Source organism: Pseudophryne corroboree, chromosome 2, assembly GCF_028390025.1.
Source record: "Pseudophryne corroboree isolate aPseCor3 chromosome 2, aPseCor3.hap2, whole genome shotgun sequence".
In the NCBI taxonomy this organism is placed as follows: Eukaryota; Metazoa; Chordata; class Amphibia; order Anura; family Myobatrachidae; genus Pseudophryne; species Pseudophryne corroboree.
This window is the reverse complement of record NC_086445.1, coordinates 776226220-776370398: the sequence shown is the minus strand read 5'-3', so window position 1 is coordinate 776370398 and position 144179 is coordinate 776226220. Positions and strand designations below refer to the sequence as shown.

General features: G+C 41.1%; 13 protein-coding genes and 9 pseudogenes across 13 annotated transcripts; all 22 read left to right on the top strand.

The window, feature by feature from the left end:
* Window positions 1-42118: 42118 nt before the first annotated feature.
* On the top strand, window positions 42119-42913 carry LOC135051232 (spindlin-Z-like; annotated as a pseudogene).
* Window positions 42914-42994: 81 nt separating this feature from the next.
* Window positions 42995-44361, top strand: LOC135016586 (spindlin-W-like; annotated as a pseudogene).
* Window positions 44362-45132: 771 nt separating this feature from the next.
* On the top strand, window positions 45133-45810 carry LOC135051231 (spindlin-W-like). Its single transcript, XM_063957328.1, has one exon. It carries the CDS (start codon window positions 45133-45135, stop codon window positions 45808-45810), a length of 678 nt encoding a protein of 225 aa, XP_063813398.1.
* A 764-nt stretch (window positions 45811-46574) lies between these two features.
* On the top strand, window positions 46575-47252 carry LOC135051230 (spindlin-W-like; annotated as a pseudogene).
* Window positions 47253-48000: 748 nt separating this feature from the next.
* On the top strand, window positions 48001-48699 carry LOC135051229 (spindlin-W-like; annotated as a pseudogene).
* Window positions 48700-49456: 757 nt separating this feature from the next.
* Window positions 49457-50149, top strand: LOC135051228 (spindlin-W-like; annotated as a pseudogene).
* Window positions 50150-50916: 767 nt separating this feature from the next.
* Window positions 50917-51597, top strand: LOC135051227 (spindlin-W-like; annotated as a pseudogene).
* A 767-nt stretch (window positions 51598-52364) lies between these two features.
* Window positions 52365-53045, top strand: LOC135051226 (spindlin-W-like; annotated as a pseudogene).
* A 768-nt stretch (window positions 53046-53813) lies between these two features.
* LOC135051225 (spindlin-W-like) lies at window positions 53814-54491 on the top strand (annotated as a pseudogene).
* A 764-nt stretch (window positions 54492-55255) lies between these two features.
* LOC135051223 (spindlin-W-like) lies at window positions 55256-55936 on the top strand. The gene has a single exon (XM_063957326.1). The coding sequence runs from the start codon at window positions 55259-55261 to the stop codon at window positions 55934-55936; it is 678 nt and encodes a 225-aa protein (XP_063813396.1). The 5' UTR covers window positions 55256-55258.
* Window positions 55937-56703: 767 nt separating this feature from the next.
* LOC135051222 (spindlin-W-like) lies at window positions 56704-57384 on the top strand. The gene has a single exon (XM_063957325.1). The coding sequence runs from the start codon at window positions 56707-56709 to the stop codon at window positions 57382-57384; it is 678 nt and encodes a 225-aa protein (XP_063813395.1). The 5' UTR covers window positions 56704-56706.
* A 764-nt stretch (window positions 57385-58148) lies between these two features.
* LOC135051221 (spindlin-W-like) lies at window positions 58149-58828 on the top strand. The gene has a single exon (XM_063957324.1). It carries the CDS (start codon window positions 58151-58153, stop codon window positions 58826-58828), a length of 678 nt encoding a protein of 225 aa, XP_063813394.1. The 5' UTR covers window positions 58149-58150.
* An 812-nt stretch (window positions 58829-59640) lies between these two features.
* LOC135051220 (spindlin-W-like) lies at window positions 59641-79442 on the top strand (the record flags this gene model as incomplete). The annotated part of the gene is made up of 3 exons (XM_063957323.1): window positions 59641-60028; window positions 72279-72284; window positions 79201-79442. Coding segments are annotated over 3 exons (636 nt in total), but the record flags the coding sequence as incomplete, so codon positions are not given.
* A 770-nt stretch (window positions 79443-80212) lies between these two features.
* On the top strand, window positions 80213-80890 carry LOC135051218 (spindlin-W-like). Its single transcript, XM_063957321.1, has one exon. The coding sequence runs from the start codon at window positions 80213-80215 to the stop codon at window positions 80888-80890; it is 678 nt and encodes a 225-aa protein (XP_063813391.1).
* A 763-nt stretch (window positions 80891-81653) lies between these two features.
* Window positions 81654-82334, top strand: LOC135051219 (spindlin-W-like). Its single transcript, XM_063957322.1, has one exon. The coding sequence runs from the start codon at window positions 81657-81659 to the stop codon at window positions 82332-82334; it is 678 nt and encodes a 225-aa protein (XP_063813392.1). The 5' UTR covers window positions 81654-81656.
* Window positions 82335-84555: 2221 nt separating this feature from the next.
* LOC135051217 (spindlin-W-like) lies at window positions 84556-85236 on the top strand. Its single transcript, XM_063957320.1, has one exon. The coding sequence runs from the start codon at window positions 84559-84561 to the stop codon at window positions 85234-85236; it is 678 nt and encodes a 225-aa protein (XP_063813390.1). The 5' UTR covers window positions 84556-84558.
* A 772-nt stretch (window positions 85237-86008) lies between these two features.
* LOC135051216 (spindlin-W-like) lies at window positions 86009-86686 on the top strand. Its single transcript, XM_063957319.1, has one exon. It carries the CDS (start codon window positions 86009-86011, stop codon window positions 86684-86686), a length of 678 nt encoding a protein of 225 aa, XP_063813389.1.
* Window positions 86687-87446: 760 nt separating this feature from the next.
* On the top strand, window positions 87447-88568 carry LOC135051215 (spindlin-W-like; annotated as a pseudogene).
* A 762-nt stretch (window positions 88569-89330) lies between these two features.
* Window positions 89331-90011, top strand: LOC135051214 (spindlin-W-like). Its single transcript, XM_063957318.1, has one exon. The coding sequence runs from the start codon at window positions 89334-89336 to the stop codon at window positions 90009-90011; it is 678 nt and encodes a 225-aa protein (XP_063813388.1). The 5' UTR covers window positions 89331-89333.
* A 769-nt stretch (window positions 90012-90780) lies between these two features.
* On the top strand, window positions 90781-91461 carry LOC135051213 (spindlin-W-like). Its single transcript, XM_063957317.1, has one exon. The coding sequence runs from the start codon at window positions 90784-90786 to the stop codon at window positions 91459-91461; it is 678 nt and encodes a 225-aa protein (XP_063813387.1). The 5' UTR covers window positions 90781-90783.
* A 773-nt stretch (window positions 91462-92234) lies between these two features.
* LOC135051212 (spindlin-W-like) lies at window positions 92235-92912 on the top strand. Its single transcript, XM_063957316.1, has one exon. The coding sequence runs from the start codon at window positions 92235-92237 to the stop codon at window positions 92910-92912; it is 678 nt and encodes a 225-aa protein (XP_063813386.1).
* Window positions 92913-93672: 760 nt separating this feature from the next.
* Window positions 93673-94794, top strand: LOC135051211 (spindlin-W-like). Its single transcript, XM_063957315.1, has 2 exons — window positions 93673-94052; window positions 94503-94794. Exons 1-2 carry the CDS (start codon window positions 93673-93675, stop codon window positions 94792-94794), a joined length of 672 nt encoding a protein of 223 aa, XP_063813385.1.
* The last annotated feature ends 49385 nt before the right edge of the window (window positions 94795-144179 follow it).

Genomic DNA, 144179 nt, shown 5'->3' with positions numbered 1-144179 from the left:
CCTTATAGTGTTTAGGGGCTCTTCTTGATACTAATCATAGGGACTATAGGAGCCGCCATTTACCCATTTCACGGTTGTACCAACTGTTCCACTAAACCGTTAGTTTCTGCTGCTACCCATCTACCTCTCTCATTCCACTATGTCACAGAGGAACCACAAAACCCCTGCTCTTGCTAAACCTATTTTCCTCCAGGCTTGGGAGAAAGCAGGCGCTACTCCTAGTAACTCCCCCACCGTGGACCCCATGGCCAATATTTACTAATATTCGTGTTTGAATCAGTTTGTGTAGTGTTTAAACTCATTTTGTATCGGGTGCATTTTCATGCAACTTTTTGAATCCATATCCGCAAAGTTACGAAGCAGTCGACTTTATGCTTTTCGAGTTTTCCGATGTCGATGCCAGTCGGTTTTTTTTGGCACATTTACGGCCGTCATTGTCGTTTGCATACTTGTTTTTGTTGGATTTTTTTATCCTAAGTTAAATGTGGCAGGGTTTTTTTTTTCCGGCGGCCGCATTTTCACTTTCAGTTTCGATTTTCATCCCCGTTCGTGATTGGTTGTGTTTCAGATGGTAGGAGTGTCTGTGCGCAACCATATAAATACGCCCCAAACCGTCCGCACCTCGTGGGTATAGTTAGTGGTGAGGAGGAGGGAGGTTGTGCTGTGGAGGTAGGTGATTTTGTGGTTTGTGGAGGAGTGTTGGTAGCGATTTCTGAGTGTGGTATTGTGTTTGAAAGTCGTCTTGTCATTCTTGTTGTCTTTTATTTTGTGATTTTGTCTCATTTTTAGTCCAAGTTATTTTTCTTTATAGTCCCTTGTCCTTGTCAGTGTTTGTGTGTGTGGGTGTGGGTGTGGGTGTGTGTGTGTGTGAGTTGTGTAGTGGTAGTGGAGGAGTGTGTTGTTGTTGTTTTTTTTTCCTGTGTTAACTGTGTAGACACACAATTATGTGTGACTCAGAGATGGAGGGTGTGAGTGAGGGGGAGCAGGTTGGTCAGGTGGAGGAGGTGAGTGTTAGTGAGGTTAGTGAGGTGGAGGAGGTGGGTGAGGTTGCTGAAGCAGCCTCAAGTGACAGTAACAGTCAGAGTGCTCCGCAGCCACGCACCACTACTAAGACTGGGCGGAATGTTAAGTTTAGTTTTGCAGAAAATGTGGCATTGGTGCATGAGCTGATGAAGTATCAGAGGCAGCTATTTGGGCCTGAGTCTGCCAAGGTGCCAACACGGAGGAAGACGGTGTTGTGGTCGAAAGTAGTTACTGCTGTCAATAGTGAGGGGGTGGTCAAGCGGACGGAGGACACATGCCGCAAACGGTACTATGACATAAAGCGACGTGTCAAGTCCAAAATGGCCAAGGAGGCCAAGTCTGCTCGGAAAACCGGTGGTGGCCAGCCCTATATAGCAAGTTATCTGGAGTATGAGGAGCCCATGCGGAGTGTAATACCTCCTGAAGTTGTCTGTGCAACCCATGTCCGGGATTCAGATAGGCCAAGGAAGAATGGTGAGCATGTTTTTTTTTTTTTTTTTGCTGTTAAAATGTTTAATTTGGTAATCTGTGTCATGTGACGTTGCATATTACTCCCATTTTCAAGTGTGTGTCTGCAAAATCATTGTTTTGGGTCATGTGTTAGCTAAAAGCCAATGTAACATCTTACTTTATTGTATGTCATGTGTTTTTCAGACAGATATTTTGCATGTGTAGTTTGGACTTGGTGTGTCTCTGATTTGTGTTGCAATAATGTGTTCCTTTTGCGTATTTTTTTTTTTACAACATTATGACTATGTTTTATATATGTGTTCCATGTTTTTTTTAAAGTTCACAAATTCGTTGTCATGTTAGAGGCTGGAGTACTGGAAAGTTGTTTTTAAACCACTTACATGTGTAATGTCATCTTTAGAGGGTTTTTTTTGTGTTTTTTTTATTTGGCTTGTATTTGTACCGTGACACCATACTGCATATTTTTGTGTGAAAAATTAGTTTTTTCAATTTTAGGGACATATACTGGTAATGTGTCTTTGGAGTGCCACATCACAGAGCAAATTAGATATTGCATCTGTATTATTTTATAAATCAATACAAAATTATGTTTTTTTTCTTTAAAAACAACAAAACCTTTCCTTGAACTTGTGGCCTATGTCAGTGTCCTGTACATGTTTGGCTGTCTTGAGGTTGCCATAGTGCATTTGTGTTTTGTTTTTTTTGTGTTTAAATTTTGGCTTTCTGGTCCTTATGTTTGTTTGAATTCAAAACAAAGTATTTCTAAATTTTAAACTGTTTATAAGCATAATGGGTGGATGTATACACAATAGCATGATTTATGAATATATCTCATTTTATACAGTGTCTGAAAAAAGCAGTACTACTCGTCGGCAACTAAATCCTAACACATCTGATGATGATGACGCTGCGGAAGCAGGTAAAGTGTCCATTGTAGTATAGGGTATGCTTGTAAAGGAATGGCCATAACAAAATTGTACTTTCATTAAAAGGTCCATCAAAAGAAGTATGGAGCAGCAGAAGTGGCTCTTCTGGAAGACATCACCACCAGAAACCTGTGGCGGAAAAGAAAGCAAGGTCGTCTGTCCCGGCACAAACACAGCAGGCTACCCCGCCACGAAGATTATCGTCCGTATGTTCGGTGCCCCCACTCCAAATTATGGACACATCTCCAAGACGTCAGCCACACTCCCCTCATCTTTATTGTGAGTATCAAACTGGAATCAAAGTGAAAAATGTCTGAACATAATCATAATCAGTCATAACCGCATTAAGTCAAAACACTTCCAAAACAAAAATACTTACCGCAGTAAGTAAAAGCTGAAATGGATTCCAAACTAAATGTCCTTGTCCACATCCAGTAAAGATATGTATGTCCACTTGAGTCATACAGTATGACATTGTGGATAAGATGCTGGAAAAAAAAACATGTTTTTATTTTTGTGACAAGTTTTTTTTGTTCTGAAACTCTCATGTGTGCTTGAGGTTACATTGCAAAGTACATTCAAAAACATTACTATGTTTGATGGAACAAAGCTATAAGGTAACACATTATGTATTCCAATGTTTTTTTTATGGTGGAGTATGTGTGAGCTCCAAAAAAAATAAAGTGGTGGCTTTCACAATTAAGTAACCAGACACATTTGCCACAACAAGGCATATGTATGCATTTAAGCTATGAGTGATGATGTTGCTAGGCAGAATAGTTGTAAGCAACAGTGAATGACATGTGTTCCATGTGTAGTGTTTTTTAATCATTTCACAAACATATGGATAGCTAACGTGGATATGTTTCATATTTCAGCTTTGAGTCCTGGCACCAGCATCCCTCCGCAACAACACCAACACAGTGACATGGAGGAGACAAACATCTTAGAAATGCTGCCATTAATGCAAGGAATGAGCCCCCCAGCACCTGTGAGTACAATACCACAGCAAACCACACCACCACCACAACACACCCAACAACACCAGGAACACAAGGCCCTGATCAGGTGTTTTGGACCATTTGGGCTAGACAGCAGGCCACTAATGAAGATTGCCTGCGTAAGCAGACACAAATGTTTGCAAGCCTACCATCTCACCTCAGAAGAATCTCAAGAAATTTGATTTGACAAAATGAGCAAACAACCAGAATAAGCAATACCATGGAAGTCATGCGTATAGACATTACACAGGTCATGGGCAACTTACAGCGCATAATGGAAGAACAGCACAGACTAATGGAAGAACAGCACAGACAACAGCAAAGTTATATGAACATTTTTCAAAACAGTCAAAAGATTAATGAAAGTTTAATCAGAATAGTAGACAATCAAAATGCTGCTACACGTTAACTCAATGCCACCCTCACTAACCTGAATGAAACTCTCAGATGCATGTACCAACAGCAAACAAGCAGCAGTTCTGGTACGACTACTCCAAATATCACGCCAGTCTCATCACCACCAAGACGGTCCACCAGAGCATGCCAACATGACAGTGCTAAAGGCAAAGGCCAGGACAAGCAGCCACCCAAAAAAACGTAAAAAAACAAGTTAGACATTTGTGATAATTAACACAAAATAGTTTGCAAGTGTTTTTGATGGTGTTCAAAATATCACACTTAGCTCCTTGACCCTTTTTTTAACATCATTAATTATAAGTTGGCCAAAATAATAGAAGAAAATATTACGCACATTTATTCCTTTTCTTTTTTTAAGGGTATTGGAGGAGGAAAAAGTTGATGTGGCCACACATACATGTTAGCAGGAAGTAAACTGACCACTTTATTTTTTTCTAATCATTACTCCTTCTAGATTCCAATCATTATCTTTGCCTGCAGATACAATAATTGCCAGCCAGGCTGAATGTCTTTAGCAGGAAGTAAACTGAACACTTGATTTTTTTCTAATCATTACTCTTTCTAGATTCCAATCATTCTCTTTGCCTGCAGATACAATAATTGCCAGCCAGGCTGAATGTCTTTAGCAGGAAGTTAACTGACCACTTGATTTTTTTCTAATCATTACTCTTTCTAGATTCCAATCATTCTCTTTGCCTGCAGATAATCCAAATTACAATGTTAGTCATACATATCTTAGCTATCTTATCTAAACAACATTACAAGATGAACTCAATTGAGTGGCGTAAAAAGCTTGTAATATGTTGCCTTTGTTTTGTTTATAAAACATTGTCCAAATGAATGTCAGTATTGTTGGGACATGTTTGTGTGTGTTTAAAATTATTAAGCATGTTTTGACACATGATGCATAAACAAACAAATATGTACTTTTACCCTTTAAAACAAAAATGTACAATAATGTATATGTGTGGAAAACTGTGTATTTACTTACACATCATCAAGTTTACAGCATCAAACATGAGTAAAAAAATATTCAAGATTACAGTAAGTTTGTGAGTCATAAATATGATGGTACATCACACATAGGGACACATGTTTTCCTCAAGGCAAACATATTATATGTTGAGGAGTGTTTTTTGGGAACACAGGTTCTCAAACTCGCCCATCAGGAACCCACACAGTGCATGTTTTGCAGGTCTACTCACAGAATCACAAGTGACATAATTAGCTCCACCTGTGAACCTTTTAACATATGTCTGTGAGTAATTCATACACCTGTGCTTCTACTGTGTTACTTGAAAAACATGCACTGTGTGTGGTCCTGAGGGCCGAGTTTGTGAACCTGTGCATTAGGACATTACACACAATGATAAAGTAAAATACTAAATGGTTGATGTTGGCTTGTAAGAAATTAGCACTGCAAGATTTCGAACACTTATCCAGACTTAATGCATGCCACTCATAATCTGTTGTTTTGTTATTAAAAAAAACACACAATACACATGCAACTTATTTTAAGCATATAGCGAGGGTATGTTTGTATGTGTCAAGGAGACAGACACATTCAGAGTAATGGATTTTGGCAAAAAACACAAAAAATCTATTTATGAAGACACAACAAATGAAATAAGCAAACCAAGCTTACCTTAGAAATAGTGATTTATGATCTATTGCCTAACCTGCCTCCCTACATCAGTACTCCAAGTATCACCAGATGTCTCTAATTCCTCTGCTTGCTGGCTGCTTTCTTCCTCCTTCTCCTCCTCCTCCTCAACATGTGGCAGATGTTGTTGCAAACACATGTTATGAAGAAAGCAGCAGCAGAACACAATTTGAGTCACCTTGGAGGGACTATACAACAAAAGTCCACCAGACTTATCCAGACACCGAAACCTAGATTTCAGAACACAAAAACATCTTTCTATCACATTCCGCGTGGACTTATGTGCATGATTGTAATTGTGTTCAGCAAGGGTATCAGGTCGGGACAATGGAGTTAGAAGCCAAGAGTAACAGCCATATCCTCCATCACCTAAAAGACAGATATAGTAACGTGAATCATGTTAAGATACAGCAACACATAAGTAACACACTGTGGGGCAGATGTATTAACCTGTAGAAGGCATAAGGTGTGAAAAACAAGTGATATGTGCAAGGCAGCAGACAATCTGTTCCTAAATGTTAATTTACATATTGGAGCAGATTGGCAGGTGCCTTTATCACCTTGCACAGATCACTGGTTTCTCACTTCCTTATGCCTACTACAGGTTAATACATCTGCCCCTGTATTTGGACCAAGTATACGCAGGCCTCCACATATTAAATTACATACCCAGCAGCCATCCATCTGGCATTTGTCCGTCCTCAAACTTATCAAAGAGGGATGACTGACTGAGGATGAAGGAGTCATGGCAGCCCCCAGGGTAACCAGCAACAACACTCATTATTTTGAGATTTGCATCACAAACCACCTGCACATTTGTGGAGTGTTGAAAATGGCGGTTAGTATATATTTGCTGCCTGCCCCTAGGTGGTCTCAGCTGAATGTGTGTGCAATCTATGGCTCCAAGCACATTGGGCATGCCAGCCAGCTCATAGAAATCTACCCTGACGGCATGCCACTGAGACTCCTGGGTAGGGAAGCAGATTGTAACCTCAATGTGGGGCTGCAAAACAGCCAAAACCTGTGTGAACATTTTAACGAACAATAAACTTGATATTTTAGGACAGAACTGCCCACCGAGAAATTACAACAAACACAAAACAGAAGAGGTGCTGTCTCAGGGTCTAGGCCCAGTTTGACAAGGTCATACAGACGGTAAAATGTTGTTACGATTTAGATGGAACATCTGTATGACCTTATCATCGGACAATGCGTTCAAGTTTAAACGCCCTCTAAAAAAACGAGGCCTGCGCAGCCTCCGCGGAACCTGTAAAACCTGCTGACATGTTCATTTTCTTGGCCCTGGGTACTTACAGGCTGATGTCTGAGTCGGAGGAATCCCACAGCACATAAAAGATCACTGGCCCAAAGTTCTGCTGCCATTTCTGAGTGTAGGTGTATTGAAATGGGCCTAACATCCTTTTATAGGCATCCTAATTCAGGTGTGAGTGATTTTTTATTGCCAACACATGTAAACACGACTGAAATAAGCAGGTCTATTTTTTTGCCGGCTTTTTTAACGAATCGCAAAAAAATACGACCGCATTTGAGCCCTCAGAGACTAACACCCAAATACGAATGAATAGTGAATTCCCGTATTCTATGAAATAACAGCCGCGTTTGACCGATGGTCTATTCATTCGTATTTCGGGACATTGTCAGTCAAACCATTACGAATAGACCAGACACTGCCGAGATTGGTGCTTAGTGAATTCCCGGATTGGGACTTAGAAAAAAAAACACAAATCGGACAAACTCGAATTTTTAGTAAATATTGGCCCATGTCGGATGCCGACGATGCTCCTTCTCAGAAGGCTGGTCTTACGACCCAAGACGTAATTGCTATCGTCACTAAGACTATCCAGATGGAAATGAGGTCAGTCCTAGCCACTGACTCCCTGGAACGTAATGTGGATGAAGTCTGCCAATATCAGGTAGTGGTCGAACAAGAGCTGTCTGAGATTCACGCGGATTTGGCTCAACACGGAGACCACCTAGAGCTTTTGGATAACCGGAATCTCCAAAGTAATGTCTGGATCCGCAACATACCGGAGAGTGTCTCCATGGAGGGCCTCCAGAGTTTTCTGGAAGGCTTACTGCTGACTATGATTCCTGAGGTTTCTAAAGATTTCCTTATTCTCGATAGAGCGCATAGGGCGTTGTGCCCACGTCCTCCCCCCACTCAACCCCCCCGGGATGTCATCCTGCGGTTCCACTATTCCAAAACAAAATAGAAATTCATGATGGCGGCTCAGGAACACCAATCAGTTGCTTATTCTGGAACCCGACTACAAATTTTCCAGGACTTGGCCCCCTCCATGCTTTGAAAACATCGAGACCTCACCGCTATCACCAAGGTCCTTCGAGACCACTCCATCAAGTATAAATGGGGATTCCCGTTCCAACTTCATGTTTCCAAAGATGGCTCCCACCTTTCGATTAAAATGCCCGACCAAGGCTACGACTTTCTTAGGTCCCTTGGCATCTTTGACTCTCTTCCTGATGAGATCCGAAATCATCTCACTATCACCTCCCCTAGAGGACCTATGGCGCCTACTCCTGAATGGTCTACTAAATGAGCAGTTGAGATGCTCTCTTCAGATTAGCTACTATACTTGACATTGCACATTATTTCCCCCCCTTTTCCTTTTCTTTTCATGGTACATTGTTTTACGCATTTGACTTTTATATTTTAGTGGACTGTGCATTGTTTCAGACTCCTGCATGACAGCCCATGGTGACCCACTCTAATGATGGCTACATGCTTTGATGTGGGTCGGCTACTCTGCCGCTCTGCTCCAAGGAACAACATAGTCTTATAGAAACACTCTGTCCGTTCCAAATGTTAGGTTCTTTACATGTAGCCACTAGTTCCTTTAGATTTCAATGCATACCTGCCTACTTTTTCATTTTCTATGGATAAGTTAACTAATTTTACATTTAGATGTCCTTTTGATATGTTTGCTATTGCATGCTAGTTCCTCCACCTTCCTATTACATTGTTTTACACGTTTGATTTTTATTGCTTGGTGGTCTATGTGTTGTTTAGATCTCCTGTACATCGGTCCTTGGTGGTCCCTTTTTTTGTTGGTCTCGTGCCTTGACTTGGTAAGGCTAATCTACCGTTCAGTCCTGAGGGACTACCCTGGCCTATAGCTTAGACATGCTTGTTTTGATTGCTATTGTTTTCGAAAACCACCACTGATTCATTTATGCCTCACTGTATAACTGTTTGATGTTTTTTAAATGTCTAGGTTGAATTTACATCTTAATGTACTGTTATTATATGCATAGATATTGTCTGCAATGTCTTCTCTTCTTTCCCTGCTCCTCTTTACTCACTGACCTGATTTTCTCACACCCCTTACCCGGGCTCGCAGAATGTATCTTTCCTTTTTCTTTATGTTCCTCTTTCTTCACGTTGTTTGTTATTATTGGTGCTACCCCCCACTCCGAAGGGGCTGCCCACCTGGCATCCGCCCTTTCACTCCTGGACCAAACCCGTTTTCAGGAAAGGGTCTATCCCTTAAGTTCGTTTTCACGTTCCCCGTCACCCATTTCTATTGTCTTTTTCTTCGCTCTCTCATGCCCCCTGATCGGCCATGTCATGGGTTATTCTTTATACTGGGCTTTGCTGTTTTTCATCCTCCATGACTCTAAAAGTTTTGTCCATTAATGTCAATGGCATCAATTCCCTGATGAAGCGATCCATGGCATTTCAATTTTTTGCCCGACAAAAAGCGGATATAATTTTCTTACAGGAGACCCATTTTAGGGCTCCTAACCCCTCTTTAAGTTCCAAATGCTATCCTCATGCCTTTTATTCAACAATGTCAGCTAAGCGCAGAGGTACTGCTATTCTGGTCCATCGTAACCTCCCCCTGGTCGTCCGAGACATGGTTCTTGATGACCATGGAAGATTTGTAATTCTCTCTGGCTCCCTCAATCAAACCCCCATCACCTTGGCATCGATCTACGCACCAAACATGCAGCAGGATTCCTTTTTTAAGACATTCTCTGACCATCTCTCTAAATTTTCAAATCCCTGGGTTATTGTGGCCGGTGATTGTAACGCTACCCTGGACCCCCATGTTGATAGGTCCCGTCCATGCTCGGGGCCTTCTCCCCATACAAAACTATCTAGACTTCTTCAATCATGCATCACAGCTCACAACCTATATGATAGCTGGAAAACGCTTTACCCGTCCGCTATGGGCTACATGCACTATTTCCCACAACACGATATATATACTCATATCGATTACGTTTTTGTAGATAGGGATTCCACTGAAACCCTTTCGGGTGCTCAAGTGATCCCGACCACCTGGTATGACAACTATGCGATATTACTTGATTTCGCTACTCCTCATAAACCCTCGGCTACACGTAAGTGGCGCCTTAATGAGTCCCTGCTTCTTAAGTCTTCTAACATTCCTCAAATCAATGCCGCTATTCATCACTATTTTGTTGAAAATGTTTCCGCCGACATCTCACCGGCGATACTATGGGAAGCACATAAAGCTATATTGCAAGGTCTCCTCATTAACCTTATGTCTGCACAGAAGAAGGTAGAATCTAAACGGATCACGGACTTAGAGGCTGAATTGGCTTCTTTGACTCTTCGTCATCAATGCTTCCCCAAACGCAAACTATACCTTAAGATTCTCGACTTGAAAGGGCAATTGTCACAAATCCTTACTAAAAAGACGATCAAATCACTCATGTGGATCCGTCAGAATTTTTTTTTTAAATCGGATAAGGCGGATACTCTGTTAGCCTGGTGACTACGTGCGAAATGCACGACCTGTGACCCTAAATTGATGGCCTCCCACTTCCAAGATTACTATACCTCCCACTATAACCTCCCTTCCGAGGTTTCTACTGCTCCACACCATGTTTCAGCTATCCAACAATATCTTTCCTCTTGTCACTCCGCAGTAGATCTTAAGACACTCGACGCTCCTATCACTCACAAGGAAATCCTTAATACGGTTAAGCAACTCCGCCGCTCTTCCACCCCGGGTCCTGATGGTTACACTGCTATATATTATAAAAAATTCTCCCAAGCCCTTCTTCCTATGTTACATTCACTCTTTAATTCATTGATGGAGGGGGGCTCCCTTGGTGCAGCCACCACCAGAGCCAATATTATAGTTATCGCCAAACCTGACCTTGATCCACTAGAAATGAAATACTATAGGCCCATTTCATTGTTAAACACGGATCTAAAGTTATTTGCTAAAATCCTTGCAAACCAGCTCGCCCCTTATCTCCCCACATTAATACACGGCATCTTATTGATCTAATTCACCTTTCCCATCGGGACTCCCTTCCGACTCTGGTGGTGGCTCTTGATGCAGAAAAGGCCTTCGCTAGAGTGGCCTGGCCTTTCATACAGCAAGCCTTGCAGGCTATAGGATTGCATGGCCCATTTTATAATGCCATCCCTTCGCTCTTTTCTAACCCTTCTGCGTCTATCTTGGTTAACGGTCTCTCCTCCCCATCCCTGCCTATTAGAAATGGCACCCGACAGGGATGTCCACTTTCCCCCCTACTTTTTACCCTGGTGATGGAGCCATTAGCGGCAAAATCCGACTGAACTTCAACATCTCGGGTATTTTGGTAGGCAATAATGAATATAAAATTGCACTATATGCGGATGATGTCATTTTAACCTTGACCGACCCGCACACCTCCCTGCAACATCTCTTTGAGGAGATTGAGACATAGAGCTCCCTTTCTAACTATAAACTCAATACTGACAAAACAGAGGTTCTAGACCTACACATTTCTCAACAGGATCTTTGGCCCTCATTCCGAGTTGATCGGTCGCAAGGCGAATTTAGCAGAGTTACACACGCTAAGCCGCCGCCTACTGGGAGTGAATCTTAGCTTCTTAAAATTGCGACCGATGTATTCGCAATATTGCGATTACTAACTACTTAGCAGTTTCAGAGTAGCTTCAGACTTACTCTGCCTGTGCGATCAGTTCAGTGCTTGTCGTTCCTGTTTGACGTCACAAACACACCCAGCATTCGCCCAGGCACTCCCACCGTTTCTCCGGCCACTCCTGCGTTTTTTCCGGAAACGGTAGCGTTTTCAGCCACACGCCCCTGAAACGCCGTGTTTCCGCCCAGTAACACCCATTTCCTGTCAATCACATTACGATCGCCGGAGCGATGAAAAAGCCGTGAGTAAAATTACTTTCTACATAGCAAAGTTACTTGGCGCAGTCGCAGTGCGAACATTGCGCATGCGTACTAAGCGGATTTTCATTGCGATGCGATGAAAAATACCGAGCGAACAACTCGGAATGAGGGCCTTTGTCTTTTACATTCCTCTTATTCCTTTGAATGGCAAAGTACTAAGCTCAAATATTTAGGTATTTACTTAACCAAATCCTATTCATCGTTATATGCAGCCAACTTCCCACGTTTAATATCGTCAATGAAATCTGATCTAACCGCATGGAATAAATTGTTTATTTCTTGATTTGGTTGCATCGCGGCAGTTAAGATGAACCTATTACCGCGCTTATTATACTTATGGCAAACCCTTCCAATTCACATCCCCGTTAAGATATTTAAGAATCTTCAGCGAGACTTATCTAATTTCATCTTGGCTGGGAAAAAACCCAGAGTCAAAATGCGGCTTCTCCAACAACACTGCTCAGAGGGCGGTCTTAGCGTGCCAGAACTTATTCGTTACTACTGTGCTACGCATTTGGCCTCTTGTGTTCTTTGGCATTCACCCCCGGCACAGAGAACATGGACTTTTCTTGAGGCGCATTCTCTCCATATGTTCTCACCCTCAACCTTGCTGTGGTGTCCGCCCCGCTCCCACCCGAACTCTACTCTTCTCTTACCAACGGTGCATGTCGATATGGGATTTTTGTACTCGCTTCTATCAACTCCGTTCTCAAAACCCTTAATTGTGGAACAACACACAATTCCCTCCGGGCAATAATCACTATGCATTCCACCATTGGACCACGCACAACATTCTTTTTCTACAGGATGTAGCACCTCTCTCCTCATTCCCATCTTTTGCGGATCTACAATCCTGTTTTTCGCTCCCCCATTCAGTTTTCTACCAGTTTTTACAAATTCGACATTTCTATGGTACTCTCACTAAACACACCCACCCTATGGTAGCTACCCCACTTGAGATGTGATGTCGCGGCCCTCATTTGATGAAGGGGCTACTCTCTCACATTTTCCGGGTGTTACTGTCACACAATGTCCCCCCCAAAGAGAGTCACGAATTGGCTTGGGAGAAAGAGGTGGGAGAAACCTTAACCATTGGGACAGCCTGGTCCCTTCCTCAAGGCTACATACCTTTGTGGCTTGGTTGAGGTCCTTTTAAATGTCTGACCTCAACCAAGCCACAAAGGTATCCAGCCTTAAGGAAGGGACCAGGCTGTACCAAAATACATTGGCAATACCTTGTGGCGCTGCCCACCCCCCAGACGTTTTGTGGACTGTTCTCCTGACTGCCTGAAAGGGAATTCGATTAGAGGAGCCACCAGCAGGGTATATCCTGGGGTACCCTGCCTTTACTTTGACACCTGCGGCTCCTCCTCCTACATCGGTAGGATTTCATTCCCCCACACGGTCTGTGTTCAGTCCAATTGTTTTTACCTATTGATGTTAGTATTGTATTTATTAAATTCATATTTTAATTTTACTACATCAGTGTGTTTTTACCAACACTCATATACCTGCATAAAAGCTAAATGTACAGGTTAACATCAGAGAGACCAGCGCCATTGTAGAGAGAGCATACCCCTCTTTTTCTTGTATTCTCACACTGAGCCTTTAGGGATCTCTAGCACTCTCCGCACGGCTAGCTGTCTTCATCTAATACAGCACAGATTTGCTACCCCCGTCCTCCACTTAACCAGAAATTACTTCCAGAAAGTACAGAGGGACCTGTAATGGTGGATTCAAGTATAGACTAATTAATACTCTGTGAGGAGGAGGATGTAAACACTGAAAGGGATGAGGAATCGGAGGATGATTTAGACATCTTGTCTCTGTACAGCCAGTTTGTGCAAGGAGAGATTGATTGCTTCTTTTTTGTCGGGGGCCCAAACAAACCAGTCATTTCAGCCACAGTTGTGTGGCAGACCATGTTGCTGAAATAATTGGTTTGTTAAAGTGTGCATGTCTTGTTTATATAACATAAGGGTGGGTGGGAGGGCCCAAGGACAATTCCATCTTGCACCTCTTTTTCTTCTTTGCATCATGTGCTGTTTGGGGACTATTTTTTTGAAGTGCCATCCTGTCTGACACTGCCGTACAAATCCAGTGGTACTGCCGTATAAGTCCAGGGGTACTGCCATATAAGTCCAGTCTAGTGGTGCTGTGTTGTGCTGCATCAGTCCAGTGGTGGGTGGTGTCTTGCGCTGTATATTATTTACTCCAAATAAAAGGATTAGATACATTACTTATATTATTATCCAAATCATTTTAACAGGGTTTGCCCTGTGTGGTGTTGGGATATGCTCACCTGTGCTGCATATTATTATAATAGCTCCAAATAAAAGGGTTATTATTATCCAAATAATTTTTTCAGGCTTTGCCATGTGTGTGTGTGTGGTTTAGGGGTATGCTCTCCTGTGCCACCAATATTGTGCTTGTATTACATCTGGGCAAATTCCAACATATCCCATGTTGTATGTGCCGCAGACTTGTGTCGCTTAGCTTAGTCATACGCTGTTTTGGGCCTAGTTTTTTTTAAATTTGCCATTCTGTCTGCAACTGCTGTAACACTCCTAGATAGGACAGGTGTTTGTGCCGCACACTATTGTCACTTAGCTTAGTCATACGTAGAGATGAGTGGGTTCGGATAACTGAGATCCGAACCATACCGAACCTCCCTACCCGAGTCCGGTTCCGAGTCAGGCTCGGATTTCCCGCCTGACTCGGAAACCAGAACGAGGTAAAATGTCATCATCCCGCTGTCGGTTTCCCGTGGGGTTTGTATTCCATATTAGGAGCCATGTGTTGCCACCATTTTCACTCCGGAATTGGAGAGTTTACAGAGAGGACGTGTCTTGCTACTTTCAGTGTCCTCAGTGTCCATGTCTTGCACTGCATCTGTCCAGTCACAGTGGTTGTGTTCTCTTGCTACCATATGTCCAGTGCTGCTGTATAGGGTGCTGTGTTGTACTGCATCAGTTCAGTGGTGGTGTATTGTGCTGCATTAGTCCAGTCGCAGTGGTATCCTCTGCTGCCATATGTCCAGTGCTGCTGTATGGAGTGCTTTGTTGTGCTGCATCAGTTCAGTGGTGGTGTATTGTGCGGCATCAGTCCAGTAACAGTGGTATCCTCTGCTGCCATATGTCCAGTGCTGCTGTATAATAATAACAAGTCCCTTACAGTGTTGCTGTGTTGTCCTGCATCAGACCAGTGGTAGTGTCCTGTGCATCAGCCATCAGTCATTCCAGTGATCAGTCACAGTGTTATACTCTGCTGCCATATGTCCAGTGCTGCTGTATAATAATAACAACAAGACCCTTACAGTGTTGCTGTGTTGTCCTGCATCAGACCAGTGGTAGTGTCCTGTGCATCAGCCATCAGTCATTCCAGTGACCAGTCACAGTGGTATCCTCTGCTGCCATATGTCCAGTGCTGCTGTATAATAATAAAAAGTCCCGTACAGTGTTGCTGTGTTTTCCTGCATCAGACCAGTGGTAGTATCCTGTACATCAGCCATCAGTCATTCCAGTGACCAGTCACAGTGGTATCCTCTGCTGCCATATGTCCACTGCTGCTGTAAAATAATAAAAAGTCCCTTACAGGGTTGCTGTATTGTCCTGCATCATACCAGTGTTAGTGTCCTGTGCATCAGCCATCAGTCATTCCAGTGACCAGTCACAGTGGTATCCTCTGCTGCCATAACTCAAGTGCTGTTGTATAATAATAACAAGTCCCTTACAGTGTTGCTGTGTTGTCCTGCATCAGACCAGTGGTAGTGTCCTGTGCATCAGCCATCAGTCATTCCAGTGACCAGTCACAGTGGTATCCTCTGCTGCCATATGTCCAGTGCTGCTGTATAATAATAAAAAGTCCCGTACAGTGTTGCTGTGTTTTCCTGCATCAGACCAGTGGTAGTATCCTGTACATCAGCCATCAGTCATTCCAGTGACCAGTCACAGTGGTATCCTCTGCTGCCATATGTCCACTGCTGCTGTAAAATAATAAAAAGTCCATTACAGGGTTGCTGTATTGTCCTGCATCATACCAGTGTTAGTGTCCTGTGCATCAGCCATCAGTCATTCCAGTGACCAGTCACAGTGGTATCCTCTGCTGCCATAACTCAAGTGCTGTTGTATAATAATAACAAGTCCCTTACAGTGTTGCTGTGTTGTCCTGCATCAGACCAGTGGTAGTGTCCTGTGCATCAGCCATTCCAGTAACCAGTCACAGTGGTATCCTCTGCTGCCATATGTCCAGTGTTGCTGTATAATAATAGCAAGTCCCTTATAGTGTTGCTGTGTTGTCCTGCATCAGACCAGTGGTAGTGTCCTATGCATCAGCCATCAGTCATTCCAGTGACCAGTCACATTGGTATCAACTTCTGCCATATGTTCAGTGCTCCTGTGCCGCATATTGTGTTATATAACTCCAGAAAAATAATGGAGAACAAAAACTTGGAGGATAAAATAGGGAAAGATCAAGAACCACTTCCTCCTAGTGCTGAAGCTGCTGCCACTAGTCATGACATAGATGATAAAATGCCATCAACGTCGTCTGCTAAGGCCGATGCCCAATGTGATAGCAGAGGGCATAGAAAATCCAAAAAGCCAAAGTTCAGTAAAAAGACCCAAAAAAGACATTTAAATGATCTGAGGAGAAATGTAAACTTGCAAATATGCCATTTATGACACGGAGTGGAAAGGAATGGCTAAGGCCCTGGCCTATGTTCATGACTAGTGGATCAGTTTCACATGACGATGGAAGCCCTCAACCTCCCGCTAGAAAAATGCTAAGAGTTAATCTGGAAAAAGCACAGAAAAGAACTGTGTGTTCTGAGATGGTATAACAAATCCCCAAGGAGAGTCCAAGTGTGTCGGGGTTGCGATGCCTGACCTTCCCAACACTGGACAGGAAGAGGTCCTTCCATCATTTGCATGCCCCTGTAAGTGCTGAAAGGAGCATCCACAGTCCAGTATATGATATTCAAATTGAAGATGTCACCGTTGAAGTTCACCAGGTTGAGGATATGGTTGTTGCTGGCTCTGAGGAGGAAGTTTTCAATGAGGATTCTGATGGTGATGTGGTTTGTTTAAATGAGACACTGGGGGAGACACCTGTTGTCCATGTGATGAAGAAGCCCATTGTGATGCCTGGGCAAAATACCAAAAAAGCCACCTCTTCGGTGTGGAATTATTTCTCCACAAATCTGGACAACAGGTGTCAAGCCATGTGTTGTCTCTGTCAATCTGTAATAAGTAGGGGAAAGGATGTTAAACACCTAGGAATATCTTTCCTTTTACATCACCTGCAGCGCATTTATCAGAAGTCAGACAAGCCTGCAGGAAGTCCTGCAAGCCACACCACCAACTCCCTCAATGTCAATTTCCTCCTCAGCCATGAACGTGAGTAGTCCTGCAGGCCATGTACTTGGCAAGACTGATGAGTCCTCTCCTAACCATGATTCCTCGGGAAAATCCTTGAGTGGTACGCCTACTGCTGCTGTTGCTGCTGCTGCTGCTGTTGTTGCTGCTGGGAGTTGATCATCTTCCCAGAGGGAAAGTCGGAAGACCACTTGAACTACTTCAACTATGCAATTGACTGTCCAACAGTCCTATGTGAGGAAGATGACATATGACAGCAGTCATCCTGTTGCAAAGCAGATAACAGAGGTCTTATGTTGGTGTTAGACGTGCGTCTTGTATCTGCCATAAGTGCAGTGGGATTTAGACAATTTATGGAGGTATTGTGTCCCCGGTACCAAATCCCAACTAGGTTTCACTTCACTAGGCAGGCGATACCGGGAATGTACAGAGATGTCAGAAAAAGTGTTGCCAGTGTCCTAAAAAATGCATTCTTATCCAGTGTCCACTTAACCACGGACATGTGGACAAGTGAAACAGGGCAAACTAAGGACTATATGACTGTGACAGCCCAATGGGTAGATGTATTGCCTCCTGCAGCAACAACAGCAGCAGCTGCACCAGTTGCAGCATCTGACAAATCCAAACTAATTTCTGGGCAGGCCATGCTGTGTATCACCGCTTTCTGTAAGAGGTACACCGCTGACAACCTTTTATGGAAACTGAGGGATATCATCGCGCATTGGCTTACCCAACTTAGACTCTCCTGGGGATTTGTGATACCGGACAATGCCACCAATATTGTGCATGCATTACAACTGGGCAAATTCCAGCATGTCCCATGTTTTGCACATTCAATTAATTTGGTGGTGCAGATTTTTTTTTTTAAATGACAGGGGTGTAAAAGAGATGCTGACGGTGGCCTGAAAAATAACGTGCCACTTTTGACAGTCTGCCACTGCGTGCCGAAGACTGGAGCACCAGCAAACACTCCTGAACCTGCCCTGCCATCAACTGAAGCAAGAGGTGGTAACAAGGTGGAATTCATCACTGTATATGCTTCAGAGGATTGAGGATCATCAAAAGGCCATTAAAGTCTATACATCCACCTACAATATAGGCAAAGGAGGGGGAATGCACCTGACTCAAGTGCAGTGGAGAATGCTTTCCGTCTTGTGCAAGGTTCTCCAACCCTTTGAACTTGCCAAACGTGAAGTCAGTTCAGACACTGCCAGCTTGAGTCAGGTCATTCCCCTCATCAGGCTTTTGTAGAAGCAGCTGGAGAAATTAAAGGAGGAGATAATACAAGCGATTCTGCTAAGTATGTGGGACTTGTGGATGGAGCCCTTCATTCACTTTGCCAGGATTCAAGGGTGGTCAATCTGTTGAAATTAGAGCACTACATTTTGGCCACCATGCTTGATCCTAGGTTTAAAGCCTACATTGCATCTCTATTTCTGGCAGACACAAGTCTGCAGAGGTGCAAACACCTGCTGGTGAGTAAATTGTCAACTCAAGTGGAAAATATGAGCCATCAATAGCTCCTCCTTCATTTTCTTCATCCACTGGGGCAGCAAGAAAAAGGAAAATATTTCCTAGCCCACCCGCTGGGGGCAATGCAGGGCAGTTAGTCTGTAAGCAGACATCTGGTACAGACTAAAGGTCCTGCCAACAATTACTGACATGTCTACAGTCACTGCATATCATTCTGTCACCATTGAAAGAATGGTGGAGGATTATATGAGTGACAGCATCCAAGTAGGCATGTCAGACAGTCCGTATGTATACTGGCAGGAAAAAGGCAATTTGGAGGCCCTTGCACAAATTGGCTTTATTCTACCTAAGTTGCCCCCCCCCCCTTCCTCCAGTGTGTACTCCGAAAGAGTGTTTAGTGCATCTGGTAACCTTGTCAGCGATCGGCATAGGAGGTTACCTCCACAAAATGTGGAGAAGATGATGTTCATAAAAATGAATTATAAATTCCTCCAGGAAGACCTTTACCAGCAATTGTCTCCGGTAAGTACACAGGGACCTGTGATGGTGGATTCAAGTGGGGTCAAATTAATACTCTGTGAGGAGGGGGCTGTACATAGTGAAAGGGGTGAGTAATTGGAGGATGAGGATGAGGTCGACATCTTGCCTCTGTAGAGCCAGTTTGTGCATGGAGAAATTGATTGCTTCTTTTTTGGTGGTGGCCCAAACAAACCAGTCATTTAAGCCACAGTCATATGGCAGACCCTGTCGCTGAAATGATTGGTTTGTTAAAGTGTGCATGTCCTGTTTATACAACATAAGGGTGGGTGGGAGGGCCCAAGGACAATTCCATCTTGCACCTCTTTTTCTTCTTTGCATCATGTGCTGTTTGGGGACAATTTTTTTTAAAGTGCCATCCTGTCTGACACTTCTGTATATGTCCAGTGGTACTGACGTATAATTCCAGTGATATTGCTGCATAATTCCAGTGGGAATTGTTTGTGTCGCTTGGCTTAGTCAGACAGCTACCTCATTGCACCTCTTCTTTATCTTTGCATGAGGTGCTGTTTGGGGCCTTTTTTATATCTGCCTTCCTGTATGCCACTGCAGTGCCACTCCCAGATGGGCCAATTGTTTGTGTCGCTTGGCTTAGTGATACAGCTACCTCATTGCACCTCTTCTACATATTTGCATGAGGTGCTGTTTGGGGCCTTTTTTATATCTGCCCTCCTGTCTGACACTGCAGTGCCACTCCTAGATAGACCAGGTGTTTGTGTTGTCCACTTGTGTCACTTAGCTTAGTCATCCAGCAACCTTGGTGCAACTTTTTGGCCTAAAAACAATATTGTGATGTGTGAGGTGTTCAGAATAGACTTAAAATGTGTGGAAATTAATGTTATTGAGGCTAATAATACCGTAGGATCAAAATTACCCCCAAATTCTGTGATTTTAGCTGTTTTTAAGTTTTTAAAAAATCATCCAGATCCAAAACCAAAACATGAAAGGGTGGTTTTGGCAAAACAAGCCAAAACCAAAACATGAAAGTGGAATTAGTACCAAAACCAAAAGACAAAACATGAAAAGTGCCAGCCACACATCTCTAGTCATACAGCTACCTCATTGCACCTCTTTTTCTACTTTGCATGATGTGCTGTTTGGGGCCTAGTTTTTTAAAGTGCTATCCTGTCTGCTATTGCAGTGCCACTCCTAGATGGGCCAGGTGTTTGTGCCGCACACTTGTGTCGCTTAGCTTAGTCATACAGCTACTTAATTGCACCTCTTTTTCTTTTTTGCATAATATGCTGTTTTTGGGGCCTTTTTTTAAATCTGCCATTCTGTCTGCCACTGCAGTGCCACTCCTAGATGGGCCAGGTGTTTGTGCCACACACTTGAGTTGTTTAGCTTAGTCATCCAGCCACCTTGGTGCAAACTTTTGGCATAAAAACTATATTGTGAGGTGTGAGGTGTTCAGAATAGACTAGAAATGAGTGGAAATGAATGATATTTAGGTTAATAATACTGTAGGATCAAAATTACCCCCAAATTCTGTGATTTTAGCTGTTTTTATGTTTTTTTACAAAAATCATCCAGATCCAAAACCAAAACACAAAGGGTGGTTTTGGCAAAACCAATCCAGATCCAAAACACAATGATAGAACCAAAACCAAAACATGAAATGTGCCCACTACACATCTCTAATAGATAGATAGATAGATAGAGAGATAGATAGATAGATAGATAGATAGATAGATAGATAGATAGATAGATAGATAGACAGACAGACACATAAATAGAGTGCCAAATACATAATATTTTTTTATCTTTTAAGTTACACACAAAATAAATTTACATAATCCATGTTTCTCTTAAAATTAAGCAAATGTTATATAGTGAAAGGTGACCTGTTGACAAACATAACTATATAAATCAGAATTATTGTTATGTGAAATGTTTAACAAATAGCAAATATTTAACCTACTGTTTCTTAATTGTCTCTTCTTTTTACCATATTAACTTATACTGTATGTTAAGTACTGTATATTAAAATATGCTTTAATACCTATATTTACATTTTTGCTTTCCCCTGGATTTGTTTAAACTGTTTATTGTACTCTAAAGCAAAGCATGGATTCTAATAAATGTCTGTTAATCCCTCCTCATTAGAACACCATATAATTCAAGATACCTTATCTAAAAGATCAAAATCATATCATTCTATGCTGAATATTTTTTTTTGTTAGTATTGAACGATAATACATTTGACAAAAGAAGTTGCTCATGTTACCAAAATTGTATTACATTAAGCTCTGTTAGCATTAATCATAGGAAGGAACTAATATCTTTACTAAAAACATTTCAAAAGTAAATGCAATGGTTTTAACTGGCCTGTTAACCTGGAAAATACTGTAATTAAAATATCACTTTCATTATGTACATTTTTATATCAATATGTAATTATTGTTGTATATGATTATTTTTAACACATATGGTTTTACATTTGAAAGCACAACTCACATAAACATAATAGGAGACACTAAGAGGATAAGTCAAATGAGAGATATTTCCATATTTAAAAATAGTGTTGCTATATTTTATTATATGATGAGAGTAAATGTAAGAATGCACTGATATGAATACAGGATTTACATTCTAAAATAGTTTTAATTGCAAATTAATTTCTAGACAGAGATAGACGTTACAGTAATTGCAGTCCATGCTGTTTTCTATTTAAAAAAGTTTATTCAGCTAATAATGCATAAATGTCTATGTTTTTCATCAGCAGATGCTGTACCCTCATCAAAATTGGTAATTCATTGTGTTTCTAGATGTGTTCTCATACGTACACCCACCCTGTCATGGCATGCATGACGTTATAGAGACACTACACCATGGACAGCGATTCCTGGACCTTCATACTAATTTTTGAGTTTTACATTTTTTATATATTTTAGCTGCATCCAAAGTCACTTAAAGTGTCCTGGGCACTGAAGATTAGTTTTTTTTATTGTAATGGCATTCGTATATAATTGCAGATTAAGCACAACACTGCATGGCACTATTCACATACTTAACATATTGCTTATTTATGGACTGATATTCAGAAATACAAATGTAAAAATAGTACAGGTTCAACTACTTTCACATTACAATTGTAACTCAGTTGGTTAAAATGTATGCAATTATTACATGTGTGATGATCATTTTTACATTAATTAACTCAGTACATCAGAGGAAGTTGAGGCTTTAATGCAATTGGGCCAATTGCCACATTCTTCTGTTACATTATTTCATTGGCAGAAATTCCTACTTTCCTTATCTACAGTATTCCTGTAGAAGGTATTTAAGGAATGATATGCCTTAGCACATAATAAGTATTATGTAGTATAATGATATATATTTAAGATAATAGTTAAGATGATGTGACTCTTCTAACTTTCCATGTGGCTAGGGGAAAGGTAGGTTATATTTGGTAAAGTATTGATTCCCACATACAAGATAATTTCTGGTTCTTTCACCTTGCCATTTACTTAAAATGATGATATGCTCATAAATGTTTCTTTAGGTTTTCCTGGTGTTTAGGATAGGTTCACCAAATGTCTCCTCTTTAGTAGCTTATAATACATTCAAATGTTCTGTATGTCTCTGTGATGGCTGGGGTTTTGTCTGTGCATATCATCATTTTGCTTAAATAAGTATACATGTAAGCATCTATACACATTGTGAGTAATTAATCACATCTGGAGTGTCATACAGCAGAGTGTGGCAGTTCTAATATCTGGAAGGGACTTATCCACTATCTTCCATACTATGATAATTGATTCCCTACAAAATGAACCCTAGCCTGAATGTGTGTGTGTGTACATGTGGTAGGGAATATAGACTGTAAGTTCCACTGGGGCAGGGACTGATGTGAATGGCCAAGTATTCTCTGTAAAGCGCTGCGGAATATGTGTGCGCTATATAAATAAATAAAATAATCTCTATGGCACAAGTGGGAAGTTAAACTTCTCACAAGTATTACACTATTGGGGTATATTTACTAAGGTCCCGATTTTGACCAAGATGCCGTTTTTTCATCAAAGTGTCATCTCGGTAATTTACTAAACAAAAATCACGGCAGTGATGAGGGCATTCGTAATATTTTGGAAGTCCTAGGAAAAAATCACGAATCAATACACCATCGGTCAAATACGCCTGCAATTTGCTAGAAATCGGGAATTTACTAAAAAGTGCAAAACACAAACACTGCCGACAATAGCCAAACACTGCCGTGATAAAATACAAATCGTGAAAAAGTGCTAAAAAAAACCAGACCTGCTTTTTTACCCGTGTTTGTATAGGCATGCACGGATCCATGAGATCCATGCATGTTTTTCAGTGGGAAGGGGGGGGAAATTTTCTAAATTTTCAGAAAAAAAATTGCGTGGGGTCCCCCCTCCTAAGGCAAACCAGCCTCGGGCTCTTTGAGCCGATCCTGGTTGCAGAAATATGGGTAAAAAATGGACAGGGGTTCCCCCATATTTAAGCAACCAGCATCGGGCTCTGCGCCTGGTCCTGGTTCCAAAAATACGGGGGACAAAAAGAGTAGGGGTCCCCCGTATTTTTGAAACCAGCACCAGGCTCCACTAGCTGGACAGATAATGCCACAGCCGGGGGTCACTTTTATACAGTGCCTTGCGGCCGTGGCATCAAATATCCAACTAGTCACCCCTGGCTGGGGTACCCTGGGGGAGTGGGGACCCCTTCAATCAAGGGGTCCCCCCCCAGCCACCCAAGGGCCAGGGGTGAAGCCCGAGGCTGTCCCCCCCATCCAATGGGCTGCGGATGGGGGGCTGATAGCCTTTGTGATAAGTGTTTGATATTGTTTTTAGTAGCAGTACTACAAGGCCCAGCAAGCCTCCCCCGCAAGCTGGTACTTGGAGAACCACAAGTACCAGCATGCGGTGGAAAAATGGGCCCGCTGGTACCTGTAGTACTACTACTAAAAAAATACCCCAATAAAGACATTACACACACACCTTGAAAGTATAACTTTAATACATCCATCCACACCTCCATATTTCACATGGGCCCCCTTTCCCCGAATGCCAGAAACCCACTCTGACTGATGTCTAAGTGGGGATATTTGATGCCACGGCCGCAAGGCACTGTATAAAAGTGACCCCCAGCTGTGGCATTATCTGTCCAGCTAGTGGAGCCCGGTGCTGGTTTCAAAAATACGGGGGACCCCTACTCTTTTTGTCCCCCGTATTTTTGGAACCAGGACCAGGCGCAGAGCCCGATGCTGGTTGCTTAAATATGGGGGAACCCCTGTCCATTTTTTTCCCATATTCCTGCAACCAGGATCGGCTCAAAGAGCCCGAGGCTGGTTTGCCTTAGGAGGGGGGACTCCACGCAATTTTTTTTTTACATTTAAACTTTATTTTTATTTTTAACAAAGTGCACAATGAAGCCCAGCACGGATCTCTCAGATCCGGCCGAGATTCATTGTATTAAAGTCGGCAGTGTTTTAGAAGTCACTCACGTAAAACACTGCCAAAAAAAACGAATGACATCGACAACGGAAAACCGAAAATGCAGAATACGGCAGCTTAGTAAATTAGTCGTAATCAATTCAAAAAGTTGCATATTTACACTTTCGATGTCATTCGTGATTGAACTTTGACCTCAAACGGGAAAACACGAATCTTAGTAAATTTACCCCATTGTGTCTATTTCTCCATTTATTGAATACAGTATTTCATTAGATACCATTGTTAGAAGCACCTGAGAAATATGAACATATCATCCATATAATTACACTGTATATACTATATTAGTTTTCTCCTTCCACAGTTAGCTCAATAAATTATGTTATTGTACATAATGCTGTATCACCAAGAAATTACAGGATGCAGAGCTGAGCAAAACACATCTATATATTCCAAATAATAACACCGAGCTGAATTGCAAAATAGCCAGTGCCTTACATCTGGGGCAAGAGGCAGGGGCCACCAAGTGATATCAATCCATCTATTGCATAACTTTATAAATATCTGTGTCTTACATTTTTTATGAGAGTAAATAATATTCAAAATTGTGTGTGTACAAGACAATGTAATATTGTTGGGTGATAAACAATATGCCAGAAAAAATTATGCATGCCTATTAATGCCATAGTCATGGTGAGCATCTTGGGACAAAGTTGATATAGGGCCTGGAAACCCTACCAGATCTTTTAATGAAGAATGCTGAAAATTGGAGGATTCTTCTTGTGACCGATGTGTGGGCATTGGGTATACTGTCTCTGCATGGAGAAGCATGATTTCTGTCATTATTGACCAGAGAATATAATCTGGACAGCCAGTGCCAGTGGTGCTCATATCAGCATCAATGATGCAGATGTTGGGTTCATGGGCCAGTTCATGAATTTTGCCAAGTTTGTCAACCATTAATGAATTTTCCATATGCACTGGCTGACCAGGTTTTAAATAACTTAGATGGTCTGCGGTTCTGTTACTCAGTAGCTAGATTTAAGTCATTGTCTGGAACTACAGTAGTTAGAGAACTGTTCACAAATTGTTACACCTGAAGTTGGATCTTGAACATGGTCTTGGGAATCACTATGAGGGGGATCTGGATTTTGAAAATGAGGAAAGCCCATCTCTGGGAGTTTTTCTCAAGTTGAATAGTGCTAAGTGAATATTAAACCCACTACTATAACACTTTTCCAGGAGATGTTTTCCTGATTTTATTGCTCTTTCAGCTAAGCAATGAGACTACTTTGAACTCTGTGCTCAAAAATTGCATGGAATTGTAAGTTAAGAGTTGTTGAGGAATGTCATGCACCATGAAGTACTGTACCTTTTCATTTTGTTGATTAAAATTAGTGAACAGTGGGGGTATTGGAGTAAAGTAGGTGACTGGGCTATAATTTAGTGAATCACTTCAAAGAATAACTATATGATTATTATTGTATCTTAACAGATATTTATTTTGACAATAAGTAATGTTTCTTTTTTACTTAACGGACCAGCCCAGAAAAAAGGAGAAATGTCTAAGTAAATAACAGATTTGAAAAAACAGACCAATTATTGCTTTTGAACAACATTGATTAGGACTTTGAAGGATTTGTTGGCAGCTGACATAACTCAGAGAAAATTAGTGCCCTTAAATCATCTTTTCTTGGTAAATATGCCTCCAGAATCTGCAGAAACCACAATAAGGAGACCCTGAGGAAAGAGGATCATGTTATAGTTCATAGAATGGAACAGAGAGATAGTATAGTAAAGTCCAAGCTAGGCTCAATACACCAAGAATAAAGGCAGACAGTGAAGCTTGAACAGATATTAATAAACTGTCACTGCGTCATTGTCTAAATACAAAAATGATTATAAGAATTAGGAGCAACTGATATTCTTGATGTTATGTCAATTATGTTTGAGAGGGCTGCATTCTAAAAAGCTCAAGAACTAAAAGATTTCTAATGAAAAAATGCTAATTAGCATGACCGTAGACACAGCATTCCTTGAAACCATACATGCAACTGAACATTTCAAGGAGCTTTAAAGATATTTTACTCAGAAATAACAACTGTGCATGTTCACACACTTAACAAAGGGTAATGTAGGCAGTATACTTACAGTTATCAGAAATAATCACCTACCTGTATCTGTGATTGAAAAGACCAGTTATAAGGAAATATTGTACATTTATTCATCCAATGTTTTTATAAAATGTTACTTTCATCTCTTTCACTTGAGTAAATAAGTATAAGTTGCACAGTAATCTGTATATATGCCTCAGTCTGTGGTATAATGATCAATTTTGTACCATAAATGTTAATAAATGGTGGGAAAACAGTTATAGTAAATTGGTTTTGTAAGAATGAAAATAGATCAGGGAAGGCACTCCAAGATAATTTTCAGGATTTAGGGCCTCTACAGGAGTGAACCACCAAGTCAAATTTGGGTACTAATTCAATGTGACTATAAACAATGGTGGAATTCAGTGACCATGAATTCCAAGTTATGAGCATAGGCAAAAATCTAAAATTTTATATCCATGACTATCAATGTTTTTACCTTAGTATATTGTCACAAAATGGCATTTTGTACTTATTTGCTGGGTCTGACAGTGAGGTCTGCCATATGCCCATGTTGTTGGTCCTTTGTGTCATTGCTGGTATGTTATGCTCCTGCTAGCATGTTTCCTCTCATTTCTAATGGCTGCCAATTTCCTCAGGCATGGGTGTGCAGCATTTCAGTAAATCTGTACATGTCACAGGACCATAGGTTATCAATGATGCCAAATTCTAACATCACGCTGTCTATAAAAAGTAGTCTTCACCATCCATTGCCAGAGTATTAGGGCTCGTGTCCTAGTTCCATTGTCCATGTCTTCATCCTGTCTATTTTGTAGCAGACCTTTTAGTTTGTTATGACATTGACCATATTCCGTTGCCTTTAACTACTGCTTAAGTAATTATTCACTAGTCTGAACCTGTGACCATGATGACTGAGTATGTGGCCCTGATCATTGCTATGACTGAACATTGTAGAAGTCTGATTTTGTACCTCAATTTTTACCATTTTACATTACTTCCTAGTTATATTAAGTTAAGGGGGCAGTGAGTTGTGTCTGGCAGCTACTGTAGTCTATATCACCTGTTGAAGACTGGGTGGCCCATAAGACTCCATGTCATGACTTTGCCAGATAAAACCTTAAACTAATGAACAGAAGCAATCTGTCCAATTTTTTTGCTTGACAATTTTCATACATTTTGGATGGTTTGTTAATTGTGGGCCTCTAATTGGTAAAATCTTCAGGTGCAGTTTCCATCTAAACCTCACCAGAAGTTAAGTAAAAAAACAAAATAAATGGAGAGAAAATAAAAAAGGGAATAATTAAGAAAATATTTTCTTAATTAGGTGGGAAGGAAAATGCACATAAACTGAAGATGTATTTCAAAGTTCTACAATCTTTCATCCAAGTTGCCAACAAGCACTGTAATAAAAACTCCCCACTGTTTCATGCACAGGGTCAGATTGAGTGAGCATTCCTTAAAGGATTCTGAAAATATGTTTAGCTGGGATTTGGTGTCTGGGTATGAGTAAAGCAAATGAAAAAGCTTTACACTCTTGATGGTCCCATTTGATTCTGCATCAATAAGTAAAAAAAATATTGTTTTACTTTACTAAAGTAATAGATAAAGGTGGATCCGTAGATATAAATTATCTAAACTTTAGTATGGCTTTTGACACTGTGCCACATCGCAGACTGCTAAAAAAACACAAAAGCTTGGAATTGGAAACTAAGATGGTTGAATGAATAAGATCTTGGTTGCAGGATAGAAAACAGAGAGTTGTAGTAAATAGAGTGCATTCACAGGAGGGAAATGTTACCAGTGGAGTACCTCAGAGATCTGTACTTGGACAAGTGCTTTTTTAATCTTTATTGGTGACATTGCAAATGGCATTAAAGGGAAAGTATGCATTTTTTCAGATGACACAGAGTTATGCAACAGGGTAGATACACCAAGAGGGGTAAAACAAATGATTGAGGATCTAGGTATTCATGGCCTTAGCTTTAAAGGGGGATTGTATTGGGTGGAGTTTGCAATCATTGCATTCACATGGCAATTGTTCCTATTTAAAGTCTAGTATACGGCTGGTAGTCGTCGGCTGGTAGTGCTTCCATAGAAGTGCAGACATAAAAGTGTTATTATAAAATTAGCGTTATACCTGCGTTATGCTGAAGATAGACAGAAGGGAAACAACAACACACCAAAACTATGACATAAGGACTGCCTTAATGCCTCAAAAGTATGTAATTCATCTTATGCATATTATCTGTCTTTAAACTAAGAAAATACATCCCCAATCTGCTCACTACAGTTCTCTCTTATACAAACTCATGTATGTTTTTGATGTAATGATTTGCTTGTCATTGGCATTGCATGTGTGGGGAAGTAGTTCAGTGAAACAGTTTATTACTGCATGCTGTCTGGTGTTTACCTCCTTTGATCATTTGGCAATTTGTGGTCAGGTGTACTACATCTTTACATTTAGTGAGGTGTAGTTGTGGTGCAAAGGACAGAGTGTGATTCCTGATTAGTAAAAAAAAAAATACCAAAATATGAGCAACATCACCAAACAGGTAATTTCAACTTTAAACTTGTCATTTATTTGTACTGTCTAGACATGGCATCTAATAACAGATGCACAGACAAAATTCTTAAAGCTATGTGTGCAAATGCTAGGAGCTTAGGAGACAAAATTCCAGAGCTAATTGTGATAATGACAAGGGATAACCTGGATATTGTTGCAATTACAGAGTCATGGTGCAGTGAGAATCACAACTGGAATATAGCTATACCAGGATACAATTTATTTAGGAAGGATAGAATGGGACGAATAGGAGGAGTAGCAATGTATGTGAAAAAAAGCATAAATGCTACTTTAATACAAAATGTTGAAGACAATACTGAGGCCCTTTGGGTCACCACAGAAACCGGGTAGAAGGACATTATTCGCATTGGGGTGATCTATAGACCACCTGGCCAGGGGCAGGATTTGGACAGGAACCTTTTGTTGGACATCTCTAAAATGCCTTTAAAGGGAGAAGTCATAATCATGGGAGACTTTAATTTACCTGAATTAAATTGGAAGGGGTCCTATGTAAATTCAGCTACAAGTGGCACATTTCTAAATTCCATACAGGGAGCATCTCTCAAGCAATTGGTGAGGGAGCACACTCACAAAGACTCAATATTAGATTTAAATCTTATAAATGGTGACAGGATATCAGACATATATGTGGGTGAGCACCTGGGATCCAGTGATCATCAAGCAGTATAGTTTAGTATAAAGACAGGATTCAACCTGTCACAAAAACAAAGGTGTTGGATTTTAGGAATGCTGACTTTGCAAAAATGGGGAGATGTTTAATGATTCATTTGTGTACTGGAGGAACTTGGAAGGGGTGCAGGAGAGGTGGGGAAAACTGAAAAGTGCATTACTAAGGACAACAGACCTTTGTATCAAAAGGGTTAGGAAAAGCACCAGTAAAAGGAAGCCAGTGTGGTTCACAAAAGAAGTATCAACTAGTGTGAAAGCAAAAAAGGTGGCTTTTAGGAAATACAAACAGACTCAAAATAATAATGAAAAAGAGGTGTATCTTGACAGACGGAAGGATGCTAAGAAAGTGACAGACATGCAATGGCAGAAGCTGAGGAGAAAATGGCCCAGTCAGTAGATAAAGGGGGCAAATCTTTTTTTAAGTATATAAATGAAAGGAGAAAATCAAATGGAGGAATAATAAGACTTAAGACAGAGTGAGAATTTGGTGGAGGGAGACAAGGCAATAGCAGATCACCTAATTATTTTTGCTCAGTATTTACTACAGAAGAAGAAGGGAAGGGGCTACAGTTAAGTTGCAAGGACAGTCATAAAAATAAGGTAGATAAAAGTACATTTACAGAGGAGAAGGTCCTAACTGAACTTTCAAAACTAAAAGTGGATAAATCAATGGGACCAGATGGGATGCACCCAAGGATACTAAAAGAGCTAAAAGATGTGCTGGTGGCACCATTAACAGAATTATTTAACCAGTCACTAAATAAAGGTGCCATTGCAGAGGACTGGAAAAAAGAAAATGTAGTTCCACTGTACAAAAGTAGAAGCAAGGAAGAAGCAAGTAACTACATACCAGTAAGCCTTACATCAGTAGTAGGGAAAGTAATGGAAAAGCTTTTAAGAGAAAGAGTTGTGGAATATCTTAAATCAAACAACTTACAGGATCCAAAACAGCATGGATTTACTGGTGGGAGATCATGCCAAAAGAATCTTATTGACTTTTTTGACACTATGATGAAAATAATAGATCAAGGGGGAGCTGTAGATGTAGCATATATAGACTTTAGTAAGGCATTTGACACTGTCCCACATCACAGACTGCTAAATAAGCTTGAAAGCGTGGGGGTGGATTATAAAATAGATAAATGGATAAAAACCTGGTGTCAGGATAGGAAACAGACAGTTGTTGTAAATGGAGTGCAATCTATGGAGGGAAATGTTACCAGTGGAGTACCCCAGGGATCTGCACTCGGACCAGTTCTCTTTAATATCTTTGTTGGTGACATTGCAAATGGTATTGAAGGGATAGTATGCCTCTTTGCAGATGATACAAAGATATGCAACAGGGTAGACACACCAGGTGGGGTAAAACAAATTATTAATGACCTAGCTAGGCTTGAAAAAATGGTCAAAAATGTGGTAACTACAGTTTAATGCTAAAAAATGCAAAATCATGCACTTGGGTCTCAAAAACCCAAAGGCTAAATATAGTATCAAGGATACTATAATGGAAACTACTGAAGAGGAAAGGGATTTAGGAGTCACTATTTCAAGTGACTTAAAGGCAGGAAAGCAATGCAACAAAGCAATGAGAAAGGCAAGTCAGATGCTTGGCTGCATAGGGAGAGGAATCAGTAGCAGGAAAAGAGAAGTAATAATGCCACTGTATAGGTCATTCGGAAGGCCTCATCTGGAATACTGTGTCCAGTTCTGGAGACCATATCTCCAGAAGGATTTAAATACATTAGAGAGCGTACAAAGAAGGGTAACTAAAATGGTGCATGACCTATATCACAAAACTTACCCGGAAAGGCTAAAAGATCTTAACATATATAGTATGGAGGAGAAAAGGGAAAGGGGGGACATGATAGAAACTTTCAAATATACTAAAGGTTTTAACAAAGTGCAGGAGGGAAACATTCTTCAAAGGAAGAGAAGTATTAGAAATCGAGGACTTACACTGAAAATGGAGGGAGGCAGGTTCAGGGGAAATTTAAGGAAAAATGACTTCACAGAAAGGGTAGTGGATAAGTGGAATAGCCTCCCATCAGAGGTGGTAGAGGCTAAGACTGTAGAGCAATTAAAACATGCTTGGGATAGGCATATGAATATCCTTACAAATAATTACGGTTCAAAAAGGGTTGAGATTACCTAAAGGATAACAAAAACAAAAAGGGGCAGACTAGATGGGCCAAGTGGTTCTTATCTGCCATCAAATTCTATGTTTCTATGTTAGGTAGACTAGAGGATTGATCAAGAGTGTGGCAATTACAGTTTAATGCCAAAAAAATGCAAAATCATGCACTTGGGTCTCAAAAATCCAAAAGCTAAATATAGTATTAATGGCACTGTACTGGAAACTACTGAGAAGGATAGGGATCTAGGAGTCAATATTGCAGGTGACTTAAAGGCAGGTAAGCAATGCAACAAAGTGAGAAAGGCTAGTCAGATGCTTGGTTGCATAGAGAGAGGAATCAGCAGCAGAGAGAAATAATTCATAATGCCACTGTATAGGTCATTGGTACAGCCTCATCTAGAATACTGTGCTCAATTCTGGAGGCCATATCTTCAGAAGGCTATCAATACATTAGAGACTGTACAAAGAATGGCAACTAAAATGGTGCATGGCCTACATCACAAAACATACCCAGAAAGACAAAAAAAATCTAATATGTATAGTATGGAGCAGAGAAGGGAAAAGGGGGCATGTTAGAAACTTTCAAATATATCAAGGGTTTTAACAATGTCCAGGAGGGAAACATTCTTCAAATTAAGAGAAGTATTAGAACACAAGGACATGCACTGAAACGGGAGGGAAGTAGGTTCAGGGGAAATTTGAGGAAAAATGACTTCACAGAAAGAGTAGTGGACAAGAGGAAGAGCCTCCCGTCAGAGGTCATAGAGGCTAAGACAGTAGAACAATTTAAGTACTGTATGCATGGGATAGTCATAAGGATATCCTTATAAAGAAATAATGATCAAATAAGGTTTAAGAGTAAAAATATGGTAAAATAGGGGCTCACTAGATGGGCCAAATGTTTCTTATATGCCATCACATTCTCTGTTTCTATGTTTCTATACTGTTGTTATATACATTAATAATTGTTCTTGGGATCACTGAAACTTAAAGAAATTGTTCTTTCTGAATATGCTAAGTAATTTTTTTAACATTTGCAAGTGATTAAGTTTAAAGTTAAAAATCCAGGGTCGGATTGGGTTGGAAAACCAGCCTGGGAAATTTATGGAAGCAGCCCTTATGGGGTGTGGTCTGATGAGGGGGTGGGGTCTTTTTAGGAGGGCGAGATCCCTCCTCATAGGGCTTGATTGTATTTAAATGCAGCCTTCCTTACTTTTTTTTCTGCAGACTAGGGGCGGATTGGGTTCTAAAATTGGCCCTGTAAAATTTTGTAGATGTGGCAGCCATGGCAGCATCACTGGTAGAGTTGCTGTACTGCAGAAATGGAATAACAGAATGGATGCGGACAATGCAGTGTACTGAGTGCAGTGAGCTGCCTGTTATGTGGGGGGTGGGGCCACATGACAACACTCAAAACATGCCCCACAGTCATATCTGCCTGCCAAGAATCTTCTGGTGAACCCTATGGCCAATACACCCCTTATAATATTCCTAGGATATATCCTTAACTAGGATATATCTACCCAATATACTTGGTAAATGGACTTGAAAAAAGTCTATGGAAGTACAGTAGTCTCTGGATTTTTAACTATGTTAGACATAACCCTAATCTTAGTGTAATACTCCTGCAAGCTCTGTTTAAACTGATTTTTATCATTTTCTGTAATATCAGCATGTTGGTTGATATGGGTAACAACTTCTTGTGAGGTTAAATATCTTGTACTTTTATTAGATATTTGCTCTAGCTTAGATTGCAAACCATCTGGATATTACTAGACATGTCTATAAATTTAGGTTGACTATGGAAATATAGGCTGTCTCTCTATTCAGGTAGAATTCTAGGGAAGATGGTGTGTTCATTATTATTGGTATAATAATCCATTATTTAAAAAGTGACTGTATACTAATCAGCGCTGTACATTAAGGGATAATAAAACAAAAAAATTACAATAAAATTAAAGTCAAGGTAAAAATGGCCCTAGCATGTCAAGAATCACTGGTGGTGCTTTAATGGGCAAAGACGCTTAAAGATGTATCAGTGCTTGTAGATTCAGAAGCAGACATCTACACCAGAGGAAGGCTAAAACTAGCATTTGCATATTATCACAGCTGTATCTCTGGCAACAGATGCAAGAATGCATACATCTCTGAAGCAGGCCCAAAATCTCAATACACATAAATGTTGTACAAATGTTTTAAAGTAGTTATTAACTCTAACTTCCTTAATTCCAGATTAGCAGGATTGCAGCATATGCAAAGCAGTATTGTGTTCCACTGATTTGCTGTGTGTGTGTATTCACTGTTTGTGTATGATCTTGTTTCTGTAACCATAAGATCACTGAGGGCAGGTAATCTGCATGGCTTTTGTTATGTTATTTTGTTAAAATTCAGACCACACAGATCAAGGGGAGTATAATTACACATACAATGCCTGAGATGGGCTTGTGTAGTTTCATTAAAATGTCCATCCCTTATGATATCCTGTGAGCAGAATACAGCAATTACCTGGACAGTACATTTATAAACTAAGCATTCCATCTTTGTCTGCATATACTATAGATGGCCTGAGGATGCTTACCTGGCTTCTAACACAGCAGAAGGCATTCAAATAGCCATCTAACAAAATGGTGTAACTTACATAAACAGAGATCAAAAACCTCACAATACTGTAATTTGTGTTTGTAATGTAAAATTGCTATTTCTAGAACAGACAGGAGCTCCAAAATCATGTAAATATACTAGACATCAATACACTAGTTTGTTGTGATATGGGAGTCATTAAGATATATGGTTTAATGGAATTAAGTATGTAGCTGATAACACACCTTAATACAGTCTTTCTTATACTAATTTTATATGGATGTGTCCCTGCACATCTTACAGTCTTATTGTGGCATACAGTATGTTTGACATGAACAGCATGCTGTGGATGTGCATGGACACAGTGCATGCATCTTCAATCCATAGGATCCAATGGTGCATATGCTCCTGCAAATTGGTTGCATCCCGCCACGAATAGTTGCAGATGTGATATACTTACACCTGTGAACTGTACACGATTAAGATGGGTGTAGTATGGTATGACGGCGGCTGGGCTCCCAGCGACCAGTATACTGGCACCGGAATCCTGAACGCCGGCATACCGACAGCATGGTGAGCACAAATGATCCCCTTGCGGGCTCGCTGCACTCGCCATGCTGCGGGCACGGTGGCACACTATGCGTGCCACGCTATTTATTCTCCCTCCAGGGTAATCGTGGACCCCCAAGAGGGAGAAAAAGTGTCAGTATGCCGGCTGTCGGGATTCTGGCACCGGTATACTGTGCGCCGGGATCCCGACAGCTGGCAAACTGAAGAACACCCGATTAAGATGAATGCAGGCACATCTCTAGCTTATGTTATAGAGATGAATGTGAACATACCATGTTTCATGTAGCTATTACACAGGGGACATTATGTATAGTTATTTGTTAGAAGTTATGTGTGCAGTTCTGGTATGGATCCTGGCATAGTTAAAAAAACAATCCATTCATTGGGGACTTGGTCTTGCTATCACTTATGGGGTGGGGGAACAGTGGATAAAAGGTATAGGAACTTTTTGTTCTATGTCAGACTTGAGAGTACAATTCTAAGTTGAAGCCTGGATATACAAGTTGAAGCCTAGATCTACAAGTTGAAGTCTGGACTTACAGTACATGCCATTTCCCCTGGCCAGGAAAAGCCATATTTATTTCTGTGTAAGTTTCCTTTTATTTTAAAATTGTATCACATTTTTGTTCATGTAACCTCTTTTTATTTATACAATTTAACCAAGCATTGTTTTTTCTTTTGTAAATCAAATGTTTCTTTCTTTATTTATTTTTTAGATATGCTACAGAAACCAGTCTTTGACAAAGCAATTAGATCACTAAGGGTACACTATAATTATTTATTGATTCAAGTAGGGGGAGATCAACTAAATGAGTGGTAGTTTGTGATATCAAGCATACACAGTTGTGATTGAGTGTAGGAGGACCTGGGGCCCCTTTATTTTCTGTGGGTAGTGAAAGCAAAGAGTATATGGTATAATGGACAGATGGATAGAATATTAAATGTGGGTATTTTTTTAGACAGTGTCCTCTGTATAACAGGCTTGATCTTGTTGTGATCTGCATGATCACAGTCATAATGCTATTATAGTACCAGTCAAGGTGAATTGCTTGTTGCCTTAAATAATAGCGATTACAAAATCAGGTATACCTACACTCACACACACAAAGAAATACACAGTGATGGCTGCATGGGCTTTTGACATCTTTTAAGCGAGTTTGCAGTTGATTGGGACTTAAGAATTGATGAGCATTGATGGCAGTTTGAGTTTGGAAGGTGAAAATTACCTTTAGTAAATCCAGTGATTATGATCATAAACCCATTATTGATCCATGGTGATTTCCATCAGTTTCAAAATGTGGCCAAATCCACTGCTTAGTAAATGATTCCCCAAGTGTCTATGTAAAACATTTGTTACATTACTGCTTTCTAGTGTCAATAGCAAATATCAAATATCTTGCAAATGTGCATCTTCCAGGATGTAATACACTTTCCCGAGTAACACTGGTTGCTTAAGTGCAAAGTAAAGATAAATTACCTCCTTATGTTTTCATCAGAATATCTCCACTTGTATGTATATGTCCCCATGTGTGAATGTACAGTATGTTGATGTGCATAACATGGGAATCTGGTAAACATGATAAGGGCTATACAAGTATAATGCTTCTATTCACTAGAGTGGGAAAGATTAGTTGTATGAATACACACACTATTGTAGTCCCTTGTCTCATCACATTATACTTTTGGAAAAAATGCAATAATTAGGTTAGTGTTAGAGTGAATTAAATATTGCAAGGATTACTTTCTGTGTGACAAAAATAGAATATTGACTATCTCTAAAGTTGCTTCAGATGTTGTTAAAACAAATATTTATCAATGATTTACACAATCCATTTAAATTTTAAAATTAAGTATACATGATTTAACAATATTTTTGTAGCTAAATAAAAAGTTATTGCATTATTAACGCAAAATGAATAGTATGCTAATGTATTTCTCAAAACATAGCAGTTAGAAATTTCAGCACTAAATTTAGTAATGTTGTGTTGCTTTTAAATAGTTAAATAAATCTTTTTCTCTGTTTTAATAAAGCCTTTCTTTTTAGTGATGTTTTTTAAAAAAATAATTTCCCCAGGGCTTTGGGCATAATGAAGTATTTTGTGCTTGTTCACTTTTACTGTATTTACGTACTCTTTAACTGTTTATGATGTGTCTATGCAGTTGTTTTAATATTTATGCGTATTTCATTCTTTCCATCTTTATAATATAATTTTTTGCAGTGTTCAGCATCTCAAATCCAGTGAGACTGCAAGAGCCAACTGAGAAACTTAGAGGTATATATTCACACTACAATAATCTATTATTTATCACAAGTTTATTGGATTTCCTTCTTTATGTTTTTTTTTCCATTACATAATTTTTTGTTGGACACCACTTTATTGTTTTCTACTATACTGGGTAATTAATATACAACCTGGCTTTTTATTATTGTTATTATTATTATTATTATTATTATTATTATTATTATATAAAACATTGACTAACAATTAAATACAATAAAGAACAAGTACAGGGTATATAAAAGAACAAGAAGAAGAAGACGAAGAGGGGAAAAAAAGAAGAAATAATTTCTATCAACATTCAATTATGTTATCAGCCTTTTCTAGACATGAGCAAAATTACTTAACATAATCGACTAAATGTCGTAGCCTATGAGTTCTGAAGGTAAGGGACTTTTGTAAGAATCCCATTTTTTTAAAGCAGCAATCATTTACAAGGCAAAACCAACCTGGTTTTGTTTTGTAAATGATTACTGCTTTAAAAAAAATGGTCATATTCTCTCATATGTCCCGCACCTCCGGAAGACAGAGGCAATTATATTTAGCAGCTTATATTTTAAGCTCAGTGTAGTAGTTCACAGGATGTAAAAGCTATTAGAAATGCAAAGTTTAAAGAAGTACTTACAATGTTGACAAAGTAATAAAAATACAGAGATTCACTAATTCTACATATTTCAACAATACCTAAGAACCATTTGTTAATTCAGTGTTCGCGTCTGATTGTGAATAAATTGTAGGAAATTGAGTAAATTGCAGATTGCTCAATCCTCAGGTTGTCATATGAAGTGTGTAAACCATTTAATTTACTGAAGGTCCAAGCTGCACATGAAAGCATTAATGAAAATCACATTTTGTTTAACAACACTGCTGAACACAAACAATTGGCACTAAAAGTGTAAGTGTCTACTGTTATCCATTTTAATGCTAGAACATGTAGTTCTACTATGCAACAACAGACCTAAGATGACAGATAATTCTGGCACTTTAAGTGCCACAAGAGCCTGCATTTTTTTTCATATTATTATTATAGGTCCCAATGTCTAGGAGTATCAAGAGGACCAACTGCTTTTCAGCATTAAGCCAGTAAACTCTAGGCATAGAGATCCAATCATTTTTTCTAGATTTTTGTAGTGGCTCAAGCCTGTTATTGAGTAAGTTGGGTTAAGCAATATAATGGAGGGGAGTTTTTTCCTTTTTATGTTAGCACCTGCAGGGAGGCTTATCCCAGTAGAGGCAGTTGCAAACCACCAGTTATAAGATGTCAATGAGTTTTGAGCCTCCAAATTGCAGGATATTAAACCATGTGTGTCAACAGTTTGGAAAGTTTGAGATCCATGTCAGAACCCTAGTGGCCAGCTGAAGTAGGAGTGTAAGTGAAGCTAGGAGAACTGATGAGTTGTCTGCTCTTGGAGCTGATAAGTTAGAAGTTGAGGTGCATGGGGTGTCCTAGGCAATCTTTGCAATGGCAAATGACTCCAGACCTAAGAACCCAAGGCTGCAAGATTCAACAGGAATCACAGGTAAACCCACTAAAGAACTCAGAGCTGAATAGTACCAAATCTAGAATAGAGAACCCAAAACTCACAACTACAGTAGTGTTAGGAAAGGGAATTACAGGTTGATCTATCACATGAGCCTTATTGTCCTGAAAGCCACAGTACAGCAACTAGCCTGGAACTGGATTCAGATGCCAAGACTCAGAGCTGAGAGCGGGGATAAACTATCCAGGACCACTGACTGACGAAGCCATTTAGACCCAAAAACTGAAGACCAGCACAACCCTGGAATCAGACTCCTGAAACTCAGGAACAGCCCCTAGTATATAACTCAGAACATTGGAGTCAAAATTACCACTAGCCTGAGTAGTTAGCCAATAGAGCAGAGTCGTAGTCGATATAAGTACTAGTTGCTGGAGTCATTGTTAAGAATATCTGCCATAGATGGTATACAGTGGATGAGCACTCCAGCAGATGACAGCAATAGGAGATGGAGTGCAGGAGCAGCACACACCAGCAGGAAGGCAGAGTATTGCCACTAACTAAATGAATGTTTAGGCCATGTGAAGTGGGGGGTTAGGTTTAGGCACCATCTGCGAGTGTTAGGGTTAGGCTGCTGGGGGGGAGAGTTAGGATTAGGGAGGCATTGGGGTAAGGTAAGTATACTTACCTTTCCCATATCAGGATTTTAAGCAGTGGAATGCTGCGGTCGGTCTTCTAAGTACCGTCATCCCGACTGCTGGCATTTCCTACCCAACGCAGTCAGGCTAACAGGTGAACTAGTGCAGCAGGAACAGGCAAATAGGATAAGCCAACAGGAACCCAGGAATTTGTATTCAAAGATAATCAGCAGTAGATTGCTTACTTAACATCGGCAGTGAGTATTAGGAACAGGTACCAGGCACAGGAGCAACTGAGGCCTGGAGACAAAGAACTATCCCAGAAGGAAGGTGTTGCTCTGACAATTGAAGCAGACAGGAGAAAATTTGAATGGGAAGCAGTGGAAGTCCACAGGCTGTTGGAATCATGATAGCTCAGCTGCAGTGAAAACATTCTTTCAGAGAGTCAAACAGGGAAATCCAATATAGCCATGCTGATGTAGGAGGCTATTTGTTTCCATACATGTCTGTAGAGAATGGGGATGCTACAGTAGACCTGGTAATTTGTAGACAGCAATTATATGACATAGCTGTGTGCGGTATATAGGGCTAAGGCTCCGATTCATAACAATGTTGCTTGGATAAAAATCACATGGAGTGTGTGGTTGTTTGTTAACCACATTCAAAACTGTTGCTAAATAAATTTAATCAGTTAAGAGTAGAGATGTGCACCGGAAATTTTTCGGGTTTTGTGTTTTGGTTTTGGATTCGGTTCCACAGCCGTGTTTTGGATTCTGACGCATTTTGGCAAAACCTCCCTGAAATTTTTTTGTCGGATTTGGGTGTGTTTTGGATTCAGTGTTTTTTTAAAAAAACACCTCAAAAACAGCTTAAATCATAGAATTTGGGGGTAATTTTGATCCCATAATATTATTAACCTCAATAACCACAATTTCCACTCATTTCCAGTCTATTCTGAACACCTCACAATACTATGTTTAGTCCTAAAATTTGCACCGAGGGCGGTGGATGACTAAGCTAAGCGACCCAAGAGGGCGGCACAAACACCTGGCCCATCTAGGAGTGGCACTGCACTGTCAGATAGGATGGCACTTAAAAAAATTGGCCCCAAACAGCACATGATGCAAAGAAAAGAGAAAAAGAGGTGCACTGTGGTCGCTGGACGGCTAAGCTAAGCGACACAAACACCTCAATATCACAGGAATTCTTTGTTCTAATCAATGGTATTATTGGTCCAAATCACTGGAAGAAAATGACAAAATCACTGGAATTATTCATTCTAATCAATGGTATTATTGGTTCAAATCACTGGAACAAAATGACAAAATCACTGGAATTATTTGTTCTAATCAATGGTATTATTGGTCCAAATCACTTGAAGAAAATGACAAAATCACTGGAATTATTTGGCAAGATCACTGTAATTAATAATTATAAATCACTGATATTAATTGGTAAAATCTCGCTAACGCCTGCCTAGTGAAGTGGAATCTAGAAGGGATTTTGTACCAGGGACACAATAACTTCATCAATTGTCTAAATCCCACTGCACTAATGGCGGAAAACGGGCACACGTCTAACAGCGCACTGATTATACTGAGAACTGGTTATACTGATCACTGATGATACTACGGAGAACTGACTGGACTATTGTACTGTAGTATACTGGTCACCACAATACAGCACTGACACTGAGCACAGATATTAAGCACTGATCAGGATACTAGAAGTGACACAGAGCTGCAAGATACAGCAATGGCCTACTGTACTGCTACTGTACTATATGTATACTGCTGGTCACCAAAATGCTGCACTGTCCTACTATATACTGCTCACAACAATGCAGCACAGATATGGAATGGATACTTGCAGTGACACAGAGCTGCAAGATACAACAATGGCCTATTGTACTGTCCTACTATAATTAAATACTGGTGGTCCCCACAATGCAGCACACTGAGCACAGTTATTACCAGGTGTATCTCACACACCGCTCAGTACAGATTACAGGATGTATAATCACCAGGTGTATAACACACGTTGCACAGTACAGTATACAGTATGCAGCTCTGGAGGGATCAGTATTTGGCAGGAAGGCGAGGCCTGGTCCTGGCAGCAGAGTGACAGGCGGCCTTATAGTAGCAGCCAGCTCCAAATCTGGCAGTGTGTGGAGAGGGAGGGGGTGAGGGAAGGGAACGAGCGCTGGAGTGTCTGAGCGGAGGGCTTGGAAGTTCAGGGGTAGTGAGGCGGGAGCTGCTCTTCCATAGCAGCGCACAATGGTGGTGACGGAGTCTGACAAAGGAAGGAGGAGGAGGATTGGGGCAACTGGCCGTAGGGGAGCACTGTGCTACAGCCATCACCTGCAGGGGGAGTGAAGGGAAAAACATCCTCTCTGCTCCAGATACGTGACTTCTGATCAGAGCAATTGGGGGTCGGAATTTTTCTGCAAGGTGGAAAGGAAGGGGTTCTTTTTCATGTTGACTGGAAGGACTACATCAAACTTGGAGTGACTACACTTTTCACCCTAGTTCGGCAGCCCTGCTGCCCTTTAATACACAGATGAATGAAGACTCCATTTGGAAAGGCGGCCGCTCAGCAATCAAGAGCTGATGCAGCACATGCAGGTGTTTCTGCAAATATGATGAAGAAAAGAAAATCTCATAAGAAACATTGAAACAATATGGGACCAAGTAAACCAATCTCCCAGCCAAGCCGAAATATTGTAGGCTGTAGAATACAGCATGGGTGGAAAGAGGGCAGTGGGCCAATAACCCAGTGGAAAGGAACAGCTCTGGATCAAGTACCAGTGAATCCCTCCCTCTATCTTATAAAGTATGATGGATTTGATTGTGTCCATGGACTTGAGCTTCACAAGGATGAAAGGGTGTCTGCTCTTGAAGTTCTACCAGATAGAGTTGCCTCACCCCGAATCAGCGATGCCCATTTGGCTGACACAATGATTGGTAAAGCAGTGGAGCATATGTTTGAAACAGAGGATGGTTCCAAGGATGAGTGGCGAGGGATGGTATTAGCACGAGCACCTATTATGAACACATGGTTTTATTATTATGTAACCTATGAAAAGGACCCAGTCTTATATATGTATCAACTTTTAGATGGCTATAAGGAAGGAGATCTACGGATCATGCCAGATTCAAATGATTCCCCTCCAGCTGAAAGAGAACCAGGGGAAGTTGTGGAAAGCCTGGTGGGCAAGCAAGTGGAATATGCCAAAGAAGATGGCTTAAAAAGGACTGGCATGGTTATTCATCAAGTTGAAGCTGAACCATCTGTGTACTTTATTAAGTTTGATGATGATTTCCATATTTATGTCTACGATTTGGTGAAGACATCCTAAATGGGATTCTGTAGTTTTTTTTTTGACAAACGTAATCTAATGTAAACATTTGTAGAAAGTCGCTGCTTTCTGATTACAGAAATGGTCAGATATGCCTGCGAATCCACAATCCCATCCCAGAGGAAAAATAAATTGAGAAACCGTTGTTTGAGAACGTTTGTTCTCTTACCCTTACAAAGGAACAAACCACTTTCCAAGCAGACTGACGTTTTTGGGATTATGGAAACATAATGTTTTTGAATATAAATCCTAAAGCAGGTGGTGTATTACAGCAAAAGAGTGCAAGAGACCAGCCATGCAGTTTCTGAAATATTATGACAAAATGTTACTGTATTTCATAAGCACTCATTCCTAACTCTGCTAAGTACTGTTTGGTATACTGTATCTGGCTTCCATGAGGTAGTTGTCCATTATTTCAGCTTCCATTGACCTTTTTGAAAGCAGTAGAAGTTATCGATTCTTTTTTTTATTTCCCCCCCCCCCCCCCTATTTTTAATTTTCTCCTGCATAGCCCAGTAAAATGTTGCAATGTTTAGTATTGACTTGTGCCTTTTGGGGGTCCACTTCTTCACCAAACCCAGCCAGATCTCAACCTAACCCTCTTTTCCACGTTCTCTATGTACCCCATCTGTGTCACCCATGTCTGTCTACCCCTCCCCTTTAGATTGTAAACTCTTACGAGCAGGGCCCTCTTCCCTCGTGTGCTTATCCTTTGTCTTACTTTAATAATCTTCAACTGTACCACATCTCATAAGAAACATTGAAACAATATGGGACCAAGTAAACCAATCTCCCAGCCAAGGCGAAATATTGTAGGCTGTAGAATACAGCATCGGTGGAAAGAGGGCAGTGGGCCAATAACCCAGTGGAAAGGAACAGTTCTGGATCAAGTACCAGTGAATCCCTCCCTCTATCTTATAAAGTATGATGGATTTGATTGTGTCTATGGACTTGAGCTTCACAAGTATGAAAGGGTGTCTGCTCTTGAAGTTCTACCAGACAGAGTTGCCTCATCCTGAATCAGCAAAGCCCATTTGGCTGACACAATGATTGGTAAAGCAGTGGAGCATATGTTTGAAATAGAAGATGGTTCCAAGGATGAGTGGCGAGGGATGGTATTAGCACGAGCACCTATTATGAACACATGGTTTTATTATTATATAACCTATGAAAAGGACCCAGTCTTATATATGTATCAACTTTTAGATGACAATAAGGAAGGAGATCTACGGATCATGCCAGATTCAAATGATTCCCCTCCAGCTGAAAGAGAACCAGGGGAGGTTGTGGAAAGCCTGGTGGGCAAGCAGGTGGAATATGCCAAAGAAGATGGCTTAAAAAGGACTGGCATGGTTATTCATCAAGTTGAAGCTGAACCATCTGTGTACTTTATTAAGTTTGATGACGATTTCCATATTTATGTCTACGATTTGGTAAAGACATCCTAAATGGGATTCTGTAGTTTTTTTTTTTTTTTGCCAAACGTAATCTAATGTAAACATTTGGAGAAAGTCGCTGCTTTCTGATTACAGAAATGCTCAGATATTCCTGCGAATCCACAATCCCTTCCCAAAGGAAAAAGAAATTGAGAAACCGTTGTTTGAGAACGTTTGTTCTCTTACCCTTACAAAGGAACAAACCACTTTCCAAGCAGACTGACGTTTTTGGGATTATGGAAACATAATGTTTTTGAATATAAATCCTAAAGCAGGTGGTGTATTACAGCAAAAGAGTGCAAGAGACCAGCCATGCAGTTTCTGAAATATTATGACAAAATGTTACTGTATTTCATAAGCACTCATTCCTAACTCTGCTAAGTACTGTTTGGTATACTGTATCTGGCTTCCATGAGGTAGTTGTCCATTATTTCAGCTTCCATTGACCTTTTTGAAAGCAGTAGAAGTTATCGATTCTTTTTTTTTATTTTTCCCCCCCCTATTTTTAATTTTCTCCTGCATAGCCCAGTAAAATGTTGCAATGTTAAGTATTGACTTGTGCCTTTTGGGGGTCCACTTCTTCACCAAACCCAGCCAAATCTCAACCTAACCCTCTGTTCCACGTTCTCTATATACCCCATCTGTGTCACCCATGTCTGTCTACCCCTCCCCTTTAGATTGTAAACTCTTACGAGCAGGGCCCTCTTCCCTCGTGTGCTTATCCATTGTCTTACTTTAATAATCTTCAACTGTACCACATCTCATAAGAAACATTGAAACAATATGGGACCAGGTAAACCAATCTCCCAGCCAAGGCGAAATATTGTAGGCTGTAGAATACAGCATGGGTGGAAAGAGGGCAGTGGGCCAATAACCCAGTGGAAAGGAACAGTTCTGGATCAAGTACCAGTGAATCCCTCCCTCTATCTTATAAAGTATGATGGATTTGATTGTGTCTATGAACTTGAGCTTCACAAGTATGAAAGGGTGTCTGCTCTTGAAGTTCTACCAGACAGAGTTGCCTCATCCCGAATCAGCAATGCCCATTTGGCTGACACAATGATTGGTAAAGCAGTGGAGCATATGTTTGAAACAGAGGATGGTTCCAAGGATGAGTGGCGAGGGATGGTATTTGCACGAGCACCTATTATGAACACATGGTTTTATTATTATGTAACCTATGAAAAGGACCCAGTCTTATATATGTATCAACTTTTAGATGGCTATAAGGAAGGAGATCTACGGATCATGCCAGATTCAAATGATTCCCCTCCAGCTGAAAGAGAACCAGGGGAGATTGTGGAAAGCCTGGTGGGCAAGCAAGTGGAATATGCCAAAGAAGATGGCTTAAAAAGGACTGGCATGGTTATTCATCAAGTTGAAGCTGAACCATCTGTGCACTTCATTAAGTTTGATGACGATTTCCATATTTATGTCTACGATTTGGTGAAGACATCCTAAATGGGATTCTGTAGTTTTTTTTTTTGCCAAACGTAATCTAATGTAAACATTTGTAGAAAGTCGCTGCTTTCTGATTACAGAAATACTCAGATATTCCTGCGAATCCACAATCCCTTCCCAGAGGAAAAAGAAATTGAGAAACCGTTGTTTGAGAACGTTTGTTCTCTTACCCTTACATAGGAACAAACCACTTTCCAAGCAGACTGACGTTTTTGGGATTATGGAAACATAATGTTTTTGAATATAAATCCTAAAGCAGGTGGTGTATTACAGCAAAAGAGTGCAAGAGACCAGCCATGCAGTTTCTGAAATATTATGACAAAATGTTACTGTATTTCATAAGCACTCATTCCTAACTCTGCTAAGTACTGTTTGGTATACTGTATCTGGCTTCCATGAGGTAGTTGTCCATTATTTCAGCTTCCATTGACCTTTTTGAAAGCAGTAGAAGTTATCGATTCTTTTTTTTATTCCCCCCCCCTATTTTTAATTTTCTACTGCATAGCCCAGTAAAATGTTGCAATGTTAAGTATTGACTTGTGCCTTTTGGGGGTCCACTTCTTCACCAAACCCAGCCAAATCTCAACCTAACCCTCTGTTCCACGTTCTCTATGTACCCCATCTGTGTCACCCATGTCTGTCTACCCCTCCCCTTTAGATTGTAAACTCTTACGAGCAGGGCCCTCTTCCCTCGTGTGCTTATCCTTTGTCTTACTTTAATAATCTTCAACTGTACCACATCTCATAAGAAACATTGAAACAATATGGGACCAAGTAAACCAATCTCCCAGCCAAGGCAAAATATTGTAGGCTGTAGAATACAGCATGGGTGGAAAGAGGGCAGTGGGCCAATAACCCAGTGGAAAGGAACAGTTCTGGATCAAGTACCAGTGAATCCCTCCCTCTATCTTATAAAGTATGATGGATTTGATTGTGTCTATGGACTTGAGCTTCACAAGTATGAAAGGGTGTCTGCTCTTAAAGTTCTACCAGATAGAGTTGCCTCATCCCGAATCAGCAATGCCCATTTGGCTGACACAATGATTGGTAAAGCAGTGGAGCATATGTTTGAAATAGAGGATGGTTCCAAGGATGAGTGGCGAGGGATGGTATTAGCACGAGCACCTATTATGAACACATGGTTTTATTATTATGTAACCTATGAAAAGGACCCAGTCTTATATATGTATCAACTTTTAGATGACTATAAGGAAGGAGATCTACGGATCATGCCAGATTCAAATGATTCCCCTCCAGCTGAAAGAGAACCAGGGGAAGTTGTGGAAAGCCTGGTGGGCAAGCAGGTGGAATATGCCAAATAAAATGGCTTAAAAAGGACTGGCATGGTTATTCATCAAGTTGAAGCTGAACCATCTGTGTACTTTATTAAGTTTGATGACGATTTCCATATTTATGTCTACGATTTGGTGAAGACATCCTAAATGGGATTCTGTAGTTTTTTTTTTTTTTTGACAAATGTAATCTAATGTAAACATTTGTAGAAAGTCGCTGCTTTCTGATTACAGAAATGGTCAGCTATTCCTGCGAATCCACAATCCCTTCCCAGAGGAAAAAGAAATTGAGAAACCGTTGTTTGAGAACGTTTGTTCTCTTACCCTTACAAAGGAACAAACCACTCTCCAAGCAGACTGACGTTTTTGGGATTATGAAAACATAATGTTTTTGAATATAAATCCTAAAGCAGGTGGTGTATTACAGCAAAAGAGTGCAAGAGACCAGCCATGCAGTTTCTGAAATATTATGACAAAATGTTACTGTATTTCATAAGCACTCATTCCTAACTCTGCTAAGTACTGTTTGGTATACTGTATCTGGCTTCCATGAGGTAGTTGTCCATTATTTCAGCTTCCATTGACCTTTTTGAAAGCAGTAGAAGTTATCGATTCTTTTTTTTATTCCCCCCCCCCTATTTTTAATTTTCTCCTGCATAGCCCAGTAAAATGTTGCAATGTTAAGTATTGACTTGTGCCTTTTGGGGGTCCACTTCTTCACCAAACCCAGCCAAATCTCAACCTAACCCTCTGTTCCACGTTCTCTATGTACCCCATCTGTGTCACCCATGTCTGTCTACCCCTCCCCTTTAGATTGTAAACTCTTACGAGCAGGGCCCTCTTCCCTCATGTGCTTATCCATTGTCTTACTTTAATAATCTTCAACTGTACCACATCTCATAAGAAACATTGAAACAATATGGGACCAGGTAAACCAATCTCCCAGCCAAGGTGAAATATTGTAGGCTGTAGAATACAGCATGGGTGGAAAGAGGGCAGTGGGCCAATAACCCAGTGGAAAGGAACAGTTCTGGATCAAGTACCAGTGAATCCCTCCCTCTATCTTATAAAGTATGATGGATTTGATTGTGTCTATGAACTTGAGCTTCACAAGTATGAAAGGGTGTCTGCTCTTGAAGTTCTACCAGACAGAGTTGCCTCATCCCGAATCAGCAATGCCAATTTGGCAGACACAAGGATTGGTAAAGCAGTGGAGCATATGTTTGAAACAGAGGATGGTTCCAAGGATGAGTGGCGAGGGATGGTAATAGCACGAGCACCTATTATGAACACGTGGTTTTATTATTATGTTACCTATGAAAAGGACCCAGTCTTATATATGTATCAACTTTTAGATGGCTATAAGGAAGGAGATCTACGGATCATGCCAGATTTAAATGATTCACCTCCAGCTGAAAGAGTACCAGGGGAGGTTGTGGAAAGCCTGGTGGGCAAGCAGGTGGAATATGCCAAAGAAGATGGCTTAAAAAGGACTGGCATGGTTATTCATCAAGTTGAAGCTGAACCATCTGTGTACTTTATTAAGTTTGATGACGATTTCCATATTTATGTCTACGATTTGGTGAAGACATCTTAAATGGGATTCTGTAGTTTTTTTTTTTTTTTTGCCAAACGTAATCTAATGTAAACATTTGTAGAAAGTCGCTGCTTTCTGATTACAGAAATGGTCAGCTATTCCTGCGAATCCACAATCCCTTCCCAGAGGAAAAAGAAATTGAGAAACCGTTGTTTGAGAACGTTTGTTCTCTTACCCTTACAAAGGAACAAACCACTTTCCAAGCAGACTGACGTTTTTGGGATTATGGAAACATAATGTTTTTGAATATAAATCCTAAAGCAGGTGGTGTATTACAGCAAAAGAGTGCAAGAGACCAGCCATGCAGTTTCTGAAATATTATGACAAAATGTTACTGTATTTCATAAGCACTCATTCCTAACTCTGCTAAGTACTGTTTGGTATATTGTATCTGGCTTCCATGAGGTAGTTGTCCATTATTTCAGCTTCCATTGACCTTTTTGAAAGCAGTAGAAGTTATCGATTCTTTTTTTTATTCCCCCCCCCCCCTATTTTTAATTTTCTCCTGCATAGCCCAGTAAAATGTTGCAATGTTAAGTATTGACTTGTGCCTTTTGGGGGTCCACTTCTTCACCAAACCCAGCCAAATCTCAACCTAACCCTCTGTTCCACGTTCTCTATGTACCCCATCTGTGTCACCCATGTCTGTCTACCCCTCCTCTTTAGATTGTAAACTCTTACGAGCAGGGCCCTCTTCCCTCGTGTGCTTATCCTTTGTCTTACTTTAATAATCTTCAACTGTACCACATCTCATAAGAAACATTGAAACAATATGGGACCAAGTAAACCAATCTCCCAGCCAAGGCAAAATATTGTAGGCTGTAGAATACAGCATGGGTGGAAAGAGGGCAGTGGGCCAATAACCCAGTGGAAAGGAACAGTTCTGGATCAAGTACCAGTGAATCCCTCCCTCTATCTTATAAAGTATGATGGATTTGATTGTGTCTATGGACTTGAGCTTCACAAGTATGAAAGGGTGTCTGCTCTTAAAGTTCTACCAGATAGAGTTGCCTCATCCCGAATCAGCAATGCCCATTTGGCTGACACAATGATTGGTAAAGCAGTGGAGCATATGTTTGAAATAGAGGATGGTTCCAAGGATGAGTGGCGAGGGATGGTATTAGCACGAGCACCTATTATGAACACATGGTTTTATTATTATGTAACCTATGAAAAGGACCCAGTCTTATATATGTATCAACTTTTAGATGACTATAAGGAAGGAGATCTACGGATCATGCCAGATTCAAATGATTCCCCTCCAGCTGAAAGAGAACCAGGGGAGGTTGTGGAAAGCCTGGTGGGCAAGCAAGTGGAATATGCCAAAGAAGATGGCTTAAAAAGGACTGGCATGGTTATTCATCAAGTTGAAGCTGAACCATCTGTGCACTTCATTAAGTTTGATGACGATTTCCATATTTATGTCTACGATTTGGTGAAGACATCCTAAATGGGATTCTGTAGTTTTTTTTTTTTTGCCAAACGTAATCTAATGTAAACATTTGTAGAAAGTCGCTGCTTTCTGATTACAGAAATGCTCAGATATTCCTGCGAATCCACAATCCCTTCCCAGAGGAAAAAGAAATTGAGAAACCGTTGTTTGAGAACGTTTGTTCTCTTACCCTTACAAAGGAACAAACCACTTTCCAAGCAGACTGACGTTTTTGGGATTATGGAAACATAATGTTTTTGAATATAAATCCTAAAGCAGGTGGTGTATTACAGCAAAAGAGTGCAAGAGACCAGCCATGCAGTTTCTGAAATATTATGACAAAATGTTACTGTATTTCATAAGCACTCATTCCTAACTCTGCTAAGTACTGTTTGGTATACTGTATCTGGCTTCCATGAGGTAGTTGTCCATTATTTCAGCTTCCATTGACCTTTTTGAAAGCAGTAGAAGTTATCGATTCTTTTTTTTATTCCCCCCCCCCCCCTATTTTTAATTTTTTACTGCATAGCCCAGTAAAATGTTGCAATGTTAAGTATTGACTTGTGCCTTTTGGGGGTCCACTTCTTCACCAAACCCAGCCAAATCTCAACCTAACCCTCTGTTCCACATTCTCTATGTACCCCATCTGTGTCACCCATGTCTGTCTACCCCTCCCCTTTAGATTGTAAACTCTTACGAGCAGGGCCCTCTTCCCTCGTGTGCTTATCCTTTGTCTTACTTTAATAATCTTCAACTGTACCACATCTCATAAGAAACATTGAAACAATATGGGACCAAGTAAACCAATCTCCCAGCCAAGGCGAAATATTGTAGGCTGTAGAATACAGCATGGGTGGAAAGAGGGCAGTGGGCCAATAACCCAGTGGAAAGGAACAGTTCTGGATCAAGTACCAGTGAATCCCTCCCTCTATCTTATAAAGTATGATGGATTTGATTGTGTCTATGGACTTGAGCTTCACAAGTATGAAAGGGTGTCTGCTCTTAAAGTTCTACCAGATAGAGTTGCCTCATCCCGAATCAGCAATGCCCATTTGGCTGACACAATGATTGGTAAAGCAGTGGAGCATATGTTTGAAATAGAGGATGGTTCCAAGGATGAGTGGCGAGGGATGGTATTAGCACGAGCACCTATTATGAACACATGGTTTTATTATTATGTAACCTATGAAAAGGACCCAGTCTTATATATGTATCAACTTTTAGATGACTATAAGGAAGGAGATCTACGGATCATGCCAGATTCAAATGATTCCCCTCCAGCTGAAAGAGAACCAGGGGAAGTTGTGGAAAGCCTGGTGGGCAAGCAGGTGGAATATGCCAAATAAAATGGCTTAAAAAGGACTGGCATGGTTATTCATCAAGTTGAAGCTGAACCATCTGTGTACTTTATTAAGTTTGATGACGATTTCCATATTTATGTCTACGATTTGGTGAAGACATCCTAAATGGGATTCTGTAGTTTTTTTTTTTTTTTTGACAAATGTAATCTAATGTAAACATTTGTAGAAAGTCGCTGCTTTCTGATTACAGAAATGGTCAGCTATTCCTGCGAATCCACAATACCTTCCCAGAGGAAAAAGAAATTGAGAAACCGTTGTTTGAGAACGTTTGTTCTCTTACCCTTACAAAGGAACAAACCACTCTCCAAGCAGACTGACGTTTTTGGGATTATGAAAACATAATGTTTTTGAATATAAATCCTAAAGCAGGTGGTGTATTACAGCAAAAGAGTGCAAGAGACCAGCCATGCAGTTTCTGAAATATTATGACAAAATGTTACTGTATTTCATAAGCACTCATTCCTAACTCTGCTAAGTACTGTTTGGTATACTGTATCTGGCTTCCATGAGGTAGTTGTCCATTATTTCAGCTTCCATTGACCTTTTTGAAAGCAGTAGAAGTTATCGATTCTTTTTTGTATCCCCCCCCCCCTATTTTTAATTTTCTCCTGCATAGCCCAGTAAAATGTTGCAATGTTAAGTATTGACTTGTGCCTTTTGGGGGTCCACTTCTTCACCAAACCCAGCCAAATCTCAACCTAACCCTCTGTTCCACGTTCTCTATGTACCCCATCTGTGTCACCCATGTCTGTCTACCCCTCCCCTTTAGATTGTAAACTCTTACGAGCAGGGCCCTCTTCCCTCGTGTGCTTATCCTTTGTCTTACTTTAATAATCTTCAACTGTACCACATCTCATAAGAAACATTGAAACAATATGGGACCAAGTAAACCAATCTCCCAGCCAAGGCGAAATATTGTAGGCTGTAGAATACAGCATGGGTGGAAAGAGGGCAGTGGGCCAATAACCCAGTGGAAAGGAACAGCTCTGGATCAAGTACCAGTGAATCCCTCCCTCTATCTTATAAAGTATGATGGATTTGATTGTGTCTATGGACTTGAGCTTCACAAGTATGAAAGGGTGTCTGCTCTTGAAGTTCTACCAGACAGAGTTGCCTCATCCTGAATCAGCAAAGCCCATTTGGCTGACACAATGATTGGTAAAGCAGTGGAGCATATGTTTGAAATAGAAGATGGTTCCAAGGATGAGTGGCGAGGGATGGTATTAGCACGAGCACCTATTATGAACACATGGTTTTATTATTATATAACCTATGAAAAGGACCCAGTCTTATATATGTATCAACTTTTAGATGACTATAAGGAAGGAGATCTACGGATCATGCCAGATTCAAATGATTCCCCTCCAGCTGAAAGAGAACCAGGGGAGGTTGTGGAAAGCCTGGTGGGCAAGCAGGTGGAATATGCCAAAGAAGATGGCTTAAAAAGGACTGGCATGGTTATTCATCAAGTTGAAGCTGAACCATCTGTGTACTTTATTAAGTTTGATGACGATTTCCATATTTATGTCTACGATTTGGTGAAGACATCCTAAATGGGATTCTGTAGTTTTTTTTTTTTTGCCAAACGTAATCTAATGTAAACATTTGAAGAAAGTCGCTGCTTTCTGATTACAGAAATGCTCAGATATTCCTGCGAATCCACAATCCCTTCCCAGAGGAAAAAGAAATTGAGAAACCGTTGTTTGAGAACGTTTGTTCTCTTACCCTTACAAAGGAACAAACCACTTTCCAAGCAGACTGACGTTTTTGGGATTATGGAAACATAATGTTTTTGAATATAAATCCTAAAGCAGGTGGTGTATTACAGCAAAAGAGTGCAAGAGACCTGCCATGCAGTTTCTGAAATATTATGACAAAATGTTACTGTATTTCATAAGCACTCATTCCTAACTCTGCTAAGTACTGTTTGGTATATTGTATCTGGCTTCCATGAGGTAGTTGTCCATTATTTCAGCTTCCATTGACCTTTTTGAAAGCAGTAGAAGTTATCGATTCTTTTTTTTATTTTTTCCCCCCCTATTTTTAATTTTCTCCTGCATAGCCCAGTAAAATGTTGCAATGTTAAGTATTGACTTGTGCCTTTTGGGGGTCCACTTCTTCACCAAACCCAGCCAAATCTCAACCTAACCCTCTGTTCCACGTTCTCTATATACCCCATCTGTGTCACCCATGTCTGTCTACCCCTCCCCTTTAGATTGTAAACTCTTACGAGCAGGGCCCTCTTCCCTCGTGTGCTTATCCATTGTCTTACTTTAATAATCTTCAACTGTACCACATCTCATAAGAAACATTGAAACAATATGGGACCAGGTAAACCAATCTCCCAGCCAAGGTGAAATATTGTAGGCTGTAGAATACAGCATGGGTGGAAAGAGGGCAGTGGGCCAATAACCCAGTGGAAAGGAACAGTTCTGGATCAAGTACCAGTGAATCCCTCCCTCTATCTTATAAAGTATGATGGATTTGATTGTGTCTATGAACTTGAGCTTCACAAGTATGAAAGGGTGTCTGCTCTTGAAGTTCTACCAGACAGAGTTGCCTCATCCCGAATCAGCAATGCCCATTTGGCTGACACAATGATTGGTAAAGCAGTGGAGCATATGTTTGAAACAGAGGATGGTTCCAAGGATGAGTGGCGAGGGATGGTATTTGCACGAGCACCTATTATGAACACATGGTTTTATTATTATGTTACCTATGAAAAGGACCCAGTCTTATATATGTATCAACTTTTAGATGGCTATAAGGAAGGAGATCTACAGATCATGCCAGATTCAAATGATTCCCCTCCAGCTGAAAGAGAACCAGGGGAGGTTGTGGAAAGCCTGGTGGGCAAGCAAGTGAAATATGCCAAAGAAGATGGCTTAAAAAGGACTGGCATGGTTATTCATCAAGTTGAAGCTGAACCATCTGTGCACTTCATTAAGTTTGATGACGATTTCCATATTTATGTCTACGATTTGGTGAAGACATCCTAAATGGGATTCTGTAGTTTTTTTTTTTTGCCAAACGTAATCTAATGTAAACATTTGTAGAAAGTCGCTGCTTTCTGATTACAGAAATGCTCAGATATTCCTGCGAATCCACAATCCCTTCCCAGAGGAAAAAGAAATTGAGAAACCGTTGTTTGAGAACGTTTGTTCTCTTACCCTTACAAAGGAACAAACCACTTTCCAAGCAGACTGACGTTTTTGGGATTATGGAAACATAATGTTTTTGAATATAAATCCTAAAGCAGGTGGTGTATTACAGCAAAAGAGTGCAAGAGACCAGCCATGCAGTTTCTGAAATATTATGACAAAATGTTACTGTATTTCATAAGCACTCATTCCTAACTCTGCTAAGTACTGTTTGGTATACTGTATCTGGCTTCCATGAGGTAGTTGTCCATTATTTCAGCTTCCATTGACCTTTTTGAAAGCAGTAGAAGTTATCGATTCTTTTTTTTATTCCCCCCCTCCCTATTTTTAATTTTCTACTGCATAGCCCAGTAAAATGTTGCAATGTTAAGTATTGACTTGTGCCTTTTGGGGGTCCACTTCTTCACCAAACCCAGCCAAATCTCAACCTAACCCTCTGTTCCACGTTCTCTATGTACCCCATCTGTGTCACCCATGTCTGTCTACCCCTCCCCTTTAGATTGTAAACTCTTACGAGCAGGGCCCTCTTCCCTCGTGTGCTTATCCTTTGTCTTACTTTAATAATCTTCAACTGTACCACATCTCATAAGAAACATTGAAACAATATGGGACCAAGTAAACCAATCTCCCAGCCAAGGCGAAATATTGTAGGCTGTAGAATACAGCATGGGTGGAAAGAGGGCAGTGGGCCAATAACCCAGTGGAAAGGAACAGTTCTGGATCAAGTACCAGTGAATCCCTCCCTCTATCTTATAAAGTATGATGGATTTGATTGTGTCTATGGACTTGAGCTTCACAAGTATGAAAGGGTGTCTGCTCTTAAAGTTCTACCAGATAGAGTTGCCTCATCCCGAATCAGCAATGCCCATTTGGCTGACACAATGATTGGTAAAGCAGTGGAGCATATGTTTGAAATAGAGGATGGTTCCAAGGATGAGTGGCGAGGGATGGTATTAGCACGAGCACCTATTATGAACACATGGTTTTATTATTATGTAACCTATGAAAAGGACCCAGTCTTATATATGTATCAACTTTTAGATGACTATAAGGAAGGAGATCTACGGATCATGCCAGATTCAAATGATTCCCCTCCAGCTGAAAGAGAACCAGGGGAGGTTGTGGAAAGCCTGGTGGGCAAGCAGGTGGAATATGCCAAAGAAGATGGCTTAAAAAGGACTGGCATGGTTATTCATCAAGTTGAAGCTGAACCATCTGTGTACTTTATTAAGTTTGATGACGATTTCCATATTTATGTCTACGATTTGGTGAAGACATCCTAAATGGGATTCTGTAGTTTTTTTTTTTTTTTTGCCAAACGTAATCTAATGTAAACATTTGAAGAAAGTCGCTGCTTTCTGATTACAGAAATGCTCAGATATTCCTGCGAATCCACAATCCCTTCCCAGAGGAAAAAGAAATTGAGAAACCGTTGTTTGAGAACGTTTGTTCTCTTACCCTTACAAAGGAACAAACCACTTTCCAAGCAGACTGACGTTTTTGGGATTATGGAAACATAATGTTTTTGAATATAAATCCTAAAGCAGGTGGTGTATTACAGCAAAAGAGTGCAAGAGACCAGCCATGCAGTTTCTGAAATATTATGACAAAATGTTACTGTATTTCATAAGCACTCATTCCTAACTCTGCTAAGTACTGTTTGGTATACTGTATCTGGCTTCCATGAGGTAGTTGTCCATTATTTCAGCTTCCATTGACCTTTTTGAAAGCAGTAGAAGTTATCGATTCTTTTTTTTATTCCCCCCCCCCTATTTTTAATTTTCTACTGCATAGCCCAGTAAAATGTTGCAATGTTAAGTATTGACTTGTGCCTTTTGGGGGTCCACTTCTTCACCAAACCCAGCCAAATCTCAACCTAACCCTCTGTTCCACGTTCTCTATGTACCCCATCTGTGTCACCCATGTCTGTCTACCCCTCCCCTTTAGATTGTAAACTCTTACGAGCAGGGCCCTCTTCCCTCGTGTGCTTATCCTTTGTCTTACTTTAATAATCTTCAACTGTACCACATCTCATAAGAAACATTGAAACAATATGGGACCAAGTAAACCAATCTCCCAGCCAAGGCGAAATATTGTAGGCTGTAGAATACAGCATGGGTGGAAAGAGGGCAGTGGGCCAATAACCCAGTGGAAAGGAACAGTTCTGGATCAAGTACCAGTGAATCCCTCCCTCTATCTTATAAAGTATGATGGATTTGATTGTGTCTATGAACTTGAGCTTCACAAGTATGAAAGGGTGTCTGCTCTTGAAGTTCTACCAGACAGAGTTGCCTCATCCCGAATCAGCAATGCCCATTTGGCTGACACAATGATTGGTAAAGCAGTGGAGCATATGTTTGAAACAGAGGATGGTTCCAAGGATGAGTGGCGAGGGATGGTATTTGCACGAGCACCTATTATGAACACATGGTTTTATTATTATGTAACCTATGAAAAGGACCCAGTCTTATATATGTATCAACTTTTAGATGGCTATAAGGAAGGAGATCTACGGATCATGCCAGATTCAAATGATTCCCCTCCAGCTGAAAGAGAACCAGGGGAGGTTGTGGAAAGCCTGGTGGGCAAGCAAGTGGAATATGCCAAAGAAGATGGCTTAAAAAGGACTGGCATGGTTATTCATCAAGTTGAAGCTGAACCATCTGTGCACTTCATTAAGTTTGATGACGATTTCCATATTTATGTCTACGATTTGGTGAAGACATCCTAAATGGGATTCTGTAGTTTTTTTTTTTGCCAAACGTAATCTAATGTAAACATTTGTAGAAAGTCGCTGCTTTCTGATTACAGAAATGCTCAGATATTCCTGCGAATCCACAATCACTTCCCAGAGGAAAAAGAAATTGAGAAACCGTTGTTTGAGAACGTTTGTTCTCTTACCCTTACAAAGGAACAAACCACTTTCCAAGCAGACTGACGTTTTTGGGATTATGGAAACATAATGTTTTTGAATATAAATCCTAAAGCAGGTGGTGTATTACAGCAAAAGAGTGCAAGAGACCAGCCATGCAGTTTCTGAAATATTATGACAAAATGTTACTGTATTTCATAAGCACTCATTCCTAACTCTGCTAAGTACTGTTTGGTATACTGTATCTGGCTTCCATGAGGTAGTTGTCCATTATTTCAGCTTCCATTGACCTTTTTGAAAGCAGTAGAAGTTATCAATTCTTTTTTTTATTCCCCCCCCCCCTATTTTTAATTTTCTACTGCATAGCCCAGTAAAATGTTGCAGTGTTAAGTATTGACTTGTGCCTTTTGGGGGTCCACTTCTTCACCAAACCCAGCCAAGTCTCAACCTAACCCTCTGTTCCACGTTCTCTATGTACCCCATCTGTGTCACCCATGTCTGTCTACCCCTCCCCTTTAGATTGTAAACTCTTACGAGCAGGGCCCTCTTCCCTCATGTGCTTATCCTTTGTCTTACTTTAATAATCTTCAACTGTACCACATCTCATAAGAAACATTGAAACAATATGGGACCAAGTAAACCAATCTCCCAGCCAAGGCGAAATATTGTAGGCTGTAGAATACAGCATGGGTGGAAAGAGGGCAGTGGGCCAATAACCCAGTGGAAAGGAACAGCTCTGGATCAAGTACCAGTGAATCCCTCCCTCTATCTTATAAAGTATGATGGATTTGATTGTGTCTATGGACTTGAGCTTCACAAGTATGAAAGGGTGTCTGATCTTGAAGTTCTACCAGATAGAGTTGCCTCATCCCGAATCAGCAATGCCCATTTGGCTGACACAATGATTGGTAAAGCAGTGGAGCATATGTTTGAAATAGAGGATGGTTCCAAGGATGAGTGGCGAGGGATGGTATTAGCACGAGCACCTAATATGAACACATGGTTTTATTATTATGTAACCTATGAAAAGGACCCAGTCTTATATATGTATCAACTTTTAGATGACTATAAGGAAGGAGATCTACGGATCATGCCAGATTCAAATGATTCCCCTCCAGCTGAAAGAGAACCAGGGGAAGTTGTGGAAAGCCTGGTGGGCAAGCAGGTGGAATATGCCAAAGAAGATGGCTTAAAAAGGACTGGCATGGTTATTCATCAAGTTGAAGCTGAACCATCTGTGTACTTTATTAAGTTTGATGACGATTTCCATATTTATGTCTACGATTTGGTGAAGACATCCTAAATGGGATTCTGTAGTTTTTTTTTTTTTTTTGACAAATGTAATCTAATGTAAACATTTGTAGAAAGTCGCTGCTTTCTGATTACAGAAATGGTCAGCTATTCCTGCGAATCCACAATCCCTTCCCAGAGGAAAAAGAAATTGAGAAACCGTTGTTTGAGAACGTTTGTTCTCTTACCCTTACAAAGGAACAAACCACTCTCCAAGCAGACTGACGTTTTTGGGATTATGAAAACATAATGTTTTTGAATATAAATCCTAAAGCAGGTGGTGTATTACAGCAAAAGAGTGCAAGAGACCAGCCATGCAGTTTCTGAAATATTATGACAAAATGTTACTGTATTTCATAAGCACTCATTCCTAACTCTGCTAAGTACTGTTTGGTAGACTGTATCTGGCTTCCATGAGGTAGTTGTCCATTATTTCAGCTTCCATTGACCTTTTTGAAAGCAGTAGAAGTTATCGATTCTTTTTTTTATTCCCCCCCCCCTATTTTTAATTTTCTACTGCATAGCCCAGTAAAATGTTGCAATGTTAAGTATTGACTTGTGCCTTTTGGGGGTCCACTTCTTCACCAAACCCAGCCAAATCTCAACCTATCCCTCTGTTCCACGTTCTCTATGTACCCCATCTGTGTCACCCATGTCTGTCTACCCCTCCCCTTTAGATTGTAAACTCTTACGAGCAGGGCCCTCTTCCCTCGTGTGCTTATCCTTTGTCTTACTTTAATAATCTTCAACTGTACCACATCTCATAAGAAACATTGAAACAATATGGGACCAAGTAAACCAATCTCCCAGCCAAGGCGAAATATTGTAGGCTGTAGAATACAGCATGGATGGAAAGAGGGCAGTGGGCCAATAACCCAGTGGAAAGGAACAGTTCTGGATCAAGTACCAGTGAATCCCTCCCTCTATCTTATAAAGTATGATGGATTTGATTGTGTCTATGGACTTGAGCTTCACAAGTATGAAAGGGTGTCTGCTCTTGAAGTTCTACCAAACAGAGTTGCCTCATCCCGAATCAGCAATGCCCATTTGGCTGACACAATGATTGGTAAAGCAGTGGAGCATATGTTTGAAACAGAGGATGGTTCCAAGGATGAGTGGCGAGGGATGGTATTAGCACGAGCACCTATTATGAACACATGGTTTTATTATTATGTAACCTATGAAAAGGACCCAGTCTTATATATGTACAGATGTAGCCACCTTTATCTTGACTGTTTCTCCGCCGAGACGGGCGTTTAGTCACGCTAATGCGATAGCTGAGTTTAATCACAGGCAGGCGCGTTGAGGCGATCTAGATACTCATCATGCATTACACATCTCCACCACTGTGTGGCTAATGCTCCACTAATCCAGTACTTTCGATCGTACAGTATAGCGGCGGATTGATCTACAGCTCTGGCAATACTGTAGGCGTAACGGGAGGCGGTGGAAAAAGTATGGAGTACTGTATGTGTATGGAGACGCAACTACAGTAATTGTGTAAAAGGAAGAATGTACAGTACAATGTATAAACACCGTGCTTTTAAAATATATGAGCGTCTGAGTTCGCTAATGCATAATGGGAATGGAGGACTAGCAGAAGGCGGAGGAAAACACCGTGCTTTACAAATGCGAGCGTCCGAGTCCTCTAAGGCATAAACCAACAGCAATGGGGCGGGGGCCGGGCGCTGTTTGCAGTACTTTCACACATGAAATTGGAAATCTCTCATGAGGCGTCGTGGGCTAGGGGTGAAGGCTCCCACCTCCCTCGCTGGGGGTCCAGGGTTCGAGACCTGATGTGCTTTCTTTCTTTTTTTTTTTTTTTTTTTTCTGTAATAATGCACTGTATTATTTTATTTACATTGTAAGACAGTCAATGGAAGGATGCACACAGGTTTCACATAAATCAAAGTACATCTGCAGGAGCGATTCTTTACGCTAAATGCAACCTACAGTACAGTACTGTAAGTGAGCAAAACAGTACTACAGTGGGCGTTTGTGTATTGCACATGACCTGCATTCCCTCCCTGTCTACTGCATGATCTGTGCAGGCTCCCATGGGGGAAGGGCAACAGGCTAGCAGGAGGCGGAGGAAAACACCGTGCTTTACAAATGCGAGCGTCCGAGTCCTCTAAGGCATAAACCAACAGCAATGGGGCGGGGGCCGGGCGCTGTTTGCAGTACTTTCACACATGAAATTGGAAATCTCTCATGAGGCGTCATGGGCTAGGGGTGAAGGCTCCCACCTCCCTCGCTGGGGGTCCAGGGTTCGAGACCTGATGTGCTTTCTTTCTTTTTTTTTTTTTTTTTTTTTTCTGTAATAATGCACTGTATTATTTTATTTACATTGTAAGACAGTCAATGGAAGGATGCACACAGGTTTCACATAAATCAAAGTACATCTGCAGGAGCGATTCTTTACGCTAAATGCACCTAAACAGCGGGAATGAAATGAGTGTATTCTGACGCTACCAACTGAGCAAAACAGTACTGTAGATCTTCAGCATTTGTGTATTGCACAGGACCTGAATTTCCTCCCTGTGCAGGCCCCCAGGGGGGAAGGGCGATGGGGGTAGGGGGGAGACGATGGAAAATACTGTGCCTTTGAAATGCAATTACATGAGCGTCCGAGTACACTACGGCATACTGTAAACCAACACCAATGGGAAGGAAGTGCCAACCTTATTTTTAATGTGTTCCCGTGACATTCACTGTAACATTTTTTTTTTTCTCTCCAATACAGTACATCCAATGGAAGGATGCACACAGGTTTCACATAAATCAAAGTACATCTGCAGGAGCGATTCTTTACGCTAAATGCAACCTACAGTACAGTACTGTAAGTGAGCAAAACAGTACTACAGTGGGCGTTTGTGTATTGCACATGACCTGCATTCCCTCCCTGTCTACTGCATGATCTGTGCAGGCTCCCATGGGGAAAGGGCAACAGGCTAGCAGGAGGCGGAGGAAAACACCGTGCTTTACAAATGCGAGCGTCCGAGTCCTCTAAGGCATAAACCAACAGCAATGGGGCGGGGGCCGGGCGCTGTTTGCAGTACTTTCACACATGAAATTGGAAATCTCTCATGAGGCGTCGTGGGCTAGGGGTGAAGGCTCCCACCTCCCTTGCTGGGGGTCCAGGGTTCGAGACCTGATGTGCTTTCTTTCTTTTTTTTTTTTTTTCTGTAATAATGCACTGTATTATTTTATTTACATTGTAAGACAGTCAATGGAAGGATGCACACAGGTTTCACATAAATCAAAGTACATCTGCAGGAGCGATTCTTTACGCTAAATGTACCTAAACAGCGGGAATGAAATGAGTGTATTCTGACGCTACCAACTGAGCAAAACAGTACTGTAGATCTTCAGCGTTTGTGTATTGCACAGGACCTGAATTTCCTCCCTGTGCAGGCCCCCAGGGGGGAAGGGCGATGGGGGTAGGGGGGAGACGATGGAAAATACTGTGCCTTTGAAATGCAATTACATGAGCGTCCGAGTACACTACGGCATACTGTAAACCAACACCAATGGGAAGGAAGTGCCAACCTTATTTTTAATGTGTTCCCGTGACATTCACTGTAACATTTTTTTTTTTCTCTCCAATACAGTACATCCAATGGAAGGATGCACACAGGTTTCACATAAATCAAAGTACATCTGCAGGAGCGATTCTTTACGCTAAATGCAACCTACAGTACAGTACTGTAAGTGAGCAAAACAGTACTACAGTGGGCGTTTGTGTATTGCACATGACCTGCATTCCCTCCCTGTCTACTGCATGATCTGTGCAGGCTCCCATGGGGGAAGGGCAACAGGCTAGCAGGAGGCGGAGGAAAACACCGTGCTTTACAAATGCGAGCGTCCGAGTCCTCTAAGGCATAAACCAACAGCAATGGGGCGGGGGCCGGGCGCTGTTTGCAGTACTTTCACACATGAAATTGGAAATTTCTCATGAGGCGTCGTGGGCTAGGGGTGAAGGCTCCCACCTCCCTCGCTGGGGGTCCAGGGTTCGAGACCTGATGTGCTTTCTTTCTTTTTTTTTTTCTGTAATAATGCACTGTATTGTTTTATTTACATTGTAAGACAGTCAATGGAAGGATGCACACAGGTTTCACATAAATCAAAGTACATCTGCAGGAGCGATTCTTTACGCTAAATGCACCTAAACAGCGGGAATGAAATGAGTGTATTCTGATGGACTGTGCATCTTCGGTATTTGTGTATTGCATAGCTCCCAGGAGGGAAGGGCGTAGGGCAAGACAGTGGAAAATACTGTGGTCAAAGAAAGGGCATATTTAAAACTAAGGGAAACTGTCACAAAGTACAGTAACTACAGTACTGTACGTTGAATGCCTGGAACGCACGACGTCTGAGACGCACGACGTCTGAGGCGCACGACGTCTGAGACGCTCATTGAGCATAAGGACGGTCATGGCTGCTGTACGGGACCGTCCCTATGCTCTGGGTGAGCTGCGTCTCCTCGTTCGCTGGCGGGACAGAACTCTCGCCAGCAACGAGGAGAAGGTGAGAGCTTATAGGAGGGCCAGCAGGGATATCCTCCGGACTTACAACCGGAGGAGAACGGTGAGGTCACTCCAGAGGAGATGGAGTGACCTCGTGAGGAGGACCCCACGACGCCTGCAGGCCATAAGGGATTGTAAGTACAGTACATTACTGTAGATTACTGTACTTTAAGTTACTGTAGTTACAGGTACAGTACATTATAGCAGGGGCTGCTGTAGCAGCAGGTATCCGGTCTATACAGCACTGTACAGTATTTGTGGTAAACAAATGGTTAAACAAGGACCAAACATTAACCCGGGTCAAAAGGTCAATTTGTTTTTTTGCGTCGACCTAGATGGTGCGGCTTTTGAAATTGGTTGACACCAGTTACTGTAGGTTGACATGGTCGTTAAGTTGACATGGAAAAAGATCGACATGCGTTTTACAAAAACAATTGTTATTTTTTTAAACTTGTGTATATACAGTAGTTCTTTACAATCCACGTGGTCTACGATTGTGCAGTGTACAGTATCATGCAGTGTACAGTATATGCAATGTATCACAGTGTATCGTGCTGCGTAATTGCAGCGTGTCATGCAGTGTACATTCAGTATATGGTATTGTGCAGTGAGTGTAATGCATAGTGAATCACATCGTGCAGCAGAGCCGGCCTTAGGCATAGGCAAACTACAGTAGGCAAATGCCTAGGGCATTTGCTATGCTTAGGGGCACCAGCAGCTTCTGCTGATTAAAATGATATGCGGCATGCCTATATTTTGCGTGACTGCGGCTGTATCTGTATCTGGCTAGGGCCAGCACTGTCGTGCAGTGTACTGTATACACATGTGGTAATTGCAGTTTTTTGTGCAGTGTACATTGTATCATATTTTGCATGGAAATGTGCAGTGTAATGTGCAGTTTGTCATATCACGCAGTGCATACACTATGCAGTGTCGTGCAGTGCATTGTGTGGTTTAATTGCAGTGTGTCGTGCAGTGTGCAGAAATTTGTGTTTCAGATAGTACAGTGTTCTAAGGGATGTTACTTTGGCAGAAATTATTCTAAGGGATGTTACAGTGGCCTAATGTGTTCTGACGTGCATTACTCTTGCATAATGTGTTATAAGGTTCATGACTGTGGCAGATCTCTACTTTGTGACTTAATGTGGATATACTACTGCACTACTGTGACGTACAGTACAGTAACGTGAATAAGGTGCTCTACTGTGTGACACAACGTGAATCAAGGACAGTACTGTGACGTGAATACGGTGCTCTACTGTGTGACACAACGTGAATCAAGGACAGTACTATGACGTGAATAAACTGCACTACTGTGACATGACGTGAATAAGATGAATTCAGGTGAGTGCTGCATCATCTGTCATGGAATCAATTTATACTGTAATGAACAGTACTGAGATGGTTAAGGGTGGGAGGGCTGCATGCTGATGTGTGTCATAATGTTTATAAGGGCAATGCTAATGTGTGTTACAATGTCTATAAAGGTAGTGTTCTGTCTAATACCCTGGACCTACTGTACTGTAGCGATACTGTAAGTGTACTGTATGTCACATTTAGAAATGTCCCCCTTAAGTTTTGAAGACAGTACAGTACACTATGCCCTCCTGAGTGATTAGGTGCAGGGTACTAGAATGAACAATTCCATTGATTGTGATGTCATAAAGATGCTGTCAATGTTGAATTTCATTGACTGTACAGTATGCTGCCATTATACTGTATATATATTTTTACAGGGCTGGTAGCACGACGGCACAGGAGGCGGAACAGGCGCCGCCAAGCTGGTAAGTATTGTCAAATACAGTAGTGTACAGTACATAGTGATTTCTATAGTCCCACCCCCCTGTCCTGACCATCACAGATAACTCGCTGCAATCCGGATGGGAGAGAGGGTGGGACACTTCCTGTGAGATCTGGTTGCCCGTGATGTTAAGAATGTCTGTTTACAAAACTAACTGTAAATATTAAACACACAGTATAAATAACATTGTAGATAGCTGAATACCCGTGCTGCGCTACGGGATGAGGATGGTAAATTACAGTGATAGTTGTTTGTTAATTTACGTTTGACAGCTTCACTTACAGCACTGTTATTTTTTTTCTCGCAGTACCACCACCACCACCACCACCACCACCACCACCACCTGCGCTGCCAGGTATTGTGTAACGAGAATTCTGGTGCGACTGTCATCGTTACACTACTGTACATGTGTCCTGGATACTGTATAGTACATGTTACAAATTGACAGCTTCACTTACAGCACTGTTGTTTTTTTTCTCACAGTACCACCACCACCACCACCACCACCACCACCACCACCTGCACTGCCAGGTATTGTGTAACGAGAATTCTGGTGTGACTGTCATCATTACACTACTGTACATGTGTCCTGGATACTGTATAGTACATGTTACAAATTGACAGCTTCACTTACAGCACTGTTGTTTTTTTTCTCACAGTACCACCACCACCACCACCACCACCACCACCACCACCACCTGCGCTTCCAGGTATTGTGTAACGAGAATTCTGGTGCGACTGTCATCATTACACTACTGTACATGTGTCCTGGATACTGTATAGTACATGTTACAAATTGACAGCTTCACTTACAGCACTGTTGTTTTTTTTCTCACAGTACCACCACCACCACCACCACCACCTGCACTGCCAGGTATTGTGTAACGAGAATTCTGGTGCGACTGTCATCGTTACACTACTGTACATGTGTCCTGGATACTGTATAGTACATGTTACAAATTGACAGCTTCACTTACAGCACTGTTGTTTTTTTTCTCACAGTACCACCACCACCACCACCACCACCACCACCACCACCTGCGCTGCCAGGTATTGTGTAACGAGAATTCTGGTGCGACTGTCATCGTTACACTACTGTACATGTGTCCTGGATACTGTATAGTACATGTTACAAATTGACAGCTTCACTTACAGCACTGTTGTTTTTTTTCTCACAGTACCACCACCACCACCACCACCACCACCACCACCACCTGCACTGCCAGGTATTGTGTAACGAGAATTCTGGTGTGACTGTCATCATTACACTACTGTACATGTGTCCTGGATACTGTATAGTACATGTTACAAATTGACAGCTTCACTTACAGCACTGTTGTTTTTTTTCTCACAGTACCACCACCACCACCACCACCACCACCACCACCACCACCTGCGCTTCCAGGTATTGTGTAACGAGAATTCTGGTGCGACTGTCATCATTACACTACTGTACATGTGTCCTGGATACTGTATAGTACATGTTACAAATTGACAGCTTCACTTACAGCACTGTTGTTTTTTTTCTCACAGTACCACCACCACCACCACCACCACCTGCACTGCCAGGTATTGTGTAACGAGAATTCTGGTGCGACTGTCATCGTTACACTACTGTACATGTGTCCTGGATACTGTATAGTACATGTTACAAATTGACAGCTTCACTTACAGCACTGTTGTTTTTTTTCTCACAGTACCACCACCACCACCACCACCACCTGCACTGCCAGGTATTGTGTAACGAGAATTCTGGTGCGACTGTCATCATTACACTACTGTACATGTGTCCTGGATACTGTATAGTACATGTTACAAATTGACAGCTTCACTTACAGCACTGTTGTTTTTTCTCACAGTACCACCACCACCACCACCACCACCGTCTGACCAGCAGAGCTCCGGAAGTGGTAATCATTATTTTTGTTACAGACACACTAGTTTCCTACAGTATTACTGTAATTTTTTTATTTTACAATACTTGTTATCTTGTACACACAGACCGCCTCGTTATTGATACGGAGCCAGAGGAGGAGGAGGAGGAAATGTGGGAGCCTTCAGGCCAGCCTGGTAAGAATTGTAATCTACTGTACAGTACTCTACATTCTACATTCATTGATTTATTAACAGTACCAATGGCTTGGGTTTGCGTGACCAGTGGTCAGGATTCCAGCAGTCAAGTGACCGACAGCGGTATCCTGATTGCAGAAATCCCATTGACTTTTCTTTTTGTTTTTTTTATATTCAACACAGATGTCACTTACGTGGACTCTGAGTCGGAGGAGCCACAGTATAGTAAGTACAGTAGGATTTTCTCAAGCCCATTCTTAAAAGTATTGACCAAGTCCACTTTTATTACTTTTCAGGCAGGGAATTCCAAACATGTACTGTACAGTATTTCCCTCACTGTGAAGACCCCTTTTCGCCTCTGTGTGCGAAATCGCCTCTCCTCCAACACGAGTTAAATACAGGCACAGTACAGTACTGTATGTCCCCTACCACTGGACAGTCATTCTGCTCCTACTGTATTATGAATATATCTCTGCCTCCTGTAGCACTGTACTACTGTGCAATTTTGTAGTAACTGTACTCTACTGTATTTTGTTTATAATATTTTTTTATTTTCCACTCAGTAATTATTGACAGTGAGGAGGAAGGGGAGAAGAAGCCCTCTCCCCAACTTGGTAAGTAAACTAAAGTATTGTACTGTACTGTACATTGTGTTAAACCAATGGGTTGGGTTTGCATGACCAGCAGTCAGGATTCTAGCGGTCAGGTGACCGACAGTGGCATCCTGATTGCAGCAATCCCAACAGGGTGAGGTACGGTATCCTAACCCTCCTCCACTACCCCCTGATTCTGGCCTCGACATTCTCGTCTCTGTGTGCGAAATCTACTCTCCTCCTCCAATTCCTGACTGAATTTTTGCTTTACTGTATTCAACACAGAATACAAAAGTATATTTCATGGAATTTTTGCTTTCACAGGCCCTACACTGTCACAGGCGGTGGCGGAGGAGGAGGACCAGGACTCTCTGTCCCTCACCACACTGCACCCATTAAGTAAGTCCAGTCCGGTACATCTTGCCTCTGTAGAGCCAGTTTGAGCAAGGAGAGATTGATTGCTTCTTTTTTAGGTGGGAGCCCAAACCAACCAGTCATTTCAGCCACAGTCGTGTGGCAGACCCTGTTTATACAACATAAGGGTGGGTGGGAGGGCCCAAGCACAATTCCATCTTGCACCACTTGGGTCACTTAGCTTAGTCATCCAGCGACCTCGGTGTTCAGAATAGACTGGAAATGAGTAGAAATTATGGTCATTGAGGTTAATAACACTATACAGTAGGATCAAAAATACCCCTAAATTCTACGATTTAAGCTGTTTTTGAGAGGTTTTTGAAAAAAAGCACCAGGATCCAAAACAAGTCCGAATCCAAAAGCAAAACACAAAACCCGAAAAATTTCCGGTGCACATCTCCAGTTTTAATAAAGTCCAGGAGGGAAACATTCTCCTGATGAAGACACTGTACTGCAAGCAATAGGACACGAGGATGTGCACTGAGACTGGAGGGGGGAAGGTTCAGGGGGAATTTTAAGAAAAAATACTTCACAGAAAGTGCAGTGGACAAGTGGAATAGCCTCCCATCAGAGGTGGTAGAGCCTAAAACAGTAGAGCTACAGTATTTAAACATGCATGGAAGAGACATAAGGATATCCTTACAAAGAAATAAAGATCAAATAAGCTTTGATGTAAAAAATGGTTAAAAAAAAGAGGCAGATTAGATGGGCAAAGTGGTTCTTACAGTATTTGTCGTCAAATTCAATGTTTCTGTATGTACAGTACAGTACAACATTGTGTTTAAAATAGTAAAGTAGTGTATTTCCTGGAATGAACCTTTTTTTTCTCATTAATGTTTTTTCACAGGCCCTACACTGGAACAGGCCGCCGAGGAGGAGGATGATGAGGATGATGAGGCGGCATTTAGTGGTAAGAATTATCACTGACATTGATTTGATTCCACCAGAGTAGCACTTTTCATCAGATTTTTCTGGAAAATGCGTAGAAATCGGATAAAAATTGCACAAATCGGAATAGTGGATGGTGGACTTTAGATGATTGTTTTTGTTTGAACTGGTGATATTGCCCATACAGTAGCAACCAATCACATTCCACATTAACATTTATCTACAGTAGTTACACTTACAGACGATAATGCAGTACAGTAGGTAATATTTGTAATTGTCAGAGAAGTATCTTCATATACTGTAGTTAGAATTCTCATATTTGCTATACAGGAGCAAACCGCTTCATCAGTGAGGTTCCTGCTTCCAGTGTAATAGGTTGTGGTTTCTAATCCTGGGTGTGATACTTGTAAAATGTGTATATTCAGTATAATAAAGAGGGTGTGACTTGTAAGGTGCGTGGACCAGTGAGGAAGTCTGCCACTAAAAAGACAGCGACAGCTATCAATTAACTTAATTCAATGGTGTCACAGAATAGGAGGAGAGGTTCCCCTCCTTCAGAGCAGGAGCCCGGCGGCAGATGACTCCGTTGCCTCCCAGAGTTCTGCCTCTGTGGATAACATCACCTGTTCTAAAAAAAACTCCCATCTTACTAAATCTCTCTCTCTCTCTCTCTCTCTCTCTCTCTCTCTCTCTCTCTCTCCCCCCATGTCACTGTCTCTCCATTCATCTCTCTCTCTAGATACTGTCAGTGATGAATTTCCCATTAGGCACGAGAGGCACGTACTGTACCTAGGGGCGGCATCTGTTTGGGGGCCGCAGTTGGATTCTTACAGTATGCTGATACTGTCATCCCAAAAATTACCACTACAGTAACTGCTAAATATTTTAAGTGTACTGTACAATATGCACATACAGTACAGTACTGTACAGTATGCATAATTCAAAGCAAAAAAGAGTTGCTACCTTAGTCTAGTCATAATCACCGGCATACGGGCCACTCACAAATTTTCTGATGGTCTCGGTGGGGTCCCTTGGAATCACCATGCCTGTCACAAGCATACCTTTTTTTTACCCACCTGTCACTAGGCCTGGACACTAGTGTACTATTACTATACTTTTTACTGTATACTGTATCTTATAATATTCTTCTCTTTTACCCACAGACGACGAGCCAGAATACCATTTTGGTAAATAAATATACTGTACAGTAGCAATAGTTGGTACTGCAATTACAGTATTTTTTTTCTCCAACATTACTTTAAGTCCAACTGATATGACTAACTGTATTTTATCTTTTTACAGTCCGTCGCCAACCAGTGGAGGAGACACCTGGTAATAAAATAGAAATACATAATGCACTGTACTGTATTCTAACTTACTGTAACATGTATAACACTGAGCTGATCATCTTCACACCCTCTGACATAACCTTACAGTACAAACTGTACTTTCTCTCCTTTTTCACCCTCTTCACTACACAAATGCATGCTGCGTTTCCTGACTACTGATATAATAGTGTGTAGAGCGTAGCGAGGCACCGTGCCCACCGCGTGGAGAGCGAAGCAAGCATGCAAGGGGCTGCTTTCCGCTCGCCGCCCCTGTCGGGATTGTGTGGTCGGGATTCCGGCGTCTGTATTTTGACTGCCGGGATCCCGTCCAGCGGGATTACGTACTGATCTCCAGTCTGAGCCTGCCCTAGGCATAGGCATACTTGCCAAATGCCTAGGGGCACAAGCAGCTTCTGCTGATTAATATGATATGCAGCATGCCTACAGTATATTCTGTGTGTGACTGCGTCTGTATCTGCATACAAAATGCATTACTAATGTGCAGCATTATGTGTATACAGTACTTTGTTGTGTAACATATACTGTAGCAAGGGCACTACTGTGTTGTCTAATGTGAACAAAGAGCAATATGATGTGATGCAATGTGAATAAGTGGGAATACTTTGAGGAGTAATGTGGTACTATCATATGATGTAACGAGAATAAGAGACACTATTGCATGATATGTTGTGAATAAAGTTGCAGTACTGTGTGGCGTCATTTCAGATTGGGGAATTACTGTGTGGCCATGCCCCTTCCCAGCAAGAACATGCACCGTTTTGGGATGCACACCGAATGTGCACACTGTTGCTATTTTAAACATACAGTAGGTTGGAGGAGCACCAAAATGAGGACTGCTATGGTTGAGGGGTGATGGTGCTGGGAAAGGGGTACAGGCTCAGAGGCGGAAATAGCATCTGTGCAAGGGGGCAGCATCCAAAAACTTGACTAGGGAATCATATTATTTATGGCTGGCTCTGAGTACAGTCCACTATTATTGATAGTACTCCCTACAACACCACCTACAGTACTGTAACCCTCTTTTTTCTGAAGCTGTCATGAAATGTCATGACTGCTAATACATACAGTAAATGTCTACAGTATTTGTACTGTGGTGTTTTATTCCTTTGACAATTTGTTTATGACCTATTGAAGCTAAACTCTTGTACAGTACTTTATATTTTGAATACCAGCAATACAGTATAATACTGTACCTACAGTATACAGTAATAATTGTTTAGTATTTGAATGTGACTAAATGTTTTTTTTTCTCCAATATAGTGCCAATGATTTATGGGGGCCCCAGACAGGGGCAAGATAGGTGGGCTGGCCCAGAAGCGGGCAGGCAGCAGCCCACTTATACAAGAGGTAAACTAAAGCAATGTTTAAATTACCTCGACAGCATACAGTAGTGTTTGATTTACTGTACTGACAATACAGTACTGTACATTGTAAATAACAAGATTGTCTAATATAGAGTAAAGTACTGTATTGCCATTACTACACTGTAAAGTATTCAGTATTTGTTTTGTAATACTGTCCTTTTTTTCCCACAGAACAGTTGCAGCGTGCCATTCTGCTCCTGCGGGTGGTGGTCCACCTCTTAGTGGACCACTTTTTTAATTTGTTATTAAGAGCATTTTAAATTTTTTTTTTTTTTAATAAATATGTTTGTTATTGTACTCCATTGTATAGTATCTTTTTCTACTGTATAAGATAGGCATACTGTACACCATACAATTATCTGGCAGATAATCTGCAAGATCTGGCTGTTTGTAATGAAATTCTCTCCTAATTTAGCTGTGGTGTACCTCCTGAGTGTTCTGGGGTGCTTTCTGGCCAGTTTGGGGTGATTTGGAGCAAGTTTGGTCGGCCATCTGGCCGACATGTGCTGTCGACTGTTTGGCAAACATGTGTTTTCCCTCCAGCATGTGTGTGTCAGGCATTTTGTGTGTGTCAGGCATTTTGTGTGTGTCAGGCATTTTGTGTGTGTCAGCCATTTTATGTGTGTCAGCCATTGCTGTGTGGTTCCACAAATGTTAGCGTGTCAAAGTGCTGACCACTGATACCACTATTTCACTTTGGACCGCATGCCTTTTGTGGAACCACACAGCCCAGCATGACTTATTGCTGGGTTGTGTGGTTCCACAAATGTTAGCGTGTCAAAGTGCTGACCACTGACACCACTATTTCACTTTGGACCGCATGCCTTTTGTGGAACCACACAGCCCAGCATGACTTATTGCTGGGCTGTGTGGTTCCACAAATTTTCTTGGAAAACAAATGAACATGAGTGTCTTTACTTTAATACTTTTTTTTTTTTTTTCCCCACAGATATCTATATACACAAGAAAAGAATGTAACGAAGAACAAACTACTTTTTTGTTTTAATTAACTTTCAAACTTTATTTAAAAAAAAACACCTTTTTTTTCTTCAATAAACTTTTAAAAATAGAAGTTTCCTGTGGTTTTTATTATAATATGAAATGCAAGATGCCTAACCAAGTTGTTTTACATACAGTATACCACTCTTAATTGAATTCCCATCATACAGTAGAACTAATTTATACAGTACAGGAAGTTGGGAATACAAACATTGGAAACCACGTCATGTTTATTTTAAGAAACACTTTATTTACGGACAAAATCATTTGGAACATGTAACATCACACATACTGTATTGTAATAAGAAAGCCAACATCACACATACTGTACGGTACTTTAATCAAAAGGTAACAGCACAAATACAGTAACAATATCAACTTTAACATTTTTATAATTTATTTTTTTGTGGTGGTGGTGCGGGGTAATGGTTTTTGTACTTTATTTTTAGGTTTTGCTTTTTTGAATTATTTTTCGTTTTTGTCTTTTGCTTTTTAACACTGTCGCATACGGACACCAGAATAGAGGACTGACAACAGCAGCCCCAGGATGGAAACGCAGCCCAAGGCCCCAGATGGACACAGCACAATGGACTCGGCTGCTACTGGATAGATACAGCAGCGCCCAAAAAATCAACTGGAATAAAAGGGGCAACTTGTACCAGGCCCTTACATTACCAGGAATGTGGTGAGCCAAGTTCATGCACTCCCCTTTGAGTATCCGAGCTGCTCCAAGTGGATTCAGCACAGTGCATGCAGCCCCAGAAAATGTACAGGTCATACAGGTACATTGACACAATTTGCAAAGTGGGTAGCGGGGCGGTGACTGAGACGCTCTTTTATTCACATTCACACAAAAGGAATTCTTACCGCTGTGATTGGTGCCAATATAGGCGCATTCATCCTTACACCAATCACAGAGCATACTGTACTTTTGAATGTGAATAAAAGAGCGTCTCAGTCACCGCCCGCTACCCACTTTGCAAAGCTGTTTCCTCGTAGGCAGACTTGCTGTCTGGATCTTCTCCGACCTTTCAGAAATCTCCTCATAATTTGCTCTCTGTTTCTGCCTTCGAAAACTTCTGCTAGGCTCACGTGTTCCAGCTCATTGACACAGTTTCGTCATACAGTATTTGACCGGTAATTCTTTCATTTACGGTTTACAATTATTTATATACGTAAATGATGAATGTCCCTGTGCATTGCTCCCTTGCCTGTACAACTTATCCCGGTGTATTTTAAAATGTATACCATCTCTCACTCCATATTTGAGCGCTGCCACGTGCTGGGAGTTCACGGTCGGCGGCCATTTTGTCAGGTTGCTAAGCGATCCAGCTTGGTATACCGTAATGTGCATAGACCTCGCTTATCCCAATGTAATTGAGCTAGGGGATTGTGACGCTCCTTCAGCATTGCCCCCTGGACTGTGAAATGTATGTCATACTGTATCTCACTACATATCCGAACGCTGCCACCTGCTGGGAGTTCACGGTCGGCGGCCATTTTGTCAGGTTGCTAAGCGATCCAGCTTGGTATACCGTAATGTGCATAGACCTCGCTTATCCCGGTGTAATTGAGCTAGGGGATTGTGACGCTCCTTCAGCATTGCCCCCTGGACTGTGAAATGTATGCCATACTGTATCTCACTACATATCCGAGCGCTGCCACGTGCTGGGGGTTCACGGTCGGTGGCCATTTTTAGTGTGCATAGAACTCGCTTATCCACATAGGCCCCTGTGTTTTTAACTACTACTGTATATTGAGATGCACATTTCTAGGCCTACAGTATTTAATATACAGTAAGCAGCATTGTTGTTAGGCAATAATTGAAGAATTTACATACAGTACTGACATGTACTGTATGTAATGCTTGTACATCATGTCAGTCGACCCTTATATCTCCAATGATAAGAGATGTGAATAAAGAAAAGAGAGTGGAACAGGCACGGCGATGGATTGAGAGTGGTGAAACATTTGATGATGTCATTTTCACAGATGAATCGTCTGTTGCCCTTGAGCGGTTCTCCAGAATGTCATTCAGGAAACGTAACCATATCTCTTTAAAACCACGCCCAAAGCATCCATTGAAAGTCCATGTATGGGGAGGCATATCACGATTAGGAGCTGGTCCCCTATTATTTTTCGAAGGTACAGTACTATACTTTATTCTGTGCCTGTGTTCTGTAAAAATACATGCTGTACTGTAGAGTACGTGTAACTGCACAATAAAAGGAGTTGCTTATTAATGAACAACATTTTTTTATTTCTGTAGGGATCATGGATAAGAAATTTTTCCAAGAAACAATAGTAGAGGAATGTATGGTGCCATTTGTGAATAAATATTACCCAACTCACCATAGGATATTCCAAGACAATGATCCTAAACACTCCGCCTCAGCCAAATTTATGGAAGAGAAAGGTATGAATTGGGAACGCACACCACCAGAGTGAGTATTCTTTCAACAGTGTACAAGTAAAATTTTGGATAGCACTCTAGTACTGTAAAAAAAAAAAATTGTTTAATAAACAGTACAATATTGTATGTTTAATTTTCTCTATTTACTGTAATGTCATTAATTTTTTCTATACGCTTTTTTTTTATTTTTATATAGATCACCAGACATGAACCCAATCGAATTAGTGTGGGCTCAATTGAAGAGGTACGTTAGGAGTGTTGCAAAGCCAACAACAAAACAGCAACTGGTGGATGGGATAAAGAAATTTTGGCTAGAAGTACTCACACCTGAACATTGTAATAATTATATAAATCACCTGTATAAAGTATTACCTGTTGTAGTCGAAAGAAATGGTCAAGCCACAAATATGTAGTTCTGTACTGTATTTTCTGTTTAAAATTTTAAATTGGTGCATTATTAAAAAAAATTATAAAATTGCCTTTGTCTGATTATTGCATAAACTAATGTAGAATATTATACAGTAGTAATGTTATTGATGTGTATGAACAGTTATTTTCAGTTTTATAAGTCCTGAATAAGAGTACTGTACATTTTGATCAGTGCAGTACATGGAATCGGATGTTGTAATACTTTTTTTTTTACATTAATATTGATGTTTTTCCAATAAATATTAAATTTTACAGTATGGTACGGTACAGTACATGAGGGTACCTGTACAGTATGATACGTCATTATGGGGGAGAAATACTGTATCCACTAAATGTACAGTAAAATGTTTTTTTCTTATTACAAACACACAAATGCATCTCAGATGGAAATATGCTATACACAGCAGACAGCTTATGGTGACAGAACTTCCCTACTGTATCCCCACCCATAGTCGTGGTATATTTTAGATTGCCTAATGAGACACTCCTGCAGCATTGCCAATGATTCATGTAAAACCTGTGTGCAAACAGTATCTGTATTGAATGCAAAGTACAGTAAGAGTACAGTATACAGTATTATCAGAGCCAAACCTGACCAACATGATGCCCTAGGCTAGATTTTGGCTGATGCCCTCTTGCACAGATGCTACGTAGTTCCGCCTCTAACCCTGCACCCCTTTCCCAGCACCATCACCCATTTTGGCGCTCCTACCCCCTATAATCTAAATAAGAACAATGTGCACATTTAGTGCCAGCCCAAAACAGTGTACAGTATGTTCTTGCTGGGAAGGGGCATGGTAACACAATAATACCCGAAGATGAAATGACACAACACAGTACTGCAACTTTTTTCACATTATATCATGCAGTGGTGTCTCTTATTCTCATGACATCATATCATAGTACCACATTACTCCTAACAGTAATGCCCCTTATTCACATTACACCCCAACACATTCATCTTTATTTACATAAGACCACAGGTTCTCAAACTCAGTCCTCAGGACCCCACACAGTGCAGGTTTTGCAGGTCTCACAGAATCACAAGTGAAAAAATTAGCTCCACCTACTGTATGGACCTTCTAAAATGTGTCAGTTAGTAATGAATACATCTGTGCACTTGCTGGTTTACCTGCAAAACATGCACTGTGTGGGGTCCTGAGGACCAAATTTGAGAACCACTGCATTAGACCATGCAGTAGTGCCCTTTCCTTATGTTACACCAGAAAATATTGTAGTACACCTTATACACATACAGTACAGTAATGCCACACATTAGTAATGCATTTCATATTTAAATTTTCTGATTTAATTTCATAGAGCCGCAGTCACTCACAGAATATAGGCATGTACTGTAGCATCTCATTTTATTCAGCAGAAGCTGATTATTCCCGTTTGGCTAGTTTGCCGCCTCTGTACAGTATATTACAATAGAAAAAAGTTATAGTGTCAGTGAAAAAAGCACCTCATGACAGATACTGTACACAAGCTCATGTCTAAATACTGTATACTGTAAGCAGTGACATTAAGGGGTACAGTACTGTATATGCAATTGCAGTCGAATTCCGGCAGGAATACGGAAAAAATGGACACGGGATCCCCCATCTTTTTAGAACCAGCACCGGGCTCTGCGCCTGGTCCTGGTGCAAAAAATAAGGGGGACAAAAAAGCGTAGGGGTTCCCCATATTTTTTGAATCAGCACTGGGCTCCACTAGCTGGACAGATAATGCACAGCCGGGGGACACTTTTATACCGGTCCCTGCGGCCATGGAATGAAATACCCAACTAGTCACACCTGGCCGGGGTACCCTGGAGGAGTGGGGGCCCCTTAAATCAAGGGGACCCCCCCTCCAGCCACTCGATTATCTCTATCACCCCTGTGTATTGTAGCTAGGGGATTGTGACGCTCCTTCAGCATTGCCCCGTAGCCTGCAAAATCTGTGCTGTTATTTGCTCCATAGCTGAGTGCCTCCTAGGAGCTAGGAGTCACAGGCGGTAGCCATTTCAATTGAGTCTGCCCTGCTATAGAATTGTATGTGTACATTACCGTACGGTGCATAGAACCTTTACAGTAGAAACTCTCCTGCAGCTTTGGCCTGCTTTACTGTATGTACTGTAAAACTTGTGTTTTGTCAGTTTGCTATGCGACCGAGCCCGGTGTAACGTACTGTAATGTGCATAGACCTCGCTTATCTCTGTGTATTTTGGCTAGGGGATTGTGACGCTCCTTCAGCATCGCCCCGTAGCCTGCACAGCTTATGCCATTTCTCATTCCATACCCAACTGCTGACTGCCACGAGGTGGGGGTTCAGGAGGTGGGGGTTCATGGGTAGTGGTCGTTTTGACAGTGTGCTATGCGATTGAGTCCGGTGTACCGTAATACTGTATGCAATCCTACAGTAGCTTATCCCTACTGTATCTCCCCTGTGTATTTTGGTTAGGGGATTGTGACGCTCCTTCAGCATTGCCCCATAACCTGCACAAGGGTTCAGGGGCGGCGGCCATTTTGCCAGTGTGCTACAGTATGTGATCGAGTCCGGTGTACCATAATGTGCATACTGTGTATTTTAGCTAGGGGATTGTGACGCTCCTTCAGCATTGCCCCATAGTCTGTACAATCTGGACTATTACTTGCTCCGTAGCCTAGGGCCTCTGTGGGGCAAGGAGTCATAGGTGGTAGCCATTTCTATTCAGTCTGCCCAGCTACAGAATTGTATGTGTACTGTACGGAGCATAGAACCTTAACCTGCATAGAACCTGCACATTATGGTACACCGGACTCGATCGCATAGAACCGCTCATGCAGCTTTGCCCTGGTTTATGTGAATAAAAAAAATAATAAAGTGTCTGAAAAAAACTAACATGCATTCGTACTTAAGGAATCGAACCCTGGACTCTGAGTATAGGAAGCGAAACACTTCACCACTTCGCCGCAGACAAATGTATAAATCCGTTGGTTTTGATTATGCTGTAATGGCTACGGGATTAGGACGATAACATACTGTACAAAATTCCTAATCTTGAGAGGCAATAGTGAACTTGTAACACACATCCATTTGCGACAGTGTACACTACTGGTTTTACAGTACTGTATGTTTTGTCTGCGGGACTTGGACGCTCACATACAGTATTCATAAAGTATTGTAGATGGATCATATACAGTACTGTATGCTGTACTATTTGCGTCGGTGTCGTATATACAGTACTGTATTAAATAATGCAGCGTAATGAGTATTTACTGTATGCAGCGTAATGAGACGCCTTAGTAAAGTAGTCCTTATTATGTATTTCAGTATTGTATTTTACGGGAGACCACACGCATGCGCAGTGGTGATTGTAAAAAGCGACATCTGGTTGCTGATCGCAGGTATTACACGTAAAGGTAACGCCAAACGTCAAATGTCTGTCTCCGTGCGATTAGATAGCCTCTCTGTGACTAGGCGCGCCTCGCTACGCCCCAGTACGCTGCGTATGGTCGAACGGGACAAACGCCGCAGCCACTCAAGATAAAGCTGGCTACATCTGTATCAACTTTTAGATGGCTATAAGGAAGGAGATCTACGGATCATGCCAGATTCAAATGATTCCCCTCCAGCTGAAAGAGAACCAGGGGAGGTTGTGGAAAGCCTGGTGGGCAAGCAGGTGGAATATGCCAAAGAAAATGGCTTAAAAAAGACTGGCATGGTTATTCATCAAGTTGAAGCTGAACCATCTGTGTACTTTATTAAGTTTGATGACGATTTCCATATTTATGTCTACGATTTGGTGAAGACATCCTAAATGGGATTCTGTAGTTTTTTTTTTTTTTTTGCCAAACGTAATCTAATGTAAACTTTTGTAGAAAGTCGCTGCTTTCTGATTACAGAAATGGTCAGCTATTCCTGCGAATCCACAATCCCTTCCCAGAGGAAAAAGAAATTGAGAAACCGTTGTTTGAGAACGTTTGTTCTCTTACCCTTACAAAGGAACAAACCACTTTCCAAGCAGACTGACATTTTTGGGATTATGGAAACATAATGTTTTTGAATATAAATCCTAATGTAGGTGGTGTATTACAGCAAAAGAGTGCAAGAGACCAGCCATGCAGTTTCTGAAATATTATGACAAAATGTTACTGTATTTCATAAGCACTCATTCCTAACTCTGCTAAGTACTGTTTGGTATACTGTATCTGGCTTCCATGAGGTAGTTGTCCATTATTTCAGCTTCCATTGACCTTTTTGAAAGCAGTAGAAGTTATCGATTCTTTTTTTTATTCCCCCCCCCCTATTTTTAATTTTCTCCTGCATAGCCCAGTAAAATGTTGCAATGTTAAGTATTGACTTGTGCCTTTTGGGGGTCCACTTCTTCACCAAACCCAGCCAAATCTCAACCTAACCCTCTGTTCCACGTTCTCTATGTACCCCATCTGTGTCACCCATGTCTGTCTACCCCTCCCCTTTAGATTGTAAACTCTTACGAGCAGGGCCCTCTTCCCTCGTGTGCTTATCCATTGTCTTACTTTAATAATCTTCAACTGTACCACATCTCATAAGAAACATTGAAACAATATGGGACCAGGTAAACCAATCTCCCAGCCAAGGCGAAATATTGTAGGCTGTAGAATACAGCATGGGTGGAAAGAGGGCAGTGGGCCAATAACCCAGTGGAAAGGAACAGTTCTGGATCAAGTACCAGTGAATCCCTCCCTCTATCTTATAAAGTATGATGGATTTGATTGTGTCTATGAACTTGAGCTTCACAAGTATGAAAGGGTGTCTGCTCTTGAAGTTCTACCAGACAGAGTTGCCTCATCCCGAATCAGCAATGCCCATTTGGCTGACACAATGATTGGTAAAGCAGTGGAGCATATGTTTGAAACAGAGGATGGTTCCAAGGATGAGTGGCGAGGGATGGTATTTGCACGAGCACCTATTATGAACACATGGTTTTATTATTATGTAACCTATGAAAAGGACCCAGTCTTATATATGTATCAACTTTTAGATGGCTATAAGGAAGGAGATCTACGGATCATGCCAGATTCAAATGATTCCCCTCCAGCTGAAAGAGAACCAGGGGAGGTTGTAGAAAGCCTGGTGGGCAAGCAAGTGGAATATGCCAAAGAAGATGGCTTAAAAAGGACTGGCATGGTTATTCATCAAGTTGAAGCTGAACCATCTGTGCACTTCATTAAGTTTGATGACGATTTCCATATTTATGTCTACGATTTGGTGAAGACATCCTAAATGGGATTCTGTAGTTGTTTTTTTTGCCAAACGTAATCTAATGTAAACATTTGTAGAAAGTCGCTGCTTTCTGATTACAGAAATGCTCAGATATTCCTGCGAATCCACAATCCCTTCCCAGAGGAAAAAGAAATTGAGAAACCGTTGTTTGAGAACGTTTGTTCTCTTACCCTTACAAAGGAACAAACCACTTTCCAAGCAGACTGACGTTTTTGGGATTATGGAAACATAATGTTTTTGAATATAAATCCTAAAGCAGGTGGTGTATTACAGCAAAAGAGTGCAAGAGACCAGCCATGCAGTTTCTGAAATATTATGACAAAATGTTACTGTATTTCATAAGCACTCATTCCTAACTCTGCTAAGTACTGTTTGGTATACTGTATCTGGCTTCCATGAGGTAGTTGTCCATTATTTCAGCTTCCATTGACCTTTTTGAAAGCAGTAGAAGTTATCGATTCTTTTTTTTATTCCCCCCCCCCCTATTTTTAATTTTCTACTGCATAGCCCAGTAAAATGTTGCAGTGTTAAGTATTGACTTGTGCCTTTTGGGGGTCCACTTCTTCACCAAACCCAGCCAAATCTCAACCTAACCCTCTGTTCCACGTTCTCTATGTACCCCATCTGTGTCACCCATGTCTGTCTACCCCTCCCCTTTAGATTGTAAACTCTTATGAGCAGGGCCCTCTTCCCTCATGTGCTTATCCATTGTCTTACTTTAATAATCTTCAACTGTACCACATCTCATAAGAAACATTGAAACAATATGGGACCAAGTAAACCAATCTCCCAGCCAAGGCGAAATATTGTAGGCTGTAGAATACAGCATGGGTGGAAAGAGGGCAGTGGGCCAATAACCCAGTGGAAAGGAACAGTTCTGGATCAAGTACCAGTGAATCCCTCCCTCTATCTTATAAAGTATGATGGATTTGATTGTGTCTATGGACTTGAGCTTCACAAGTATGAAAGGGTGTCTGCTCTTGAAGTTCTACCCGATAGAGTTGCCTCATCCCGAATCAGCAATGCCCATTTGGCTGACACAATGATTGGTAAAGCAGTGGAGCATATGTTTGAAATAGAGGATGGTTCCATGGATGAGTGGCGAGGGATGGTATTAGCACGAGCACCTATTATGAACACATGGTTTTATTATTATGTAACCTATGAAAAGGACCCAGTCTTATATATGTATCAACTTTTAGATGACTATAAGGAAGGAGATCTACGGATCATGCCAGATTCAAATGATTCCCGTCCAGCTGAAAGAGAACCAGGGGAAGTTGTGGAAAGCCTGGTGGGCAAGCAGGTGGAATATGCCAAAGAAGATGGCTTAAAAAGGACTGGCATGGTTATTCATCAAGTTGAAGCTGAACCATCTGTGTACTTTATTAAGTTTGAAGACGATTTCCATATTTATGTCTACGATTTGGTAAAAACATCCTAAATGGGATTCTGTAGTTTTTTGTTTTTTTTTTACAAATGTAATCTAATGTAAACATTTGTAGAAAGTCGCTGCTTTCTGATTACAGAAATGGTCAGCTATTCCTGCGAATCCACAATCCCTTCCCAGAGGAAAAAGAAATTGAGAAACCATTGTTTGAGAACGTTTGTTCTCTTACCCTTACAAAGGAACAAACCACTCTCCAAGCAGACTGACGTTTTTGGGATTATGAAAACATAATGTTTTTGAATATAAATCCTAAAGCAGGTGGTGTATTACAGCAAAAGAGTGCAAGAGACCAGCCATGCAGTTTCTGAAATATTATGACAAAATGTTACTGTATTTCATAAGCACTCATTCCTAACTCTGCTAAGTACTGTTTGGTAGACTGTATCTGGCTTCCATGAGGTAGTTGTCCATTATTTCAGCTTCCATTGACCTTTTTGAAAGCAGTAGAAGTTATCGATTCTTTTTTTATTTCCCCCCCCCATTATTTTTTATTTTCTACTGCATAGCCCAGTAAAATGTTGCAATGTTAAGTATTGACTTGTGCCTTTTGGGGGTCCACTTCTTCACCAAACCCAGCCAAATCTCAACCTAACCCTCTGTTCCACGTTCTCTATGTACCCCATCTGTGTCACCCATGTCTGTCTACCCCTCCCCTTTAGATTGTAAACTCTTACGAGCAGGGCCCTCTTCCCTCGTGTGCTTATCCTTTGTCTTACTTTAATAATCTTCAACTGTACCACATCTCATAAGAAACATTGAAACAATATGGGACCAAGTAAACCAATCTCCCAGCCAAGGCAAAATATTGTAGGCTGTAGAATACAGCATGGGTGGAAAGAGGGCAGTGGGCCAATAACCCAGTGGAAAGGAACAGTTCTGGATCAAGTACCAGTGAATCCCTCCCTCTATCTTATAAAGTATGATGGATTTGATTGTGTCTATGGACTTGAGCTTCACAAGTATGAAAGGGTGTCTGCTCTTGAAGTTCTACCAAACAGAGTTGCCTCATCCCGAATCAGCAATGCCCATTTGGCTGACACAATGATTGGTAAAGCAGTGGAGCATATGTTTGAAACAGAGGATGGTTCCAAGGATGAGTGGCGAGGGATGGTATTAGCACGAGCACCTATTATGAACACATGGTTTTATTATTATGTAACCTATGAAAAGGACCCAGTCTTATATATGTATCAACTTTTAGATGGCTATAAGGAAGGAGATCTACGGATCATGCCAGATTCAAATGATTCCCCTCCAGCTGAAAGAGAACCAGGGGAGGTTGTGGAAAGCCTGGTGGGCAAGCAGGTGGAATATGCCAAAGAAAATGGCTTAAAAAAGACTGGCATGGTTATTCATCAAGTTGAAGCTGAACCATCTGTGTACTTTATTAAGTTTGATGACGATTTCCATATTTATGTCTACGATTTGGTGAAGACATCCTAAATGGGATTCTGTAGTTTTTTTTTTTTTTTTGCCAAACGTAATCTAATGTAAACTTTTGTAGAAAGTCGCTGCTTTCTGATTACAGAAATGGTCAGCTATTCCTGCGAATCCACAATCCCTTCCCAGAGGAAAAAGAAATTGAGAAACCGTTGTTTGAGAACGTTTGTTCTCTTACCCTTACAAAGGAACAAACCACTCTCCAAGCAGACTGACGTTTTTGGGATTATGAAAACATAATGTTTTTGAATATAAATCCTAAAGCAGGTGGTGTATTACAGCAAAAGAGTGCAAGAGACCAGCCATGCAGTTTCTGAAATATTATGACAAAATGTTACTGTATTTCATAAGCACTCATTCCTAACTCTGCTAAGTACTGTTTGGTAGACTGTATCTGGCTTCCATGAGGTAGTTGTCCATTATTTCAGCTTCCATTGACCTTTTTGAAAGCAGTAGAAGTTATCGATTCTTTTTTTTATTCCCCCCCCCCCCCCCTATTTTTAATTTTCTACTGCATAGCCCAGTAAAATGTTGCAATGTTAAGTATTGACTTGTGCCTTTTGGGGGTCCACTTCTTCACCAAACCCAGCCAAATCTCAACCTATCCCTCTGTTCCACGTTCTCTATGTACCCCATCTGTGTCACCCATGTCTGTCTACCCCTCCCCTTTAGATTGTAAACTCTTACGAGCAGGGCCCTCTTCCCTCGTGTGCTTATCCTTTGTCTTACTTTAATAATCTTCAACTGTACCACATCTCATAAGAAACATTGAAACAATATGGGACCAAGTAAACCAATCTCCCAGCCAAGGCGAAATATTGTAGGCTGTAGAATACAGCATGGGTGGAAAGAGGGCAGTGGGCCAATAACCCAGTGGAAAGGAACAGTTCTGGATCAAGTACCAGTGAATCCCTCCCTCTATCTTATAAAGTATGATGGATTTGATTGTGTCTATGGACTTGAGCTTCACAAGTATGAAAGGGTGTCTGCTCTTGAAGTTCTACCAAACAGAGTTGCCTCATCCCGAATCAGCAATGCCCATTTGGCTGACACAATGATTGGTAAAGCAGTGGAGCATATGTTTGAAACAGAGGATGGTTCCAAGGATGAGTGGCGAGGGATGGTATTAGCACGAGCACCTATTATGAACACATGGTTTTATTATTATGTAACCTATGAAAAGGACCCAGTCTTATATATGTATCAACTTTTAGATGGCTATAAGGAAGGAGATCTACGGATCATGCCAGATTCAAATGATTCCCCTCCAGCTGAAAGAGAACCAGGGGAGGTTGTGGAAAGCCTGGTGGGCAAGCAGGTGGAATATGCCAAAGAAAATAGCTTAAAAAAGACTGGCATGGTTATTCATCAAGTTGAAGCTGAACCATCTGTGTACTTTATTAAGTTTGATGACGATTTCCATATTTATGTCTACGATTTGGTGAAGACATCCTAAATGGGATTCTGTAGTTTTTTTTTTTTTTTTGCCAAACGTAATCTAATGTAAACTTTTGTAGAAAGTCGCTGCTTTCTGATTACAGAAATGGTCAGCTATTCCTGCGAATCCACAATCCCTTCCCAGAGGAAAAAGAAATTGAGAAACCGTTGTTTGAGAACGTTTGTTCTCTTACCCTTACAAAGGAACAAACCACTTTCCAAGCAGACTGACATTTTTGGGATTATGGAAACATAATGTTTTTGAATATAAATCCTAATGTAGGTGGTGTATTACAGCAAAAGAGTGCAAGAGACCAGCCATGCAGTTTCTGAAATATTATGACAAAATGTTACTGTATTTCATAAGCACTCATTCCTAACTCTGCTAAGTACTGTTTGGTATACTGTATCTGGCTTCCATGAGGTAGTTGTCCATTATTTCAGCTTCCATTGACCTTTTTGAAAGCAGTAGAAGTTATCGATTCTTTTTTTTATTCCCCCCCCCCCCTATTTTTAATTTTCTCCTGCATAGCCCAGTAAAATGTTGCAATGTTAAGTATTGACTTGTGCCTTTTGGGGGTCCACTTCTTCACCTAACCCAGCCAAATCTCAACCTAACCCTCTGTTCCACGTTCTCTATGTACCCCATCTGTGTCACCCATGTCTGTCTACCCCTCCCCTTTAGATTGTAAACTCTTACGAGCAGGGCCCTCTTCCCTCATGTGCTTATCCATTGTCTTACTTTAATAATCTTCAACTGTACCACATCTCATAAGAAACATTGAAACAATATGGGACCAGGTAAACCAATCTCCCAGCCAAGGCGAAATATTGTAGGCTGTAGAATACAGCATGGGTGGAAAGAGGGCAGTGGGCCAATAACCCAGTGGAAAGGAACAGTTCTGGATCAAGTACCAGTGAATCCCTCCCTCTATCTTATAAAGTATGATGGATTTGATTGTGTCTATGAACTTGAGCTTCACAAGTATGAAAGGGTGTCTGCTCTTGAAGTTCTACCAGACAGAGTTGCCTCATCCCGACTCAGCAATGCCCATTTGGCTGACACAAAGATTGGTAAAGCAGTGGAGCATATGTTTGAAACAGAGGATGGTTCCAAGGATGAGTGGCGAGGGATGGTATTAGCACGAGCACCTATTATGAACACGTGGTTTTATTATTATGTTACCTATGAAAAGGACCCAGTCTTATATATGTATCAACTTTTAGATGGCTATAAGGAAGGAGATCTACGGATCATGCCAGATTTAAATGATTCCCCTCCAGCTGAAAGAGTACCAGGGGAGGTTGTGGAAAGCCTGGTGGGCAAGCAGGTGGAATATGCCAAAGAAGATGGCTTAAAAAGGACTGGCATGGTTATTCATCAAGTTGAAGCTGAACCATCTGTGTACTTTATTAAGTTTGATGACGATTTCCATATTTATGTCTACGATTTGGTGAAGACATCTTAAATGGGATTCTGTATTTTTTTTTTTTTTTTTGCCAAACGTAATCTAATGTAAACATTTGTAGAAAGTCGCTGCTTTCTGATTACAGAAATGGTCAGCTATTCCTGCGAATCCACAATCCCTTCCCAGAGGAAAAAGAAATTGAGAAACCGTTGTTTGAGAACGTTTGTTCTCTTACCCTTACAAAGGAACAAACCACTTTCCAAGCAGACTGACGTTTTTGGGATTATGGAAACATAATGTTTTTGAATATAAATCCTAAAGCAGGTGGTGTATTACAGCAAAAGAGTGCAAGAGACCAGCCATGCAGTTTCTGAAATATTATGACAAAATGTTACTGTATTTCATAAGCACTCATTCCTAACTCTGCTAAGTACTGTTTGGTATACTGTATCTGGCTTCCATGAGGTAGTTGTCCATTATTTCAGCTTCCATTGACCTTTTTGAAAGCAGTAGAAGTTATCGATTCCCCCCTTCCCCTATTTTTAATTTTCTACTGCATAGCCCAGTAAAATGTTGCAATGTTAAGTATTGACTTGTGCCTTTTGGGGGTCCACTTCTTCACCAAACCCAGCCAAATCTCAACCTAACCCTCTGTTCCACGTTCTCTATGTACCCCATATGTGTCACCCATGTCTGTCTACCCCTCCCCTTTAGATTGTAAACTCTTATGAGCAGGGCCCTCTTCCCTCATGTGCTTATCCATTGTCTTACTTTAATAATCTTCAACTGTACCACATCTCATAAGAAACATTGAAACAATATGGGACCAGGTAAACCAATCTCCCAGCCAAGGCGAAATATTGTAGGCTGTAGAATACAGCATGGGTGGAAAGAGGGCAGTGGGCCAATAACCCAGTGGAAAGGAACAGTTCTGGATCAAGTACCAGTGAATCCCTCCCTCTATCTTATAAAGTATGATGGATTTGATTGTGTCTATGAACTTGAGCTTCACAAGTATGAAAGGGTGTCTGCTCTTGAAGTTCTACCAGACAGAGTTGCCTCATCCCGAATCAGCAATGCCCATTTGGCTGACACAAGGATTGGTAAAGCAGTGGAGCATATGTTTGAAACAGAGGATGGTTCCAAGGATGAGTGGCGAGGGATGGTATTAGCACGAGCACCTATTATGAACACGTGGTTTTATTACAGGTTGAGTATCCCATATCCAAATATTCCGAAATACGGAATATTCCGAAATACGGAGTTTCTTGAGTGAGAGTGAGATAGTGAAACCTTTGTTTTTTGATGGCTCAATGTACACAAACTTTGTTTAATACACAAAGTTATTAAAAATATTGTATTAAATGACCTTCAGGCTGTGTGTATAAGATGTATATGAAACATAAATGAATTGTGTGAATGTACACACACTTTGCTTGATGCACAAAGTTATAAAAAATATTGGCTAAAATGACCTTCAGGCTGTGTGTATAAGGTGTATATGTAACATAAATGCATTCTGTGCTTAAATTTAGGTCCCATCACCATGATATCTCATTATGGTATGCAATTATTCCAAAATACGGAAAAATCCGATATCCAAAATACCTCTGGTCCCAAGCATTTTGGATAAGGGATACTCAACCTGTATTATGTAACCTATGAAAAGGACCCAGACTTATATATGTATCAACTTTTAGATGGCTAAAAGGAAGGAGATCTACGGATCATGCCAGATTCAAATGATTCCCCTCCAGCTGAAAGAGAACCAGGGGAGGTTGTGGAAAGCCTGGTGGGCAAGCAAGTGGAATATGCCAAAGAAGATGGCTTAAAAAGGACTGGCATGGTTATTCATCAAGTTGAAGCTGAACCATCTGTGCACTTCATTAAGTTTGATGACGATTTCCATATTTATGTCTACGATTTGGTGAAGACATCCTAAATGGGATTCTGTAGTTTTTTTTTTTGCCAAACGTAATCTAATGTAAACATTTGTAGAAAGTCGCTGCTTTCTGATTACAGAAATGCTCAGATATTCCTGCGAATCCACAATCCTTTCCCAGAGGAAAAAGAAATTGAGAAACCGTTGTTTGAGAACGTTTGTTCTCTTACGCTTACAAAGGAACAAACCACTTTCCAAGCAGACTGACGTTTTTGGGATTATGGCAACATAATGTTTTTGAATATAAATCCTAAAGCAGGTGGTGTATTACAGCAAAAGAGTGCAAGAGACCAGCCATGCAGTTTCTGAAATATTATGACAAAATGTTACTGTATTTCATAAGCACTCATTCCTAACTCTGCTAAGTACTGTTTGGTATACTGTATCTGGCTTCCATGAGGTAGTTGTCCATTATTTCAGCTTCCATTGACCTTTTTGAAAGCAGTAGAAGTTATCGATTCTTTTTTTTATTCCCCCCCCCCTATTTTTAATTTTCTACTGCATAGCCCAGTAAAATGTTGCAATGTTAAGTATTCACTTGTGCCTTTTGGGGGTCCACTTCTTCACCAAACCCAGCCAAATCTCAACCTAACCCTCTGTTCCACGTTCTCTATGTACCCCATCTGTGTCACCCATGTCTGTCTACCCCTCCCCTTTAGATTGTAAACTCTTATGAGCAGGGCCCTCTTCCCTCATGTGCTTATCCATTGTCTTACTTTAATAATCTTCAACTGTACCACATCTCATAAGAAACATTGAAACAATATGGGACCAAGTAAACCAATCTCCCAGCCAAGGCGAAATATTGTAGGCTGTAGAATACAGCATGGGTGGAAAGAGGGCAGTGGGCCAATAACCCAGTGGAAAGGAACAGTTCTGGATCAAGTACCAGTGAATCCCTCCCTCTATCTTATAAAGTATGATGGATTTGATTGTGTCTATGGACTTGAGCTTCACAAGTATGAAAGGGTGTCTGCTCTTGAAGTTCTACCAAACAGAGTTGCCTCATCCCGAATCAGCAATGCCCATTTGGCTGACACAATGATTGGTAAAGCAGTGGAGCATATGTTTGAAACAGAGGATGGTTCCAAGGATGAGTGGCGAGGGATGGTATTAGCACGAGCACCTATTATGAACACATGGTTTTATTATTATGTAACCTATGAAAAGGACCCAGTCTTATATATGTATCAACTTTTAGATGGCTATAAGGAAGGAGATCTACGGATCATGCCAGATTCAAATGATTCCCCTCCAGCTGAAAGAGAACCAGGGGAGGTTGTGGAAAGCCTGGTGGGCAAGCAGGTGGAATATGCCAAAGAAAATGGCTTAAAAAAGACTGGCATGGTTATTCATCAAGTTGAAGCTGAACCATCTGTGTACTTTATTAAGTTTGATGACGATTTCCATATTTATGTCTACGATTTGGTGAAGACATCTTAAATGGGATTCTGTAGTTTTTTTTTTTTTTTTGCCAAACGTAATCTAATGTAAACTTTTGTAGAAAGTCGCTGCTTTCTGATTACAGAAATGGTCAGCTATTCCTGCGAATCCACAATCCCTTCCCAGAGGAAAAAGAAATTGAGAAACCGTTGTTTGAGAACGTTTGTTCTCTTACCCTTACAAAGGAACAAACCACTCTCCAAGCAGACTGACGTTTTTGGGATTATGAAAACATAATGTTTTTGAATATAAATCCTAAAGCAGGTGGTGTATTACAGCAAAAGAGTGCAAGAGACCAGCCATGCAGTTTCTGAAATATTATGACAAAATGTTACTGTATTTCATAAGCACTCATTCCTAACTCTGCTAAGTACTGTTTGGTAGACTGTATCTGGCTTCCATGAGGTAGTTGTCCATTATTTCAGCTTCCATTGACCTTTTTGAAAGCAGTAGAAGTTATCGATTCTTTTTTTTTTATTCCCCCCCCCCTATTTTTAATTTTCTACTGCATAGCCCAGTAAAATGTTGCAATGTTAAGTATTGACTTGTGCCTTTTGGGGGTCCACTTCTTCACCAAACCCAGCCAAATCTCAACCTATCCCTCTGTTCCACGTTCTCTATGTACCCCATCTGTGTCACCCATGTCTGTCTACCCCTCCCCTTTAGATTGTAAACTCTTACGAGCAGGGCCCTCTTCCCTCGTGTGCTTATCCTTTGTCTTACTTTAATAATCTTCAACTGTACCACATCTCATAAGAAACATTGAAACAATATGGGACCAAGTAAACCAATCTCCCAGCCAAGGCGAAATATTGTAGGCTGTAGAATACAGCATGGGTGGAAAGAGGGCAGTGGGCCAATAACCCAGTGGAAAGGAACAGTTCTGGATCAAGTACCAGTGAATCCCTCCCTCTATCTTATAAAGTATGATGGATTTGATTGTGTCTATGGACTTGAGCTTCACAAGTATGAAAGGGTGTCTGCTCTTGAAGTTCTACCAAACAGAGTTGCCTCATCCCGAATCAGCAATGCCCATTTGGCTGACACAATGATTGGTAAAGCAGTGGAGCATATGTTTGAAACAGAGGATGGTTCCAAGGATGAGTGGCGAGGGATGGTATTAGCACGAGCACCTATTATGAAAACATGGTTTTATTATTATGTAACCTATGAAAAGGACCCAGTCTTATATATGTATCAACTTTTAGATGGCTATAAGGAAGGAGATCTACGGATCATGCCAGATTCAAATGATTCCCCTCCAGCTGAAAGAGAACCAGGGGAGGTTGTGGAAAGCCTGGTGGGCAAGCAGGTGGAATATGCCAAAGAAAATGGCTTAAAAAAGACTGGCATGGTTATTCATCAAGTTGAAGCTGAACCATCTGTGTACTTTATTAAGTTTGATGACGATTTCCATATTTATGTCTACGATTTGGTGAAGACATCCTAAATGGGATTCTGTAGTTTTTTTTTTTTTTTTGCCAAACGTAATCTAATGTAAACTTTTGTAGAAAGTCGCTGCTTTCTGATTACAGAAATGGTCAGCTATTCCTGCGAATCCACAATCCCTTCCCAGAGGAAAAAGAAATTGAGAAACCGTTGTTTGAGAACGTTTGTTCTCTTACCCTTACAAAGGAACAAACCACTTTCCAAGCAGACTGACATTTTTGGGATTATGGAAACATAATGTTTTTGAATATAAATCCTAATGTAGGTGGTGTATTACAGCAAAAGAGTGCAAGAGACCAGCCATGCATTTTCTGAAATATTATGACAAAATGTTACTGTATTTCATAAGCACTCATTCCTAACTCTGCTAAGTACTGTTTGGTATACTGTATCTGGCTTCCATGAGGTAGTTGTCCATTATTTCAGCTTCCATTGACCTTTTTGAAAGCAGTAGAAGTTATCGATTCTTTTTTTTAATCCCCCCCCCCCCCTATTTTTAATTTTCTCCTGCATAGCCCAGTAAAATGTTGCAATGTTAAGTATTGACTTGTGCCTTTTGGGGGTCCACTTCTTCACCAAACCAAGCCAAATCTCAACCTAACCCTCTGTTCCATGTTCTCTATGTACCCCATCTGTGTCACCCATGTCTGTCTACCCCTCCCCTTTAGATTGTAAACTCTTACGAGCAGGGCCCTCTTCCCTCATGTGCTTATCCATTGTCTTACTTTAATAATCTTCAACTGTACCACATCTCATAAGAAACATTGAAACAATATGGGACCAGGTAAACCAATCTCCCAGCCAAGGCGAAATATTGTAGGCTGTAGAATACAGCATGGGTGGAAAGAGGGCAGTGGGCCAATAACCAAGTGGAAAGGAACAGTTCTGGATCAAGTACCAGTGAATCCCTCCCTCTATCTTATAAAGTATGATGAATTTGATTGTGTCTATGAACTTGAGCTTCACAAGTATGAAAGGGTGTCTGCTCTTGAAGTTCTACCAGACAGAGTTGCCTCATCCCGAATCAGCAATGCCCATTTGGCTGACACAAGGATTGGTAAAGCAGTGGAGCATATGTTTGAAACAGAGGATGGTTCCAAGGATGAGTGGCGAGGGATGGTATTAGCACGAGCACCTATTATGAACACGTGGTTTTATTATTATGTTACCTATGAAAAGGACCCAGTCTTATATATGTATCAACTTTTAGATGGCTATAAGGAAGGAGATCTACGGATCATGCCAGATTTAAATGATTCCCCACCAGCTGAAAGAGTACCAGGGGAGGTTGTGGAAAGCCTGGTGGGCAAGCAGGTGGAATATGCCAAAGAAGATGGCTTAAAAAGGACTGGCATGGTTATTCATCAAGTTGAAGCTGAACCATCTGTGTACTTTATTAAGTTTGATGACGATTTCCATATTTATGTCTACGATTTGGTGAAGACATCTTAAATGGGATTCTGTAGTTTTTTTTTTTTTTTTGCCAAACGTAATCTAATGTAAACATTTGTAGAAAGTCGCTGCTTTCTGATTACAGAAATGGTCAGCTATTCCTGCGAATCCACAATCCCTTCCCAGAGGAAAAAGAAATTGAGAAACCGTTGTTTGAGAACGTTTGTTCTCTTACCCTTACAAAGGAACAAACCACTTTCCAAGCAGACTGACGTTTTTGGGATTATGGAAACATAATGTTTTTGAATATAAATCCTAAAGCAGGTGGTGTATTACAGCAAAAGAGTGCAAGAGACCAGCCATGCAGTTTCTGAAATATTATGACAAAATGTTACTGTATTTCATAAGCACTCATTCCTAACTCTGCTAAGTACTGTTTGGTATACTGTATCTGGCTTCCATGAGGTAGTTGTCCATTATTTCAGCTTCCATTGACCTTTTTGAAAGCAGTAGAAGTTATCGATTCCCCCCTTCCCCTATTTTTAATTTTCTACTGCATAGCCCAGTAAAATGTTGCAATGTTAAGTATTGACTTGTGCCTTTTGGGGGTCCACTTCTTCACCAAACCCAGCCAAATCTCAACCTAACCCTCTGTTCCACGTTCTCTATGTACCCCATATGTGTCACCCATGTCTGTCTACCCCTCCCCTTTAGATTGTAAACTCTTATGAGCAGGGCCCTCTTCCCTCATGTGCTTATCCATTGTCTTACTTTAATAATCTTCAACTGTACCACATCTCATAAGAAACATTGAAACAATATGGGACCAGGTAAACCAATCTCCCAGCCAAGGCGAAATATTGTAGGCTGTAGAATACAGCATGGGTGGAAAGAGGGCAGTGGGCCAATAACCCAGTGGAAAGGAACAGTTCTGGATCAAGTACCAGTGAATCCCTCCCTCTATCTTATAAAGTATGATGGATTTGATTGTGTCTATGAACTTGAGCTTCACAAGTATGAAAGGGTGTCTGCTCTTGAAGTTCTACCAGACAGAGTTGCCTCATCCCGAATCAGCAATGCCCATTTGGCTGACACAAGGATTGGTAAAGCAGTGGAGCATATGTTTGAAACAGAGGATGGTTCCAAGGATGAGTGGCGAGGGATGGTATTAGCACGAGCACCTATTATGAACACGTGGTTTTATTACAGGTTGAGTATCCCATATCCAAATATTCCGAAATACGGAATATTCCGAAATACGGAGTTTTTTGAGTGAGAGTGAGATAGTGAAACCTTTGTTTTTTGATGGCTCAATGTACACAAACTTTGTTTAATACACAAAGTTATTAAAAATATTGTATTAAATGACCTTCAGGCTGTGTGTATAAGATGTATATGAAACATAAATGAATTGTGTGAATGTACACACACTTTGCTTGATGCACAAAGTTATAAAAAATATTGGCTAAAATGACCTTCAGGCTGTGTGTATAAGGTGTATATGTAACATAAATGCATTCTGTGCTTAAATTTAGGTCCCATCACCATGATATCTCATTATGGTATGCAATTATTCCAAAATACGGAAAAATCCGATATCCAAAATACCTCTGGTCCCAAGCATTTTGGATAAGGGATACTCAACCTGTATTATGTAACCTATGAAAAGGACCCAGTCTTATATATGTATCAACTTAAAGATGGCTATAAGGAAGGAGATCTACGGATCATGCCAGATTCAAATGATTCCCCTCCAGCTGAAAGAGAACCAGGGGAGGTTGTGGAAAGCCTGGTGGGCAAGCAAGTGGAATATGCCAAAGAAGATGGCTTAAAAAGTACTGGCATGGTTATTCATCAAGTTGAAGCTGAACCATCTGTGCACTTCATTAAGTTTGATGATGATTTCCATATTTATGTCTACGATTTGGTGAAGACATCCTAAATGGGATTCTGTAGTTTTTTTTTTGCCAAACGTAATCTAATGTAAACATTTGTAGAAAGTCGCTGCTTTCTGATTACAGAAATGGTCAGCTATTCCTGCGAATCCACAATCCCTTCCCAGAGGAAAAAGAAATTGAGAAACCGTTGTTTGAGAACATTTGTTCTCTTACCCTTACAAAGGAACAAACCACTTTCCAAGCAGACTGACGTTTTTGGGATTATGGCAACATAATGTTTTTGAATATAAATCCTAAAGCAGGTGGTGTATTACAGCAAAAGAGTGCAAGAGACCAGCCATGCAGTTTCTGAAATATTATGACAAAATGTTACTGTATTTCATAAGCACTCATTCCTAACTCTGCTAAGTACTGTTTGGTATACTGTATCTGGCTTCCATGAGGTAGTTGTCCATTATTTCAGCTTCCATTGACCTTTTTGAAAGCAGTTGAAGTTATCGATTCTTTTTTTTATTTCCCCCCCCCCCCCCCTATTTTTAATTTTCTCCTACATAGCCCAGTAAAATGTTGCAATGCTAAGTATTGACTTGTGCCTTTTGGGGGTCCACTTCTTCTCCAAACCCAGCCAATTCTCAACCTAACCCTCTGTTCCACATTCTCTATGTACCCCATCTGTGTCACCCATGTCTGTCTACCCCTCCCCTTTAGATTGTAAACTCTTAAGAGCAGGGCCCTCTTCCCTCGTGTGCTTATCCTTTGTCTTACTTTAATAATCTTCAGCTGTACCACATCCAGCAGTCTTCTGCCACCTGATACTTATTCCAGTGTCATCTGCTGATGTAACTATGTTTATTTACCCTGTACTTGTCCTATACTGTCTTCAACTCTAAATTGCTGTTTACCTGTTTGATTATTTATGTACTCTGTAATTGGGCGCTGCGGAACCCTTGTGGCACCATATAAATAAAGGATGATAATAATAATAATAATAATATAGGTTGTATAATCCCCAGGTGTATCTCACACATCGCTCAGTACAGTATATAGGGTGTATAACCCCCTGGTGTATCTCACACATCACACAGTTCAGTATATAGGGTGTATAATCCCCAGGTGTATCTCACACATCACTCAGTACAGATTACAGGATGTATAATCACCAGGTGTATAACACACGTCGCACAGTACAGTATACAGGGTGTATAATTAATTACCAGGTGTATCACACACATCGCACAGTACAGTATATAGGGTGTATAATCCCCATGTGTATCTCACACATCACACAATACAGTATATAGGGTGTATAATCCCAAGGTGTATCTCACACATTGCTCAGTACAGTATACAGGGTGTATAATCACCAGGTGTATCACAAACGTTGCACAGCACAGTATACAGGGTGTATAATCCCCAGGTGTATCTCACACATCGCTCAGTACAGATCACAGGATGTGTAAAATCACCAGGTGTATAACACACGTCACACAGTACAGTATACATACTGGTCACAACAATGCAGCGGATATTGAGCACTGATCAGGATACTAGAAATGACACAGAGCTGCAAAATACAGCAATGGCCTAGTGACCTGTACTATATGTATACTGCTGGTCACCAAAATGCTGCACTTTCCTCCTATATACTGCTCACAATAATGCAGCACAGATATGGATAGTATACTTGGCACAGAGCTGCAAGATACAGCAATGGCCTACTGTACTGTACTATATGTATACTGCTGGTCACCAAAATGCTGCAATGTCCTACTATATACTGCTCACAATAATGCAGCACAGATATGGATAGTATACTTGACACAGAGCTGCAAGATACAGCAATGGTCTACTGTACTGTACTAACATAATTATATACTGGTGATCCCCAGTCCCCACAATGCAGCACACTGAGCACAGATATTTGCAGCACACTGAGCACAGATATGGAGCATTTTCAGGCAGAGAACGTAGATATTTTCAGCACACTGAGCACAGATATTTGCAGCACACTGAGCACAGATATTTGCAGCACACTGAGCACAGATTATGGAGCTTTTCAGGGAGAGAACGCAGCCACGTCCTCTACATTCAATCTCCAATGCATGAGTGAAAATGGCGGCTACGCGCGGCTCTTTATATAGAATACGAATCTCGCGAGAATCCGACAGCGGGATGATGACGTTCGGGCGCATTCGGGTTAACCGAGCAAGGAGGGAAGATCCGAGGCTGCCTCGGAACCCTGTAAAATAGGTGAAGTTTGGGGGGGTTCTTATTTCGGAGAACCGAACCCGCTCATCTCTAGTTAGGAGACTGATATTTATAGCACAAGATTACTGCCTATGACATGTTGGCTATTTCCTAAAGGTACTGTAGCATCTTTCATCTCTAGGTATTTTACTGTCATTGATAACATTATCAATAATTTTTTTTATATTTATCTGCATGAACTGATGTTCTTAATAAAGACCACATTTCTACTATATCAATCAAAGACACCACAGATCCATTGGCCGTGATGCAATAGGAGCCAATAGCAGCAACATTTCTGATGTTTGCGGCTATAGCCACAAGAATCTCTTAATTTGCAAAGTCAGCTAATGTATTAGCAGCCGCAAAGTGAGCTTTTGGCTGTAAAGTAGAGATCCCAGTCTGATCCGGATGTTTTGGCCATGTTAATATACAACTCGGCCATTTAATGGAGTCCTATATTATATTGCAAGTTGGACACAAAACAGCTCTATAACTCTCAAATAATGTAGAGGTGTTTGTTTTTTTGGCCGAGTTTGTTATGAAAATGTTACAAATCAATTATATGTACACTTTTCAAGCACATTTGCAATAAACAAACACATTTTTCGATACAATTTGATACTTTAAAAAAAACAACAGTTTTGATCTGTAAAAAGGCTCCATGTACTGTACATGTAATTTTTACATTATTTTCCCCAGGAAATGTGTATTAGAGGCATATAAATGTACTACATCGCACAAGCAGATCCCGCTGACTCCAATGATATGCAGCATGTTTATATTCTGTATCTAATTGCAAGTGTATCTGCACAAAATGTTAAAGTGTATTTCAAAAAAACACTAACATAAATTAGGATGACAATACAGTCACAATTATACACAGAACATGGGAATGTCACATACAGTATCATTGGATTCAGCTGGAACTGTATGTGCGATTTAGTACATTCATTTGCATTTATGATGCATTTGTGTGTAGAAAGAAAACCAAGTACAGTATTTGGAAATTACACACATAATATAGTCACATATCATTGTGTACTCACAATTTCAGGTGTTAAATATGCAAAAAGATGAACATTGCATCTGTTTCTTGTGACTGCAGCAAAGATGTAGGTTGACACATTTCTACATGTATGTGTAAAAGGCCATTAGGCCAAATGACAACACATTAGGGGAAAATACAAATTTGACTTTTAAATGAACTTTTGTTTTGGAAAAAACACAAACACATTTTTTGAAAGGGCACTTTACTTAATCTGGAAAAAAATTACACAAATGTCAACAGCATATTGTTGTCTGGAAGAAAACAAAGAAGGGGTAAAAACAAAAAATCATTGGGAGGAGGAAGACCCTTGACCCCTCGATGCCCCTCCCTGTGGGCACTATGCCCTGTAGGGGTGACTGGTGAGGGAGTGGAGGGATCAGGCTGTTGCTGTACATGGCCCTTCATGGCCTGCAATTTGAGCCACCAGCTCCCTCACTACTGGGTTTGCTCCCGGATGGCCTGTATGTACTCCCAGATTGCCTGCAGTTGATCCCAGGCAAACTCCCTCCAATCCTGTGTGGCCTGGGTCAATTACTGCAGGCAATTATTGATCTGCAAAGCCATCTGTCTGCGTGTACCCTGTTCCACTGCCGCAGCTCGATTCATCTGCTGCATTTGCCACCCAATGTAGTCCAGCTGGATGGTTTGGTGCTCCATAAATGCCATGTGTTGTTCCCGCAAATGGTGGAGGGAGATGGTGATCATCACCACATGGTGAACGTTGGGCTGTGGCCTGGACCGTGGTGTTTGCGGCTGCTGTGGTGGTGGCACATGGGGCCTATGCTTCATGAGAGTGAGGATGATGGTGGCCTTGTGCTGGGAGCACATGAGAAGGTCCTGCAAAGGAATAAAAAAGATTATATAAATACACTTGTTATGGGGACTAAAAACAACCGACACTAATCTGAAACACTTACAGATGCACATGCTTTTAAATATCAGATGACTGAATTACATTAACTTTATAATGTATACATGGATTGTGAAATCTCTTTTCAAGGGCCCTTTTTAACAAAAACACTACTTCACATATCAGTTTAAGGTAGGACGCAGTCTCTTAAACCCTGATGTGGTTGTGTTCCCCTTAATTAATGTTAAGGTTGCATGCCTTACTATGCCACAATTGTATTTTAAATAAGGGTATGTGGGTATCCACTTTCCTTACATATAGCCTCAGTACCTTGTACTGAGTGTGATGTGTGTAATGTGTGTGTTTTTTAAAAACACATTTACCAGCCTCCTCTGTGTTCATCTCTTGCTCCTGCCTTTTCGGTGAAGCTCAACGCAGGCTTACAGCAGCTGTGGAGGGAAAAAAATATTTAATCAAGAGTAAAATATTTCTATGATAATCAATATTTTCTGTTAACTTATCAGGATCAGGTGGGGATGCTGGGCAGTACATGTCCACTATATGCATTCCTAGCAGGACCTCCGGAGGGATGATCTATTTAAACTACTGGAAGGCTGTGTAGTGAACCGGTGGGGCTCATCCTCCTTCTGTCCTGAGACTCTGGTGGTGCTCCTCAGCCATTTTGGCCTTCAGGACCCTCTTTATGTCTCCATATCTCTTCTTCACATTCTTTAGGTCCTAACGTGTCCTTCTTCTGGGATGCAGGGGTCCTGTATGCCTGGGCACCCAGCAGGTATGAGTACACCTGCACCATGGCATGGACTAGGGCACAGTTCTCCTCAAACAAATACATCACACTGCGCACAGCCCTGGTCCTGCCATGTGCTGATGTTCCAGACTCTTCATCCTCCTCCTCCTCCTCCCCAGTGTCCTCCACTACAGTCTCCTACACCTCCTCCTCCCCTCCTGCATCTATGTCAGATACAGGCTGCTGCTGGGATATGGCCTCCTCCTCCTCTACTACCCTCCTCCTTGTTTCTCTGCCCACTTGTCTGGATGCCATGCTTACTCAGAAAATGCCAACTACTGCTACCTCCTCACCCTTAAATCTCCTGCTCTTCTGCAAAATGCCTACAACTTTTCAAAGGACAAAATAGAGGGTGTGGGGTTAATTTAGGGTGTGTGATGCTTCAATCATGTGACTTTTGGGGGCCAATGAGTGACTTTCTCTGACTCTGTGGACCGCTTGTACTAAAAAATGCATTCCAGTAGGTTCGAAAATTATGCACATACATTTAAATTGTATTCCAGTTGGTCTGTAAATATTAGACTTTTTCTAGTCTAAATACCGCTACACCTCAGATCCGATATGCAGAAGCCGGGAAATAGATGCATGCCATTACATTGGCCGAGTTTCAGGAAATAGAGGCACAATTGTAACGTCCAATGAGGTGTGATAATTTCCTGGCTGACATTATTGGCTCCCATTACATCCCGGCCTGTCTATGTAAGTCCACTGAATTCAGTATTCTTTTTAGAACATTTTATACATGATGGGGTAAATTTACTAAGGTGGGATTTTTTTTAGAACTGGTGATTCTAGTATCTTCTTGAAGCAGCTAGATAAATGCTAAGTAGAATCTGATTGGTTGCTATGAGCAACATCGCCAGTTCTAAAAAAAACTCCCACCCTAGTAAATTTAACCCGATGTGTCTATTGATAAAATATATTTGTGTTATTTATTTCTAATGTGTTACAAGTCTTGAATGTATCATTTTTTATTTGTTAGTAAAATATACCAATTTATTTTGATGTTTTGTCAGCACAAATGTATTTTATATATAGAATTGTTGTTATCACTTAGCCCTATTTGTCCATTGTTAGACAGTATTTGTGCAATCAGTTTTGAGTTACGAGTGTCTGAGCCCTTTTTGGTCTGTAGCTCCAGCTAAAAAAGCATTGTACCTTTTTCTTGTTATATAATATATCTTAGCTTTTTAAAATAAAATAGACTTCAGAACAAATTAGTTTGCTATGGACAAATTGCAATTATGAAGATCAGATGCTAGGATTTCCATATAAAAAGTGATGCCTTTGCACTTCAAGAGTAGCTCCCGGCCAGCGCAGCTTTAGTGTGCTGGCCGTGAGCTACTCATCGCTCCCCAGCCTGCTGCGGCTGCGTGTGACGTCACGCAGCCACTGCGGCACATCCCCCTGTTCGGTCCGGCCACGTCTGCATTGGCCGGACCAAACCCACAAAACAGCAGCCAAATGCCGCTGTTCTGCTCCCTCCTGCCCAGCAATCGCCTCTGCCTGTCAATCAGACAGAGGCATTCACATCCCTGCTACAGCCTTTGGCTGTCTGGTATGCGCCGGCGCACTACGGCGCCGATGCATGTGCATCATGGACCCGTTCACTCTGCTGCATTAAAACACAGCGAGCGAATGGGTCAGAATGACCCCCTATATTCTATATTGTTCCAGAGTCAGGAGCCAGCATTCCACCTTTTACAAATTGCCATTTAAAGCATATATATTTCTCAAAAGCACTTTATTCTATTTTACATGCATGAATTTTTAATATGAAATTGATTATATAAATAAATGTATTTTTATTTTCTCAAACCGCAGAATATTGGCCCTCATTCCGAGTTGTTCGCTCGCAAGGCGATTTTAGCAGTATTGCACACGCTAAGCCGCCGCCTACTGGGAGTGAATCTTAGCTTCTTAAAATTGCGAACGAAAGATTCGCAATATTGCGATTACACATCTCGTAGCAGTTTCAGAGTAGCTTCAGACTTACTCGGCATCTGCGATCAGTTCAGTGCTTATCGTTCCTGGTTTGACGTCACAAACACACCCAGCGTTCGCCCAGACACTCCTCCGTTTCTCCAGCCACTCCCGCGTTTTTTCCGGAAACGGTAGCGTTTTTTCCCACACGCCCATAAAACGGCCTGTTTCCGCCCAGTAACACCCATTTCCTGTCAATCACACTACGATCGCCTGAGCGAAGAAAAAGCCGTGAGTAAAATTCCTAACTACATAGCAAATTTACTTGGCGCAGTCGCAGTGCGGACATTGCGCATGCGCATTAAGCGGAAAAACGCTGCGATGCGAAGAAATTTTCAGAGCGAACGACTCGGAATGACCTCCATTGTTTCTTTTCTTAAAACCCTAGCGCTACTATTCATTTTATATTTATTCTATATTTAAGGAGCTTTACACGCTCCTCAGTTGCTGCTGAGCTGTAAAATCAGTCCTCTCCTTTTTCTATATCTTTATACGAAAGTTGCATACAGTAAGTAATTCACATGGATACTTGTTTTTACATAGTATTACAAAGGTTGGATAATTTATACTCAGATTTAATCATAAATGTGAGATTGTTCACCAGGATCTATAAAGTTAAACATTAAACCATGTTTTAATTTACTATTTACCTTAATCTACAGCAGCGGTGGCCAACCCACGGCTCTTTCATCCACCGCATGTGGCTTGGTCAGCTCCTGGCCACCGCTGCCCCCAACCCAAGACACACGCACGCCTCTCCAGCGGCGGTGTCTCTCTTAATTCGGCGCCAGCCCGTGAGCCAATCAGAGCTCGCAGACTGGCAGCTAAGGCTCCTGATTGGCTGCCGGATCGCGAGCTTTGATTGGCTCATGGATCAGCGCCTAATTCAAGAGAGACACCACCGCCAGAGAGTGAGCAGCAGCAGCGCAGTGATCAGAGAAGAGTGGGGGAGCACTGTGAGGACGTGTATCTGCACTGGGGGCATAGCAGGCACTGTGGGGACATGTGTATCTGCACTGGTGGCATAGCTGGCACTGATGGCATAGCTGGCACTTTGGGGGGGACATGTGTATCTGGCACTTGGGGCATAGCTGGCACTGTGTGGGGACATGTGTATCTGGCACTGGGGGCATAGCTGGCACTGTGAGGGGGCATGTGTAGCTGGTACTGGGGCATATCTGGCACTGTGTGGGGACATGTGTGTCTGGCACTGGGGGCATAGCTGGCACTGGGGGCATAGCTGGCACTGTTGGGACATATATATCTGCAATGGGGCATATCTGGCACTGGGGGCAAAGCTGGCACTGTGAGGACATGTGTATCTGGCACTGGGGGCATAGCTGGCACTGTGGGGACATGTGTATCTGCACTGGGGGCATAGCTGGCACTGGGGCATAGCTGGCACTGGGGCATAGCTGGCACTGTGGGGACATGTGTATCTGGCACTGGGGGCATAGCTGGCACTGTGAGGACATGTATCTGCACTGGGGGAATAGCTGTCACTGGGGGCAAAGCAGGCACTGTGGGGATATGTGTATTTAGCACTGTGGGCATATCTGGCACTGGGGGCATAGCAGGCACTGTGGGGACATATGTATCTGCACTTGGGACATATATGTATCTGGCACTGTGGAGGCACCCATTTTTTGGCATTTTTATATGTACTGTATTGGGGCATTATATGTATGTGGCACTGTACAACATGACGAAAAACGGTTATGATATGAGGTCATACTCCTACAAATGTCATACCGAAAGGCGTGTGCACAAAAATGGGGTGTGGCTTTGTGACAACTATGCCACGCCCCCATTTTTGCATGCGTGCCTACGGCACATGCATGATAGTGGCTCTTGCTCTTGACTACAGATCTATTCTGGCTCTTTGCCTCTGACTGGTTGGCCACCCCTGATCTACAGTATATGCATACAGTATATACTGTAACTTCAGATAACCTATGGTCAGGGCCGGACTGGGACTAAAAATAGGCCCTGGCATATTTGAAGCACACAGGCCCACCTCGACGACTCCTCCCCTTAGTATTCCTGACTCCTCCTACTTCTTAATCTATGCTCTTACAAATATAATTAATATTATAACAACATACAAGGGTACATCATTCTCTATTAAAATACACTCAACCAGTGGTTGAAGTGGAAATTTTTAAGTGGGGGAATAGAAAAGTGAAGGTTGTAATTCGCTCCGGAAAAGGGGGCGTGGTCACTCAAAAGGGGGCGTGTTCTTCAGTGTAGTTTACCACACCATATACCCCCTATTCAAATTATGCACCACAATAGTAGGACCCCTTATACTATCTAGTACTGGTGCCTCTTTCACAGTATGAGCCAATATTCACATTATACCACAAGGTATGAGCCGAAATTCACATTATAGCACCCGGTATGAACCAAAATTCACATTACAGCACCCAAAATGAGCCAAAATTCACATTATAGCACACAGAATTAGCTGAAATTCACATTATAGCACACAGAATGAGACTAAATTCACATTGTAGCACACAGAATGAGCCAAAATTTACATTATAGCACACGGTATGAACCGAAATTCACATTACAGCACCTGGTATGAGCCAAAATTCACATTATAGCACACAGAATGAGCCGAAATTCACGTTATAGCACACAGAGTGAGCCAAAATTCACATTACAGCACACGGAATGAGCCAAAATTTGCATTATAGCACACAGAATGAGCTGAAATTCACATTGTAGCACACTGAATGAGCCGAAATTCACATTATGCCACATGGAATGAGACAAAATTCAGGGAGAGTGATATCAGGGACAGGGAAAGTGACAGCAGGGACATAGGGACAGGGAGAGTGATAGCAGGGACATAGGGACATGGAGAGTGACAAAGGGACAGGGAAAGTGACAGCAGGGACATAGGGACAGGGAGAGTGACAGAGGGACAGGGAAAGTGACAGCAGGGACATAGGGACAGGGAGAGTGACAGAGGGACAGGGAAAGTGACAGCAGGGACATAGGGACAGGGAGAGTGACAGAGGGACAGGGAAAGTGACAGCAGGGACATAGGGACAGGGAGAGAGATGGAGGGACAGGGAGAGTGACGGAGGGACAGGGGAAGTGACAGTAAGGACATAGGGGCAGGGAGAGTGATAGAGAGAGAGACAGCAAGGGCATACAGTAGGGACTAGAGAGAGAGAAAGGCAGCAGGGTAAGATTACCTATTTAGCAGAGGATGCTGTGGTGGATGAGGAGGCTGTGATCGGCGCGGGGCGGAGGAGACTGTGGGCCTCGAAGATGGTGCGGAGGAGAAGGCTGTGGGAGCTGGCGGAGGTGCAGAGAAGGACTGAGCGCACAGGTCTGTCCAGTTTAGCTCCTCACTGTACGCCCATCTAGAGCAAGGCAATCTATATTTTAAAGCCAAACAGAGAATGAGAGAGAGAGAGGTGAGGACAAGAGAGAGAGAGGTGAGGACAAGAGAGAGAGAGGTGAGGACAAGAGAGAGATAGGTGGGGACAAGAGAGAGAAAGGTGGGGACAAGAGGACGAGAGAGAGAGAGAGCGCGAGAGGTGAGGATGAGAGAGAGAGAGAGAGAGAGAGAGGTGAGGACAAGTAGGAGAGAGGTCAAGGCCTGAGAGAGAGGTGAGGGCATGAGAGAGAGGGAAAGGGGAGTGCAAAAGAGAGGTGGGGACGAGAGAGAGAGAGTGAGAGATGAGGACAGAAGAGAGTAAAAGAGGTGAGTACAGGAGAGACAGAGGTGAGAATGAGAGAGAGTGCGTGAGAGAGGTGTGGACAAGAAAGAGAGAGAGGCAGGACAAGAAAGAGAGGGAGGGAGGTGAGGACAAGAGAGGTGAGGACGAGATAGAGAGAGAAAGGTGATGACAAAAGACAGTGTGAGAAAGGTGCAGACAGAGAGAGAGGTCGGGACTTGAGAGAGAGTGAGCGGTGAGGGCAAGAGAAAGACAGGTGAGAATGAAAGTGAGAGGTGAGGGCAGGAGACAAAGGACGGGAGAGAGAGGTGAGGACAAGAGAGAGGGATGGGGTGAGAGGTGGGGACAAGAGAGTGAGAGAGAGGTGAGGACAGAGAGAGAGAGGGTGAGAACAATAGAGAGAGAATGAGAGACAGACAGCCATGGCATGGGTATACCCATACTCGCCTTGGTGGGAGGCAGCGCTCTCCCTGCAGTGCTGATGCTGCAGCTGACCATGTGCTGTGGTGCTGCTGTGGCCGGGTTCCAGGACTGCATGGGTGGCGTGTCTCCTCCTCAGGGCCAGGGGCTCAGGCAGGCTGTAAACTGGGTGAGTGTGGGCGGACACCGTGCTGCTGCTCCTAGGACTTCTCTCCCCCATAGCCACTCCAAGAATGCTCTGTGCTATGACGATAGAAAGAGAGAGGGGTGAGGCAAAAGGGGGGTGAAAACAAGAGATAAAGAAGTGAGGGCAAAAGAGGTGGTAAAGCTGAGAGAGAGGTGAGGATAAAAGATAGAGAGAAGTGAGGACTAGAGAGAGGGGGAGTGAGGACAAAAGAAGGAGAGGGGGTGAGGACAAAAGAAAGAGAGAGATGTGGATGGGAGAGAGGGGGGAGGAAAAGAGAGAGGATGAGGACAAAAGAGAGATAGAGAGAGGTGAGGACAAGAGGGGGGGGTGAGAACAAAAGAGAGGCGAGGACAAGAAAGAGACAGAGGGCGGGATGTATTAACATACATCGCCGCCCCTCGCCGGTTACCGCAGCGATGTTGATCGCATATGTACTAACATATGCGATCAACATCGCGATGCGGTGACGGAGGCCCCCCGCGATACCTGTTAGGTGGTCTGTGGGGGGTCTCCGTCACCTCCCCGGGGTCCCCACACTGGCTAGATGCCGGGAAGCAGCAGCAGGCTGCCCCCGGCACCTCCTCCTCCCCCCTGCAGCCGGAAGGACGTCCGGCTGCGTTGCTAGGGGGAGGAGGACACTACCTTCCGGGTCCAGGGCAGCCTGGAGGAAGGTAAGCCAGGGGGAAGGGGGGTCGGCGTCTGCGGCGGGGGTCGACGGTGTCGGCGGGTTGCGGCGGTCGGCGAAAAGAAGCCCATAGGCTTCTATAGGGTTTCGCCATCCAGAGATGGCGAAACCCTGGACGCCGAAAACGCTGCGGTAGGGTCTTAGTAAATATGAAAATGCGGTAAAACCCCCGTTTTCGGGGGTTTTACCGCATTTTTGCTTTAGTACATCCCGCCCAGAGAGAGGTAAGGACTAGAGGGAGCGGAGTGAGGACAAAAGAGAGGTGAGGACAAAAGAAAGAGAGGGGGTGAGGAAAAAAAAGAGGGGGTGAGGACAAAAGAAAGAGAGAGGCAGTGTGGACAAAAAAGAGGGGGTGAGGACAAAACAAAGAGAGTGGGGGGGTGTACAAAAAGAGAGGGGGTGGGGACTAAAAAGAGGGGGTGAGGACAAAAGAAAGAGAGACGGGGTGTGGACAAAAAATAGAGGGGGTAGGGACAAAAGAGAGAGGGGGTGGGGACAAAAAAGAGAGGGATGTGGATGGGAGAGAGGGATGTGGATGGGAGAGAGGGGTGAGGAAAAGAGAGGTGAAGAGACAGAGAGAGGGTTAGGACAAAAGAGATAGAAGTGAGAACAAGAGAGGGGGGTGAGATCAAAAGAGAGAGGTGAGGACAAGAGGGGGGGTGAGAACAAAAGAGAGAGGTGAGGACAAGAGGGGGGGTGAGAACAAAAGAGAGAGGTGAGGACAAGAGGGGGGGTGAGAACAAAAGAGAGAGGTGAGGACAAGGGGGGGTGAGAACAAAAGAGAGAGGTGAGGACAAGAGAGAGGGGGGGTGAGAACAAGAGAGAGGGGGGGTGAGAACAAGAGAGGTGAGGACAAAAGAAAGAGAGAGAGAGAGAGAGAGAGGGGTTGGGGGGGGGGGTTTGAGGACAGAGAGAAAGAGAGAGGGAGGAATCAGCCAGTGCATGTATACACTCGCACTCACCTCGGCCAGGGGACAGCACTCTCCCTGCAGTGCTGATGCTGCAGCTGGCCATGTGTGTGCTGCTGCTGGGGCCGGGATCTGCATGGTGGCGTGACTCCTCCTCAGGGGATCAGGCAGGCAGCAGACATGGTCCTTGCGTGTAGTACACGCCATGCTGGGGCGGCTGCTGCTGCTGCTCCCCGGCCTTTTCCCATCACCGCGGCTGCTCCCAGAATGCTGTGCGCGATGACGTCGCACCCCCATCTGCATTCTAGGAAGGTGGGACGAAAGCGGTGAGGACTTTTCCGCGGAGCACAGCAGCCGCAGCGAGGAGGTGGGAGTGTCAAGAGGGAGGGGTTGCAGCTGCCAGACCGGCCCACCTGGCCATCGGCCCTTCTGGCATGTGCCAGAAGAGCCAGATGGCCAGTCCGGCCCTGCCTATGGTTATTGCCTAATGCCAGGATCGATGAGGCATAACACAAAGTGTTTAGCAGCACATTACATCAAACTGAGGCAAGTAGAAGGTCTTACAGAATAAATATTTTCATAAAGCCTAACCAAAAACCATGTTTGATGCTATCATTCTTAAAGGTAAAACTAAACGTTGGGTTCTTCTTTTCATACATATTGAGTGTCATAATGGATTTGGTCTAATGCATAGAAAACGTGTAGCTCAAAGTTGCTATACAGATTGACAGAAATCATTCCAACTATTGAATTTGCACCCACGTGCTAATTTAACAACAGGAAGGTATATTTATGATGACATTTACTGCAGGATTTCAGAATTACAATGATTATGATATATTTTGTGTGAGCTCACCTAAGAAGTATAAAATGACTAGAATTCCCCTGAAAGAAACATTGCTAAGATAGATTTTTTGTGCTAAGTTAGACCTCAGTTCAAGGGTGTAGCTACCATAGGTGCAGGGAGTGCTGCTGCTATGGGGCCCAGAGCTGAGAGGGGCCCACCTTCCCTTTCAAAGTTATATGTGTTATATTTTTTACCATTTGGTGGTACATAGAGTCCCTTATAACACTTTCTCGCCGGGCAACATCGTGCATGTGCACTGTGGCCGCCGCGCATGCGCATTCCGTACCCATTCGCACTGCAACGATAAACCGCTGTGTGCGAGCGGGTCAGAATGACCCCCCATAATGTTACATAATATGAACTGGGGCACTGTAATGTGGCACTATATGAAAAGGAGGCTCTATAGTGTGGCATAATATGAACTGGGGCACTGTAATGTGGCAAAGTATGAAAAGGTGGCACTACCGTGTAGCATATTATGAACTGGGACACTTTATTGTGGCACAATATGCAGTGATGGCACTATATTGTGGTATAATATGAACTGGGAACACTGTATATTCTATATCATAATGTGAATTGGGGGCAATGTGTTGCATAATGTGTACTGGCAGCCCTAAAATGGGACATAATGTGAATTAGGACACTACTAAAAGTTCGTAAAATAAACTAGGATAAGCACTGGTACAGGAGCCCCTTCACAATGTTGTTATGGGGCCAACAAAGTTCTGGCTATGCCCCTGCTTCAGTGGATATACAGTATTTACTAAAGGTTGATTTTATCTGTCGAAAAATTGTTGAAAATGTGTCTAAATTGATATGTTATTCAGTGGTTAATACACACATGTACAGGACTAACATTTAAAAATGAATAGAAAAAAATAATCTGTTAGTATATATGTGTTATTGCTGCTGAAACACAATATTGATTTAAATAAAACTGCTGGAAATATACCCCCCGGAAAAGGGTGAGCAGTTAGCAGTCACTGTATCAACAGTGACTAGGGAATGCCTGTGTTGGGATCAGGGGCGGATTTAGGGCTCATTGCATTCATAGGCACAACAGTAATGGTTGCCCCCCTCCCCTCTGTATAATTTTAGTATTTTATTGATTAGTTATAAGCCTTAATTTGATGATTGCCAATTTATTATTAATAATAATAATAATAATAATAATAATAATAATAATAATAATGTCATAAACTATGACATTTTGTTTTAGTTTTAATTATGTATGCATATTTACTAAGTATGAAAACTTACAGGGGCAGTCCTACCCTTTTATACTCCACTCCAGTTGCCGTACGGTACAGTAATTTTGCAGTTACTTTTGGCCTGACAATACTAAACAAGCATCCAAATGATGCCCCCAGACAAGTTCCACCCTTAGGCACATGACCAACGTGCCTAGTGGGAAATTCACCAATTGCTAGGATCTCAACACAGGCAAAATGCTGTTTAACCTTGTGGACGTTATAACTTTAAGCATGCTCCTGAAGTGGCAAGTTTAATGTCATAATGCACACATGGCTAATGCACAAATGTGTTGTGATCTTGGTGCCAGCTTTATTGTGTAAACATAGTCACTGTCAACATAGTCACTGCAGACAAATTGATCTTATTCCTGGAAAAGAATAGGTTGGCTCAGAGACATAGCATGGAGACATGACACCCATAGCAGGGTCATGTCACAGCGCCACCACCCACCACCACACATACATACATACATACATACATACATACATACATACATAGATTCACACACATTTAGGCACATACATACATAAACACACAAATATACACACACAGATATACACAGACATACACCTATACACACAGACATACATAAACACACACATATACTCACACATACTGTAAACAAAGATATATATGTATATATATATATATATATATATATATATATATATATATATACACACACAGAGGAAAAAACCACAGCACTCACCACACCAGAAGCGGGGCACAGCTATGCACTTACCACTCACAGACTTTATGATCCTGAACCTGTCTCAGCTGTTCCTTAGTAATCATCTTTGAGCCAGTGCAATAGGTGACTAGTGTGCCTTTAAAAGCCATAAAGTCTGTGGCAGGTACACATTAAATCTAGCAGGCAGATGATATGTGTAACAGCAGTGAAGTAGTCGGGTTTTAAGACTCTGTGATAGTGTAGGACCTGCATGAAGGTGGGGTACCTTGAAAATCGGTATGCAGGCTTCCGTGCATTGGCCAATCCACCAACTAAACCCCCATCATTTATTTATTGAATTGTTGAGGATAAGTGAGTTTACTTTGGTGAGTGCTGGGTTCTTTGTTTGTATTTATTAGAGCGATGTGGTCATGGGCTACATGCACCCCGCCCTGTGAGTGGTAAGTACAGCTGTGTACCCCGCTTTTGTGGTGGAGAGTGCTGTGTTACATGCACCCCACCCTGTGAGTGGTAAGTGCATAGCTGTGCCCCGCTTCTGGTGTGGTGAGTGCTGTGGTTTTTTTCTCTGTGTGTATACGATGGGGTTAATCTATGGTTATCTCTTATTAACCGTGGCCACTAGCTTTCTCATGCACCCCTGTGTGGACTTTATTATCCTGAACCTGTCTCAGCTGTTCCTTAGTAATCATCTTTGAGCCAGTGCAATAGGTGACTAGTGTGCCTTTAAAAGCCATAAAGTCTGTGGCAGGTACACATTAAATCTAGCAGGCAGATGATATGTGTAACAGCAGTGAAGTAGTCGGGTTTTAAGACTCTGTGATGGTGTAGGATCTGCATGAAGGAGGGGTACCTTGAAAATCGGTATGCAGGCTTCCGTGGATTGGCCAATCCACCAACTAAACCCCCATCATTTATTTATTGAATTGTTGAGGATAAGTGAGTTTACTTTGGTGAGTGCTGGGTGTTCTTTGTTTATATATATATATATATATATATATATATATATACACTGCTCAAAAAAATAAAGGGAACACTTAAACAACACACTATAACTCCAAGTCAATCACACTTCTGTGAAATCAAACTGTCCACTTAGGAAGCAACACTGATTGACAATCAATTTCACATGCTGTTGTGCAAATGGAATAGACAACAGGTGGAAATTATGGGCAATTAGTAATAGACACCCCCAATAAAGGAGTTGTTCTGCAGGTGTTCTGCAACCACAGACCACTTCTCAGCTCCTATGCTTTCTGGCTGATGTTTTGGTCACTTTTGAAAGCTGGCGGTGCTTTCACTCTAGTGGTAGCATTAGACGGAGTCTACAACCCACACAAGTGGCTCAGGTAGTGCAGTTCATCCAGGATGGCACATCAATGCGAGCTTTGGTAAGAAGGTTTGCTGTGTCTGTCAGCGTAGTGTCCAGAGCATGGAGGCGCTTCCAGGAGACAGGCCAGTACATCAGGAGACGTGGAGGAGGCCGTAGGAGGGCAACAACCCAGCAGCAGTACCGCTACCTCCGCCTTTGTGCAAGGAGGACCAGGAGGAGCACTGCCAGAGCCCAGCAAAATGACCTCCAGCAAGCCACAAATGTGCATGTGTCTACTCAAACGATCAGAAACAGACTCCATGAGGGTGGTATGAGGGCCCAACGTCCACAGGTGGGGGTTGTGCTTACAGCCCAACACCGTGCAGGACGTTTGGCATTTGCCAGAGAACACCAAGATTGGCAAATTCACCACTGGTGCCCTGTGCTCTTCACAGGTGAAAGCAGGTTCTCACTGAGCACATATGACAGACGTGACAGAGTCTGGAGACACCAAGGAGAACGTTCCGCTGCCTGCAACATCCTCCAGCATGACGGTTTGGCAGTGGGTCAGTAATGGTGTGGGGTGGCATTTCTTTGGGGGGCCGCACAGCCCTCCATGTGCTCGCCAGAGGTAGCCTGACTGCCATTAGGTACCGAGATGAGATCCTCAGACCCCTTGTGAGACCATATGCTGGTGCGATTGGCCCTGGGTTCCTCCTAATGCAAGACAATGCTAGACCTCATGTGGCTGGAGAGTGTCAGCAGTTCTTGCAAGACGAAGGCATTGATGCTATGGACTGGCCCGCCCGTTCCCCAGACCTGAATCCAATTGAGCACATCTGGGACATCATGTCTCGCTCCATCCACCAACGCCACGTTGCACCACAGACTGTCCAGGAGTTGGCGGATGCTTTAGTGCAGGTCTGGGAGGAGATCCCTCAGGAGACCATCTGCCACCTCATCAGGAGCATGCCCAGGCATTGTAGGGAGGTCATACAGGCACGTGCAGTCCACACACACTACTGAGCCACATTTTGACTTGTTTTAAGGACATTACATCAAAGTTGGATCAGCCTGTAGTGTGTTTTTCCACTTTAATTTTGAGTGTGACTCCAAATCCAGACCTCCATGGGTTAATAAATTTGATTTCCACTGATAATTTTTGTGTGATTTTGTTGTCAGCACATTCAACTATGTAAATAACAAAGTATTTAATAAGAATATTTCATTCATTCAGATCTAGAATGTGTTATTTTAGTGTTCCCTTTATTTTTTTGATCAGTGTACATAAACACACACATACATGTATACACATTAGCACACAGACATATACTGTATACACACATTTACACACAAACACATTTACACACAAACACAGACATATACACATAAACACACAGTATACACAGACATAAACACACAGTATACACACATTAATTCTCACCAAGAGGGCAGCAGCAGAGCAGCTCCTCGTTCCAGCCTGGAGGGTTGGAGCTTCTATGTGATTGACAGGCTGGGCCTCTTGGGTATAAGGAAAGGACTGCGGAAAGGGTGGACACCACACTGCCTGCATGTTCCAGATCACTGAATGTAGATTCCTGACAGCCAGGAAAGTTCATCTGACAAGCCTCCAAACCTCCCCACTTCCCTAACAAAACACCACACTGCACTGGACTCTCTGTACTGTGCAGTCAGTGATATGCAACATGCAGGCAGTGTGGTGGCCACCACTTCCTGTTTTTCTAGTCATCTCCTCCTACCCCTGCCCGAGATCCCGGCTCTCAGCTATGCAGTGAGCCATCGCCTTCTGTCCCCAGCAGTGCCTGGAGCTCTAGCTCCACTTGCTCTACCCTCCCTACGTCCCTTGGTTGGCTACCATACACTGGGGGCAATGTAATAGGGTGTGGAAATCAAGATGTGAGAGATTTTGTTAGATTTCTCCTGTTTTTTTTTTTAAACTGGCAATCATTTACATGGCAAAGCCAGGTTGATTTTGCTATGCAAATGATTGGCAAAAACAGCAGAACTCTAACAAACTCTCTCACTTTCTGATTCTCACACCATTTATATTTCCCCCATTATGCTCTTTCAACCTTGTGAATGGGTATGCCATTATTTATTATACTAACAAAAAGTTAAATTACCGAATGTATCTTAAAGGTTCCAAGTAAAATTAGCTAAGAAAATGTATTCTTTACTGAAGTGTATTAGGATATTTACATAACAAATTAAGAAATCTCTATATTTCTACTCCATAATGCCTCAGAAACAAAACTTGGTTTGTAAGGATAGAGGCTGAATTTAGTGCTATGTGGCAGCATATGTTATTAAACCTACAGTATCAGTAAAAAGCTTCCCGACTTAAATCACAAAGCATAATAGCTTCATTAATGGGTACCTAGTAATAACTCAAAGGAGTAAATTTACTGTTGGTGTTGTGTCGGGTTCAAAAGTGATGGACAACAGAGACGTGTTATTGTCTAAAACTGTATTTTCTAACAAAAAACAACAGTGATGTTGGATGGTTTTTGCTGGCATTAAGTCCATTGGTATTGTCATTTCTGATGGAATCTGATTACAAATAGAAATGAAAAACCGACTGGAAACTGATCAAAAAATAATGCACACTTCCTACTTTTTTTCTATTGCCTGAAACATGCCACATGGTATTATTACACCACAAACTCCTTATATAAACACCCCAAACCACCCAAGCATATTGTGAGGGTCTCTTGAAGTGGTTTGAGCTTGGAAAGGATTTTTTTTTTTTTTATAGCAATGTCTGTAAGTTGTCTTGTCTTATTGTGTGTAGACTCATCTCAGATAAATGTTTGTCTCACTTTGTGTATACTGTGCATTTTTTGTGCCTTTTCAGTGATTATTTATATGTGCTTTTGGTGTGTTTGTGAGGAGTGTAGTTTTATCGTAGGTTTATTTTTCATTTGTGTCATCTTTGTGATATTTGTTATTCCTTCAGAAAGGAGAAGGAGCAGAGAAAAGGATGGGGGGGGGGGGTGTCAGGTAGAGGATATTGCACAGGAGGTTGAGCAGGGGTGGGATGAGGAGAGGGAAGGAGGCAAAACTAAGTCTGAAAGTAATGTATGATTTTGTTACGAGGAAAATGTGGCCCTGTGAATGCATTAGTCCCAAATTATGAGATCCTTTATGGGAGGCAGGATTCACGCACTTTATACAGGTGTAAGAAGCAGCTGCAGATGTTAACGCTGTTGCCATTTGAAGAGGAGAAGGTCCCATTATGGCAAGCGCTTTTCTAACATCATGTGTAAAGTGAAGACAAAGATGGCAGAGAAACACAGGGCTGTATAGTTATGTAGAAGTGATCCCCCCAAAGAAGTAGAAAATCATGTCTACAAGGTGCCCGTGAGGAGGGTCATAGAAAAAGAGCTTGTGTCTGGAGTTAATTCAACATTTATGTCCCCTCTCATCTGCCACAGCCTGGCGAGGGTTTCCATAAATGTCAGCATATACCACTATAAGCATTCAGATGTGTCCTCATACATCATTGCTGTAGTCACGCAACACAGACAATCTTGGTACCCCAGGTCCCATGAGACTCTGCTAGCATCAGCCATCTTGTTTACATATTTTTGCCTTATTAACTTGACATGCAACACTTGTATATCTGTGTACCACCGAGTCTCTTAATCTGTATACAAAGTGTTACAATGTAGCAATAACAGTTTTTTTCCAATACAAGTTACAATGTCCTCTGCATACAGACTCAGTCACACACAAATATACATGTGTTGCATATCACATTAATCAGCACAGTCTCCTAGTACATCCTAGCCACACTGTGTTGTGACTAAGATGCATTTTCAGTAAAAAAAAAGGATGCCTGCTGCTAGCAGAGTTTCACAAGACCTGGTGGCTCACTCATGCCTCTGTAATGTATTTAAATGTCATTGTTAATAGTTACCTCAGTATATGTGTTTTGATAAATGTTCACAATAAAGGTAGGTACACACATAGTGTATTTTTTGTTTTCTCAAAAATTCTAATTGTAATATCCTATTTGCTTGCAATTCAACCTATGAGAAGAACCTTAGCCAGGATTCACATTAGTAGATGATATGGAAGTGCCATGTATATTTTATTAAAGGGAAAATGCAATTACAAATATCAATATACTGCATATAAGAAAATGTTTTGTTTAAGGTCCATCATTAATCAACACTAAGCAGCCATCTATGCTGACTTCACCAGCACCAACACAGATAAAGCCTGTGGTCCAGAAAAACATGGATAGGACATCATGTTCTGCACCTGCTCACCCATCAGGTGACGGTCAAGTATCCTTTAAAAAGTTTAACTGTTGTGATTTTATTAACTTTTTCCCCAAATAACCCAATATGAATGTTCTGTAACAAGCTGGAATCATTGTATGTAAACTTAGAACCAACTTTGACTTACTCTGAACATTGGGGGTCACTCCTAGTTGATCGCTCGCTAGCAGTTTTTAGCAGCCATGCAAACGCATTGTCGCCGTCAACTGGGGAGTGTATTTTTGCTTTCCAGGAGTGCAAACGACTGTGCAGCAGAGCCCCTGCAAAAACATTTTGTGCAAAACATGACCAGCCCTGGACTTACTCTTCGTGTGTGTTAATTCTAACGTTGGAGGGTTGGCTTTTGACGTCACACAACCGCCCAGCAACGCCTGCTTTTTCCCTGGCACGCCTGCATTTTTCCAAACACTCCCTGAAAACAGTCAGTTGACACCCAGACACGCCCCCTTCTTGACAATCTTCTTGCATTGTGCCGTGCGACTGAAAGCTTCGCTAGAACCTGTGCAAAACCAAGACCTTTGTACCTGTACGTCGCACGTGCGCATTGTGGTGCATACGCATGTGCAGAAATGCAGATTTTTTTTAGCCTGATCACTGCGCTGCGAACAACGTCAGCTAGTGATCAACTCGGAATGATCCCCATAGAAAACAGCTGTTTGTGGCCCAAGCATTATTTGTCAAAACTGACATGTCTCTTTACTGTTCTTTTTACAGTATTGACTAATAACCTAAACTTTGTAGACTAAATATCTGTGTGTCTATCAAATAAAATATATTTTGTCCATATTTTGATAAAAAATGTAAGCTGATAGACTGTCGTCAAGAGTCTCCAATTCTCTGCAAGATCCTAAACTAGCATATTTACCCAGAAAACCATTTCATTGCAGTAATATACTAATCTCTTAGATACAGAGGGTAACATCTACACAGGCACTGGCTTGTGAGCCACAGCCAACTTGGCACTTTATAGCCTTCATTGAAAGCAGCTATGATAGCAGTAGGCACATTTTTGAAACAAAACAGAAAATAAATATGCCTGTGCTTGGTTTTACATATATTGTAGATGATACCAGCTATGTGGAAATATTAGTCCAAAATACTGTATGTATACAAAATGCGTTGGGTAGGAAATGCCAATGGTTGGGATGCCAGCGGTCAGAAGACTGACCATGGCATCCCAAAGCGAAGAATCCCAACATGGGGAAGGTAAGTACCTTACCCCAATGCCCACCTAACTCTAACCTTCCCTACCTGCAGCATAAACCTAAGCAGCTTAACCCTAGCCTCCCCAGGGGTGCCTTAACCTAACCCCCCTGCAGCCTAACCCTAGCCCTTCACAGGGTGCCTAATCCTAACCCCCCTCCTTGCAGACTAGCCCTTCCTTCCCCGCAGCCTAATTAATTCTTGAAAAACAAGCCAAAGATTTGTATAATGTGGTGAACAAAAGAGATACAATAAAATTTAACTTTTAATTTCACTTATTTCAAATGATGGTAACATTATTGTCAATATTACATATTTTTTTACGCTGTATGAGTCTGTGCACTACCTGTTGAATTTGTTCAAATCAGGACTTCACAACAGATTAAAATGAAGTAAAGTGATTTTCACAGCTGCATCCCTGCACGCAGAAAGAATTTTTAATTCGCTCTTTCTTTATTTTCACAAAATTATTTTATTATTTCATAGTTTTTAAATACCATAATTTTAAATGAGTGAAATTAAAAGTTACATTTTATTGTATCTTTTTTTGTACACCACATGATACAAATCCTTGTCTTGTTTTTCTTGAATTAATACTTTTGTTTAGTGGTAGCACCCCCGAGCCTAGATATTCTGGTATAAACAAGAATTTTCCAATATGGCAATCGGGGTTGTGTAATCTTTATGATATAAACTATTTCTTGTGCGGTCAATCTTTTCTCTTGTATATTAAACCCAATTCCCCCCCCCCCCACAGCCTAAACCCAACCTTCCCCACCCACCCCCCACCCCAGTTTACCTTCCTGGATTCCTGGCCAAGATAGTGCTCCTTGTCAGGATGGAGGTGTCGACATTTCGATCAGTGTCATGATTACGGTGTTGTTATTTCAACTCTCGAATCCAGACTGCCAGGATCCTGACTGGATCCCTACAAAACAGATAGGCTTTTGCTATCAGCCCTAACAATAGTATGCAAATCTATCAAATAAAAACTTGGGGATTTTGTTTCTACTTTGATCATAACATTTAAATTTGCAGTCTTTCATCAAGGAGCCCCAATTCTCTACACTAGCATGCTAGCATGCATGCACAGCATGTGGCCCTGACAGCCCCACTGACACCTGTAAGAGATGGTGCAGCTGTCATTCTGCAAGGCATAGCAGCATTTCAGTCTATCCAGGTGGAGTTCATGGCCACTCAAATCCAGCAAAACACCCAGTGGAATATACGTATACATTCAAGATGAAAAAATCTGGCCCTGGGAAAAGCCAGGGCTAGATTAACAATGGGGTGGTTGGAGTAACAACTCCAGACCACACAGCACTGACCACTCTTACACAAGGGTTGGTATCTATATACCGGCAGCTGTCATCCCGGCAGTCACAATCACGACTGCAGGATGCCAGGCACCAGAATGCTGGCAGTGGAGCAAGCGTATAAGAGCCCTTTGCTGGCATGGTGGTGCACTAGATGCGCCATTTATTCAAACTTCCGGCACAAATGTTAGTATGACAGGAAAGGCTCTGCCTCACCTGCTTCACTCCACTGCACGTCACTGCTGGGAACAGCCATAGAGGCACAAACTGCTGCCATCATCCAATTACATGAATCATAAACTGCTCAATTTATTGCTGGTGCAGATATCTATCAAAAACCTACAGTATCTATTCTATAGGAGGTAGCATTTCTGTATTTTTAGTTTTGCTATAAAAAATGCAAATGAAAGGTATATTTACAATACATGTAAAAAGCTGTTTATAAGTGTTTGCCTAACCTCCTTTCCAATGAATGTGTTTTTAGAACTCAAACATGCCTGTTGGTTGGTAGTTTGTTATTTGGACGAGATCAGCATTGGTTTTTGTTTGGTGTGCAAATTGATGTTTACAGGGGCGTATCCAGAAGAAAATAACAGGGGTGCATTATGATTGCATGAGCTTCTGAGAAAAGGGGTGTTGCCTCACTGCAATGTGGTGTGGCTTCACTCTTGGCACAGCACTCTTCCGCATTCAATGTCCACAGCACAGAACTTTCCCCCACCCTTCACAGTCCACAGCACAGCACTCTCTTTCCTAATCAATGTCCACAGCACTCTCCCCTTCAATGTCCACAGCACAGCACTCTCTCCCACTTCAATGTCCACAGCACAGCACTCTCCCACTTCAATGTCCACAGCACAGCACTACCTCTACTTCAATGTCCACAGAAAGGTACTCTCTCCATGCCCCATCAATGTCCACAGCACTCAATCCCCTGCCCAGAGGCAGATTAGGAGCTATAAGAGGCCCTGGAAAAATATGGAAAGTGGCTTCATATAGGTAAGGACTAAGCCAATGGTAGGTGGGGCTAATACAAAAGTAGGTGGGGTTTATACACAACTAGAAATAGACCAGGGTGGGTAATTATTTCAGCTGAGGGAGCAACATAATAAGTTTAAGTAAACTGACAAGTAATGCAAAAAAATGTATTGCCCACCATGGAGTTAATGTGTGACAAATAATGAGACAGTATGAACCTGGATGAATGTGTTGGGTTGAAAAAATTAGTAACCACAATCTTTATGTCTACAACCTATAATTTCCATTGCCATCCCCATACAAATGTTATACATTTCATAATGCAATTGAGCTAATACATATTTTGGAGTAGTCTGTCAACAAAACAATGCTAGGGGTTTCTCTCAAGAATTTGTGTAACAAATTATAAAACTGAAGGATTTCTAGAGACACTCTGTGATTTATCACTGCTTCTCATATATAGAGACAGATATTAAAATCCAAATTAGCCTGATATTCTGTTTACTTAATTTTTTAATATTATTTAAAAAAGAACAAATGTCTATGAAGATTAAGACATGTTAGTTGGTTTTTCAACTGGTAGTCTCATAATTTGTGTGTTATTTAGCCTACTTGTTGAGGGTTAATAGTATTTTCTATTTTAGTTTCATTCTAGAAAGTTCAAGGAGGATGGGAAAGGGAAGCAGTGAGGACCGCGGAGGAGTGGGGGGAGAGTTGTTTGGTGACAACCAGGTTAAGAGGATTAGGCAGTGGCAAATGAAAACCAGGTAGGAGGAAGGAGGGACAAAGCAGAGAGAACCATTTAGGAGGATGGAGGGACAGGACAGAGAGAAGCAGGGCCAGAAGAAGGAGGGACAAAGCAAAGAGTACCAGGGAGGAGAAAGGAGGAACAGAGCAGTAAGAACCAAGAACTGGGGATGGAGCAGTGAGAACCAGAAAGGATAGATGGAGCAGTGAGAACCAGAAAGTAGGGTCAGAGCAGTGAGATCCAGAGAGGAGGAAGGGAAGTCAGAGCTGTAAAAACCAGGGAGGAAGAAGAAGGGATGGGCTGGCCTGTCGGGATTATGATGGATGGGATGCCAGCTCATGGTATACTGACAGCCGGTATCCCATTCATCTGCAAATTATACTGTACCCGTCAATAACAATGACTCATGAGAAATGGATTACATCAAATGAGGCAGTGATAAATAGCATAAAATATGAGCAAGTGGACCCATCTCAATATTTGGAGTTCAGTCTTGTGATGATGATGCTGATTTGGAGTGAGTCTCTATTTGTTTCTCTGCTCTATTCTTCTTCTTTTGGGGTCACACAGTTATGCACAGCACACAGCACTTGTCTATTTGTCTTTTACCAAAGGGATTTTACCAAAGCACTAACCAATGACGTTTACAGGTCATCCTTGCAACATAACGTGAAAGATGTCCCTAACGCAAGGGAAAATACTTATCTTAGTTGTATGTATGTAAACGCCAGAAGCATTACTGGTAAAAAGGGTGAACTAGAAATACTTGCAGCAAGCAAACAGTATGATATTATAGGCATTACTGAAACTTGGTGGGATGAATCTCATGATTGAACAGTCAATCTAGAGGGCTATACACTGTTTAGGAGAGACAGACTAAATAAAAAGGGTGGAGGGGTGTGTCTGTACGTAAAGCTGTTTTTAAAACCTAATATTTGGGAAGATATTCAGGAGGGGACTGTAGACACTGTTGAGACATTATGGGTAGAAATTGCATGAGGGGAAAAAGGAATAAAAAAGTTAGTATTGGGTGTATGCTATAGGCCGCCTGGTATCAACGCATCTGATGATGAATTGTTACTAAAGCAAATTGAAAGAGCAGCAGGAGTAGGAGACATAGTAGTGATGGGAGATTTTAACTATCCAGAGATAAACTGGAAAAACGATTCATGTGATACTGCTAGGGGCAATATGTTTTTAAACACACTAAATGATAACTACTTAGTTCAACTAATTGAGGAACCAACTAGGTACAATGCAATCTTAGACTTGGTATTAACAAACAATCAGGATTTGGTATCGGGTATTATAGTAGGGGAACCCATAGGAAACAGCGACCACAATATGGTCACATTCAATATCAGTTTCTACAAACAGCCCTATACTGGCTCAACTAGGACTTTAAACTTTAGCAAAGCAAATTTTGAAAAGATGAGGGTAGTTTTCAGGGATATTGAATGGGAAGGTTTGTTTTTAGGAAAAAATACTACGGAGAAATGGGAGGTACTAAAATTCCTGCTAGCTAAAAATACATTCAAATATATTCCTATGAGTAGCAAAAAAGGGAATAAAAATCATAAACCGATGTGGCTTAACAAAAAGATTAAGGAACTTATGGGCAAGAAAAGGCGAGCATTTAAAAAATACAAATCTGACGGGGAAGCAGAGTCATTTCAGCACTATAAGGAATGTAACAAAAATTGCAAAAAGGAAATAAGAGCGGCTAAAGTAGAAACTGAAAAACTAGTAGCAAAGGAAAGCAAAGCGAATCCCAAAAAATTATTTAAATACATTAATAGCAAGAGATTAAAAAAGGAGAGTATAGGCCCTTTAAAAGACAAGTTGGGAATCTTAAGCAAAAATGATAATGACATAGCGGACACACTAAATTAGTTTTTTTCAACAGTATTCACTAGAGAGGACCCAATTCAGGGACTGACACACAATCTCAATAATGAGAATATCACACTGATAGGTACTTATTTAAGCGAGGAAGTAGTCTGTGACCGATTAAAACATTTAAAGATTAATAAATCACCAGGGCCCGATGGTATTCATCCAAGGCTTCTAATGGAGCTTCACTCTGAACTGGCAAAACTGCTATCTTTGATCTTTGAGGATTCAGTTATATCAGGTATGGTTCCCAAAGACTGGCGTATAGCGGAAGTAGTGCCTATATTCAAAAAGGGAAGTAAAGCTGAACCAGGTAATTATAGACCAGTTAGTCTTACATCTATAGTGGGGAAAGTATTGGAAGGTATTCTAAGAGATAGTATTCAGAAGTTCCTTGAAACCAATAAGGTCATTAAAAGGAATCAACATGGGTTTATGAAGGACAGATCCTGTCAAACCAACTTACTTGGCTTTTATGAAACAGTAAGCGCAAACCTAGATCAGGGTAAAGACGTGGATGTAATATTTTTAGACTTTGCCAAAGCGTTCGATACTGTACCACACATGAGACTTATCTACAAGCTACAAGAATCAGGGATAGGAAGCACAATATGCACTTGGGTCAAAAACTGGTTAGATAATAGGAAGCAGCGCGTTGTGGTTAATGGATCTTTTTCAACTTGGACTGAAGTGCTAAGTGGTGTGCCGCAAGGCTCAGTATTAGGACCGCTATTGTTCAATATTTTCATTAACGACCTAACAGAAGGTCTAGAGAGCATGGTGTCAATTTTTGCAGATGATACCAAATTGTGTAAGGCTATAAATACAGAAGAGGATGCCGAGTCTCTTCAGAACGACTTAAAGGCCCTACACATTTAAAGATTATCTGTACAATCTGGCTGATTGGAAAGAAAATCTGGCAATGGCTGGGAGCAAATGACAATCAACAATTTACTACCAAAATCAAGAAAATGGACAAAAACAGTTCAGATAAATTGGTTTAATGAAACAAACTTAACCAATTTGTCTTAAAGTCCATTTTTGTCTGTTTTTCAATGTTTGAGAGTATATAGTCAATTGCCATTTGCTCCCAGACATTGCCAGATTTTCTTTCCAATCAGCCAGATTGGACAGATAATCTTTTAGTGTGTAGGGCCCTTTAGTTAAACTAGAAGTATGGGCAGCCAAATGGAGAATGCGCTTCAACACAGACAAGTGTAAGGTAATGCACTGTGGTAACAAGAACAAAAATTACACCTACCTACTAAATGGGGTAAAATTAGGGGATTCTGTACTGGAAAAGGACTTAGGTGTCCTCATAGATAGCAAGCTAAGCAGTAGTACCCAAAGTAGGACTGCAGCAAAGAAGGCTAATAAGATATTAGCATGCATAAAACGGGGTATTGATGCTAGGGACGAGAGTATTATACTCCCGTTATATAAATCGCTAGTGAGGCCACACCTTGAATACTGTGTACAATTCTGGGCACCGTACTACAAAAAGGATATCCTGGAGCTTGAAAAGGTACAGAGGAGGGCGACCAAACTAATTAAGGGCATGGAGACGATGGAATACAAGGAAAGGCTTGAAAGACTAGGCATGTTTACATTGGAAAAGCGGAGACTAAGAGGGGATATGATCAACATCTACAAATATATAAGGGGACAATACACAGAGCTTGCGCGGGACCTGTTTTTGGTTAGATCAACACAGAGGACTCGTGGACACTCGCTCAGGTTAGAGGAGAGGAGATTCCGCACAATACGGCGTAAAGGCTTTTTCACGGTAAGGACAATACGTGTTTGGAATTCCCTGCCCGAGGGAGTTGTAATGGCGGAATCTGTCAACACCTTTAAGAATGGGTTAGATAAATTCCTAATGGATAAGGATATCCAGGGGTATGGTGCATAGTCATGCATTATAGTTACTATAAATCGGGATAAAATGCAATGGCTGACAGCAGCATCAGTCTGAAATTTTAGTCAAATCATCATGCATAGGACACCACAAATAGGTTGAACTCGATGGACAATTGTCTTTTTTCAACCTCAGATACTATGTTACTATGTTACTATGTATTGTAGGTACACATATTGCCAAAGCTTGCCAATGCTTTATTGTACTGAACATGCTTTGCATATACCTGCAAACTACGTCTGTTAATTTTTTTGTTTTGTTTTATCTGATGTACTTAACTTCAGTTTAAAGTGTTGCAGAGAGGACTGTTTAGAGTTTTGTATTTGCTTACATTGTGAAAACTTTCGGTTCAAAATAACAGACTGATACTTAAACAGGAGACCAATATATTCCTTTAAATTATTGTCTAATTCAAGTTACTGTATCTTGTAACATCATTTGACCAGTTCATAATCATCTGATAATTCTCATAAAACTCACTTTAAATATCTGTATAAATATTTAAACATGACAAATCAGATATTGAGCTGTTTTTCGAAATTAATAAATAAATAATAATAATAAATAATAATAATATTTACTTACTAGCATTTGCCAATGGCTTTGATCACATGTTATTGAAAGCTGAACAAAGACAGTACCATCTAATTTTCTGATGTATATTTAACAGTATATCGTACACATTGGACCTGATTCAGAGATGGACACAGATCTCTGCATACGCATCCAGATCTGCGTCCATCTTCTCACATGCTGGGGGACACCCAGCACAGGGCAAGGTCGCCCAGAATGTGTAGCGTCACCTCATGATGCATCTGCAATGAAATTGCGATGCATTGAACTAAGGTTGATCCCTGACAGAACAGCCTGGCTGCGCTGTCAGGCAGCCCACAGCCATTTTTTTAATTGTAGCAGCTGCATGTGACATTGCATAGACATCCTGAAAATGCCCAGTGACGCCCCTGTTTGGCCGCCTTGCCCCACACTCAATGCCACATCGCTGCCCCGTGAATGCCTCCGTTATCATACACACTGTGGCTGCATCCTACTAGCGCGGCCAGTGCACATGTGCAGACCATCCAAATGCAGCTGCTGTGTACACACGCATGGCTGCGTTCGGGTCTCAATGACACCCATTGGCCACAGAATTACTTTGTAAACAATATTTGCAGTTTTTCCTTCTTGGATTAACACAAAAAAAAATGCTTGGAGCTACTAAATCATGAGCAAGAAATGTAAAGCTGCTCATGGGAGAAGCAGCTGGTCCTGAGATCTAGGCCTGTAGCCCTAATCGTTTGCCCCTTTGACTTGTTGAGAGTCATAGTGAAGCAGATGCTTACATGTAGGTTTCAATAAAATCCAAATACATAAGCAATAGAAAAGATCAGGGAGGGGGATAGCCAAGCATCGGATTTCTTTTGTTACTGGATTACATTGGCTTAAAACATCTTTCAATGTGAACCATAAGTGTTAGGGAAGAATTCTTGCACCTAAGCTCACCTCTCCCAGGTAAATTGCAAGCCCTGAAAGGTTTCTTTATCCTTATTTGTACATCTCAGGATATCTCATATCACCCAAATAATTTCTTTAATGGACTCCTCAGCCTCCTGTCCTATAGGCCAGGACAACCTGCAGTATCCTCAGCGTTCTCTCAGCCTTGCTTCAGAATTCCATACAGACTTTTGTTTGGTTCTCTGACTCCAGTATCTGCTAAGCAAGCAAGTTTCTAAGAAGCAGCTAATGTATGAAATCCCAACAGGGGTGAGTAGAGGCTATTTCCCCCTCTACCCTACCCCCTTACCCTAGCCCTCTGTTCCCATAGCCTAACCCTAACCTCACCCTTAGTACCTGACTCTAACCACCGCCCAGAGGTGCCTAAACCTAACTGTTCCTCACCCTCAGTCTGACCCTAAACCTCAGGGGGTGTCTAACCCTAATTGTCCCTCCCCACAGCCTAACCCTGACCTACTCCACCCATGCACCCTAATCACCCATCTTGTGCCTAAACCTAGCTCCCACTTCCCATCCCTAAACCTAACCCAATGGCTAAACTAATGGTAGGGATGATGGCTGTCAGGATTCTGGCATCAGTCTTCTGCCCCTTTTGGAGTTCCAGCATTGGGATTCCAACAGCATCTGTATTATGACTGCTGGAATCCTGATAGTTGGCATCTTCACTGCATCACCATACAGTATATCAGATATACTGTAGAGATAATTTCATAGGAACTGAACAAACTATGGACACTATTCAGGTTGTACCGCTTATCTTTCTAAAAAGCAGTTGCTGCGATCAAATAGTTGCTGCCCCAAAACAGAGAAAAAAACGGCCATTGCACAATTTATGAACACATCACAATGCGTGATGTGGTCACATAAGCATACACAAATACCAGAACATCAGATAGTTTTTCCATCTGTGCCAGGCAAGGTTGTCCACAATTCAGCATATGCAAGAGGCTGTAAGTGGTCATCACTGATGTCAGAGACCCATCAACCCACCTGCCTTTTTACAAACACACCCACTAAATGCCATGTTCCCTCCCCTAAATACTGTCTTCCTGTCAATAAAAATGTGACTGCATTTAAGCACAAAGTGTTTGCATAAATAACCGCTAATCAGGGGTGTGCACACAAAATGCAAACACTGCGCATATGCAGTCATTTGACAATCGGCCAGATTGTGATTATAAAATTTTGTGATACATAATCTAATGGATCTAATGGTCTAATAATGTGTTAAGTTTCACTAGACATATTGAATGACAAAAATATTTTTTTTCATATATAACAACTAAAACATATAAGTATGAATAAATACTGTATAAAGGCAACATAAAGCTACAAATCTAAAGACTATGTACACTGTGTATTATTACGATACCAAATATTCTAAAGTTTAAGGTTATAAATTGTATTAAAATAAAAGTATTTGCTAAATGACTTTGTACTGTATATATTACCTTGAGCATGCCCTTGAGAACAATACTAATGAAACTGTTTATATGATGCATGCATGCTTTGCTAACATCTAAAGTGCTCCTCAAAACTGCTGTAAGTGTGTGGCTTTACATTACCAACAATGATCAATTTTCTTAGGGATCTATTCCTAATTACCATTATTTCTATTACCAGTTGCTATGAACATTCCTCTTCCAAATCATGAATAATGCATGACGTTAAAAGCATTTCTGACCATATACAGTATCTTTATGGAATGATACATTGATTTTAATATATCTGTTCTGTATTCTTTTTGAATTTTCCTGTTTATATACTTACTAAATATTTGTTATTGATTAAGTTATATTCTGGAATAACTTTATTTTTTATGATAGTGAATATTTGTGCATATTATACCACTTAGCACATATTAGTGCAGTGTTTTCCATTATTTCTTGCTTCAATGGGGTTGACTATTCCCTCTTTTAGAAGTTGCCATTGGCAAGTATCCTCTTTATAGATTCAGTTTATAGGTTACAGTCTAGTAACCTGCCTATTTTTTATCTTGATAATATGGTTTAAAAATAGTGCTGTGGCTGCAGCTAGTTTGCCATTGTGTATGTACACAGGGTCTTGTGTATATTCATACCCTTGTCTCATTGACTTTGTATTTTGTGATAATGGGTGTGAATAGTCACAAGTCATTGTGTGTTGTTCATCATTCATACACATTGGAGCAATCTTGAGCGGTGCTAGAGCTGTATATAGTTATTGAGAGAATAAACTTGTAAAGATTGCTCATCCTCATCCCAAACAATAAATATATAATCTACATAATGGCTATAAGAACTACACTTGCTACCCAACCACCATGCTGCACATTTGGACTCAAAACCCCCTATGTATAATGTATTGTAGACAACAGCAATTCTGTCTCCCTTGGATGTTTTTTTCATGAGCAGGTAAAATGTGCCATCATAAAAAAAATGAAGTTAAAATTAAATTAACAGAATCCATGAAAGACTTTGAGTGACTCTTTGAGATGCCACCTGCCAAAGTTATTTGAAAGTCAATTCATTTAATTCCTTGCCATGTAGAAAATTCATATGTATGATTGAACATATAATATCATAATATCATAAGTATCATTTAATAAAAATGTATTTAACTAAATGTATTAAGTGTGTTGAAAAGAAAAGAATGCAAGTTTGGAGAAATTAATTAATGTTAAAAGATAAATTGGATTGACACTTCCGGTTCCGGCCTCATGCTGTGAAGACGCACACAGCAGAGCTCCGGTGATTCCTGACCCCGGCATCGATATTACGACTGACTTTGTCAGTCTCCCGGAGCCTCTAACTCCCTCCGCACCTCTGGCTGATCAGACTCGGGAACCCTCCCTGGTGTCCGTCCTCCTCCGTTGAGCCGCTCGCCCGCAGTGAGGAAACCCCGCTGGAGGGAGCGACGCTGCGGTGCCGCACACGGGGCCTCCGACGAGCCATCTCTCCAAGCCAGCCGTCACGAGCTGCAGAGATCCCAGCAGCTAGCGGATAACCGCACAGCCACAGGTACCACCAACAAGTTTCCCCTCAGATGATCAGGACGAACGGCTCTCCCCACGAGTAAGTGCGGTTTCCATAACAACCGCAGCTGAATCCTTTTAACTCATTTCTCATTTCTCATTTCTGATGTATGTCTCCCACGCTGCCTCTCCTACCATCAACAGAGTGCACCCGCAGGATTTAAGATAAGTCCGGCTGCCTCGCTCTTGACATTTTAATCAGCCTAATCTCATTTCCCCGGTCATTTTTGGCTATACACCTCAGCAGCTAACAAATCATTACCAAGGATCACTTAAGGCACGTTTCTCATAAAAATCATACACTCCTCTGATTAAAGGTGATCCTTAAATAAAAGCCCGACCTCAGTGACCCCCAGTTGGTCCTATATTCTCCACGTCACCCCACGTCTCTCTTTACCAATTTAAAGACTTGATAGGTACTTCCTTATCACCTCATCTGGCTAATGGACCGTTTTCTGTCCTCCAACCAGTCACCTTCGGCTTTAACTTCTTCCCTCCCTGTTAGACAAGAAAAAAGGAGAGCCAATTCCACCATGGCTCCTGGCATTACCACCCCCCCTTCATCTCCTGCCCCCCAAAAATTAATTGCATCGCAATCTCCTTCACGTAATGCTTCACGTAATGCTCGTCCTCCTGACTCACCAATAATGTATGCAGATCTGACGGAAGCTATAACACAAGCTATGTCTCCCCTGTTATCAAAAGCAGTCTCAGATATATCGCTCCAACTACAACATCTCTCACACAAAGTTTCAGTTAATGAAAACAGAATTGGAGGCCTCTGTCACGATATGGCTGATGTTCAGGGTTGTGTTAAACGCCTTGAAAAAGAGAACTACCAATTATGGATGAAGTTAGACGACGCAGAAAACAGGTCCAGAAGAAATAATATACGCCTGGTAGGCCTTCCAGAAACGGTGAAAGGAGATGACCTTTCTCAATTTGTTACAGTGACACTCCCCTCCCTCCTGGGCATCGCTGACACTTGCAAGGATCTAGTAATCAAACGAGTGCATCGTGTTGGTCCTCCGCCTCGCTCATCAGAAGGGCGCCCCAGGGTCACTTTGTTCAGATGCCTCAACTATCTCCACAAAGTCGCCATTTGGATCGCATCAAGGAAGATTCGATCTCTACAATGGAATAACAATCGGCTGCTCATTTTCCAAGACTTTTCCGCCGAATTGTCGAGAGCCAGAAAAGCCTTCAACCCTATTTGTTCAAAGTTGGTCTCCACCAAACAAAAATTCTCCTTACTATATCCAGCGAAACTTCAGATTTACGACGGGGACAAACACTTCGATTTCTCTTCCCCAGAAGATGCAGCATCCTATCTTAAAGAGGAGCCATTGGAGGACCAAAACGACATCGCTGACGTCGCCCCTATCCCCGACACCTGATCTTCAGGTTCACTTCATGACGTTGTAACAAGAGCTTTCCCCCCCTTTTGTTTTGTTTTTTTTTCCTCTGTTTCTCTCATACAACCTGCTTGAGTTTTATTATGCTTTGAACTTTGAGATAATCTTTAATAGATTAGATTGAGTCCGTCAGGACCTTGTTTATTTCCTATATTTGAGTATAATATCCAATAGGGAATTCTTTACCAATATTGTCTCTCGTTTTCAAATTATATAAGGTTTCTCTTATGACTATTTCAACATTTATAGCAGTAATTGAATTTATATATAAATGGTAGTATATCTTTTACTATATACAATGCCTAATGTTACGTCTTATAGAATTGCTCCAGCACATTATATGGTATGTTTTTTCCCAGATGCCGTTGTCGGGAAAATATCTGGAGCATCGCTCCGGACTAGAAGTTATGTTTAGAATAATTCTAGATGTGTTTCTGTATGTTAGGTCCGGAAGTTTGTTCGCTGGCCGAACATTAACCACAATTTCCTGTTTATATGTGCATTTTCCCCATGCCCCTCCCCCCCTATCCCCATTTCCTACTCCTTTTATCGGATCCGATCAGCTAATATAAGACTGTCCTGTCTACTTCTTTACTCTCCAAGACTATTTAATGTGTGACCTTAAAATAGGTACACTAAATGTTGGGGGAATTAATTCCCCGGCTAAACGTCGTAAAATCCTTATGTATTTATCTAAGTCAAATATTAATATTGCATTCCTTCAGGAAACTCATCTGTCTCTCCAGGAATCCATGAAATTGCAAGTGTCGCACTGGTTCCTCATTTAATTCTAAGTCCAGAGGTGTCGTCCTATTAGCTAAACGCAACCTTAACATCACAATATTATCCTCTGAAATAGACCCAAATGGCCGATTTTTAATTATTAAACTTATAATCAACTCACGGGTTTTAACCCTTTGCAACGTATATGCCCCCACTACATATAAAAAATCCTTTTTTCAGACACTAATAGCTAAATTATCCCCATTCACTGATGATAATCTCATTGTTTGTGGCGATTTTAATTTAATTTCTTCTAATTACTTGGACCGCTCTAACACTACTAGGAATCCCCAACACCTTCCCAAACTTGGCATTCCTTCCTTCTCAGAATCTTTACATCTTATTGACATATGGCGTGCACTTAACCCATTAGAGAGAGATTTCTCTTGTCATTCCTCTGCCCATGACACATTTTCTAGAATTGATTATGTCTTTATGTCCCAACAACTCTTCCCATCAGTCACAGATTCAGCTATAGAACCCATCTTGATCTCTGAAAACGTTCTAATTTGGTTTTCTTTCATTTTACAACCCTCTCACTCCCCAACCCCTCATTGGAGATTCCCTTCCCATCTTACTAATTCCCCCAAATTTTGCGACTCCCTGCAGTCAACATGGGACTCCTTTTTTTTCTCAAACGAACATCACTCAAAACTAGACCCCCCCTATTTTGGCAAACTGCCAAATCGGTACTTCGGGGTAACATTATCTCATATTCCTCGGCATTGAAGAGAAAATATGCCCAATCTTACATTGAAATACAACGAGCCTTATCTACAGCTTTCCAAATTTTTAAATCCCACCCTTCACCATCTAATAAATCTATATACTTAACATTAAAACTTCAATTCAACGAATTCCTTTCCCAGATGGGCGATAAATATAAATTTAAAGTTGATTTCCGATTTCACAAATTCGGAAATAAAACCGGTAAGCTTCTAACTAATATTCTGAAAGGTACCACCCCTCCGATGTTAGTTCACCCTCTAAAACTCTCAGATGGTTCCCTAACAAATGACCCCCAAACTATCGCAGCCTTAATGAATTCATTTTATGAAACGCTATTTTCTGCCCAATCTCCCCTCCCTGACGAGTCCACCCATTCATGGACTTTCCCCACATTACCTCAAATCCCCTCAGGTTTTATAGAAACTTTCAACGAACCCATTACATTAGATGAAGTTCGCTCAGCTATCAGTCATTTGAAATCTAATAAGGCGCCGGGCCCGGACGGCTTTTCAAATGAGTTCTATAAACTATTAATTGATAAAATTGATAAACATCTATTGGCTCTGTTCAACTCAATAATTCTTTCAAAAACCATCCCCCTATACTTTAATAGTGCCATCATTAAAGTTCTCCTGAAACCAGGTCGAGACCCCTCCCTCCCAAGCTCCTACCGCCCGAGACCCCTCCCTCCCAAGCTCCTACCGCCCAATCTCTCTATTAAATACAGATTACAAAATCTTTACAAAAATTCTAGCTGAATGTTTAAAATTTTCACTCCCTCACATTATTCATCCAGACCAATCCGGCTTTATTAGGGGACGACATTCTGTAACCAACATACGAAAAGTTCTCTCGGTAATCCAACATTTGAAAACCCACCCCGCTTCATCGCATAATATTATATTAGCATTAGATGCAGAAAAAGCATTTGATCTCTTGGAATGGCCACATCTTTTCAGATCTATGCAACTTTTCGGTTTTCCCTCATCTTTTATTTCTATTATTCAATCCCTATACTCCACCCCGACCTCACAGCTCTACTGTAATGGACATTTATCCTCCCCCTTTGCAATCTCCAGAGGTACTCGTCAAGGATGTCCCCTATCCCCATTACTCTTTGCCATCGCCATTGAACCGTTAGCAATCTCAATCAGAAAATCCCCTAATATCCAAGGTATTCTAATTGAAAACATCCCAGTAAAGATCGCCCTATACGCAGATGATCTACTACTTTTTCTATCAAATCCCTCTACTTCCATACCCTCATTACTCTCACTAGTATCTAATTTTGGAGGACAGGCAGGATTTAAAATAAACATGACTAAATCTGAACTCCTTCAATTAAAAGATCCCAAAATTTCCACACCATCACCTACAATCCCCCTCTCCCCATCTATACTCAAATCAGAAATAAAATACTTAGGCCTACATATCCCTTCAGATCTCTCATCGCTATACAAACTCAACTTTTCCCCAGCTCTTTCTAAAATTTCCACACTTTATGATTCCTGGTTGAATTTGCCGTTATCTATCATTGGAAGAATAGCTGTAGTTAAAAGTATAATATTTCCTAAAATTTTTTATCTACTACAAATGTTACCAATCGGTCTCTCTGCTTCAGACTTGAAACGTTTTGACCAAATGACATCACGGTTTATATGGCAAACCAAACGCCCTCGAATCGCTTTCCATAAACTTCAAACCCACAAATCTCATGGAGGAATGTCTCTTCCAAACCTAAAACTATATACTCTAGCCACGCATTTCAGATATATTTCGGATTGGCTCCTTTCCAAATCCACATACACATCAATTTCGTTAGACACAGCCTTATTCAGCCCATACTCCCCTAGCGCCCTTCTCCACTCCAAAAAATCCGATATTCCTCTGAATATTTTAAACCACATTATGTTTTTTGACACTTTCTCAGCTTGGATCGCTATTAACAAAAAACTTGCAAGAAATCCATCTTCTTCTCCATACAATACACTTTGGGGTAACCCCTCATTTCTTCCGTCGTTATCTAACCCACTATTCCACACTTGGAAAGACAAAGGTCTGTCACTCACCTCACAGGTCTTTGATCCTGGAGGTAAAATATTGCCATTTTCCACTCTTCAAACACAATTCTCTCTATATACCTCTAATTTCTTCATGTATTTACAATCACGGCACTACGTCTATACGCTTGACCCTAAGACTAGATATTTACATTCAACTGACCCCATTAATTCCCTACTACATTTAATAAATTCTATCCCCTATCGTATAAAATTTATTTACTCTATATTATTACCGATTCCTGATACAAATTCATGGCATTCACTGATGCTAACTTGGCAAAATAATATCCCTGACATTAACTCCCCTTTGATTCTCACTGAACATAGCGATAAGACTCTAAAGTTTCTGAAATCCTCATATCTCCAAGAAGTCCACTGGAGAACTATACATAGAGCTTACATATCCCCCGCTCAAAGAAGCCATATGGTTCCAGACTCATCAAGCTCTTGCCTCAAATGTCATTGCTCCCACGCTAACTTTTTCCATTGTTTTTGGGAATGCGGGAAAATAAGACGCTTCTGGAATAAAATAATTGTGTACTTAAACACTTTATTTTCCACACATGTTTTTCCAGACCCCCTAGCCTGCCTTTGCGCAAACTTCAAAAATTGGCTCCCTAATAGAGAACTTTCCTCTTATATCCCGTTGTTGGTTACCATTGTGACACTTGCAAAGAAAATTATCCTCACTCATTGGATTTCCTCCTCCTCTCCTTCCCTGCAAGAACTAAAGTTAAAACTTTTGCAACTGCTATACTTTGATAGAAATAACACTTTTCCTGATATGGACAAACATGTTGAACGATTTTACGCCAAATGGTCCCCGTTTCTACACTCTCTAGATGTGCTCACTCAAAGTAGAATTATGAAAGTATACGAAAATACGGACTGGCATCACCTACGTATTATCGCTAACTCCTAATTTCACCCAACATTGATATATTGGTTCACCACGTAATAACATTTAATTGGTTATAGCACGTCTTGGACCTTTCTCGATGATAGTGATCAGATCTTCCCCCCCCTCCCTCCTCCCAGGCCCTCCCCTTCCCATTCACAGTTTTCATTTCATTTTTCTTTTCTTTTAGCTCTCATACATTTCTTACCTTTTATCTTTTTCAATAATATCTTTCCTATAAGCAATCGTCATAATTTGTATAGTTTTAACAAATCAGACTCCTCAATCTACAGTACCATTTGCAAGACTCCTACTGTCAACTCTCCCCATATGGTTTGGGTTGTAATTGAGAATGTCACGCATGTTAAATATTTTTGCATATCTAGATTTTCATAATGTATGTAATTGACGATTCATCTCTTGTTTATATACTTCTTTAATATTGAACAATAAAAATTGTATTTACAAAAAAAAAAAAAGATAAATTGGATGTAAGAGTTCGTGCCTCCAAAATAATTGGCCACCCAGAAAGTGCACTAAGTGTAATTGTTTTGTGAATTTTGTAAAAGATGATAAATTTACTCACCACCCCTTATCAATAATGGAATTAACTGAGTTTCTAAAAGATCTTATTTTTCTGAAATTCTCAAGTTTTAATTAACATAAAGTATATAAGTAGATATTTAGCAAGAACCAGAAAAACTATTTTCAACTACAGTCAAATACAATATTTTTTATAGTAAATATTCTCACAATCTTGATTACTATCAAGTCAGTTGTATAGGAGACTTATTCCCTATCTCCATTTTCCTCTAATAATCCATTAAATATTTCCACATACATTTTGTCATACTGTATATATCTAATTTGCAGGTCAAAGTGGTTCCTCAATTTCTTTAACTTCTTGTGTAGCAAAAATATTTGATGACATTTCCATAAGTACTTATCTAGTAAGTTATATCAAATACATTAAGTTCTCATCCTGAAGCACATTTAACCCTTTGTAAAGTAATGAAGATGTATATGTCTTTAATTATTTTCCATTTACAGTGTATTTAAAATGTCTTGTGTCTTTTCTTCAAGAGATTTCTTCTTTCTGACCATCTTCCCCCTACATTCCCACCTGAATAGTCAGTTGAAAAGTGTTAGGTTGTGAGTGTTAGAACAATTCTTCAGGGAAACTTTTCATTAAAAAATATCCCCCTCTGTTCTTCGTCTTTTTTTTTTTCAATGTGGCATTTCCTAAATTTGAGTCCAAAAGATTTTTGGATTTCTGTTTATTCCTTGGGAACTGTAGGTCCCTGAAATACATTATATGGTACCAATTCATTTCCCATCTGCTGCTTTTGGAACAAGAGATCCCTAATGACTATTGTAGTTTTGTTGTAGTGAGCTAGAGTTTTCAGACTATTTTATCAGATTATGAAAGTTTCACTATTTAATATTGCATTTTGTCTTAATATTTATTTCTAGATTAGAAACACAGAAGTAAAAGGGATATAAAGTCACAATTGCGCACAGTGGTTGCTACTTTTAGTGAATGGATGGAGTTTCACCGGTACTCCAAAGAAGCATATGAAAGAGAAAAAGGGACCACCACACAAGTAGCACATACAAAGTATACTTATGTGAAGAAGCTGAATTGATCTTGGGGGTTATACAATTTTTTAATGATCCATAGGACCTCAAAAAGAAATATACAAAATACAATCGTGTAATATCAAATGTTTTATAGTGGAAACTCATACCAATGGATATGACTACCAGATTAATGATAGACCAAATTCCGATGTGGGAGCAAGGATAACCATATAAAGATTTCTCCAGAACATGTCTTCTGCAATCTCCTTTCTAAAGCAAGCATTAGGACTCCTACCAGATGGAATGGTCTACCATGAATGAACCAGGAAATAGTTCCTCCATCCTGTATAGTGGTCCTAAGTCTGCAGGGCCCCTCCTCACCAATGCGTTTTGATACCCACAGGTATCTTTGTCAAGGTATGAGGAAGAAGCAATCCCACCGGGAATTTATACCCCTCTCATTATATCTCCAGAAGTGCCTAACACTAAACTAAACTAAACTTTCCCTATTCCTATACATAGAATGTTACACATCCATTCCTAAAAGTCCATTTCGCACACAAGAGATTATTTCGATGATCAAGCATTCCCACCTTCCAAACTCTGTTTTTAATTGGATAATGTCATTAACGGTCACATCATTGGCCAGAATTGACGCTCCGGGACTATTGCAATGTCATATCCGGTCCTGGAAGTGAATTGTGCAGTGAATAACTTTTTCCCCTGTATCTGGTTTGGAAAACATCAGGCCAGTAAAGATCCACAACCCCACAGCAGTCAATCACCAGAAATGTCCAACTCCATAGTCATCAGAGAGTGAATGTGCAACTACTTATATCTGAAAACAATGTTCTCAAACTTGTTCTCCCCCGTGGCGCACCCAGGGGGGGGTTTCCGAGTACCCAGAAACCCCCCTCCACTAAAAAAAAAAAAAAAAAAATTTTTTTTTTTTTTTTTTTTTTTTTAGTTGCATGAGTATTATTAATGACTGTCTAGCGTCCTCTGCAGCCTGCTGTCTTCCTGGTGGCACTTGCAAGTGCAATAAAAGTTTACTTTATTTTAATTATAGTACATATATATCCATGTGCCTACATATAAACACATGTACATACATACATATAAACACACACACACATATGATATATATATATATATACATGTGTATATATATGTGTACTGTATGTGTGTGTGTATATATATATATATATATATATATATATGTATGCATGTTTAATATGCTATGTATATGTGTATTTGGGTTCACTACGATCTCCCGGCGGCCGGCCTTCCGGCGACCAGCATACCGGCGCCGGGAGGCCGGCCGCCGGCTTACCAACAGTGTGGCGAGCGCAAATGAGCCCCCTGCGGGCTCGCTGCACTCGCCACGCTACACGCGCCACACTATTCTATTCTCCCTCCAGGGGGGTCGTGGACCCCCACGAGGGAGAATAAGTGTCGGTATGCCGGCGGTCAGGCTCCCGGCGCCGGTATGCTGGTCGCCGGGAGCCCGACCGCCGGCATACTGAAGACCACCTGTGTATATGTATGTGTGTGTGTATGTATATATATATATATATATATATATATATATGTGTGTGTGTGTGTAGATATATGTATATATATATATATGTGTAGATATATATATATATATATATATGCATACACACACACACACACACACACAGACACACTAGTTTTACGGACCCAGCATATACTGGGTCACCTCAGTCCCCACCCCCGTGATTGGCTCCGCCCAGTTCTGGAAACCCCCCCATGCAAATCCTGCGTTTGCCACTGCTCCCCCACACCATCTTTGATGGGATTCTCACAATAAGGGTTTTATTATTGATAGACCTTAAATATAAATAAATAAATCAGTACAAAATTATTCCCAAGGGCCTTAAAATATACAAACAGGCCAGTTTTTCCAATGCCACCAAGTCCTTCAGAAAGAAATGGGATTTTATTATTGAGGAGTGTTATATGTCCCTTATAAATTTGATAGTTGAGGAAAGGAAGAGAGAATTATCTCAGTTAGATGAAAAAAGTAAGGAATATAGAAACTACACTGCTCCATTTATTGACATGCCCGAATATAAGGAGAAGGAGGAGGAAATTTTATTAAAAATCAAAAAATTAGAGACAGCACTAGTCAATAAGAAACAAAACAAACTCATAAGGGATAAAAGAGAATTAGCGAATGGAGTTCATGAACCAATAGATCGGGATAATGAACCTATAAAATCAGTTCTGACTCAAAGGATAAAGTATAATAGGACTCAATTTAGAACAACTATGCCCACCCCAGTCAAGGAGAGCTATCAGTCATATCCTGATAGACAGAACAAAAGTGTTTAGACCTTTTACTAAATCGCATTGGAAACATGATAATGTTAATAAATGGGATAATGATGATCATTGGAGGAGAAGGAGGTCTTCTAATAGATATAATTACAATTTGGGGTAGAATAGACCTTTGTGGAGTATGAACAACAGATTTCAGGAGTTGGAACAGGAGAGTTGCTCGTCCCTTTTTTAGGGAGAGCTACCAATGTCAGGCAGTGGAGATAAAACGGATACATAGAGGAACTAGAGAAGGAATTAAAGAACCAAGAAAGGGAAATCAAATAAAAAGAACAAGGGGGGCTCCCACAAATTTAGAAGCCCCAACTGGGGAGGTAATACCATCAAGGGTATTAGAAAAAGTTAAAATCTTATTATAGATACACAGAAATTTATAAGAAAATTAACCTTAAAAAAAATTAATATAATTAAATCTAAGAATGAAGGACATGTTGAAGAGACAGTGCATTCTAATTTTAGACCCAAATCCACTTTTTATCCCACTCATTTAAAAGGGAATTTTTTGGAAACCTTTAGTGTTTTTGTCAAGGAAGATCTGGAAAAAATACAGGAATTAAATATCCCCCACTCTCTGACCTACAAAGAAAGGAATACATTAAAAACACTGAAGGACAATACTGAACTTATTATAAAACCTACGGATAAAAGGGAGGAATAGTTTTTGTTAGATAAAAGCACTTATAAAGATGAGATTTATAGACAATTGAGTGATGACACCACTTATAAAAAGATGAGAGGTAATCCCACTCAGAAAATATCAATACAGTTTAAGGAGTTAATAGATAAATACAATAAAAAGGGCACACTTACCGATGCGGAATCAACATTTTTATTCACTGAGGATCCTTTTGTTCCCACCATAAATGTATAACCAAAAATACATAAGAGCATTACTCACCCCCCAGAATGACCAATTGTATTGAGAGTAGGCTCAGTAACCACCAATTTGTCACAGTGTATAGATTTCCATTTACAGGGGTTTGTTTCCTTAAATCCTTCACATTTGAAGGATACTAGGGAAACTATAGATTTTCTAAATCAAATACCCTGGATGGAGGTTTATTTTTTGGTAACCGTCGATGTCGGTTCATTGTACACATTTATTACACACCAAAATGGAGTAAATGTCGTTAAGAAGGCATTGGGGAAATCCCTTTTAGAACAATTACTCCAAGATCTTATAGTTGAAGGTGTGCAATTCATTCTGAATAATAATTATTTTATTTTTAATGATGATTATTTCATCCAAAAGAGGGGCACCACCATGGGCACTAGGTTTGCCCCTAGTTATGCTAAAATTTTTATGGGTGTATGGGAGGAAGAAATGATTATGTATAATAACCCATATGGGGTGAACCTAGTGTCATGGCGGCACTATATAGATGACATCATTTTCATTTAAAGGTGCGATAGGGTTGTTCTGGATGATTTTTGTGAATATCTTAACTCTAATGATCGTAATATTGTATTAAGTTATAACATAAGTGCTCAACAAGTGGATTTCCTTGATTTGAATATATATATTTAAAGGGGCTGTATTAAAACAATTTTTTTTGTAAAACCTACTGACTCTAATACTTATATACATAGTAACAGCTGTCATCACCATAATTGGTTAGATTCGATACCATTAGGGCAATTCAAGAGGCTTAGATTGAATTGTTTCGAAGAAAATATTTTTATAGGACAAGCCAATGAGATGAAGGGTAATTTTCTGACCTGTGAGTATGAAGAAGAGAAAGTTTCACACTCCCTTGAGGTTGTGTTGATAACCTATAGGGGAGATTTACTTTCAAAAAAAGGGACCAATGATGGAAAATAAGTTCAAATGGGCATTCATTACCCAATACACATCTCAGCAAAAGAAGGTCAAGAAAATCATAAAGCATTGGAAACTATTGAAAAAAGATCCCATAATAGATAGCGATCTTCTTGACTCACCAGTTTGTATATTTTGCAGGACATCTAATTTAAAAACTGAGTTGGTAAAAAGTCTTCACCCTGCTTCACCTAAAACATCTTTAGAATCATTTAAAGGTTTTTATAGATGTGCAGGGTGTATAAGTTGAAAACACATAAAGAATACCTTTGGAAATAAGAAGGAGGTGGTCACAATTAATGGGAAACATTGTAAGATTAGAGAAGTTATTACATGTAATTCCAATAATGTCATCTATGGCATAGAGTGTTCCTGTGGCCTTTTCTTTATTGGCAGAACAAGTAGAATGCTGAAGGTACGAGTAGGGGAACTTCTGCATAATATAAGAAAAGGGGTTTTGACACATGCACTCTATGTATTTTAAAGAAAAACACAATTGTGATGTTAATCATATAAAGAATTTTTATGGTTTGAGAAAAATATTCAGTGATCCAAGGTCTAGTGACATTAATAGAAAATTAGCGAATACTGAAATGCACATGATCCAACAGTTCAAAACCCTGATACCAACAGGAATCAATAAGGATTTCAAACTCAAATAGTTCTTGTAGATCTGGGATCAACTCTTTTCCCTTTATTCCTTCTTTTTCCTTTTTTCTTATAAATTGCTAATGTGTCTTATATTTATTGTTGTATTTTTTATGTATTTTGTACTGATTTATTTATTTATATTTAATGAATATCAATAATAAAACCCTTATTGTGAGAATCCCATCAAAGATGGTGTCCGGGAGAACAAGTTTGAGAACATCATTTGCGGATATAAGTAGTTGCATATTCATTCTCTGATGACTATGGAGTTGGATATTTCCGTTGATTGACTGTGGTGGGGGTGTGGATCTTTACTGGCCTGATGTTTTCCAACCCAGATACAGGGGAAAAAGTTATTCACTGCACAATTCCCTTCCAGGACCAGATATGACATCGCAATAGTCCCGGAACATCACTTCCGGCCAATGACGTGACCGGTGATGACGTTATCCAATTAAACAACTGAGTTTGGAAGGCAGGAATCCTTGAGCAAAGAATTAATTTCTATAGTGTATAATGGACTTTTAGGAGTGAATGTGTAACATTCTATGTATAGGAATAGGGAAAGTTTAGTTGGTCCTTGTCTAGTGTTAGGCACTTCTGGAGATATAATGAGAGGGGTATAAATTTCCTGTGGGAGCACTTCCTCCTCATACCTTGACAAAGCTACCTGTGGGTATTGAAATGCATTGGTGAGGAGGGACCCTTCAGACTTAGGACCACTATCCAGGATGGAGGAACTATTTCCGGGGATGCCTGATGTTTTTCCTATATTCCAGTGCTATTGTCTACAATTCATGGTAGACCATTCCATCTGTTAGGAATCCTAATGTTTGTTTTGTGTCATCTAGGCTGTGTTTTTTAACTGTAATTGTCTACTTGTCCTTAGTAGACCACTTGTTATGGTGGGAGGCTAATATTTATCCTGTTTTTTGTATAATAAATTCTACTTGTGGTTAAAGACTATAGTAGTGATCTTTTATATTTACATGCATTTCCGGAGAATGACTTCTAAACAGGAGCGGGTAGAAGACATCTTCTGGAGAAATCTTTATATTGTTATCCCCGCTCCCGAATGCGCATATGGTCTATCATTAATCTGGTAGACATCTCCACGGGTACGAGTTTCCCTTATAAAACATTCGGTTTAAAGTGTTGTGACGATATTACACTATTGTATTTTGTTTATTTCTTTTTGAGGTCCTATGGATCATTGAAAAATTGTATAACCCCAAGATCGATTCAGGTTCTTCACATAAGTATAACTTGTGTGCGCTACTTGTGTGGTGGTCCCTTTTTCTTTCATTTAATATTAGATTAATTGGGTGCATTTCAGTGGCCAAGTGTTTTATAGTACTTTATATGCTGTATATTATAAAAATGTATAATATGTCATTGTAATTTCCATATGGAGCATCATAGTATCAACTGCTCCAATGGATAAACATTTTTTTTAGATTATAAATGCAACATTTGCTTTGATTAATAAGTCATCATTTCCTTTTGTTTATCTGAAAATATTACACTATTTACAAAAAACACAATAAAGTATAGATCTATGTTTGCATTATTAAGTTTATATGCAAGTAGAGTAATGCCAATTCTGCATTTATACTAACACAATATATCTGATGCTTACAGTACATATCCTTTACACACAAACATGTGCCCAGATTGTGCTGGTTGTCCACAGCCACATCCAATACTGTAGAGAGCCACATTGGGCCCAGTAAATGGAGGATGTGGCTTAAAAATGGGGCATGATAACACCCCTTACTATTAAAATATTTACATAATAATAGGGGGGTGCAATTTTAACACAGGGGGGCAGGGGGGGGGGTTGTAGAGGTCAACCTATAGCTACCATACTTTATAAGGAAGCAGGTCCTTCCTCTCAGATCAGCGTTATCTTCCCAGCAATATTTGATATGTGACACACAAACATAAACACAAACAGACACACAAATGTACAGTACATTACCTGTCTGGACCCTGCAAGTCACAGTGCTGCAGAGGAAAGCAGGGAGCCAGTAGAACACAGTGACACATCACTGACTTAAATGCGCATGGTAAAAACAACTCGGAGTGTGGGTGCCCTGGCAGAGCACAGCGTTGCAGCGGCCGGCTCCAGAACATGATCTTGCAAGATTAGCTGTCACTATACAGTGAGTACACTGAGTACATATGTACAGTGAGTACCTCCTCCGTGGCCCCTGTTAAGGAACAGCTGAGTCGACGAAGAGGAGGGCAAATGGAGACACAGTTAATGATGTGCTCTGGTTTTCATAGTGCCATTGAACAATTCTGGGGGACTGTGTGTGAGGGGCCCTAATGTGTGGGGTCCCTGGACCACCGCCCCTATCGCCCCTCCTATAATCCAGCTCTGTCTATTGGCATGTGCTAGTTTATGTTATGCGCTATTTGTTGGTATGTGCTGTTTGACTAGAATTATTCATATCACATGCTGTTTCAAACTGCATATTAGGGCAAGTATGTTTTTTTCTTTCATGTGTATTTTCCTACATACAGTATAGCAAAGGCTTATATGCATTTACATCTGAATTATACTTTTCATTTTTTTCATAATTTTTGGTCATTGTTTCAGAGCATTATATTTTGTGCTTTTTTTTTTTTTAATCTGTCATCAGATCTCCTTGACAACGTAAGTTCTCTATGTAACAGACATAAAATGTAACTGGTTTTGGGGTGTTAAATTCAACTAGTATAGCCTAATCCAATGACAAGTCATTGCTTACATGTTAATATCTTTTTCATTCACTATGGAAAATGATTAAGCTTCTCTGTTTCACTCGTTAATAATAATCATTTTGAACACATTTTTATCATAAAAATATTGGGGTTTTGGTTTGGCATATCTGAATCACTAGTCTGAGGACAGATGCATTAATTAATCAACTAAATGAATACCACAAAATTGTCTTTTCAGATAGGGCTAAATTCAATAAACTAAAAGGTTCTGAGAGAAAATGCAGCTATGCACAACTAGGGTTACTATGGTAGGAATACTTGCTACTTCTGAATATAGCATAGGTAGCATTATTGCCTGTGATACCGCAACGACATAACAGTATTAAAAACACTTTTTTAATCACTTCACCTACTCAAATATCCTGGAACATTGGAACAAGGTTGTTGCATGTAAATTACCACATGACTACCAACCCTGATCCAACTATTTCTATTCTTATTTCCACACAAATATTAAATTACACATACAGTATACACAGGGCCTGTTCTAAACCTTGTGGCGCCTAGGGCAAAAGTTTCCTTTGGCAC

What these genes read in the sequence shown, in the direction of transcription:
- LOC135051231 (XM_063957328.1), top strand. Translation starts at nt 45,133, where the DNA reads ATGGGACCAGGTAAACCAATCTCCCAGCCAAGGCGAAATATTGTAGGC.
- LOC135051223 (XM_063957326.1), top strand. Translation starts at nt 55,259, where the DNA reads ATGGGACCAAGTAAACCAATCTCCCAGCCAAGGCGAAATATTGTAGGC.
- LOC135051222 (XM_063957325.1), top strand. Translation starts at nt 56,707, where the DNA reads ATGGGACCAAGTAAACCAATCTCCCAGCCAAGGCGAAATATTGTAGGC.
- LOC135051221 (XM_063957324.1), top strand. Translation starts at nt 58,151, where the DNA reads ATGGGACCAAGTAAACCAATCTCCCAGCCAAGGCGAAATATTGTAGGC.
- LOC135051218 (XM_063957321.1), top strand. Translation starts at nt 80,213, where the DNA reads ATGGGACCAGGTAAACCAATCTCCCAGCCAAGGCGAAATATTGTAGGC.
- LOC135051219 (XM_063957322.1), top strand. Translation starts at nt 81,657, where the DNA reads ATGGGACCAAGTAAACCAATCTCCCAGCCAAGGCGAAATATTGTAGGC.
- LOC135051217 (XM_063957320.1), top strand. Translation starts at nt 84,559, where the DNA reads ATGGGACCAAGTAAACCAATCTCCCAGCCAAGGCGAAATATTGTAGGC.
- LOC135051216 (XM_063957319.1), top strand. Translation starts at nt 86,009, where the DNA reads ATGGGACCAGGTAAACCAATCTCCCAGCCAAGGCGAAATATTGTAGGC.
- LOC135051214 (XM_063957318.1), top strand. Translation starts at nt 89,334, where the DNA reads ATGGGACCAAGTAAACCAATCTCCCAGCCAAGGCGAAATATTGTAGGC.
- LOC135051213 (XM_063957317.1), top strand. Translation starts at nt 90,784, where the DNA reads ATGGGACCAAGTAAACCAATCTCCCAGCCAAGGCGAAATATTGTAGGC.
- LOC135051212 (XM_063957316.1), top strand. Translation starts at nt 92,235, where the DNA reads ATGGGACCAGGTAAACCAATCTCCCAGCCAAGGCGAAATATTGTAGGC.
- LOC135051211 (XM_063957315.1), top strand. Translation starts at nt 93,673, where the DNA reads ATGGGACCAGGTAAACCAATCTCCCAGCCAAGGCGAAATATTGTAGGC. An exon ending in CCTATTATGAACACGTGGTT is followed by an intron (nt 94,053 to 94,502) that starts TTATTACAGGTT and finishes ACTCAACCTGTA; the next exon opens with TTATGTAACCTATGAAAAGG.